Raw genomic sequence first — 136,473 nt, 5'->3', positions numbered from 1 at the left:
GAAGCACGCGGAGCAGTTGCGAAGGCAGCTTGGCCCCGAGCGGTGGCGCCAGTGCAGAGCTCCTGCTCTGTGCGCGGAAGGTGGTGGGTTCGTGGCCACGCAAGCGTCCTAGCGCGGCGGGCTGCCCGTGCCCGCGGCGCATTCACCTCTTGCCAGAGCAGCCGGCTGGGCGAGTGCCCAGCCCCGGCGTGTGGGGCCCACGGGTTCCACCGCTCAGCCACATGTTTTTTAAACTGTTGGGCCCGAGGAACTGCAGAGGTCCTGGACTTGCCTGTCTTTTAATTTTTTCACTGGGGTGCCCCGGCCGTGCTCATCCCAACATGGAGCACGAAGCAATCCAGGATGGAGGCAAAGGGAAGCCAGGCTCCCGGTAACAAAGCCGGTGAAGGGTCTGGTGAGGAGCTGCTGAGGAACCTGGGGTTGTTTAGTCTGGAGAAAAGGAGGCTGAGGGGAGACCTTCTGGCTTTCCAGAGCTGCTTGAAAGGAGATTTCTCCCAAGTAACAAGGAATAGGACAAGAATAAACAACCTCAGGTTGTGCCAGAAGACATTTAGGTTGGGCAATAGGAACGTTTTCATCCCCCCAAAGTGTTGTCAAGCCCTGAACAGGCTGCTCAGGAGAGTGGTGGAGCCACTGTCCCTGGAAGGATTTACAAGACTTGTAGATGAGGTGCTGAGGGACATGGTTTAGTGGTGACTTGGCAGTGCTGGCTTTACAGTTGGACTTGATGAGCTTAAAGTTCTCTTCCAACTCAAATGGTTCTGTGATTCCATACATGAGCAGTGGGGCATTAGGAGCTCCTGCTGCTGCTGTTGCATGCTCTCCTGCCTGCTTTGAAAACGAATGCGGCAGCCCAAGCAGCACACAGCCACTTAAGGTACTCCCCTGGTGACCCAGGGTGGCCTGGAGCAAGGCCTCGTGGCATGGTGGGAGTAGGTGGATGTGAGCTAACGAGTCCTGTAATGAGGTCTGATCTGAACCCCAAATCTCAGACCCACTGAGGAGTGGCAGCACGCCTAACATCCCTGCCTGCCGTCCCCCACCTGTACAAACACCACTCTCGCTGTCTCCTGGTGATGCCAGGATTGAGCTCTGTTTGCAAAGCCCTTTGAAGAAGGCTGTTCTGACTATGGTTGTGTTTATTAAAATGCAGCTCTCCCTGCGGGACTGCAGAGTAGAAACAAAGCTGCTCAACTGCAAGTTTTTCTGGCTGGCGCCGTGCTCCGAGCTGAAGCCCCGCAGTGGGGCTGGGGTCAGCAGCCTGCAGCGAGCCCAGCCCTCCTGGGCTGCTGGTGCGTGGGACTGGCCTTCTAGCAAGGACTCCTGAGCTGCCCTCTGCTGCAGTCTGCTCTGCGATGGAGCTGCAAAACAAAGCAGAACGTTGCTGGTAATGAAAAGCAAAATGTTTTGCCTTTTCACTGCGTGACAAAACTCCTCCTTCATTATGTAAGTGTCACTTCTCACGCATCTGTGCTGTGGCCTGTTGATATTTCCTCTTGATCAGCCCCATGTATCCCTATGGATTGCTGTAGTGAGTGCTGAGCTATTGCTGTGCCAGGTGGGAAAACCTCAGCAGGTGGATATCCAGCAAAGGAGACACTCTGGACCTGCAAATAGTCCACCCCGCAGCTGTGTTGCTGGTTGTGCCTGTGGCGGCAGCTCTTGGGGTGAAAACCAGGGCAGGTGGAGTTTCCAGTGCTGGTTTGACTGAGGATAACTTGGCTGACTTCTCTCTTAGCTTTTGGTGCATCTGCATGGTCACAAGCAGCACCGAATTATTACTATTAAAGTTCTCATTTCCCATTGCATTATGAATACTCAGGATTTGTGTCCAGTCTTCTAACAGTCTCATAAGGAAAACAGGAGTCCTGTTGGGGTTTTTAAAATGCATGAATAGTTTTCCTGCTGCAAATGCAGTTTAAAAACCAGCAGTGCTTCTTCAGAGCTTGGTCTGACTTGGTAAAATAATCTTTGCAAGCCAGTTTGGCTTCTTTGAGTTTAAAAGGAAGGAAAACCAATGAACTAAAATCTGCTCTTTTAAAGAACTGAAACAGTAATTGTTGAAAAGAAATAAATTAACTTTTTGGCTAGAAACCCAAACTTCTTAACTCAGAGGGACTGTTTATCTTGGTTTGTATTTCCACCACTGGCCAAAGCAGCACAGTGGGCAGTGCCAGCCTCTCCAGAGTGTGAGTCTGGACACTGAGCACTGTCACAGCTCCATGTGACACCAGAAGTGGAGATGTCCTGCCCCAGTTTACCTAGCAGGGCTGTTCTCACCGGCCTCAATGGCTGTGTTGACCTTCACACACACCCCCCCAAACCCTCTTGCCTGCCTCCCCAGGGGGCACAGTGGGGATGTGAAGGGTGACAGCTTCTGTGGCACCCAACCACTGGAGGTCTCTCTGCCACCATCACTAGCACTGGGAAAACCTCTCCAGATGGGAAAAAAAATGTTCTCTCAACAGCAAATGTTGATAACCAAGTGCTGGGTGGACATGGTCACTCTGGGTCTTTATGCTGCTTGAATCTTCCAGCTGTTAAGAATGAAATGTTGTCTCAGGGGACCAGTTCCTAGCCTGGCCTGCCAGGAACTTTAATTTCCAGGAGCTTCCTGTCACCTGCTTCATCTTGCTCCATACCTGGGTGTCACCCAAAATGCCATGAACACAGCAGTGTGTGAATGAGCTGTGCAAAGAGGACAATAAAGGAAAAAGGGAAAGACAAATGAATGGAAATAGAGATGTCTCCTCAGCAGATTGTTCTGAGGATTAGGATTTCCAGGGGAATTTGTGGTTACTTATGGAGCTGCCTTTTGGATTTCCTTTCGTGTGACCATTACCAGTGATTTCTCGTGTGGGAGTGGGGAGCCAGCCTGTCCTTGATTGGCAGTAATAACAGCAAGATCTGGTTTGGCTGCTGATGCCAGCAATGCAGAAGTGAAATAAGGGGATTGTTCTAGAGATAGATGTGAGCTGCAGACCTGTAGCAGGAGCACTGAGAGAAAATAAGCAGGAATGAAAGAAAAAACACACATGTATGGCAAGAAAGAGGGATGAAAATGCAGTTACATAACCTGGCTACACTGCTGCCATGACTTTTGGACAGGGGCTGTGCCATGCCAGAGGTTGCTCTGTGTGTTTGTGTGTGTAAAAACCTTTCATACAAGCCATAAGGGTAGCTTTGTGGAGTGAATTTATTTTCAGCCTAGGTCTTGATGTCCGCAGGAGATTGATACTTTCCAGTTTTGCAAGATGCAAAACACTGATAACCTTTTGCAGCCCTCCTCTCCCATCAATGCTGATAGGAAACCAAGTCAGCGCAATAAAAGCTCATTTATAGCTAAGAGTTCATTGTGTGAGGGTCACTACAGATAAAGAAAGCCTCGCCCAAGCACAAGCTGTGTCCCACAGTAGTCCCTCTGGGCACCGTGCAGCACCTCTTTCTTATGTGCTAAGCTGAATTTACTCTGTAAATAATGGTGAGGAACGGCCCAGGAGTGGAGCGAGATGATCCCAGTGATGGTCATGGAGCACAGGGAAAGCACAGTGAGGGCAGCTGCTGCAGCTGGCACTGGAAACGAGGGTGGCAGAGGAACAGATTACAAAGAAACAAAGTAATTAAAAGTTAATTCCCAGCTAGAGTCCTGGAAGGCTAAATGAACCAGCATGTAGCCCCCACGCAATGCTCTCTGCTGGGAGGTGCTGAAGGCTGAGAGGGGCCGGGTGGGACTATGAAGGGGCCATCCAGGCAGGGTGTTCCCCTCAGCCTCTGCACTGTCAGAGGTCTGCATCTTCACAACAGAAAGAACAGCCTGGGGCATGGATAGCTTGGTATCCTGTTGATGCTTTTTTTAAGCTTACAAGGTTGATTTTGAGAGACAAAGCTTTGCAGAGCTCCAGCACGTGGCACACACTCACACACATGCTTCCAGGCTCTGGCTGATGGGTACACTGGGCAAGCTGAGCCTGTTTTAAGCTGTTGTGTTGTTTTGATGGCCTGAATTTTGCTTTCAGGCCTTTTTCCATCTCTCCACCCACCCTGTCCATCATGCACACAGCTTGTGCTGCTGTAGCTCACCATGGTGGCTACAGGAATGTCCTGCTCTTTTTTACCTCTGGTAATTTTGTATTCATGTTGCTGAGCAGTTAAAGAAAGCCAAGCTATGAACCCCCATAGGTTGCCCTGAGCCAGCTCTGTGCTTTCTCTGGGGCCTCAAGAGAAGGTGCCTTTGCCACCAGGGCTGGGCAGCCCAGGTGCCAGGTGGATAATGGATCCTCACTTTGCCAGCAGCCCCTGGCAGTGCCCAACAGAAGCTTTTGTGATGGTGACACCATCACCCTTCAGCCATCACTTGGGATGGGAGTGGGGAGTAAATGATTTGTTACTGTTTGTGCAACATTAGACATACCCCCTTAAGGGAAAGGAAGGGAGCAGTGGATCCAGACTTGGAGCAGAGTCCGTTCAGAGAGGGTACAGTCCTGTCTCTGCATCACCACTCTCTTCCTCTCTAATTTCTTGTTGCCTCTGTGCCAGTGATTCATGGTTTTTGTAGGCTGGAGAGTGCTTTCCAGTAGGGTCTGGTTTTTCATCCAATGCATTGGACTTCAGCTGCTTTGATGCTCTAGGAGTGACCTGCCTGGAGGCAGTAGTTCTCCAGAGAGCTGCTTAACTGTGAGACAGGAAAGGTTTTTCTGCTGAGTGTGAGTTTTGTACAGCTTTCATATATATGGGGGGCAGCTCAGCCAGGTTTTGAGTATGTTTTAAAGCGCTCAAAGGGTGTTAATTTGCTTTCCCTTTTTTCTCCTCACTACTCAGCTTCATTTAGGCTCCAGTTGTGAGAATCCAGGTGATGCAAAAAGCAGAGGGGAAACCCAACTCCCTCGACTCTTGTTCATCTTAAGAGTGCCCCAGCTCAGTCTCCTGTGATGTGTGCCTCTCTCTCAGGCTTCCTGCAGACAGAGACCAGTCACCTCTGCAGCATTTGCTGAGATGTACCTGGCTCCAGGGGAGGGCATCCTGTCCTGCCCCAAATACTCTCCCATCTTCTTTCCTTTAAGCCTGGTGCAGGACAGAGCTGGCAGGGAAATCCGCCCTCAAAGTAAGAACTGGGCAGCTTTTGTGTTTTCTTTGACTCACGATTGAAGCATCCTTAACTGCCTGGGTCTGGCCTGATTATCTTAAGGGCAGCCAGGGTATGGTCATATGCTACTTGCTTACTGGGGCTCACACTTGTGTGAGCCAAGACTTTGCCTCCTGCCTTTCTGGTATTTCCCATGGCTCTCCCCTGCTCCGCACCACTGGCCTTTTGTTTGGTTGTGTCCACTTCTTTTTCATGGAAAAAAAAGGGGAAATATTTCTCAGGGCATTGCAAACAGCTTGTCAAACCCCTGAGTCACTGCTTGAATTCAATTGTCAAAAGCAACCCCAGTTCCCTGCTTTTCTCCTGCTTTTGAGTGTTTAGTGATGTGGGTTTGTGTCCATGGAGAGGAAATGTTGGAGAATGAAGCCAGATATAGCGCTGGAATGAGAGGGTTCCTACCAATCCCTTCTACTGTTTCTTTGTATTTACCTGAAAGGAGGTTGCAGTGAGGTGGGTGCTGGTATCTTCTGCCCTGTGACAAGTGAGAGGGTGAGAAGAAATGACCTCCATTTGCACCAGGGGATGTTTAGGTTGGATATTAGAAGAAAACTCTTTCCTGAAAGAATTCTCAGAGTCTGGAACAGGCTGCCCAGGGAGGTGTCTGAATCCCTATCCCTGGAGGTGTTCCAAAGAGGCAGAGGTGTGGTGCTGAGGGACTTGTTTTGGCACCAGCTTTGACAGAATTAGAGAATGGTTGGACTTCAAACACTTCTATGATTCCATGGATTGAGGCTGTTATCAGCCTTACCAGAAGCTCTTTGACAGCCTGCGATGCGCCCGTGGTCAAACCAAACAAGCTCTGCTAATGCCAGAGTTTTTGGACCAGTTTGGAACATCCCCACCGTGGAAACCCTCCAGCTGCCAGCGCTGCGGGGACAGGGTGAGATGGGGGAACACGGACATCGTGTCTGGGACCGGTATGGGGGTCAGGGCGGGTATAGCGGGATGGCAGGGCGGTATAACGGATGCAAGGGCGGGCGGGGCGGTCTGGCGGGGCCCCTCCCGGCGGGCGGAGCGTGGCGGGCGGAGCGTGGAGGGCTCGCTCGGGTCCCGCGGGATAAAGAGGGGGTCGGCGGCAGGCGGTGCGGCGGCGGCGGGTGCGGGATGGCGGCGCTGGGCGCGCTGGTGAAGAAGGCGTGGAGCGTCCGGCGCTACGTGGTGCTGCTGGCCGCGCCGCTGGCACTGGTGCCCATCCTGCTCAGCCTGCCCCCCAAGGTACCCGCGCCCGGGCACCGGCGGGGCGGGGTAGGGGGACACCACTGGAGGCGTGGATGGAGAGCAGCGGCCGTGGAGCGGGACAGGTGCACCTGCTGGGGCTGCCACCCAGGGGACGCCCGCTGGGGGGGCATGGAGCAAGGGACACCGAGCAGGGGTGCGCTGGTCAGGGAAAGGGATGGAGAGGCTGAAAGCAGCGACACAGATGGGGGGGGTCCCAACTGGGGTACACTAACTGGGGGGCACCAGCTCGGGCCGTGGACCGGGAGCACAAATGGAGACACTGCCTCGGGGCATGAAGCAAGCGTTACGGTTTGCGAAGGCAAACAGTTTGGCACGGCCCTAGGACGTGAACCCAGGACAGCGCCCTGGTGCTTGTCCCACCTTGCTGCTCGCCTCATGCCTCAGCCCCAGCAGTATCTGGCCCTCGCAAGAGTCCTCTTGCTACCAGCCGGGGTTTCCCCATGGAGGGAGAGGACCACCGAAGCCTGCAGCCTGCCACAGCTCCTCACCCTTCGGCAGCTAGCTGGGAGTGTGAATGGGGGGAGCCTCCTGGGGTTAGCTTAACTTTTTAGGGTCAAGAAGGGATGGACAGCATGAGCTGTATTTGTGTTGCTTGTATAGGGGCATATCAGGAACCTGTGGTTCAGAATCAGCTTGAACCAAGTGGCACTGACAAGTACTTCTTGCTGATACCAAGCTGCCTTACTGTAGATTTTATCAGTACCCAAAGGCAAACTGAGGAGACTGAGGCAAAGCAGAATTACGGACAGCATCATCCAGGGAGGTATTCGTAGAGCTGGACAGGAAGGCAAGTGCCAGTGGCTCTGGGGCTGCCCAGTGTGGCTGTCCCATCCCCTGTGCTGTGGGCAGTGTGTGCAGAGGGAGAGAGAGACATTGCTGAGCCAGAGGTGGCCATGCAGTGGGGTTTGTGCTGCAGGGCTGGGAAATATCCTGGGAAATGCAGGGGAGCTACAAGTGCCATCCACACTGCTGTGGACAATTCCCGGGGGGACCTCTGGTGCTGTCCACAAAGGCTTTGTAAGGAAGGCATTTGTGGTGTTCTGCAGCTGTTGCACAGCTGGTCCCTTGGTAAGGTCTGGGCTTTGGTATCAGAGTTAACTTCACATTATCAACCTGTGGCAACATTTTGGAGTCTGCAGGCTTTTTGCAGCTGTCCCTGGTGAGTGGCTCTCATGCACCAGGAGGTCAGAGCCTCTGGTGGAGATCACAGGGCAGTGAAATCACTGGGGAATTTTGTGCCATTGACTTCAGTATGGGCAGGATTTCACTCTTTGATTCTGATTCAGATCCATTTGAGCATGACTTTGCTTACATCAGAGAAGAGGTGAGATTGGTAGTTGGTTATGATAGAATGATTCAGGTGTGTGAGGACACAAAGGTGGCATTCACTTCTGCACGTGAAATGCTTGGCAGGTGAAACCATTGTGTTCAAGATAGCAAAGAAGTCTCCCAATTTACCAAATAAAAATAAAGTGACCACTGCTGTATTTAATGATACATTGTGTTGAAAGAGAAAATTGCTTTCTCCCTTTCTCTCTGTTTTTCTATATTGGGTGAGTTCTATTAGGCACATACTGCCTCAAGGAGCAGAAAGCACATTGCACAGCAGGTACTTAATGCCTCTGCAGATCCCTAAGAAGGCAATTTGTACATTCCCTCACTGAATGAGTGACTTTGATTCTATTTCATATCATCTTGTTTGGCTTGGGCACTTGTAAAGCTGTGAGATATGGTTGGAGGGGTGAGGAGATGCTCCGTGTGCCCAGCCCAAGCTTGTGTCTGAACCACACAGTGGTTGGATGTAAGAGCGAAGCACAGATGTATCTGGCACTGTGCTGCAGGGAGGCTCTTGGTCTGGGTGCTCTGTGGTATTACACAGGCTGTGTGAAGATTTGTGTGTTCAGGAAAGGGATTTCTCCCCAGGTACAGAAGGAAAAAACCTCTCTGCTGGTAGCCTGCTCAGGTGTGACCCATGGAGCATCTTGTGCATCATCCAGTCTGGTCAACACTGCCTTAGGAAAGAAAAACTGGTGATGGCAAAGTGGGAGTGTTTGCAGCTGGGAGGGTCAAGCAGTGGGGCAGCTATGGGCAGGGAAGGAGAGGCCCTGAAAGATCTGGCTGATCCTTGATGATCTGTTCTTCATGTCCCATGGGTGCTAGATGCATCCCAGTCGGTAGCAGTGATCCTGGCCAGTACCAGCACTGGTGGCTGTCAGTATAGAAGCTTGGAATGTTTCAGGAGAGCACAGCTGCAGCTTCGCCAAGTACTCCCTGAGTTTGGTGCAGTGGTGAACCTGTAGCTGTGAGCTACCATCCCACATTGTATGTTCATGTATGTTCATGTTCAGGGGTCAATAGTTCAGCTACAGTTTCAACACAAAATTATCTCACTTGTTCAGCAAGAAAGGAAACTTGCTGTTGCATCAACAGGGGATTAAGTTCTGACGTCTGGAGCCTGCTTGAACTGCCCTCTCCATCCTGAGCCACAGGGGGCTGGAAAGGAAGGGAGCAGGTTATGCAGTTAAGGGAGCTGTAAAGACACCAAGGTGGGGACAGATGGGAGCTCAGTGGATGGGGGATCTGGGGAGCAGAGTTTGGAAGTTGTCTTGGCATGTGATGGGAAGTGTGTGCCCTCAGCTGCACTCCTGCTGTCAAATCCTGACACAGGACTTGAGTCCAGCCTCAGGCTCTTCTGGGCAGCCAGGTTGCAAGAGCTGCTGCAGGTGTTCAGTAAGCTCCATCTCAGTAGGAATTCAGCTGACTGGGCTGCTGCTGGTGTTACTGGGAGACTGTCCCAGGCACAGCACCCATGGAAAGCAGTCTGGGGCAGGAGGAGCTTCTGAACGTGCTGCAGTCATCGCAGCAACTTTGATACTACTACACACTTGCACATCTGGAGCATGGGAGAGTTGGATGGGCTGGAGAACCTCATGTTCCTGCTCCCATGGTTTGTGTGCTGCCTTGCAGAGTGTTGTGGAAATTGGCAGAAGATGAGAAGCAGTGAGGTTCAGCCCATACTAGTCTCAGGATGAAGTTTCCCTTCTGATCAGATGTCTTACAGGCACCTTCTGCAGTGCTTTCCTGCCATGGGGAGTTCTAAAGTCTGTTCCCACGTCATGTCACCATTTACCTCCTCCTCAGCAGTCCCAAGGGACTGGAGTGATAAAAAGCCACCTGAGCTTTGGTTTCAAGGGCAGCATTTCACTTGAACCTGGAGGCAAAGAAATCACAACCTGAAGCAGGTCTAACAGAGCACCACAGATAGGATATGGCTTCTTGGCTTAGTGCGTGCTTCTGAGTGACACCCCATGGTCTGGGTGCAGAGGGTTTGCCAGTGAAACCTGCACCCAGATGACATCTCCCTAGAGACAAGATCCTTTGAGAAAAGTCATCCATCAGGTCTGGCTCTGCTTACTGCTGATGAACTCCAGCTTCCATATCTGCAAGCTGCTATCAAAGCTCTCATCAGCTGTCACCCTGCAGTGGGTGTTCTCCAGATCTCCCTGAGAGTCCCTTTGCAGAGGGACAGTGTCAGGGCTGGTGCTGACATGAGGTTGGTAGCCCTCATTTTTCTTTGATGGCCTCTGCAGGTTGCATTCATGGAGGGTGAGACTTGCATCAGGGTTTTTTTCCCCCTGCAACCTCCTTTCCCTTCAACAGAGAAGTGACATTTCTGCCTGTGAAGGGTTTTGCTGAGACCTCAGGCTGTGCTCCCCAGACTGTGGCTGGAACAGTGTCGTGTGTCTCTCACACAGGACAGCAGAAAGGAATGTTCTGTGTGGAGACACTTCCCAGGGACCACTTCTCCGTGCAGGGGTCCCTGTGTCACCTCCCACTCTGCTTGCTGCTGAAATGGCTGAAACTTTGTCCCGTGAGTGGAAGTGGCTGTGACCCCCCCTGCTCGGAGGGCTGTGAATGATTGCAAAGAGCTCGGGCAGGGCAGGAGGGGCTGGAGGAACTGTTCTGCTGGAAGGGGCATGGGGGGCACTTTTAATGAGCTGTGCAAAGAGCTTGTTCCAACAGCTTCTAATGAACTCAATGTCTACAGCCTCTTGGCTTGGTAACAGCTGAGACAGCCAAATGTACTAAAAGGAGCTCTGAGCAGGCAAAGAGGGCCTAGTGGCTTCAGAAAACAGACCTGACTTCCTTGGTGGCCAGAGAGCAATTTAAAATTAACTTGGACATAATGAGTCCTCCTGATTAGAACAAGGAGACTTAAAAAACTTTCAGAAGAAAAAATGGTATTGCTTGCACTTAAAAGCAGAGAACGTGAATGAAGGCTCTGGGGCGGGGGGGAAGGGGGTGATGCCAGTGGTGGCCCAGGAGGTGGAGGGGAGCTGGATGCTGGGCTGGAGGACACAGTAGGAGCAGGGGCAGGCAAAGAAATAGTAGTGAGGAGAGGAGGCTGGCAGGGGACATAAGTGACTGTGGCCTGATTATACATTTCATGTACAAAGTCCATCTCTGTTGTCTGTCCTTGGTGACTTAGAAAGGCCAGTTTCACAGAGCTGGGAGCAATGATCAGTTGAGATGAGAAGAAGAACTGCAGTGAGGAAAGAGGGATGGTTACTGCAAGTGGAGTGACTAACTACATTTTGCTGCGTCTGGAGAGGGCAAGCCTGCTGAAGAGCAAGCTGGCAGAGACAGGAAGCAGTACTTGGGGGGAAAAGGGAAGCTGAGAAAAAGTAATATTAATTGGAAGCTAAGAACCACAGAAAACATGAAAAGGGATGTGGAAGAGCTGAGGAAGAAATGGCCATTGCTATTACTTGCCAGATGGACAGTGCAGAAGAGTCACAGTCAGTGGAGCAGTTTTGTCCTGTACTCAGGGAAGTGCTCATAGTGCAGTCCTGTGTCGTAAGAGGTTGTCTGATAACAAAATGTTTTTATTGTGACAGTAGCTAAAGGGGAAATTAAAATACTGCCACTGAACCCTAGCTATGCAGCTTCAGGCAGCTTCCATACAGGAATTTCACAAGAGCTGCCAGGAGAGTTTTGTGACCCAATAAACTCTGTGCATTCCTACAAGTGCCAGGACAGACGCAGGTCTCCAGCACCGCTGGCTGCAGGTCAGGCTGATCTGGAGTCCCTCTTGGGAAGCAGATTCCGGAAAAGGGCTGGAAATAGCTCTGTGCAGTTAGTTGAGTACGGCCACCAGACTGGCTACCCACAGGGTTGATGTGGTACTGGTGAGCATGGACTCGTGAAAGCTGAGGAAGAGCAGTGAGGAGCTACCAGGCTGCTGTTTGCTGAGGTTGTGGGTTTCACCTGAGCATCCTTCCAGGCTGGATTTCTACTGCTCGGCAATAGCTTTGGAGAAGTTTCAGAGTGCAGAAAGGGCTGGAAACAGGCCACACAATGAAAGGCTGGAGGAGCTCAACCTGTTTCTTTCAAAGAATAAAAAGGCACAGAGTAACTTGATTGCTGCTTTGAGGGCTCATCCATCAGGAGCAGAGTTTGAGTAAGGGTGGCCCAGGCTAAGGCAGAATGGAGGAGTGTATAAGAAGATGAAGCAGAGGGTTGAAGCTGGCAGATTCAGGTTATCACAACATAACTTCAAGTGACCTTAATTAATCACAGGAGCAGCTCATTAAACCCATGGGCTCACCACCACTGGAAGTGTTTCTAATCAAATGTGGTGGCTTTGTCTTAAACCCAAACCTCAGTGCTGGAAGGGAGGCTCAAAAGGGGAGCCCTGTTGCTTTCACACAGAGGGTCACATCCTCACGCTGTGCTCTTTTAACTTCCCAGTCTGGGAATGTCTGAAGGTGTAGGATCTGTTTCTGCCTCCAGGAGAAGGTGTGAGCCTCAAAGCCTCTGAGGCTGGGCAGGTTTTCTCTGAAATGCAAATTGAAGTTTTGTCATTGGTTTCCTACCTGAGCTTGGTCCATTTGGCCTCTTTCACTGCCCTTCAGCTGTCCAGTTTGTAAAACAGAGAGCATTGTTCTGGTTTTCTGCCAGCTACAAAGCACAAGCAGTTTCAATAAGACTCTTTAATAGTTTGTATCTTTTTTTAGAGTAATTCCAGAGCAAAATATCTTCCCTGCAGCTCTTCCAGCTTGTGCCCTTGTGTTACCAGCCCCTTTCTAGCTGCTCTACAAATACCCAGTGGGAGCAAAACAGCTCCGCTGGCAGGAGGGCTGGCAGAGAGGGCTTGGTTTCTGTCCAGATTACATAATGTTTGCTGGAGCTGGGTTAGGAGCAATCAGATTCACATCTCCAGTGGAGTGCTGAGCAGGCAGGGTGAGTGAGGTGGCCAGCAGCGCTCTCACAGCTGCAACAGGAGAGCAGCTTGTGAGCAAGAGGCTAAAAGCCACCAGGCCTTATTTTTTTGTACCACGTAGCTCTGAGCATTTCAGAGAGGATCTTTCTTTGTGATAGCAGTGGGACCAAAGGGCCAAAATATCTCTTGCTATTGAGATCAAGATCGTGGAGGAGCCCTGTCACCCCTGTGCTCCTAGTTTGCCTGGTCATAGGTTGGAAGGCCAATGGGGGAGCCTGCAAAGACAGTGAGACAAACCAAAGCTTGGCGGTTCCTTTAGCTAGGGCATCTTCAGGTGCTGGGTCTGTCTGCTGGGAAGGCTGTGGGCACTGGGCCAGGTGGCAGTGGGCTGCCCAGGGGTTGCCTGAGGCTGGTGGAGAGCAAGGTGCACCTGAAGCTCCAGGGTGGTGGTAAGGGCTGGTGGCTCACACGTGCCCATGTCTGGGTGCTATCCCTGGGCGAGCCAGTTTGCCTTACCTGACCCACATTCTCTGCCAGCGCCTCCTTTCCCTAGGGTACCTCATCTGCCCTGTCAGGAGACCTCCTGCTCTCTCCAACTCTACTGCACATGGCAGGCTACCTCGTGGCTTGGCTGCTTCTGCAGTAGCTGAGCAAGTCCCCCAGTGTGGAAAATTCCTGGTGCAGCAAAGGCAAGATCTATGTCTGGAGGGGCAGAGGTCATTCCCAAGGCTCTTGAGCAACAGGAAGGAGGTGCTGCAGTCCAGAGCCACCAAGCACTTCCCTGGAAATCATTAAATGGTTATAAAATTAACCCAATCACAAGACCCATTTTAAAGTTCGTGAGTGCTACCATTTTCCCCTCCCTGAACTTTGGTGGGCTTCTTTTGAAAATAATAAACCCCAAGCTGCAGGGAGGGGAGAGAAGTAGAAGATGTTGCAGCAGAGGGGTCGAAGGATAAAGATCATTGGGGGTGATGGTGCTGCACACAACTGTGGACACAGCCCAGACCATCCCTGGGCAGCTGCGGCCCATACAGACCATTCTTCTGCCATCTGTCAGCATTCCTGTTTAGCATGCTCCCCAAACCCATGGGGCACAGGCAGCAGCCAGTAGTTAATGCTCGCAGGAGATCTTGAAACCCAAACCTGCTCAATCTCATGCAGAGTTTGGTTCAATTTTGTGAGTGGTTTGAGTGTGTTTTTATTCTAGGGAGTGCTTGTTCTGAATCTTAGTTATTCTGAAGAGGTCTTGCTCCTGTTTTGTCCAGGGATGGCCCCATCTTAAGTGAAGGACTTGTGTAATGTAGGTGCAGTTTGTCTTGGGGTGGGATAGCTGAATAACAGTACAACAGTGTCCATACAGACTTTAAACTCTCAGGAGAACTTCCATCTGGCAGCTCTTTCTGCCCTGTTTCATTGGCTTTTGAGCTTGCACTGGAGGTTAGTTATCAGATTCCTGCTGTGTTTCATTGCAGTGTTTTGCAGAACATTTCCCATGTTCCAGACAACAAATATCCCTTCCTTGTCATGAGGACACAAGAGGACACAGTCTCAAGCTGTGCCAGGGGAAGTTTAGGCTCAGGGTGAGGAGAAAGTTCTTCACAGAGAGAGTTGTTAGCTGTTGGAATGTGCTGCCCATGGAGGTGGTAGAGTCACCGTCCCTGGAGGTGTTCAAGAGGGGATTGGACGTGGCACTTGGTGCCATGGTTTAGTAGTCATGAGGTCTGTGGTGACAGGTTGGACTTGATGATCTTTGAGGTCTCTTTCAACCTTGTTGATTCTACGAATCTGTGATTCTATGAGGTTTTCTTAATCATACTTCATCCATTTCGTGGAGGCAGTCAAAGCCTTCACTGATCTGCTGTTGTATCAAGGCACTGTTAAATATTTCCAGTTGCTCAGCCCCTGTGAGAGGCAAAGTGTCTTTATTTTGAAGCTGACTTTGGTGCAACTTTCCTTTGAGAAAACTGAAGAAGATTTTGCCAGTGGGAGGGGAGGAATAAAAAAAAGGTTATTTATACAGCCTTTAGAGATCAAATGGAACTGAGCTTAATGGGAGCAAAGCTATTTCCTTGGTGCATAAAGGGCCAGAGCAAGGAGAAGTTATCAGTTGCCACAGGAATGAAATCAGTAATCTAGTGTGAAAACTTTTAAAAACAGGACTCTTTATTTGTACAGAATTCAGCTCTTCCACATTTGTTGCTCTGGTCCCACTGGTTTAGAGGAAGTGAAGCCGTGGGGAGCTCATGGGAGCTGCCAGGTGCCAGGACTGAGCTGGGAACATGAAGGGTTCACTTCACACTACTGCATGTTTTCACTGGGATCTAAAATTAGGACTGGAAATGGTCTTTAAATCCAGCTCTTGGGAACTTCATGTGAAGTCTTGGCTCTGCCACGATGGAACATGTTAAGAAGTCAGAGCAGAGGACTCTGAGCTGTGCAGCGCTCACAGAGCTGTTCAGTGCACTGAAGCACTGGAGCTGTGCTAATGGAGCTGCTGGTGAAGTGCAAAGCCTGAGTGCTACACACAAATCAGAAACTCTTATCACTCTTGTCACTTGCCAAACCCTCACTAGGGATGTTCTGAGGCATGTATCTGTGCTGGTTTCAAATCCTCAGGCTGAGTGTTTGGGCTGATTTGCTCTTTGGCTCTCTCAATAGCTGTAGTTATGTTTTGTCATCAGTTTGTGGCTGTGTTGTGGGGCTCGTGTTTGCTCTGGGAGCCTGAGGATGACCACGTTTGAGCTAAGGTCTGGAGTGAAGTTTCTCAGGTGGCCAGGTAGTTGTGGCCTTGCTGTACTTGCTCTGGTGCTGGAGCACTGCAGCTGTGCAGCTCCACAGCTCCCAGCCCACTCTGCTCCAGCCTGCCCAGGCCAGGGAGCAAAGCTGTCATGTCCCTCACAAAAGCCCCTGTGAGCCCAGCCTGGGTGCTGGAGAGGAAGGTCCCAGAAAAGGGACAGAGGTGCCTTTGATTAACAATTCAACCTGTTCAACAAGCTGGAAAAGAGTGGTAAAATAAATAACTCTACGGCTCCAAGTGACTCTGGGCTGTTATTTATAGCTCTGTGGGCACTCTGCCCTGCAGTCACTGACAATGTCCCCGTTCAGCCCCTCCGTGACTGACCCCAGCTCCACTCTGGGCTCCCCTCTGCCCCCCTGGGGCTCTCCCCTCCTGGCCTGGAGCCATTCTCCTAACTTCTTTCTGTCCCTCATTATTTCGTCCGTGGCTGTCATGACAAATGGTTTTGGTCTAGTTTGTGCCTCCTGGGCAGATGAATGAATTCCTGGTGTGGGGGCACTGGTTTTCTGCCAGCCTTGGCCAAAACTGGGGCAAAGCTGGGCATGGGCAAGCTCCCTGCCCTCAGGAAGCGACGTGACACCAGGGCACTTGATTTACTGATTTCCGCCGGGACGGGTGGGTTGCCATGGAATGGTTTCTCACAGAGCTCTTGGGAAACTCTGATCCAAGAGAAGAAACCTTCCTGTGTGCCTCCTGTTGTGGGACCACAGTACAGCCTGCTGAGGATGAGCACCCCAGCACTTGCTTTCTTTGTGCCCCAGGGCACTGCCACCCTGCAGCTCATAGGAAGCCCAGGCAGTTGAGGAGGATTTGGGGTTTGCTGTGGTTTCAGTGGCTCAGTGTAAGCCCTGAAACCCCTGCACAGTGCAGGAGGGAAGATTCGATGGAGGTGACCTGACAGAAATACTGGATCCTTGAAGGAGCAGTTGGTACCTTTTGCTTGACTCAGTGTCTCCAGGTGAAAAGATGTCTCTGGGATGCCCCATCCCTTACTTTCCCTCTCTCCTTCTCTTGCAGGAAGGAAGATGTCTCTACGTGATCCTGCTGATGGCCCTGTACTGGTGCACGGAGGCACTGCCCTTGGCTGTGACAGCCCTGCTGCCCATCGTCCTCTTTCCCTTCCTGGGGATCCTCCCCTCTAACAAAGTTTGCCCACAATATTTTTTAGACACCAATTTCCTCTTCCTCAGTGGTTTAATCATGGCCTCGGCCATCGAGGAGTGGAATTTACACCGCAGGATCGCCCTCCGGGTCCTCATGCTGGTGGGAGTCCAGCCAGCCAGGTGACTATGGGGACAGGGCCACCTCCGTGGGGAGCTCAGGAAGCAGCTCTCCTGTGCTGGGCTCTGATGTGAGTGTCCCCCAAGGCAGAGCACTGACCACATCTCCCTTTTCCTTCCTTACTGAGTTTATTCAGCTCTCTGCCTTTGCCTTTGCTCAGAGGGCAGCAGAAGCATTTGGTTCAGCCCCATAATTGTGCTCCATACAGCCATGGGGTAGTGCCAGAAGCCCTCATGGGGTAGTGCCAGAAGCCCTTTTTTGCTGTTAGCTCTGCTGTCCCTGCACACAAACTCTCCATCCCCTAGCTGTGATGTGTCCCAGACCTTGCCAAACTGCAGAAATTCAGCTTTTCCTTTTTTCCTCTCTTCCAGACTGATTTTAGGGATGATGTTGACCACGTCTTTCCTGTCCATGTGGCTAAGTAACACAGCCTCCACTGCTATGATGCTTCCAATTGCCAATGCCATTTTAAAAAGCCTCTTTGGGGAGAAAGACACCTCTAAGGATATGAACAGGGAAAATGAAGAAAACCAAGGTAACTGAGGCAGGGCTGTAGCATAAGGCAGCTGAGCTGTGTCCTGCTGCCACCAAATGTGCCCCATTTTATTGACTTCCCTGGCACAAGTGCCAGGTTTCTTAGCTGATCTCAGTGCTGGTCCCATTTCAGTACCCACTTTATCACTGTGGTGGGAGAGTACTGGCACAAAACTCCCTTTGCCTTGTCCCTGCCCCACACCATGCAGGAAGAAATGCTTAGGAGTTGCTTGGAAAAAGCAAGAGGTGGTGGTGTTGAGCCAACCTGCTCCGTAAAGCTGCTGGTGGCACAAGTGACAGTCCAGCCCTGTGGGCATGGCAGTGATGGGAGCCACAGGGATGCCTTGCAGCGGGCACAGCCAGAGCCAGGAGGGCTGTGGGTAGGAACAGCTGGGCAGAGGGTGCTGGGTAATGGTGCCCTGATGCTGGGACAGGCAAGGAGGCACTGGCCAGGCAGTGGAAGCAGGGCAAGGGTGAGGGCAGCAGCCTCCCCATGGTGGCACACAGGGCTGCCCTGTGCTGAGGGACAGGGGGGCTGCTTCTCATGTTTTCCTGTTTGTTCTCCTGCGACACTGGAGCCTGAGCTGGAAGAGAAGGGGAAGGCTTGGCAGGTTAAACACCAATTTATAAAGTGCTTTGTGATTTCCCAGCTTGAAGCTACTGCTTGGTGTTGTTCCTAAGCAGGCTGTGGACAGGCTGGGTCAGGGGTGTGCAGTTAGATAAGGTCCTCCTCCAGCCCTCTCTTCACAAGTCATTGATCAGGAGTTTGGGCATCTGGCAGACAGTGATGAGAAACAGCAAAGCAGAGATGATGTGGTGAAGTCCCTCTGCAGCTATTACTGCTGGAGCACTAGTTGTGGCTTCTCTTTCTTGCACTAATTAGTGCAATTCTGCCTCTGTGACTGAAAAGCAAAGGCTTCTTCCTAAGGCAGAGAAAAGAATCCTCAGAAGAAGACTCAAGCATGTGCAAACTCTAATAAAGATATAATTAATCATGCATCATCAATGTCTAGCAATCATGGGATATTTGCACTCCAGGTTGCTTTTATCACAGTTGCCTTATGAGTTTTTGACCATTCATATCCATTAAAATCAACCCTACTGACCTTGCTGGAATTTCTTCTTCTGTAGAAGCATTGTGTTTTGTCAGTCTGCTTTTAACCTTCACTCCATCCTCTGAAATGGTCTGACTGTGCAGTTGTGACTGTAAATAGAGCAGGGATTTGGAACACAAACTCAAGAGCCTTGTTGTCCTAGACACTGGCTAGCACAAAATTAGCATCCTTGGCTCACAGTGCTGACAGTGGTGAGAGAAGCCAGAGAAGGCAAAGGGAGAGGTGTGCAAGGGGAAGAATGAATAAAGTGATGCTTTCCACATCTCCTGTGATGATGAATTCTTCTTTTGAGGTAGAAGCTTGTGGAAGTGACAAATACAAGTGAAAGGGGAGTCAGCATCAGGTTTTCTTGACTCATCCTTTTCTGTAATCTTGCTGGATGGATGAGCAAAGCTGAGTTCCCTGAAGGAAGCCCTAACTCTGAAGGCAGTCAAAAAGATCTGATGTTACACCTAGGAGTGGAGACTTGAAGGTGAGCTTTCCAGGGGGTTCCTCTCTGCTGGGGATCATCTGGAGCCAGGGCTGGGGCTGTTGCAGTTCTTCAGAAGAAGGTGCACTCATGTCAGGGTTTACTTCAGTTTTCATACCCTGTTGAAGGCAGATTCACAGGCAAAGGGCTGTGTGTGTGGCAGCAAGTTTTAGAGAGGCACATGATGAGGTCAGTGTGCAGATCTGCTTGGCTGTGTGTTAATAACACTGTAGAAAAGAAAGAAATGAGAAAAATCTGTCCAAGGCTGTGAAGCATCCACAGGAATTTGGTTTTCTGAAGATTTCATTAGCCTGAGCAGCTTCAGTATTTCCAGGTAGAAATCAGAAGGAAATCTTTCCATCCTTCTTTGCCTGCCTAGAGAATATCTTCTGCCAGTTCAAGGTGACTGCAATCAGTGCCTGAGGTGCTTTGTTGGGCTGCAGACCTGGCAATGATTCTATGGGCAAGTGGGAAGTGTGCATTTCTGGACACCTGCCTGGTTTGGCTGCCTGACCCCCAGCCCATGCTGGCAGGGTATGGCCCCAGCACTGCTGCCTGCACCTCTCAGTGGGTGGAAAATGCCTTCTCAGGCCTCTTCAGCTTTTTAGAAAGAAGAAAGATGTCCTTAAAGCCAAATTCTGCCTCTAAGGCAAATGGCCCCTGAATCCTTTTCTTTGTGCTCCATGGGAGGTGTGCACAGCCAGGTCCTACCCCAGTGGTCTTTGGACTCTCCTGACTTAAGGATCTGCAGCAATTTTTAACTCCTTTTTACAAGTTCCATAGGCAAAGTTTGCTCTGCAGCAGCTCTGACTTTCCTGTGCTTGGCTGCCTTTTGCAAACCTTCCTTGAGAGGTGACTCACAGAAAGTCCTGGTGAGATGGGATGTAGCCTTGGGCTTAGCAGAGAAACAGATAATGGGAAAAACCTTAAGAGGTAGCATGGAAAAGTCTTTGCAGAATCAGCACTGGGCAGAGGTAAGAGGACTTGGGCTAAATGTGTTGGAGGATCAAGAGCTGACCCTGGGTTGATGTTTGTCTTTCTAATTACACCCCTCCATGGGTACTGTTGGGATGAGAGCTCAGCCTGTGTGTCCAAGCCAATTAACTCCAATTCGGTAAATTAGCAATGTGTAAAACATGACACTGCAGAATGCCCTGCTTCACTGGGCTGGAATGAGCTCTGTGTCTTCAGGGCATGGGAGCAAGTCCAGAGACTTTGACCCCTGGCCCCTCTCCATGAACTGCTTTTGGTCCCCAGTGCAGATAGGGGTAGAAAGTGATCGTGGTTCAAAGGGAGGAGGAGCGCAAGGACAACTGGGGTCTGCTGCAGTGGCAGTGAGAGCAAATGAGCTCTGCATGCAGTGGTCTGCAGAGCTTGGGGAGGTACAGGGACACAGGCCTCGGGACCCAGAAACATCCAAAGAGCCAAAGGAAAGGCAGCAGAACCAGGAAGGGGCACCCGGGCTGAAGGTGGATAAAACTCAGAGGTGCTCCAGTGCTGAGGAGGAGGGTGGAAAAATGGAGTTTCATAGCACACCTCTGCTGCCAAGCCCAGGAGGTCAAGCCAGCCCTGCAAATGGCACATTTGTGTGAGCTCTGGTAAAAAAGAGGTGACTGCACTGGGTTCTGAATTCTCGTGTGTGTGTGTGTGTGTGTGGTACAGTGGTGTGCGCCACCCAGCTCGCTGCCAAGGGGAACATTGGTCACCCTGGTCAAAATGCAGCCTTTCACCATTCCAGGTGTTCCTGAGCCCTGCTTGTGCTCCCTGTGCTTGGTGATAAGAAGGACAGTGAGGCAAAGCCTGTGTGGGATGTGCAGGAGTCTCTCTGGGAACTAGGCATGGGAGCCTGGGGTGGCCCTAGACTGGGGCTCATCCTGCAGAGCTTGTCATTCCTGGAGGGATGGTGGTCTTGGGAATGGTCTTTGCTGTCAGGGTGGGTGTTAGAAGACCTGGTATGAAGCCCAGTCCTCAAATGTGTGTCTCACTCTTGTCTTTAGAGAAGGAGTGGCAGTTTTGTGGTGACTTTGCTCTAGGTATTTGCAGGAGGTAAAATTCTTATCCCTTGGGAATGGTGCTCCTGAGCAGGGAGTGCTCCTACTGTAACTTGGGCAATGTGCCTCACAGATACGTCAGGCCCAACAGTTTTTGGTTTTAAGAATGAGTGATGGTTAACCCTCCCACAAAAAACCTCACCCCAAACCCAGGACTAGATAAGGCACCCCCTGCAACTGCTGCTCATGTCAGGAGATCCCAGAGCCCATCAGTGACAGAAGCAGTAAAGGGACCAAGTGCCTCTGGGTGCTGCAGCGGGACAGGAGGGGTGGCAGGAGGAGACAGACTCCTTCATCCCCCCCCCCACTCCAGGTGCTCCTGACCCCATCCCCATGGTGTGAGCTCACCCTGGGTGTGCACAGCCCCTCCTCTGCAAATGGCAGCCGTTTCCTCCCTCCCTCTGTTTGGTTCAAGGAGAATTTTCTAGATGCTTTGAACTGTTTTAAAGTCCTCATCTTTCTTTTTCAGCATCTTTACAGCAGAATAAACTTTACACTGTACCAACTGAGATGCAGTTTCTGGCAAGTACTGAGGAGTAAGTTAACTATAAAGTTTGTATTAGAGAGCTGAGAGAGAGAGAATTACCCCTGAGCTAGACCAGGCTGTAGGAATGTGAACTTCAATCACTGTAAAGTTTTGATTATACCAAACATCCCAATCATTAGCAGCCTGATGGCAGAAACCCTCCTCTGTGTGTTCAGCATCCCTTGACATGCCCAAATCAATGCAGAGATTTTCCAGCCACTCTGAACTCGTAGCCAGAAGTGTCTCCTGCTGGGGGAACTGTGCCTTGGTTTTCTCAGGAGCACCAAACACGTGAAGCCAGTGCTGTAAACCCCCTCCCAGGATTTACACACTGGTGATGCTCCTGCCCTGATAACAACCATGGGAAGCAAGATTACTTCCAGGAACAGTTTTCTTTCCTCTCAGTGCTATCAAATTTTAGTTTTCCTCTTTTTTTTTTTGGTTCCTTTTAGCAGTCCTGTGGACTTTATGCTAATTGTTAGGAGTTGCTGAGGGGCTGGGCAGGGCAGGTGCACCCTCAGCTCCTGGGCAGGGCAGGTGCGCCCTCAGCTCCTACAGATGGGCGCTGGAGGTCTTCTGCCCTCTGTGAGGCTGCCATCCCACTGGCAGTTCGCTGGGCAGACCCCTCTGCAGCACTGAGCTGCTCAGGTGTCCCTGAGGACAGTGCTAGCTCGGATGTCTTAAAAGAGGGGAGTTTTCCTTCTGTCAAGGCTCTGAATGGCTGCGCTGTGTTTAAACCAGGCTTTCACCGGATTCTCTTTTGGGCTGTTTTAAAGCAAAGACCTCTCAGAGGAGAAGGAGATGACCAGTGATGCTCTCTCAGACTTGAAGAAGGAGGAGGAATACAAAACAAACATATGGAAAGGGTTCCTCATCTCCATCCCCTACGCCGCCAGCATCGGAGGGACAGCAACGCTGACCGGCACTGCACCAAACCTCATCCTGCTGGGGCAGCTGAAGAGGTATGGGAGCCCATCCTGGAGAGCCTTGTAAATCCTGGGAAACACAGATGTGTTCCCCATCCCTCTGGGAAATCCCCTTCTGTGATGAGGACTGGTTTGGAAAATCCATTCCCTTCTGGAATGGGACACCTTGTGAGCAGGTGATAGCAGAGGGCTGTAACCGGCAGGTTTCCAGTGCACCCAGTTGGGCTGCCAGCCAGACTGGTGGATGTGTGCCTCACCTTACTGATGCTCTTGATCCCACTGGATTTGATGGGACTTGACTCCACACTCCCAATGAACCTGGTAACTGTTTCAATGAAACAGGCCAGGTAGTGTTTTGTGAGGAAGGACAAGAAGGCCCCCATTATTCGTGGCCTGTTAGTTATGAAAGGCTGTGTGCATGGGAACAGGGCTAAGTGCCATCCCAAGTGCCCAGAGGTATTTCTGTGCTGGCCTCTACCAGCAGCATGTTCAGGCTGTCCTCAGCACCTGCAGCACCCCTGTGAGGTTCCTGTTCTGACCCTCCAGCAGCTGCAGCAGGGTTTTGCCCAGGCTGTTCAGGAGCATCACTGCAGGAGAGCAGCAGCCAGCTGGGGGAAGATTTTGAGACCTTCCCATGGAGGCTGGGCTGGGTGAGCTGTGGGTGGCAGAGCTGCCTGGTGGGTTGTCCCAGAACCCCCAAATCTCCTAGTGCCCAGATCCCTGCTGCTGCACACAGGGCAGTAGTTCTCAAAGGCAGGGCTGGCAACTGTGGGCTGTTTTGCTGCTGATTTCAGGTGTCTGTTTACCCTTCCATTGAAGGGCTCTTTTCCCTACTTGCATTAACCTGATTTTTCCCATTTCCTTAGTTATTTTCCAGAATGTGATGTGGTGAACTTTGGTTCTTGGTTTATGTTTGCATTTCCTTTAATGCTGATTTTTCTTCTCATGGGATGGCTGTGGATCTCCATCCTGTATGGAGGAATTAACCTCAGGTACGTTCACATTCACTCTGCATGTAGCTAGTGTGGCTGTAGCAGCGTTGTGAAACACATCCTGATCCCAGCTCTCACGCTGCATCTGCTGATACCACCCAGGATCATCTCCTGGGCAGGGGGAGGGCTTCATAACTCGGTTTAAGGTGCTCAGGCTATAGCAAGTCATCTAATTTTAGGAAGCTGATGCACAGCAGGAACGTTGCAAAGATGTCTGATGGTTTGCATGCCCTTTCTCTACCTGAGGCACACACAAGTGCAGAGCTGTCAGCAGTGGTCACTCACTTAAACCCCTTTGTTAAAGGTTGTTTTGCAGCCTGACCTGGGCCTGTGAAGGTCAGTGACAAGTTCTCATCAAAGCAGGATGAGACTTTGAGGACCAGTAGGAAATCTTGGATACCCTGGAAACAGTACCCCCCAAAAAATCTCCTAGAACATACAAGAGCCAGAATTTGTTCCTGGGGCAGAAACTTGGGTTTGGAAGGGATTACTTCACAGCAGGGCTTGGTTTTGCAACGCTGTGTTAATCTGTAACTGACAATAACATGTTTTTCCAGTTAATCCTTGCTGGATGCATGCAGCCCTTAATGCAAACTACCTAAAATGGTTGCAGCATTGCTGTGCTGGCTCACTTGGAGCCCTTTTCCCCCTCTGCACTCTCATTTGTGCTAGTAACAAACTCACAGCCCTGCATCCTCCAGGGACCATGCAGAATATTTAGCATTTAGACAAGTCTTTAATTGTTATTTTGAGTCCAAAATGTAAATAGAAGGGGATGGGGGGGGGAAAGGCAACAGGTGTCCAAATATTTACATTGTCTCAGAGACAGGAAAAACCCAATGGGAAAGTTTCAATCCAGAAAATGCCAGATGCTGGCCCTTAAATTGCTTGGTGGAGCTTCACAGGAGGCTGTGCCAGCTCGCAGCAGCTCTGCATCGTGTGCCTGGGGCTCATATGGTGAGGAGCCTGAATTCCACATCCCACAGTGAGGGTTGAGGCATGGCCCCTGTGTCCTGCTGGCACGGCCCTGGGCCGTCAGTAGCTGGCCAGAGCCCCTGGTGCAGTGCAGAGCTGCTGCTGTGCTGGGAGAACGTGCTGCTTTCTGTTTAGCTTGGCTGCTCTCTGGCAGCACGGAGCCTGGCTTCACTGGGAGAGCTGGGCCAGCAGAGATACCAGAACTCTCCTGGGGCGACATCCTGAAGCTGCAGAGGGACAGCCCAGTGTCTGCAGGAGCTTGCTGCGCTGCTTTGACCGGAACGGCTCAGGGCCAGTGGCTGGGATCTGCAGCACGGGACAGGCAGAGGGGCATCAGTCCAACAGCAGGCTGGCTTTGCTTGAATCCGAAAGACATTGAAGGGCTTAGGTATGGGCTGACGGAGCTGAAGAGCTGTTAATAAGACCCCCTCAAAACCAAGATGTTGAAGGGCCAGGTGCAGCTGTTTGAGGCTTAGGAACTTGTGAATGATCAACCATTCACCTGTGCAGAAGGTCCAGCCTGGGAACCCCTTTGAAGCAGTGCATGGGCTAAGGAAGTGCAGGCACCTTGGAGACAAGTGGATGCACCTGATGCAGAAGGTTGTGTTTGTAGGTTTAACCAAGGTCACAGGCAGGGTTGGGAACCATGTGCAGCACCATGGGATACGTGATGGGAGATGAAGTGCAAGATATGAATACATCATTTGTATGCACACACCACAAAGGATCAAACAGTTTATAGCCAGCCTGGCTCAGCTAAGAGGCTTAGCCAGGAGCACATTAACATTCCCAGCCAGTTAGAAATTCCTCACATTTTTGCTGATCCTTAGCATCATCCTGGGATCACCCAGGAAATTGCAAGTGACTTGAGAAATGAGGAGGCAGATTAATTTTCCATGCCACCCTCTTCCTAGTTGTTCTGCCCAAGTAGGTATCTGCAGGAGATGAGGAAGTCCTACAGAGCCAGAACTTTGTTTTGGCAATCACAGCTTATGCTGGAGAAAGGAGTTCAGAGTACAAATGAGAGAAAACTTCTGAACCTCTGCAGGGTCTCCTCTGTATGAATGCAGGCAGAAAGGATCCATAAAATAGAGCCCTGTAGCCTTTATCTACAGCAGAGACCTTCATCATCAGTCTTCACGATCTGAAGACAATGCAAACTGAGCTGCCAGAGATGTGCAGCTCTTTGCCAGCTTGCAGAGCAGGCACTGGAGGAGTCCACTGAGCCATGCAGAAGCTGCAGAGGAAGATGGAGCCATTTCCTAAGTGTCACTGATGTTAGAGGCATGTAAACATGACACTGTGCTTCTTGGCAGGGGCTGGAGAACAAAAAAGTCAAATATAAGAGTGGATGCAGAAGCCCGGGCCAGAGAAGTGATAAAGGAGGACTATCAGAAACTGGGTCCAACAAAGTAAGTCATGAAGGTGGGCCTGAGATTGAAATCAGCTGGGCTGGAAATGTCTTAAGAGTGCAGAACTGGGGGCAATGCTGCTTTTAAGTGGAAAATCAAGTAGATGTTTCCACTCAGAGCATTTGTAACCTGCTGCAGTTTGCTTTTCACACCTTCCAGCTTTTCCACCTTCAGTAACAGGAATAATTGCAGAGAGCAGCTTGCACCCAAATCTTCCCAAGAGCAAAGTTCATGTTAGAGTGAATTTGTGCTGGGCTGGTTGATTACTGCTTGTAGCTTTTCTACTCCAATCCTGTGTGTTATGTGCTAACCACCGCAGGCTGAACTCTGAGGGGCTGTGCATTCCTGCTCTGCAAAGCAGGAAGCATTTCCTGAGAAGGCTGATGAATCATTGGACAGATCTGAATCATATGGGCTGTGGATGTACTTTAAGAGAACACAAGAGCTGCTCAAAGAAAATCCATGGAAAGAAGCTAGTTCCATGTCATGGGCTAGGTTGGACTTGATGATCTCAAAGGTCTTTTCCAACCTGGTTGAATCCATGATTCTGTGACTGCATGATTTTTTCTGAGTAGCTTCTTCAGCTGCATTAGGCAGGTGAAGAAAGAACAAGAGACTTCTAGCTTCTTCTTTTAAGTTTCTGAGAGGCCTTCTCTTTCGGAAAAAGCTTTTGGTGCAGGTTACAGGGATGGAGACTCATGTTTGGGAGACTCAGCAGAAATAGGTTTTAGACTTAGGAGGAAGGTCAAAAATGGAGAAGTAGGAAAAGCTGAGGGTCTCCACAGTGCCTTGAGTCCTGTGTCCAGTTCTGAGCCCCTCAATTTAAGAAAGATGTTGAGTTGCTTGAACATGTCCAGAGAAGGGCAACAAGGCTGGGGAGGGGTCTGGAGCACAGCCCTGTGAGGAGAGGCTGAGGGAGCTGGGGTTATTTAGCTTGGAGAAGGGGAGATTCAGGGGAGACCTTATTGCTGTCTACAACTACCTGAAGGGAGGTTGTAGCCAGGTGGGGTTAGGATAGGATAGAATAGAATAGAATAGAATAGAATAGAATAGAATAGAATAGAATAGAATAGAATAGAATAGAATAGAATAGGATTGAATTGAATTGAATTGAGTTGAATTGAATTGAATTGAGTTGAATTGAGTTGAATTGAGTTGAATTGAGTTGAATTGAATTGAATAAACCAGGTTGGAAAAGACCTTTGAGGTCATCAAGTCCAACCTATCACCCAACACCATCTAATCAAATAAACCGTGGCACCAAGTGCCTCATCCAGTCTCTTCCTAAACATCTCCAGGTATGGTGACTCCACCACCTCCCTGGGCAGCACATTCCAATGGCTAACAACTCTCTCTGGGAAGAACTTTCTCCTCACCTCCAGCCTAAACTTCCCCTGGCACAGCTTGAGACTGTGTCCTCTTGTTCTGGTGCTGTTTGCCTGGGAGAAGAGACCAACCCCCACCTGGCTACAACCTCCCTTCAGGTAGTTGTAGATAGCAACAAGGTCTCCTCTGAGCCTCCTCTTCTTCAGGCTAAGCAACCCCAGCTCCCTCAGCCTCTCCTCACAGGGCTTATGCTAAAGAAGCAACCAGCACCAGAACAAGAGGACTCGGTCTCAAGGTGTGCCAGTGGAGGTTAGGCTCAAGGTGAGGAGAAAGTTCTTCACTGAAGGAGAGATTGGCCATTGGAATGGGCTGCCTGGGGAGGTGATGGAGTCCCCATCCCTGAAGTATCACAGTATCACCAAGGTTGGAAGAGACCTCAAAGATCATCAAGTCCAACCTATCACCCCAGACCTGGATGAGGCACTTGGTGCCATGGTTTAGTTGATTAGGTGATGATGGGTGATAGGTTGGACTCGATGATCTCAAAGGTCTTTTCACACCTGGTGAATTCAGTGCCTCTGTGATTCCAAGAATCAAACCCTAGGGGTGCCCAACCAGTCACCAAGATTCTGGGCAGCCAGGGCTGGTGAAGTTTTTTTGAATCCATAGGTCTTAACCTTTCAGTAGTCTGTTTGTTCAGCTGTAAAACAGCAGTTGCATAGCGAGGGCAACGCTGTGAAGAGCCAGCGACGTTTGTGTGATGCTCTCCGTGCTGTAATTACTGCTGGTGTGTGGGACATGGAGTGGTTCTTCAAAGACAATTGCCTGTGCCTGGGCTGCAAATGAAAGAAATTGGTTTATTTGTTCCATCCAGTACATTATGGAGCAGCCTGCAAAATGTCTCTGAAAGAATCAAAGTCCCACTTTGAGGTCTAGGAGTAAGAAAGTCCATTAAGCTGTGCTTTACCAATTTGATTAGCAGCCCTATAACTTAAAATCACTGCAAGTGGCCCCTTCCCAGGGCTTAAAATGCCCTCCCTTAGGCTCTGGGAGATTTAAAGCAGTGTTTTGAGGCACTGTCTTGGTTAACTCTTGACTCCAGCCTGATATTTAGTGACAGACAATGCTGGTTAACCTGCTGCTTGTCCTGCGTCTCCAGAGGATGCTGTTTAGGTTTTGACCTTGAAGTTTGTTCCTGCTGGTTTAGAAACTATTTGAATCTCAGCCATCTTTTTATGCTGCTTGAACTGGAGTGAAGCAATCCCTAGCTGGCAGTGCCTCAGAGACATCCCAGAGGGCAGTGGTAAGAGGAATGACCATGAGAAGCTGCTTGGCCGTTCCTCTCTGTCGTGGCCAGAAGTTGAACCTTGCCTGTGCCTGTTGTGACATCCGGGCACTGGTGATGCCCACTAATGTCTTCCAGGATGAGATAACTGTTGGCAAATGGCAATATTGGCAAATAGATTTACAATCCACTCCAGTGCTTCACCGTGGTCAGTTTTGGAAAGCCAGCCTGACTTCTCCCCAAGCTGTTGCAGCCTGAGCTCAATGCTTGTCCTGGCCTCATCCACCCCTTTAGCTCTTTAACTGCATTTCTTTTCGTTTCAGGTTTGCAGAACAAGCAATTTTCTTCTTCTTCTGTGTGTTTGCCATCATGCTTTTCTCCAGGGATCCCAAATTCATTCCAGGTTGGGCCAGCTTGTTTGCACCAGGGTAAGAGTTTCTTTTCATTCCACTGTCACACTTTCAGTAGCGTTTCCAAGCCATTTGGGGTTCCTGGGTTTGTGATTGGGTTGCTTAACACAGTGACTCAGGTTTCCTGGAATAAATTAAACCCAGCTTCAAGCAGCAGAGTCAGCTTTATTGTTTCTGTGTCCTGGAGGAGGCAGATGAAGCCCAGTGGGAAGTTGGCATGTGTCTGTCTGGGGACATCCCTAGGGTTTCCGTGTTGGGAGTGCTGTGTGTAGGAACATTTACAGTGAAATAAGGAATTCATTATGCAGTCTCACTGAAGGCTGAAGGGAGATGGCAGGACCTGACCCCAAGGGCTCTCCTCTCTGTTTGACAAGGTGTGTGCCACCCATACCTTGGGAAGACAAATGGAAGCTCTGAGGGTGTTGTCGGTTCTTAACAGAAGAGATCTTCAAGCTGTTTGTTGTGTTTTAGAAATAAAGCCCTAGCTTAATAAATGTTTCCTTAATACAACAGAGTAGTTATGGACATTTCCCTCTTCAGTTCATAGCTTCCTACAATCAAACACATGCCTGAGCTCTGGCTGGAGCCTGTCTTCCACATTTCAGTCTCAGCATTGCAAAGAGCTCATGTGAAGAAGATGAGCTCTGCCGCTCTAAGGAAACTTGTCCTCATAGAATCACCAAGGTTGGAAGAGACCTCAAAGGTCATCAAGTCCAACCTGTCACCCAAGACCTTATGACTACTAAACCATGGCACCAAGTGCCACATCCAGTTCCCTCTTGAACACCTCCAGGGATGGTGACTCCACCACCTCCCTGGTCAGCACATTCCAATGGCTAACAATTGTCTCTGGGAAGAACTTTCTCCTCACCTCGAGCCTAAACCTCCCCTGGCACAGCTTGAGAGTGTGTCCTCTTGTTCTGGTGCTGCTTGCCTGGGAGAAGAGACCAACCCCCACCTGGCTACAACCTTCCTTCAGGGAGTTGGAGAGAGCAAGAAGGTCTCCCCTGAGCCTCCTCTTCTCCAGGCTAAACAATCTCAGCTCCCTCAGCCTCTCCTCACAGGGCTGTGCTCAAAGCTTCTTCCCAGCCTCGTTGCCCTTCTCTGGACACGTTCAAGAGTCTCAATGTCCTTCTTAAACTGAGGGGCCCAGAACTGGACACAGTACTCAAGGTGACTTCCCTGCTCCTGCCCCTCCTGGACTGCCCACAGCTCCTCAATCAGAGCAGCCAGTGGGGATTACATCTTGGTCTTTACATTTGTAGAGCAGCATTTTTTTTTGGGGGGGAGGGGTGTTCAGAGCCCACTGCAGAAAGCTTGAGAGGGAATTAAAAAGAAAATACCTGTGAACAATGAGGGGCTTTCAACCAGATGGAAGCTTGTAATCTCCTTTGGTAAATCCCTGTTCTCATAAACATTGCATTTCTGCAGGCCTGTGCCTCTTACAAGTGTTTCTGCTGCTTCTGGACAGGTTTATCTCGGATGCAGTTACAGGAATCACCATTGTCATTATACTCTTCTTCTTCCCTTCACAAAAACCTTCCTTCAGGTGGTGGTTTGACCTGAAAGGTGAGTAGGAGACAACTCCAGGCAGGGAATCTGCCTGTGAGCTAGTAGGGCAGACATGGAGCAAGAGCCAAGACTTTTCCTCTTGGACCTGCACCAGCCCACAGCAGTAGGCTGGCTGCAGTAGTGTTGCTTGGAGGTGCAATTTGATCATGCAAGAGGCTTTGTTCTGAAGTGCAAGGAGAGATTCAGCAGTCACTGCCCTGCTGCTAGTTGCAGGAATGACTGTCAGGGGTGTCAGGGATGATGCCATGGTGCACTGAAGAGAACTGAAATTGCCTTTGATTTACCATAGCAGAGCTGACTGTGAAACAGAGGTTTGGTTACTAAGTTCCAAACAGCTTCTGTCCATTGGGAGGGAGCACAAAGCTCCAGCAGGGTGGAGCTGGATGAGTTGTCCATATGCAGAAGCAAGGCTCTTTCTCAGTTCCTAGAACTCTGTTCCCAAACTCTCCAGCAGGTTTTGAATCTTTCGAGGTCTTGGGTTTGTCCTCCAATCCCATGAGATACACATTTTAATCCACAAACCACTTGGAATAAGAGATGGTCTTCATGTGGAGATGCAGCTGATGAAGGCCCTCCATGGATGCTACAGCACTGCCTGGGGTCCATGGGAACAAAATACTGAGTGGTGTGCATTTGTTGTGGTGTTCCTGCACAGGGAGGTGTCTCCTCAGACCTCCTCTGGATAAAACACTTGTGCCCTTGCTCAGAAGAGCTTTGCTGTCCCATTAGTGCACCCTTCCCTGTGGCATCCTGTCTTAAGGGATGGCCTTTAGGGGAGATGAGCTCCTTGATAGAAAATTTGCCTGTGGTTAGAATGGAATGGGATGGAATGGGATGGGATGGGATGGGATGGGATGGGATGGGATGGGATGGGATGGGATGGAATGGAATGGAATGGAATAGAATAGAATAGAATAGAATAGAATAGAATAGACCAGACCAGGTTGGAAGAGACCTTCAAGATCATCGAGTCCAACCTACCACCCAACACTATCTAATCAACTAAACCATGGCACCAAGCACCCCATCAAGTCTCCTGCTAAACACCTCCAGGGATGGTGACTCCACCACCTCCCTGGGCAGCACATTCCAATGGGCAATCACTCTCTATGAAGAATTTCTTCCTAAACTCCAGCCTGAACCTCCCCTGGCACAGCTTGGGACTGTGTCCTCTTGTTCTGGTGCTGGTTGCCTGGGAGAAAAGACCAGCCCCCACCTGTCTACAACCTCCCTTCAGGTAGTTGTAGAGAGCAATTTGAGTGGCAAGTGGAAAAATAATAACATCTGCATCATCTAAATGGCAGAAAATGTCCTGCCACAGCCTGCCCTTCCCTGAGGACACTCTTTATGGCTGCTACAGAGGGAAAATGAAACTGATAAGAGAAGAGAAGGCTTATTGTGGCCTTCCAGTAGCTGAAAGGGGCTACAAGATAGCTGAGGAGGGACTTTTTAGGGTGTCAGGGAGTGATAGGACTGGGGGGGATGGAGCAAATCTAGAAGTTTGTAGATTCAGATTGGATATTAGGAAGAAGTTCTTCACCATCCCATCCCATCCCATCCCATTCTATTCCATTCCATTCCATTCCATTCCATTCCATTCACACCTTCCCCAGGTCTGCCAAGGCACTGTTGTGTGACTGTGGGTAAGTCCCTGGTCCCTCTCTGCCTCAGTTTCCCATGGGGATGACAGCTGTGTTGGCTAATGATAAGACTAGAGGGAATGGGAAAAAAATAGGAAATGGGTAGATTCAGCTTGGATGTCAGGAAGAAGTTGTTCCCCATGAGGGTGGTGAGAGACTGGCACAGGTTGCCCAGGGAGGTGGTAGAAGCCTCATCCCTGGAGGCTTTTAAAGCCAGGCTGGATGAGGCTCTGAGCAACCTGATCCAGTGTGAGGTGTCCCAGCTCATGGCAGGGGTGTTAGAGCTGGATGATCCCTGAGGTCCCTTCCAGCCCTGACAATTCTGTGATTCTATGACATTAGATCTTCCCTCAGGAGAGCCTCAAGGAAAACTAAGTGCTACAATTTTTCAAAATTTTCCCTTTTATTTTAAAGCTCTGATCTTAAGTTCACTGTCTGCCTTAGGAGACTCCATCTGTGTATTTTGACCAGCAGCAGCTCATGGGTAGTGAGCTTCAGCACTGCTGTCAGCCTCATGACACCGTTCTGTCAGCTGATGCCTGATGTGCTCCTCTGGGGGGGTCTGACTTGGGGCTTTTCTCTTCACCTAGCACCCAACACTGAGATGCAGCCCTTGCTGACCTGGAGGAAGGCCCAAGAGACAGTGCCCTGGAACATCATCCTGCTGCTAGGAGGGGGCTTCGCCATGGCAAAGGGCTGTGAGGTGAGGCCTGACGCAGCTGCCACGTTGCAGCCATCCTGCCCAGCAGAGTTGGGATTTGCCAGAGGGTCACCTGGGATTCTCATATGGCTCTGGGAAGTTTGCATCTGTGGGGTCACAGCACTTGCAGGACAAGTCTCTCAACTCCAAGTGACAGAAATGCACAGCAGCTGTCAAAGGAGATGAGGAGATCTTGCAGCTCCTTCCGATCTGCTTGCTGTTAAGTACCCTGAGGACTCCACACTTAGGTGCTTGTGTAGGTCAATGAAGGTTGTACCCAACTTGCAGCTCTGGGAGAGGATCAGTTCACTGCAAGGATGCAGGATCTCCATTCTCCAGCTGATTTGCTCTCCCTTTCTGCAGGAGTCTGGTTTGTCTGTCTGGATAGGAGGCCGCCTGCATCCCTTGGAGGGTGTACCACCGCCCGTGGCTGTCATCCTCATCACCATTGTCATTGCCTTATTCACAGAGTTTGCCAGCAACACAGCCACTATCATCATCTTTTTGCCTGTCTTGGCAGAGCTGGTAAGGTGGTCCCTTGTTAAGCCCAGCTGCAACTCTGCTCCCCTCTTCTCCCTGCCCCTTGGGTGAGCAAGTTTGTGCCGTGCCTGTGCCATCCCTGGGCTTCTGACACTTTGAAACCCTTGGGAGCAGCACAGCAAGAGCCTGTGGGATAATGTGGACACTGAAGGGTGATAATCCTTCAGCTGCTGGTGAGAAGTGTGATTGTTTCTCACGGGGTGTGGGGTACAGCTCTGCACTGTGCACTCTCTGTTGGCAGTTATTGATCTCTCTGCCTGGCACCGTTTCTGTTCCCTTCTGTTTTTCAAGGCCATTCGTCTGAGGGTAAACCCTCTCTATTTAATGATACCAGGAACCATAGGCTGCTCCTATGCATTCATGCTGCCAGTCTCAACACCCCCCAACTCCATTGCATTTTCTTCTGGACACCTGATGGTGAAGGACATGGTAAGATCTTTAGGTGCAGAACCTATAAGACTGAAAGCAACCAACCTGAGTGGAGTGTTCAAAAGAGGAACCTCCCAGATTGGTACCAGTTCAGTGGTCAGTGAAGTGAAAAGACAGAAGTCTGACACTGCTCTCAGCAGTGTTTGAAGGCACAGGGATATGGAATGAGCCTTTACAAAGGCTGGCCCTGTGAAAATTGGAGTCACCATTGCTCCAACTGGTGACAAAGATGGTCTTGAATGCCCTCAGCATCTCCCAAACCCTACTTCTGGTCCTGCTATTGTCAGCAGCCTAGCTTTCATAGGTTTCTGGATGCAGGAAACATTCCCCAGAGTGGTGAAATAAAGCTCATGAGTAAAATTAGGCTCAGTCCCAGTTCCTGCTCACATTCCTGAGGCTAAGCAGATGTTAATGCTTTTGATGGATCAAAGCTTGGTAAGCATCTGCAGAATGGCCTTTGTGGCTTAAGAAAGCCCACTGAAGATGTTGCTAATATTAATAGCAATTAAGCCTTCCCTCTTTGTGATGTTTATATTCAAATGGCTTTGTGCTCCACAGGCTGTAGCTGTCCAGTCTAAACTCAACAGCTGTCTTTGTATTTCTCTTGTAGGCAAGAACTGGGTTGCTCATGAATCTTATGGGAGTTCTGCTTCTTAGCTTGGCTATGAACACGTGGGCCAAGACCATCTTCCAGCTGGGAACCTTCCCTGCATGGGCCAACATCCATGCAGAAAATGCCACCTCAGTCTTGCCAGCTGTAGAAAATGTCACTTTAAGTGCACTAAATAAAATATGAACAAAGCCACCCCTGGGGAAGGACTCACTCACTTAGGACTTGGGCACTGGAATCGTCAGAGTGTGCACAGGAGAGCCCCATGGCTGCCCACACTGTGTGGGACCCTCTGGTTTCATTTGACTTTCAGAAATCCTGGTCAGTGTCACAACATCCATTTGTTATTGTCTCTGAGGAGCTTTCCCCACCTTCCACAGGCACCAGTCAGACTCCCCCAGCGTCCATCTGTCGGAGGTGGTGGTTGTTAACTGGACAACCCTGTAAATGTTGAGCATCTTTGGGTAGATGCTTCTCCCCCCCCATATGAAAGCTGGCAAGCTTTGCTGCTCTAGCTTCTGACACCCTACCTCATGCTGGAGAGTAGCCCTGGGGACAGGCTGGAGGTAACTGGATTATTTAAGTGCAACCCAGTGTGAGTGAACACCTCTGAACCTTGCTAGGGGGGAAGGTGTTTGTGGCTGGGTGCTCCTAGCAGGATGTGAAGGATGGGGTCTCGTTACCATCTCAGGAGCAATTCTCTCCTGCAGGATGAAGACATTTCTTCAGGTTTGTGTGTGAGAGGGTGATTCAGGAGGTGTGTCAGTAGGACCTGGTGCACTGCTCCAAGCCTTGGAAACAGGCAGGCAGCAGATTGTTTCCCAACATGTTCAATGTTTGGAAAGCCTGGGGCAATAATTACTGCCTGGTTCTTTGCATTGAGGGCACAGGTTGGGGGGGGGGAGGGAAGGGGGGATTGGGATCAAACTGACTTCTGCTGTAACTCTGGGCATTGGTGCTGGCTCACCATTGGTGAATGTGGCCAGTCTTAGGTTTGTGAGGTTGACTCACTGACGAGTGACCCACTGAGTCACAGCTCAGTGGACAAGATGCACTGGGATATTAATGACACTTGTGAAAAATGGGCTTTGATTCTTAGCATGTTTGGAAACCAGGCCTCTTGGGTACTGTCGAGGGAAGCACTGCTAATTGGCTCTGATTGCAGCACCACTTCATCTGAGCTTTTATTTTCTGTAGGAATCTAAAATGTGTATCAGAAAGGATCAGTTGTTGACACAGGTGGCTTGAGTGGTAAAGGAGCTGATTCTTGTCACATTACTGGCGATGGGAGACTGGCTCGGGGTGGGGATTCAGTGCATCCCCCCTGCTCCTGTGCTGCTGGTAACCCCTGGGGCCAGGAGGGAGAGCTGGCAGGGTGATGCTCCCCAGCCACAGCTGCTGCTGCTGCAGGGAATTACCCTGGGGTCATGGTGTGGTAGGGAAGGACTTGGAGGGGTTGAACCGAAACTGCCAAAACCACTTGAACGTGGAACTTTGATCAGTCAAGTTCAAAAAGAATCCTTAATGTTCAACAAGCTCCCTACTGATTGTGGAAAACTTACAATAAAGCACATTTGTGAGCACCTCACATCGTCCTGTTTGCTCTGTCGACTGAGGGAGGGAGGAAGCAAGGCCAAGCCTCCCTCTCCCTGTGCTTCACCCCCTGATTTGGGCAGTAGTTCCCCAGGGGGAGCAGGAGGGCAGTGAGGTCTCCCTCCTCATCTGAGCAAAAGAGAGCCCTGCTGAGCAGTGGAGCAGTGGGAAGGCTTCTAGCCCAGCATCTCAGGGCTGCTCTGCTGAAGTGGTGCAGCCCCAGCAGCTGTTTTTGATCCCCGCTTCCCTGGGACAGCTCCTCGCCGGCTGTGTGCTGGGTCTGGGCACCGTGGTTCTGCGTGGGCACTCCTCGTGGTGCTTTCGTGAGGATGGGCTGAGAGAAGAAGGGAAAGCTGCTGCCTACGGTTCCCTGTCCCACCGGCTGTCCTGGGGACAGGCTGTACCCTGCGTGGCTGAGTGTCGGGGACAGAGCCCTGCGGTCCCACCGCCCTGCCGCGGCTGGAGCTGCGGGGGAGCAGATCGGGCACTGGAACAGAGCTGCTTCTGTCCCTGCAGTCTACAGGACACACAATGAGAGCCCTTGGATCATCTGATTGCCAGGCTCAAGGGGTAAGATCCAGCCCAGCTCTGTGGCACACATGAGTGTCACAGGTTTTCTGACAGTCTCAGCTCTGCCTGTGCATTCTGCTTGAATCCAGGAGGATGGTTTTTCTGGGGCAAGAGAGCAGAGCTGAGACCACAGAGTTCACGCAGGAGTCTCCAGAAATCACTGCCAGTGTCTGTGTGTCTGTGGCACTGTCTGGCCAGGGATCAGAAGGGATGGCACAAGTGCAGTCAGAAGTTTGTCATAGAATCACAGAATTGTCAGGGTTGGAAGGGACCTCAAGGATCGTTCAGTTCCAACACCCCTGCCATGGGAAGGGATACCTCACACTAGATCAGATTGCTCAGAGCCACATCCATTCTGGCCTTAAAAACCTCCAGGTATGGGGCTTCTATCACCTCCCTGGGCAACTTGTTCCAGTCTCTCACCACCCTCATGGGGAAAAACTTCTTGCTACCATCCAGTCTGAATCTATCAATTTCTATTTTTTTTCCCATTCCCTCTAGTCTTATCATTAGCCAACACAGCTGTCATCCCCCTGGGAAACTGAGGCAGAGAGGGACCAGGGACTTACCTACAGTCACACAACAGTGCCTTGGCAGACCTGGGGAAGGTGTGAATAGAATAGAATAGAATAGAATAGAGAATAGAGAATAAAGAATAGAGAATAGAAAATAGAATTAATCAGGTTGGAAAAGACCTTTGAGGTCATCGAGTCCAACCTATCACCCAACACCATCTGATCAACTAAACCATGGCACCAAGCACCCCATCCAGTTTCTTCCTAAACACCTCCAGTGATGGTGACTCCACCACCCCCCTGGGCAGCACATTCCCATGGCCAATCTCTCTTTCTATGAAGAACTTCTTCCTAACATCCAGCCTAAACCTGCCCTGGTGCAGCTTGAGACTGTGTCCTCTTGTTCTGGTGCTGTTTGCCTGGGAGAAGAGACCAACCCCCTCCTGGCTACAGCCTCCCTTCTGGTACTTGTGAGGAGCACCTGGCTCCCAAACCTCTGCTGTAAGTCAAAGACCTGGCTTCTGCCAGCTCTACCAGCAGCCCCTGCATTTCTCAGGGCTCCCCAGAGGACCTGCCTTAAGGGGCAGGGATGTCAGCATTACCTAACCCCACCTGCTCAATTCCAGGCATTCATTCTTTGTTTCTATCTATCCTTCCTTCCTTCCTTCCTTCCTTCCTTCCTTCCTTCCTTCCTTCCTTCCTTCCTTCCTTCCTTCCTTCCTTCCTTCCTTCCTTCCTTCCTTCCTTCCTTCCTTCCTTCCTTCCTTCCTTCCTTTCCTTCTTTCCTTCTTTCCTTCTTTCTTTCTTTTTCTCTCTTTCTCTCTTTCTCTCTTTCTCTCTTTCTCTCTTTCTTTCTCTCTTTCTCTCTTTCTCGCTTTCTTTTTCTTTCTCTCTTTCTCTCTTTCTTTCTTTCTTTCTTTCCTTTCTTTCCCAGAGAACTAAGATTTAGTACTGCTGGGGTTCAAGGGTGAAGTGCTCTGCATGAGCAGTTGCTATTCTGGTACTGCTAGTACTAAAATTTGCCAAAAGCAGCTTTTAATGGTAAGTCAACCTCATTATTCTTGAGGGGGTCCGTGATGTGAGGAGAGATATGAGACTTCCCAGGGAAGGGCATTTCAAGTGCTGTACCAACCTGCCATAAGCTCAGCTGTGTTATTTAAAGGAACTTTGCCCCACTATGAAGCGAATGTAAAAGTCCAAGGGCCGTCACAAAAGCCATTCACATTAGCAGCCTGCTTCTGAATTTCAATGAACAGGAAATGCCACTCACCATTGAAATTCAACATCCAGAATATCTCTGCTTTACTCCTTTGATGTTCCCCATCCAAAGCCAGGACCAACATCCACATGTTCTCCTGAGACACATGGAAGAAAACCACTCTGGTTTATTTACAGTAGGAAAGCATTTTGTAGTATTTTCATTCTTTTTTTTTTTTTGTCCCAGAAGCATTTGAGTCACTTTACAAACTATTCACACAGAGCTGCTCTACAAGATCCTTACAGCAGTGAGTGCTTCTGAGGCTGAGCTCAGCTGTCCTGGTCAGGAGAGAAAGGGAAAGATTCATGAAACAATGAAACCCAGCATGACAGGAGAAATTGTGTCCAGTTCTGGGCCCCTCAGTTTAGGAAAGATGTTGAGTCGCTGGAAGGTGTCCAGAGAAGGGCAACAAAGCTGGGGAGGGGTCTGGGGCACAAGGCTGGGGAAGGGTTTGGAGCACAGCCCTATGAGGACAGGCTGAGGGAGCTGGGGTTGCTTAGCCTGGAGAAGAGGAAGCTCAGGGGAAACCTTATTGCTGTCTACAGCTACCTGAAGGGTGGTTGTAGCCAGGCAACCAGCACCAGAACAAGAGGACACAGTCTCAAGCTGCACCAGGGCAGGTTTAGGCTGGAGGTTAGGAAGAAGTTCTTCATAGAAAGAGAGATTGGCCATTGGAATGTGCTGCCCAGGGAGGTGGTGGAGTCACCATCACTGGAGGTGTTCAAGAGGGGATTAAATGTGGCACTCGGAGCCATGGTTTAGTTGTCAGGAGGTATTAGGTATTAGGTAATAGGTTGGACTTGATGATCTCTGAGGTCTTTTTCAACCTGGTTGATTCTGTTTGTGATTCTGTGTGATTTTTGAGCTCAAGCTCTACACAGACTGGAGCTTGTTGAGAAAGCAAAGCCCCATGGAGCCTGGCCACAAGATGCCCTGGGACACAGGGTGGAAAAAAGCACCTCAGAGTATCCTGAGAGGATACAGCGTATGCCCCCCTCAACACCCATCCCAGCAGCACCATCCCAGTTCTCCTTCACTTCCTCAGTTTTCCTCAAACCTCTCCCATTCAGACTTCTGCAGTCTCTGGGCTGAAATGCAGGCAAGTCTCCAGGTCCGTTAGCAGAACGCGACCACAAGAGGTCACAGCTGCCTCGCAGAGATGCGGGGTCCTGCCCGAGTCCTGTCCCCAGCCTTTCTCCCTGCTCTTCATCTCTCTGTTACACACACGCCGAACTGATTTTTTGTTAGGCAAAGGAATCTCTTTCATTGTGTTCTGGGGAAGATGACTGAGGGACTGGAGCACTGCCCTATGAGGAGAGGCTGAGATCCCTGAGGCTTCTTAGCCTGGAGAAGAGGAGACTGAGATGGGATTTGATAAATATTTATAAACATCTGAGGGCTGGGGGTCAAGGGGGAGGGCACAGGCTCTGCTCACTTGCACCCTGGGATAGGATAAGGGGCAATGGAAATAAACTGCAGCACAGGAGATTTCCACCTCAGCCTGAGGAGGAACTTCTTCACTGTGAGGGTCAAGAGCACTGGAACAGGCTGCCCAGAGAGGTTGTGGAGTTTCCTGCTCTGGCCCTATCTGGATGTGTTCCTGTGTGACCTGTGCTGCATTCTAAGGTCCTGCTCTGGCAGGGGGGTTGGACTTGATGTTCTCCTGAGGTCACTTCCAACCCCTAACATCCTGTGAACCTGTGATCAGACATCAATGGTTCTGGCTAACAACTCTCTCTGGGAAGAACTTTCTCCTCACCTTGAGCCTTAACCTCCCCTGGCACAGCTTGAGACTGTGTCCTCTTGTTCTGGTGCTGGTTGTCTGGGAGAAGAGACCAACCCCCTCCTGGCTATAACCTCCCTTCAGGTAGTTGTAGAGAGCAAGAAGGTCTCCCCTGAGCCTCCTCTTCTCCAGGCTAAGCAACCCCAGCTCCCTCAGCCTCTCCTCACAGGGCTGTGCTCCAGACCCCTCCCCAGCTTTGTTGCCCTTCTCTGGACACCTTCCAGCCTCTCAACATCTTTCCTAACCTGAGGGGCCCAGAACTGGACACAGGACTCCAGGTGTGGCCTGAGGAGTGCTGAGTACAGGGGCAGGACCTGAGTACAGGTGTTGTAGCCTTGAGGGCTGCTCTGTTGCTTATTTCTAACATATTTTTTTCCTGGTGGTGGCCCAGAAATCTGCCTGCTTAGCCTGGATGGAGTCCCAGGGACTACTGAAATCAGCTCAGAAATACGGTGAGGAAGAAGTTTCATCTGAGAACAGCAACTAAGGGGAGCCTGATGATCTCTGGGCCTTTTGGGGTGGTTCTTTACAGTCTGCAAATTGAATTCAAGACCTAATTCGTGGCCTGTGCAAGCTAAGGGTGCTCCAAACAAATGGTACTTGCCTTTCAGCCCCCCCTGGCTGGTGCCTCTGCCTGGCTGGAGCCAGCCAGAGCTTCGTGTTCGGTATCTGTGCTCCAGGAAACCAGGGGGAGACCTTTGTTCTACCAGCCACATGGGGAAGAGAAACTCCAGCAATGAAGCAGAGCTGTTGAGAGGCACATCGAGGGCAGCAAGTGCCTTGTGTGGTGGCTGAAGAAGCAGAGAGAGGTTTGCTCTGTTCCCTTGTGCTCATGGTTGCTTGTCCTGGCGTGACTGCTGCTGCTGGGTGCTCTGGCTGTGTCCCCTGGGGAAGGTGCTGCTCTCCCACTGCTCTCTGCTCCGTCCCTGGGGGTGGCCAGGGCAGGGCTGACCTCCAGCCCTTTGCCCTCTCCTACCCAAGGGAGCATGAGAACATCCCAGGGGCCTGACTATTCCCACCCAGCAGGAGGGCTGGGCACAGGCCAGCAGGTCCCAGTGAGAAGTGAGCTCAGTGGTGGCTGGGGGAGCTGTGTCGTTTTGCCCACGAGCTGTGGCTTAGTGTGAGAGTGTCTGGCAAAGGGGCCAGTGTGGTGGGAGCTGGGGGAGGCTGCCACAGCCCACCAGCTCCATGCAAGGTGTAGGGGGGTGTGGGGGGTGTGGAATCTTCCTCTTTGGAGACATGACTGAGGAGCAAACAGCAAGGGCTGGCCCTTGTCTCCCAGTGAGTGGGTGGCTAGAGCTCTATTGTCTGCACGTCCCAGGGGTCAGGCAAGCCTGTCCCATGGAGGACCACACAGTATCACAGTATCACAGTATAACCAAGGTTGGAAGAGACCCCAAGGATCATCAAATCCAGCCTGTCCCAACAGCCCTCACTACTAGACCATGGCACCAAGTGCCACGTCCAATCTCCCCTTGAACACCTCCAGGGACGGTGACTCCACCACCTCCCTGGGCAGCACATTCCAGTGGCGAACGACTCGCTCAGTGAAGAACTTTTTCCTCACCTCGAGTCTAAACCTCCCCTGGCACAGCTTGAGACTGTGTCCCCTTGTTCTGGTGCTGGTTGCCTGGGAGAAGAGACCAACCCCTTCCTGTCTACAACCACCTTTCAGGTAGTTGCAGAGGGCAATGAGATCACCCCTGATCCTTCTCTTCTCCTGGTGTGTATGTCTGGGAGCTCGCCAGGACTCGTGGAACCCTGCCTGTGGCAGGGCTTTCTTTGCAGTGGATTTGCTGGCTAGAGGGAGCTGGGAAAGTTTCAGGTTTGAAGCTTTGCCTTCCTCTGCTGGAGCTGTGGGATGAGCCTTCAAGCAGTGTGTGCACCAGCTCTCTGTTTCAGCACATGGTTTGCTGGATCCTGCCATGCCCTTTGGGCCACGATTGGAGGCTGAAAGAAGCAAAGCTCCCCTTCTCTCTGAGACAGATCCCAACCTTGCTGCTGGCTGGTGGGCAGTGGGAGAAGTCAGCTGATTTCCCCAAGAGGGGTGGTGACATCCCAGGTTCCATGTGACGCTTGTTCCATCTCTGTCGGTCCATATGTCATTGACTCATTGTTTTCAGCTGCACGTCATCTTCTCTGCCACAACAGTGAGCCCAGAGGGAGTGTAAAGCCCAGGCAGTGCTGTGCATCCTGGCTCTGACCATTGCCTAAGCTTCACAGACCACTGTGCCTGCTCACTTCAGGTATTGCCAGATCTGAATTGCCTTAAAACATCTTTTTATTCATTGAGTCCTGGCTCTCTGGTGCCAGCTGCCTTGGTTTCCTATCCTGCATCCAGGATCCTCTCTCAGCAATGAGGCACTGGAGCATGAAGAGTTTTCAAGCAAGACTGGGCCTTACAAGACTCTCTGCTGCTCGGTATGTAGTGTCTGCTCTAATCTCTCTCCTTCCTCTGTCTTCATAGCTGTTAAATGGACTTTTCCCCCCCCACTGGAAAAAAATCTCATTTTCTAGTCAAAAATCTCCCTCAAAGCATATCTGAGGATGCAGCTGAGTGAGGGAAGATGGGGGTTGCCTGGCTGGGTTTAATCTTGGGGACAGGCTCAGTATCTCCACCACCAGGTTTTCTGGTCTCTGGAGAGTCACTCCAGACGTGAGGCCTGAGAAGTGATATTCCTTACCAAACTTCTGTTTTCATTGGACATTTAAATAGCTTGATGGGACATTTCATCCCGTGGTGAAGCTGCAGGGTGGAACTGTTTTCTCTGGTCAGTTCTGTACTTCTCACCCTTAATCCTGCAGACATTTTTTTGGTCTCCTCTTAAGAGGCAGAGAGAGCAGAAACTGCTCCATTGAACACCTTGTATTTGCAGGGCTGCTGTAGAGATTTCCACAGCAGCCAGGAACCTCCTCTTTCTCCCTCAAGCATTCTCTAAATCACCACCAAACTCTCCTGTAGCCACTGCCATGGAGCTGACCCCTCTGAATGACTTTAGGAGGTTGTTCATAGAATAATGCTTTGCTTTCCTGTGCTGGTGTTAGGGAAGGAGCAGCCACATTGTCCTTGCTGTTTGATCTTTCAAGATAAACCTTGAACTGCCCTGCCCTGCTTGCTTCCAGGGAAGATCTCAGTCCCAGTGACTCAGTCCAGCAGAGACTCAGCACTGGTTAGGCCACACCTTGAGTCCTGTGTCCAGTTCAGGGCCCCTCAATTTAAGAAGGACATTGAGACTCTTGAACATGTCCAGAGAAGGGCAGTGAGGCTGGGGAGGGGTCTAGGGCACAGCCCTGTGAGGAGAGGCTGAGGGAGCTGGGGTTGCTTAGCCTGGAGAAGAGGAGGCTCAGAGGAGACCTTCTCGCTCTCTCCAACTACCTGAAGGGAGGTTGTAGCCAGGTGGGGGTTGGTCTCTTCTCCCAGACAACCAGCACCAGAACAAGAGGACACAGTCTCAAGCTGTGCCAGGGGAAGTTTAGGCTGGCGGTGAGGAGAATGTTCTTCCCAGGGAGAGTTGTTAGCCATTGGAATGTGCTGCCCAGGGAGGTGGTGGAGTCACCATACCTGGAGATGTTCAAGAGGGGCTTGGATGTGGCTCTTGGTGCCATGGTTTAGTTAGTCATGTGGTTTTGGGTGGCAGGTTGGACTTGATGATCTTTGAGGTCTTTTCCAACCTTATTGATTCTATGATTCTAAGTAAAGAGTGAGACCAGAGGCACTCAGAGAAGGACGCTAAAGGACCCATGAGAGAAGGACGCTAAAGGACCCACGAGTGGTCTTCTGGAGAAAGCCTTCTAGTGAGTGCATTTCTGAACTTCCTCTGCTGACATCCTGTTCTTTTTACAGGATGAGAGCCCACATCTACTGTGAAGACTTTCTGTTCCCAAAAGTGTGCAGGACTGTGGCAGACCTATGGCTCATTTACTCCAAGCCTGTCCCAGCAAACAGCAGAGAGCTGTGGACCTTGTTTCTGCAGTGCTCTTGCATCACAGCAGTGATTGGAGGCCTCTTTTACAACTGGATGTTTGCTTCCCTGGAGTATTCCTGGCACATCTCCATGGCAGTGGCCATCTCCTTCAGCCTGCTCCTTTTCCTGACCCTTTTCCTGGTGCATCCTGCCCGCTGTGTCTTCACTATGATCATGGCTACCCTAGGCACCAGACAAGGCCGGAAGCTTCTGTTGTCGACGTGCATCGCGATCGCAGCAGTGAACATCACCCCCAACATCATCAGCAACATCAAGAGCATCCTGCAGGTTATTCAGTGCATCTGCAAGAATTCCTCTGAGAGTCTTTTGAACTCCACTGCTCTGCTAGAGGGAGCATACAGGGAGTTTGGGAATGCAATCCAAGAAACTGTTAACGCCATTCGCTTTTACAAGCCTATGGATGGGCGATTCCGACTCTCACTGCTGAAGAACAGCTCCTTCATTCACCAACAAATGCACCTTGCTGGTGAGGAGATCAGGAGGGACTTCCTGGCTGCCGAGGTACTGGTCAAAGTCTCTGTAAAAGTAGGCAACAGGCTGGTTGCTGCCTTCTCCATCCTCTACCTCTGCTTGGAGTCCAGCTGGTATTTGAAAAATTACCTCACTGACCTCCGCTTTGACAACTTTTACATCACCAAGAGGCTGGAGCAGCTGGCTGTGGACAGCAGAGCAGCTCACCTGCTGCTGCTGGGCTCATCCAGAAAGCTCATTCGACCCACAGGCTTGAAGCTGTCCCGGGAAGAGCTGGTGTCATGCCTGGCGCGGGCCATGCTCCTCAGCGTGGCCCTGCTGCTGCTGCTGCTGGTCGTGGCCATGGAGCACTTGGCCTACAGCGTGGCACACACGGTGGTGGCAAAGGCAGCCCAGTTCTCCATGGTGCCCGTGGCCCTCAACATCAAATACAGTGTAAGTGCTGGGGCTCACAAGAGGTGGTGGTGGGGACCTTACACAACCCTTATTGGCCCTCCCCAGCAGCCAGCTGAGCAAGCAGAATCACAGAATCACCAAGGTTGGAAGAGACCTCAAAGATCATCAAGTCCAACCTCTCACCCAAGACCACATGACTAAACCATGGCACCAAGTGCCACATCCAATCCCCTCTTGAACACCTCCAGGGATGGTGACTCCACCACCTCCCTGGGCTGCACATTCCAATGCCTAACAACTCTCTCTGGGAAGAACTTTCTCCTCAGCTGCAGCCTAAACTTCCCCTGGTGCAGCTTGAGACTGTGTCCTCTTGTTCTGGTGCTGGTTGCTTGAGAGAAGAGACCAACTCCCTCCTGGCTACAACCTCCCTTCAGGTAGTTGTAGACAGAAATAAGGTCTCCCCTGAGCCTCCTCTTCTCCAGGCTAAACAATCCCAGCTCCCTCAGCCTCTCCTTGTAGGGCTTGTACTCAAGGCCTCTCCCCAGCCTTGTTGCTCTTCTCTGGACACGTTCAAGTGTCTCAATGTCCTTCTTAAACTGAGTGGCCCAGAACTGGACACAGGACTCAAGGTGTGGCCTAACCAGTGCAGAGTACAGAGCCTTTCTACCTTCTAACAGATCAACATCTGCTCCCTACTTGGTGTCATCTGCAAATTTGCTGATGATTGACTCAATCCCCTCATCCAGATCATCAATGAAGAAGCGACAGGCTTGGAGGGGAGGAGGTAGAAGCACAACCTCAGCTGCTCCTTCCAGTGCATCAAAGAGCACCACGCACACATGACAGCCCCCTGGGAGCGAGGAGGGGAGCAAAGACACTGCTGGCACAGGGCAGACAGATGGCCTCGTATCTCCAGGTCACTGCCCTGAGCAGGGAGGGGGAAGAGGCTCCCCTCCACAGTGTGGGTGCAAGCACAGAAGGAAGGGGGGAGCAGAGGAGCAGGTCTCAGCTGTGAGGTCATCTCCTCATCTTATTGCACTTGCTGTTCCTTGAGGAGAAAGCCCTTTGCAGGCACCCTGAGCAAGCCTCTGCACAAACTCTCCCAGTTTGTGTCTATTTTTAATATCCTTTGTCTGGACTGGGTCTGGTTTAGTGCTGTAGCTTTCCTCTCCTGCCTCACAGCCTGCCTCCTTCCCCAGCCCTGGGGTTCCTTAGCACAGAGTCCTGCTGCTGCTGCTGAATTCTCAGTAAAACTGGGGCTTAGAAAAACCTTCTGCAGCTGAACCCTGCAGCCACTAAAGCTGCTCTCTGGGCAGTGGCTTCCCCTGTAACTCTCACACAGTGAGGACCTGTTGTGATCTCTGTAGCTGCAGATGACAGAGCTGGGTCTCACCATGCCAAGTACTCAGCTAGGTCATGTTCTACACGTCAGTACTCAGTACTAGGTCATGTTCTACACCTTGCAGGTGTGATGCTGAGGGAAACTCTTAGTGGTGACCTGACAGTGCTGGGTTAGTGGTTGGACTTGATCTCAAAGGTCTCTTCTATGGTTCTGTGCTCTGATTCTAGCACAGCCTGAAGTGTCTGAGTACTTCAGTGCCCTTCTCTTTGTGCAGCCCAACAAGCTGCAGTGGTGATTGCACACCCCCAGGCTGATGGTTTCCATTAAGCAGTTGATTTGGGTTTGTTCAGACTCCACTTAACTGCTAACTTTCTTTATTTCAGGCGAAAATGAAGATCTTGATGTTGATTCCTGGGAAAGATCTAGCACTTAAGGACTTTGAAAGAAGCTACCCCTACTACCTGACCTTCAGCTCTGCCCAGTGCATGGTCAGCCCTCCAACGCCCCCCAACCGCTCTGTGCTGCTCGTGGTCGGGCTGCTCTTCTGCATCCTCTACACCACCGTGTTCCTGCAAGCCTACGCCCGCCGCCTGTGCAGGGCGATCGCGGGAGCCTTCTTCCAGAGCAGGGAGGAGGAGAGAGCCCTTCACCTCTGCAGGGTCCTCTGCCAGAAGCACAAGGAGGAGCATGGCATGAGAAGCTAAGGGTGCTTTTGGAGCTACAGGCCATGCCTGGGACAGAATCACAGAAATATTCAGGTTGGAAAAGACCTTTAGGATCCCCAAGTCCAGCTGCTAACCCTACTCTGCAAGGCTTACTCCTAAACCATAGCCCCAAGCACCACATCCAAACCACCTTTAAACACATCCAAGGGTTGGTGACTCAGCTGCCTCCCTGGGCAGCACATTCCAATCCCTGACCATTCTTGCTATGAAAAAATGTTTCCTAATGTCCAGTCTAAACCTTCCCAGTCACAGTTTGAGGCCATTTCCTCACGTTCCATCACTGATTACCTGTGAGAAGAGACCAGCAGCAGCCTCTCCACAACCTCCTTTCAGGCAGCTGTAGAAAGCAATGTGGTTTCCTCTGAGCCTTCTCTTTTTCAAATTAAACAGCCCCAGCTCCTTCAGTTGCTCTTCATCAGATTTATTCTCCAGGCCCTTCACAGCTTCCTTGCCCTCCTCTGCCCTGGCTCCAGCACCTCCACATCTCTCCTGTACTGAGGTGCCCAAAACTGAACACAGTACTCAAGGTGTGGCCTCCCCAGAGCTGAGTCCCAGGGGACAATCCCCTGCCTGCTCCTGCTGGACACAGCATTTCTAATCCCAGCCAGGAGGCCTTTGGCTTTCTTGGCCACCTGTGCACACTGCTGGCTCCTATTCAGCTGCTTGTCCATGAGCACCCCCAGGTCCCTTTCTGCCAGACAGCTTTCTAATCACACTTCCCCAGGCCTGTAGCATTGCTTGGGCTTGCTGTGAGCCAAGTGCAGGACCTGGCAGGACCTGTGGCAGTGGCTGGACACTTCTGCAAAGGGCCACATGTTCCATTTTACAGAGCTGGAGAAGGGTCTGGGGAAAAATATTTGTCAGGAAAAAAGAAGAAGAGGAGAAAAAATGTCAGACTTTGTGTGACTGTGAGAAAAATGGGTGACATTTACTTCCTCCTTCATTTTTTTTCCCTTTTTTCCCCCCCATTTATTTCAGTCTGGAATCAGCTGTTCCAGGACTGATGAGAGAGCTCATATGACTTGGAGCATATCTCCAGCATTAGACCAAGTTACCTAGGAAATCTGTGGGAGCTGGGGTGGGGGAAGAGCTCATTTACCTTCCTTTCTTTCTCAATACATCCCTTCAGGCAGCAAGAAAGGAAACTCATTGGACTTGATGAATTTTCAGAGCATTTTTCTTCAGGTTTCATGCAGAGAAACCTGGAGAGATACTTTATCCACCTCAGAAAGTGTCACTTCAGCCCACTGAAAAACATTCATGGCCAATATGACCATGAGATGCACATCCTGAGCAGGGGTGGTGATGGAAATCAGCACAGGAGGACTTTGGGGAATCACTTCACAATGGCTCTTCAAAATAAAACATAAATAACTTAGCTGAACTTAGCTTCAGAAGAGGGTGAGGCCAGACAATAAAGCTAGTTGGGGTGTCTGTCTCTTTTCCCAAGTAACAAGTTTTAGGATGAGAGGAAAGGGCCTCAGGTTGTGCCAGGGGAGGCTTAGGACATTAGAAAAAAAATTAATTACTGGAAGGGTTTTGCCAAGCCCTGGAACAGGCTGCCCAGGGCAGCAGTGGAGTCACCACCCTTGGAGGGATCTAAATGCCTGTAGCTTCTGCCCAGGGCAGCAGTGGAGTCACCACCCTTGGAGGGATCTAAATGCCTGTAGCTTCTGCCCAGGGCTGCAATGGAGTCACCATCCTTGGAGGGATTTAAATGCCTGTAGCTTCTGCCCAGGGCAGCAGTGGAGTCACCATCCTTGGAGGGATTTAAATGCCTGTAGCTTCTGCCCAGGGCTGCAATGGAGTCACCATCCTTGGAGGGACCTAAATGCCTGTAGCTTCTGCCCAGGGCTGCAATGGAGTCACCATCCTTGGAGGGATTTAAATGCCTGTAGCTTCTGCCCAGGGCAGCAGTGGAGTCACCACCCTTGGAGGGATCTAAATGCCTGTAGCTTCTGCCCAGGGCTGCAATGGAGTCACCATCCTTGGAGGGATTTAAATGCCTGTAGCTTCTGCCCAGGGCAGCAGTGGAGTCACCATCCTTGGAGGGATTTAAATGCCTGTAGCTTCTGCCCAGGGCTGCAATGGAGTCACCATCCTTGGAGGGACCTAAATGCCTGTAGCTTCTGCCCAGGGCTGCAATGGAGTCACCATCCTTGGAGGGATTTAAATGCCTGTAGCTTCTGCCCAGGGCAGCAGTGGAGTCACCATCCTTGGAGGAATCTAAATGCCTGTAGATGCTGTGGTGAGAGACACGACTTAGTGGTGTCTTGGCAGTGATAGGTTTATGGCTGGACTCAATCATATCAACCTAAATGATTCTGTGATTCTAGTTCAGGCTAACATCCTGGAAAGTTTCCAAAGTGGCAGACAGAAACTTGAGATCTGAACTGGTGTTCTACAGGGAACAGGGAAGTAGCAGGAGCTGGAGGGCTGGACTTGGCTGTACCCAGGGCTGGTCTGATGTGTTGGGTCATTTCAATCCCAGCAGCTATGGTATTATATCCAAGATGCAAAAATCCATCACTGGTCTACCATCTGAAACCTTCCTTCTGGAGAGAGAAGCCTATTGGACACCTCTGTAATGGCAAGGCCCCAAGGAGCAGGAGCTAACCCAGTGCTAAATTAAAAACAAAGCAACTTGGCAGCTTCATTTCTTCAAAGCATCACTGTTATTTTTCTGCCTTCTCCCATTAGAGTCTTCATTAAGGTAATTATTAGGCATAATGCACCTCAATGAGATTAAATTACAGAAGTGAAGTGGCAGCTGCAGCCAGATGCACTGAATTCTCTCAGCTTCTGAGGTGCTTGAGACTCAGTAGGTCTGGATTATTCTTTTGTTAAGCACCCAGCTAACAAAACCCTGCAATCATCCCCACAGGTCTCTCAATTCCCTGCTGCTCTGATGATTAATCCAAGCACCTTTTCTCCAGCAACCAGGGAGCTTTGTCCTGAGGCTGCTGTAGAAAACACCCTGTGGTCTTCTGTTTGGAATGGGATGGGATGGAATGGAATGGAATGGAATGGAATGGAATGGAATGGAATGGAATGGAATGGAATGGAATGGAATTAACCAGGTTGGGAAAGACCTTTGAGATCACCAAGTCCAACCTTTCACCCAACACCATCTAATCACCATGGCACCAAGCACCCCATCCAGTCCCTTTCTAAACACCTCCAGTGATGGAGACTCCACCACCTCCCTGGGCTGCACATTCCAACAGCCAACAACTCTCTCCTCACCTTGAGCCTAAACCTCCCCTGGCACAGCTTGAGACTGTGTCCTCTTGTTCTGGTGCTGCTTGCCTGGGAGAAGAGACCAACCCCCACATGGCTACAACCTCCCTGCAGGGAGCTGCAGAGAGCAAGAAGGTCTCCCCTGAGCCTCCTCTTCTCCAGGCTAAGCAACCCCAGCTCCCTCAGCCTCTCCTCACAGGGCTGTGCTCCAGACCTCTCCTCAGCTTTGTTGCCCTTCTCTGGACACATTCAAGTATCTCAATGTCCTTCTTAAACTGAAGGGCCCAGAACTGGACACAGGACTCAAGGTGTGGCCTAACCAGTGCTGAGTACAGGGGCACAATGTCTTCCCTGCTCCTGCTGGCCACACTATTCTTGATGCAGGCCAGGATGCTGTTGGCCTTCTTGGCCACCTGGGCACACTGCTGGCTCATGTTCAGCTGCTGTCAATCAGCACCCACAGGTCCCTTTCTGTTTGGCAGCTCTCCAGCCACTCTGACCCCAGTCAGGAGCAGGCAGCACTGCTGCCTCTTGTTCTTCTGAGCAAATCCTCTTACAGACCAACATTTATTATTAATGTTGTTTTCAGAGGAGGAAGCAAGCTATTTCAAAATGAGTCCCAGATATGAGAAGCTGCAAAGGGAAGGGGAAAGGTCTGCAATTCAGAGGGAGAGTTTCCCTAGTCCTGGCTCTTTCAAATGCAGATTGCATCAGGGTTCCTCTCTGAACTCAGTGCCTCACATTTTGCAACAGAAAATTCCCTTCAGCCTATAAGAAAGGAGAGGAACCGAGGAAGAAGTGATGCTGGCTAACCCAGGCTACTAAGATCTGGGATGCTGATACACAAATCCATCTCCCAGGCATGTTTCTCTGCTCCCTGATTCCCAGGACTTTGTGGACATCACTGACTTCTGAAGGTGAGGGGCAATTTGACCAGCAGCTCACTTTTCAGGCTCTCAGGGAAACCACAAGTCCTGTGAGCAGCCAGCAGCTCCAGTGGCTCACAGGGGAAATGAGATGTGGCAACATCTTGAGTCCATGCTGAGGAAATCAAGTTACTGAGAAGCTTGCTTCCACCACTTCACAGGCCTGCCCAAGGACCAGAGCAGAAGTAGTTTGAGCAGCTGAGGAAATATCACCAGAAGAGATGTTTCCAACATGCAAACATAAGGTAGGGAAAAGTGCCACATTCCCACACACTCCTGACTTCCACGCTGTTCCTGTCCAACCTCCTGTAGTTCCTCATCCTACCTGGAAATAGCTGGGGAGGAGCTTTCATATCTGAGAAGGGGGAGAAGCCAATCCTGTGGATTTATTTCCCATGAGATTTGAAAAGCCACACAGATCTGAGCAGTCAGGGGCCCCAGGGCTTGGACAGAAGAGGCTGAGAAACGGAGATGGTGGCTTTCAAAGGCTGAAAGCTTCCTCTTGCAATTAGCTGGAAATGTGCCTCAGCTGCTCAGACAACAAAGTGGGAACCCTGCAAATTACAGGAAGGAGGAGTTCACAGGCAGGGGCTGATCTGAGTCACCTTTTCTTTTTTACCAGGGGAGAGAAAAAATTGCTCCATGTGCCCAAAGCTTTGTGCTTTGTGCCGCCATGGCATTAGCAATGCCAGATTCACAGCCTCAGTCAGGTGAGTGTGTGAGGTCTGAAGTCATCTCCCCATTGCCTGTGGGACAATTTAGAATCAGAACCATTTTGGTTAGAAAAGACCTTGAAGATCAGCTGGATGACCTTTAAAGGTCCCTCCCAACCCAATGCATTCTGTGAACACCGAGTCCAACCATTATCTGACTCTACACTGACTGACAGCAGCTCCCTGCTTCAGAAATGCAGGCTTTTACACCACAGCTGGGTGTTGGAGGGAAGCAGAACCAACACTTTCCCATCTCCCTGCACTTGTGTCCCAGCTGCAGGTCTGTGAGGAGCTTTGCCATGGAGCTCAACCACTGCAGATACCCAGGAGGAGCTATTCCAGGTACCTGCCACAGGCAAGAGGCTCAGAAAGGCTGGCTGTGGCCAAGCTCCTCATTTGCAGCATCTGTTTTAATCTGTTTTCTGATTACTCTGCAGAGTGAGTGGCTTTTTCCTTGAGGACTGGGGCTCTGAACACAGCAGGGAAGCAGGGGAGGGCAGAAGGGATGGGGTTTTTTTTCTCCCCCTAGTTTGTGACTGTGGCCTCACATCACTTTCTTTAAAAGCTCAGTAGCTGGAGGAATATCACCAAGATCTTCTGTGCCCCAAAGGAGCTTCCAGAAGAGTTTAGCACAGATTTCACAAAAGATCTTTAGAAGAGATTAAGTAAACCAGAGGGAAAACTCCCCAAAAGCTAGGAGACAGCTCTGTGCCAGCCAGCCAGGGAAGAGAGGAGCCTGAGACACCCTGTAGAGCTGCCTGTGCTCCCTGAGCCTGGGGACGACAAAAGCCACCCCTGGCCTCATCACTTCCTGAACTCGGTGCTACAGTAGGTGTCCAGAGCTCCTTAAGCCTGGCACCACCAGGCAGGTTATCCCATCCACCCCGTTGCTGCCACAGGAGCTGCTTCCTGCCCCATTCCTGCATCTGAGAACCTAAAGACACTTCTGTCATATTCAAGCCTGAATTGGGTTTTCAGCCACAAAATCCATATCCTTGCCTTCCTTGTAATCTTTTCCCATTCCCTCAGCCTTCTTGTGATCCACAAGGTTTTCCAGAGGGACCAAATGCTGTTCCCATTCCTATGAAGCCCAGGTGTGTGAAGCTGGTCACTGTGGGGGTCTCCAGGAGCTTCATCCCTCCAGGGAACCTTTCTTCTCAGAAGAGAAATGAGAAAAGCACCAGCTAGTTGATTTTGAGGTGCATGTAGCACACACCCAGGTCGATTTTTCATCTTTTTAATTCCTTGACAGCTGCCTTTTTGCTTGGGTTTAATAACCTCTGAGGAGATTAACCCCTAAAGCCCCAAAGTGATTTTGCTTCTGGGCTGTGACTGTGGAACAGGTGAAGGCAATTTTGACAGAACAACTCCCTCCTGCGTTTTCCCCAGGGATCAATAACTGCTGCTTTTAACAGACTGACTCATGCCTCACCTCCGACAGCATTTGCCAGCCCTCAGGCTGCTTTGCAGAGCCCTGGAGCACCTTATTGCCCTCTCCTTGCAGGGGTGCAGAGGTGGGAAGCACTTCCCCACAACCCCTCACATTCAGAATTTTGCTGCTCCCCAGAGCCCCAGATCCTGTGGCCCAGCCCCTCAAAACCACTTGTGGCTTCTGTGATTCAGCTTCTTCCTGTCCCCCAGCTCCATGTGGATGCAGCCTCTGTGCCTCAGCTCTAACAGCAGAAGTTTTATGGGTTTAATATTTGTAGGTTATGAAGCAGCAGGGAATGGAGAGGTGTTTATCACAGATTTGGGTAAAAGGATCACCTCTCAGCTCTGCTTATTAAACATGTGAAGCCTCAGAGGTCTTTTCTGTCTACAGGATTGAATGAGCTGCCCAGAGAGGTTGAATGAGAGAGATGAGCCGCATGAGGAGTGCGGGAAGATACTGAAGCTGGTGCTGAGCTTCCCAAGCACCCAGCCTGGGTGGAGTGATGCTCACCCAGCCATGGGGCTGCACAGCCACACCTTCCCAGAAACAGCCCTGTCACAGCCAGTGCCCAGGGACACAGCCACCCCTATTTGGGGACCACCAGGAAAATAAAGACCTCTCCTTCCTGACATTTCAAGGCAGTGGGTGATGGAAGATATTAGCAGAGACTGGCAGCTTGAGGTGATGCCAGCAGAGAAGGAAAAGCAGAAACGTCTTAAAAGAACCTGTCACAGAGTGTTATATAAAAGAATCAATGCCTGTTGGCTATTGAAATATTTGGGTTTAAGTCTAGCTGAAAGAAAATACATAGGTGTGGATTTGGTTGGCCTCATCTTAAACACAAACCTCAGTCACGTCCTGTGCTACTGGAAGGGTCTAGCATGGAAAGGTCAATCAGTCTCCACAGCAAGCCTGGCCTGTTTGATATGCAGGAGATGTCACCCAGGTGTGGGCATAGACAGTTGCCTCTTCCCAGCCTTGTGATGGACAGAGAGATTAGCTCGGGGACTTGGGCAGGCAGAGCTGCTTCAGCTGGGTGTTTAACGCTGCCATTATCACTGTGCTAATAACTGCTGAATTGTCAGCGCCACAAAGCAGATCAGCAAGGGAAATAATTATCTGCAACGATCCAACACAATGGTCCAGGTCTGAACCAAAACAACAACTTTCTGCAGTCGTGTGGGAGTTTGCTTAATTTTTGTTTCCTCGCTTTTGGGAGGGGTTTGAGCAAGCAGGTGAACCCCAAGCTGCCCCTCAGGATGGTTACGCAGTGTCTGTGCCCTCTCTCCTCCCACACACGGTGCCACCGCACCAGCAGCTTGCCCGTTCCTGCTTTGCAGTTAGGGATGTGCCAGGAACGAGGTCCTTGCCTGTGTTGGATTTGGTGCTGTGCTGCTGGGCACAGCTCAGGGCTTGCAGCATTGTTAACAGGCAGGCATCAGATTCGGGGCTGTGCAGGGCTGCGTGGCCACGCGAAGCTACTGAACGCCACATCTGGTGCCTCCACACATCAAGTAAAGAGGAGAAGAGGGGAAACATTATCTTGTGGTTCAAGCAGAGGGCTCAGTTGGAAGCTGGCTCCCATTTTCAGCTCTGCTCCTGCTCAGATGAGAGATCTCAAGGGTCTGAAAGGTCTCGAATCTCAGTGAAAGCAAAGAGAGCTCAGGATGTTGGCTGTCCCACAAGTGTGCACCCCCTCGGGTGGCTTTGCTGTGGATGAAAGGCACCCACAGTACCGAGTCCAGGAGTGGATCCACTCATTGCTAGGGTGCTCCCATCCCCTATGCCTCTCCGTCCTCTCTGCACTCTCTGCCACCTCCATCCCCTGCCTGGGCTCCTTCCTCCTCTTCCTCGGCTCAGCGGAGTGCTAGGACCCCGCGGGCAAAGGCAGGGGATACGACCGGGAGGAGAATTGGGGGTGGGGGCTAGAGTAGCTCTGGGGGGTCCTGGGGAGTTCCTGGTAGTTCTCGGGGGTCTCGGTGGCTGGGAGAGGTCCTGGAGGGTCTCGCGGGCTGGGAATCCTAGAAGGTTCCGAGTGATTCCCTAGGCTGTGAGGTCCTGGATGCCCCGGGGGCTCCGGGGACTGGGGTGGTCCTATCGCAGGGAGGTTCGCAGAGAGGTGGGTGCAAGGAGCCGGTCAGCAGCAAGACTTGAGGTGAATCGTGAGGGGGGTGGAAATGAAAGGAAAAAAAAAGAAAGAGAGAGAGAGAGAGAAAAGCAGAGGGAGGAGCCGGGGCGGGCGGGAGGGCGGGGAGGGGGCGCGGGTGGCAGAGGGGCTCCGCGGCGCCTGGCTCTCCTGGCTCCTGGATCCCGGCGATCCCGGCTCTCCTAACTCCCCGCTGCAGGGGGCCGATGGAGAACGGCTCGGTCATCCCGGGAGCCGCACTGGGCGACAGCATCAACCAGACCCTGGGCAGGATGCCTCGGCAGCCCCTGGAGTTGCAGGTGGTCACCATCCTGCTGGTGCTGCTGATCTGCGGGGTGGGCATCTCGGGTAACGTGATGGTGGTGCTGGTGGTGCTGCGCAGCAAACACATGGTGACCCCTACCAACTGCTACCTGGTGAGCCTGGCCGTGGCCGACCTCATCGTGCTGCTGGCGGCCGGGCTGCCCAACATCTCAGAAGTGATGGCTTCTTGGGTGTACGGCTACGCCGGCTGCCTCTGCATCACTTATTTGCAGTACCTGGGCATCAACGCCTCCGCCTGGTCCATCACCGCCTTCACGGTGGAGCGGTACATCGCCATCTGCCACGCCATCAGGGCGCAGCTGCTGTGCACCGTGTCCCGCGCCCGCCGCATCATCTCCTGCCTCTGGCTCTTCACCTCCCTCTATTGCCTCATGTGGTTCTTCCTGGTGGACACGACCCAGGTCACCTTCTCGGATGGGGCGCAGGTCAGCTGCGGCTACCGCGTCTCCAGAAGCCTTTACATGCCCATTTACTTCCTGGACTTTGCTGTCTTCTATGTCATCCCGTTGGGGCTGGCAACTGTCCTCTATGGCCTCATAGCCCGCATCCTCTTCATGAGCCCCCTGCCCGCCACCCCTCAGCACTCCTGCCTGGGCTCCACGCACCAGGGTGGATCCCTCAAGCTCTCCTGCCGGGGCAACAAGGGGGCCCTGAGCTCCCGCAAGCAGGTAGGGGCTGGGGCTCACTGGGCTGCAGGAAGCACTGGCAGGGGCTCAGTGCTTCGAGGGGCATCCTGGCAGGGGATGGGATGCCTTTGCTTTCCTTTGTGGAGGGAGTGGAGAGGGTTCTTTTGCTGCACAGAAGCCTTCCTAAGCCCGGCTGGGATCTGGGAGCACAAATGGGGTCCCCCTGGTTTGACTAAGCTCAGTGGAGCAGGTCAGGGCTCCAGCATCTCTTAGGAGAGGCAGGAGCACAGTGCTATTTGGGGATAATTAATTATTGGTTGCTTCCCTGTAGAGGAGAGCCATGGGTCACCTTATGCCAGTGGGACTCCCTTCCCAGGCAGGGTCCTGCACAGGTGACCCCAGATTTCAAGGAGTAAAGAGAGGAGAGGACTGGTGTGACCTCTGCCCTCGGGATCCAGCCCTGGCTGCAGCCTCAGGTCCCTGCCGCTGGGGAAGGCACCTCAGCGTCACCTCAGCATGGTGGATTTGCTCCTTGGTGACTCCCCTGTCATTTAGCTGCCACCTTCTTCCACCACCTGCCCTCACTCCTCCTCTTTCTCTGCCCACATGGACAATTAGTGTTTCTTGCTCCATCTCCTTGCACAGGTCAGCATCTGGCCATGGGACAGTCTTGCCTGCTTGCTGGCTGGCTGCAGGAGTTTGCAGATGCAGAGACATGGGGATCCTAAAAGAGCAGGCTGAATGTAGGAGTCTGGCTTAAGTCTATGAAATCAGCAGCTCCAGTGTGAGTCTGAGTGAGCAGGACATGATTTCCAGAGAACCTGAAATAGGCTTCAGCCTGTCTTGAAGCCCTCATTTCTCCAGCTCAGGATCTCATTGCCTGAGTTGCAGAGCAACCTCTGTTCCCCAGGGGTGATGATTCAGTCACAGAGAGGAGGCAAACAGCCCTGATAACAGCTTTATGAACTTCTGAGTTTTTCCCCCTCCAAACTTTTCTCCCTTTTGCTCCAGCACAGGAAGGTTTCAAGCAAACCCTGACCTGCAGAAGTATTTTGCTGCTCTCACAGGATCACTAGCTGCCTTGGGCAGTGAGGTTGATCCACGGACCTCTCCTTCCAGAGGAGCTGCTGCAGGGTTTGTGCCACTCCCCCTGTAGTGCTGTGCCACGGGCTGGCCATGCTGCACACAGTGTGCCCCAGCATCAATAGGAGAAGTGGCTGGTGGGGCTGGTTGACAGGCACTTCAGCTCCTGAAAACATCTTGTGCTCTCTTCTTTTGTTGTTGCACTGGGAGTTTTCTTGAGGTCATCATTACCTCCTGAAATATCTTAGCATGCAAAGCCTTCCCCTGGCTGGCCTGACACTGCTGCAGAGCCAGCAGCACTGAGAATAAGGATGGCACTGAGTTTTTTTAACTGTAAAGCAGTTTCCAAGGGCTTCAAGCTATGGTTTGTTGAATGCTTCCTTCTAATCTCACACCAGCAGCTCTCCAAAGCAACCTGTGCTGGGGAGCTTCTGGATGCTCTGTGCAGAAATAAGTCACCTGTGCACCAAAGCCAAGAGAAACCATGCAGCTGTTTCGCAAGGTTTGGGCAGTGGGAACAGGAGAGCTCGGAGCATAAAGAATCCAGGTCCTGTCAGAGCATCCCCCTGAGCACTGCCTGAAATCCAGCCAGAGGTTTTTGCTGGTGGTGCAATGAACTGAGGAGCAGAAGCTGCAGTCAGTGATGATTTTGCATCTAGTTATGAGGGGAAATCTAACAACCCAGGGAGGAAGGAAGAGGTCTCCAAAAATCCCCAAGGAATCAGCACTGGATTTTGCCTGGATTTTTCTCTCCCTGAGCAGGGACAACCAGAGCCACAGGAATGATGTTTTTGGGGAGATGCTGCAGAGTGCAGCATCCCAGAGGTGTGGTGGGGGCAGAGCAGAGGGGAAGCATGTGCTGAGTGCTGGAGAATGGGCAAATCACTAAGAAAGGGATTTTAATGGGAGACAGAAGGTAGCTGAATGCACTTGTACCAGCAGAAGTGGCAGATGGGGATGCTAGGTAGCAGGAGGGGCTTAAAATCAAGCACAGAGCCAGACCATGGCACAGATCATTCCTGTGGCCAGTGGGGTGATGGAGGCAGGGGCAGGGTGAAGGGGCAGGGTAAAGTCCACAGGGACTTCGGCCCCCATAACACCCCCAGCAGCAAGCCCATGGGACACCTCACCACCTCGGTTTTAGCAAAGGTGGGAGAGAGGCAGAGAAGGGACCTGAGTGGTGATCTCCAGGTGGGGTTCACCTCCCAGGGAATCAATAGCAAAAGGGTCCCAATGTAATGAGCCCTAAAAGGGAGCATCATGGATACCAGTGTTACCTTCCATCCTGTGGTACCTTCACCAGAAGGTTTACTCCTTGATTTTCTGATAGCCATGGCATTACTGCCCTCAGAAACCAAGGGAACTTGTGGGATGAAGAAACACAGATGGATCTCAGCTTGGACCACCAGACACAGCTTTGCAATAGCTGATGCTGGCTGAGGAGCATCATAAGCAGGTTTCCTTGCTCATTAATCGCCAGTGACCAGGGTGGAAGTCTGACAGTTAATGCCATCGACCTCTTATGTTCTCCTGGGAAGTGCTGACAGCCCTGGAACATGGCACTTGGAATTTCCACAGGGACCCTTGGTAAAGGGTCTTGCCCTGAGCATTAGAAGTGAGGACACAGCTGGTATTCATAGCAGATGCCAATGGTCTCCAATCTGACAGGGTGATGAGGAGGCTGTGAAAATGATGCACATGCTACCCCTGGGGAAAACTGAAGTGAAGGTGCAGCTTCTTTAAATGCAATTGCCATGCAGACTAGGCCACTAAAGGCACCATTGGAAAGCATGTGCAGGTTTGGTCCAAAATGGCAACAGTGCTGCCTGACAGGCTTCAGACATTCAGCAAGAGCTTCACAGAACCCTGCAGGCAGCAGGCTGCCTCCCGGTGATGCAGCGAAGCAAGACACCAACCCTACAAGCACCTCTGAGTTTGTTTGGGTCCAGCATCTGTTGGGTTCCCATCACAGACCACTGGTGTGAGGACAGCTCTGCCAGGAGAGCAGAGTGGGAAGGAAGGGTAGGTGCTGGGTACATGTAGCTCAGGTGGTCTCTCTGACCCCCTGGCTGCTCCAGAGTCCCCTGGCAGATGTCCAAAAGCGGCTACCCTCGAGGTGCCCATTTTCTTCCCCTCACACTGTGACCTGAAGGCTTGTGGGGAGTGTGTGTGTGTGTGTGTGTGTGTGTGTGTGTGTGTGTGTGTGTAATTTGCTGTGGCAACACAGAGCTTCGAAATGAAATCCTTGCCGTGTGCTCCTGCACCCCCCGGCGCCCCGCTGCTGCTTGTCAGGGCACACAGATGCTGCTCTGCCCTCGCCGGTGCCCCCGAGATCCGCCAGGCACAAGGCCAGGCACAAGTTGTGCTGCGCTGAGCACCCACAGCAGCGAAGCCCTGCAGGTACAGGGACCCCCGCCTCCAAGCTTGGACTTCGCGGCCGAGGGCCACTAGAGGGAGCGACATTCCCGAAAAAGGGATGCAGCAGCTCGGTGAGGAGGTGCCTGGACGGGGAGGGCTGACACCGGGTGGAAAGGAGCGTCTGTGGCCTCACGGACAGCGGCAAAGGCTGGACAGAGCCTTAGGAGAGAGGATGGGTTGGAAGCGCCTAGGGATGCAAGCTGCCAACCACGTCGTAGGGAGCGAGAAGGACGCTCGGTGTGGGTTTGCACTGGGAGCTGCATTGGGCTTGGTCTGGTGCACGATGAGCCACACTTGAGCTTTGACACAGGGACCTAGGATGTGGTCAGGGGTCTGTGCTGCAGATATCCCTGGCCACGCAGCACCAGCACTGGCTTATGGGCTCAGAAATGTGTTTTCAGCTAAGTACCAACTGTCCTCCTGAAACATTCCCTGCTGGCTGCAAACCCTTGCCCTGCTCCTCTCCACAGCTCCCTCACAGCTGTTGTCACACCCTGTGACAGGGCTGGGGGAAAAACACTTGTCGGAAAAATTGCTGTCCCTGAGCTGCTGCTTCCCTGAGAGATGCTTGGAGGCTGTGGCAAAGCTCTGCCTTTTCTGGGGGCAGCTGTTTCGTGGGGACCATAATGCAGGATTTCACTGGTTAGGGATAAATGTCCCAAGCTGTTCTCAGTGCTGATTGGTTTATTTTCCCCATGAGTACCACAGGTAAGTTCAGAGGATCTCAGAAGCACTATAGTCTCTCCCCTTAGCAAGGTAGAGTGAGGAAAGGCATGGAGACAGGCTTCAGTCATGCATGCAGACAGTGCTGGAGAGTTCTATCCCCACAGTGAAGATAGGAGGGTGAGTCTAGGATAGACTGTTAGCTTTCAGCCAGAGGAAACAGCCTGTGCTGACACAGCTTTGCCAAAGTCGAGCCCAGGAGAGGATGATTCACAAGGATCATAGAATCATAGAATCAACAAGGTTGGGAAAGACCTCAAAGATCATCAAGTCCAACCTGTCACCCAACACCTCATGACTACTAGACCATGGCACCAAGTGCCACATCCTATTCCCTCTTGAACACCTCCAGGAATGGTGACTCCACCACCTCCCTGGGCAGCACATTCTGACGGCTAACAACTCTCTCTGGGAAGAACTTTCTCCTCACCTCCAGCCTAAACTTCCCCTGGCACAGCTTGAGACTGTGTCCTCTTGCTCTGGTGCTGGGGATGGTTGGCTAAAGGGCAAATGTCCACCTTGCAGGGGCTGCCCATCCCAGCCAGTGGTCTGGATGCAGTACCCTCAGGGAGTACTGAAGGCATCTGGTGAGGCAGATGTAGTAAATCCTCATAGTGCTGCTCCCAGCCAGCTTCCCCTCCCAGCACACAGACAGCTCTTTGCCAGGGCTCTTTGGGTGACAGCTCTGTGTGGTCTGCTGCGGTCTGGAGGGAGGTGCTGGAAGCTTGCTTGGGTGGGAGCTGGGAGAGCACTCACTGGCACTGCCAGCATTTCCATAACAACCAGCTGAAAAACACAGGCTGAGAGGCAGATGAATCACTGGTTCTTTCCCAGATTACATTTCTTTGGGGCTCAGAAAGGACCACAAGGGATTTGCACTTCAGCTGTGTCAGGATAGACTCCTGCTAGTGCTGTCTACTCGGGGGCAGAGTTCAGAGCACTGCTCACAACCATTGTGCTTCCTGAGCAGTAACACTAAGGCAGAGAGTTGCAACAGTCGAAAAGCCTAAGATGTTTCAGTCCTGGGAGGCAGCCCATGAGCAGTATTCATCTATTAGCTTTAAAGGAGACATTTCAGCCATACAGAAAGCCACTGTTGAGAAGGGACACCTGCCATGAGCAGAGCTGGGGGTGTAACTGCTCGGGGATTTATTGTCCCCAGCCCTGTGGGGTTAACTTTGCATCTCAGGGACAGAAACCAGCACTGGGTGAGGAATGAGTGAGGAGCTGCAGAGGTGTGGGGTTTCACTTTCCAGGATGTCTTTTGCACCACTCCTGCTGCCTAGGACTGATGAAGTTGATGGAAAGACTCCCACCAACCTTAACCCCAAGACAGCTCTTTAACATGGACCCTTCCAGGCAGGACAGAGGTGTTTTTGGTCTCTGCATGGGATGGAAAGGCACAGAGCCTGCCCTCATCTCCCAGGAGGAGCAAATTGCTTAATAGAGAGGAATGAAATTGGACTGAAACAGCACTAACAATCACTTAGCTGAGGAGTTGGTTGCATTTTGCTGCAGGGTTAAGCTATTAGCACAGTTTTCTTTAGATCAAGCTCATCCAGGTTCTCAGGAAATACAGCTCAGAAGCATCAAGAACATGGCAAAAGCAATTCCCTTTGCAGACTGGAGAAGCAGGTCTGTGGAAGGCAGCAGGCTGGCTGAATGCTCCAATGCTGCCGTGTCTGTTTGCAGTAGAGATGCTCAGAACAGTGGAGGATACAGCCCAGTGGGTCCCATCCATGTGCATTGCTCATGTGCCATATGGTATTGAAACAAAATCTGCTCATTCCTGAGCTGACTGATATCTGGGAGCTCTCTGTTCCCAGGCCTTAGAGTGGCACTGTTTGGTCACTGCTGTCAGGATGCTCCTTCCCTTGGCAAGTGGTGGCCGAGCCTGGACTGAACTGCCAGCCTCGGTGGAGCCTACAACTGTGCTGAGATTTTGATCATGGTCAGCTGTGTGCCAAGCAGCTGCTGTCCACTCCCAGCCTGTCTGTTCAGGAGCATTTCTATGAACCAGATTATCACCCTAGCAGCTGTAGGCTAGATAGGGTGGACAGTCACTAGTGGTGTCCCCCAGGGATTAGTTCTGGGCCCCATCCTCTTTAATATCTTCATTGATGATCTGTATGAGGGGATTGAGTCAGTCATCAGCAAGTTTGCAGATGACAACAAGTTGGGAGCAGATGTTGATCTGTTAGAGGGCAGAAGGGCTCTGCAGAGGGACCTCGACCGACGGAACAGATGGGCAGAGTCCAACAGGTTGGCATTCAACAAATCCAAGTGCCAGGTGCTGCACTTTGGCCACAAGAACCCCAGGCAGAGCTACAGGCTGGGGTCAGAGTGGCTGAGAGCTGCCAAACAGAGAGGGACCTGGGGGTGCTGATTGACGGCCAGCAGAACATGAGCCAGCAGTGTGCCCAGGTGGCCAAGAAGGCCAATGGCATCCTGGCCTGCATCAAGAATAGTGTGGCCAGCAGGAGCAGGGAAGACATTGTGCCCCTGTACTCAGCACTGGTTAGGCCACACCTTGAGTCCTGTGGCCAGTTCTGGGCTCCTCAATTTAAGAAGGACATTGAGACACTTGAAGGTGTCCAGAGAAGGGCAACAAAGCTGGGGAGGGGTCTGGAGCACAGCCCTGTGAGGAGAGGCTGAGGTTGCTTAGCCTGGAGAAGAGGAGGCTCAGGGGAGACCTTATTGCTCTCTACAACTCCCTGAAAGGTGGTTGTAGCCAGGAGGGGCTTGGTCTCTTCTCCCAGGAAACCGGCACCAGAACAAGAGGACACAGTCTCAAGCTGTGCCAGGGGAAGTTCAGGCTGGAGGTGAGGAGAAAGTTTTTCACTGAGAGAGTTGTTGGCCATTGGAATGTGCTGCCCAGGGAGGTAGGGGAGTCATGATCCCAGGAGGTGTTCAAGAGGGGATTGGACGTGGCACTTGGTGCCATGGTTTAGTCATGAGGTCTTGGGTGACAGGCTGGACTTGATCTTTGAGGTCTCTTCCAACCTTGATGATTCTGTGATTCTGTGAAAACCAAAAGCTTGGGAAATGGCTCTTGCTCTTCAGCATCCAGCCAGCCCTCGGCATTGAAAAGCTCTGAAGCTACCTTTTACTGACACAACTTGTACAACCTCTCATACCTTTCCCAAAAGGCAACAAACTGCAGCAGCAAACATGCTGCAGTCTTAGCAGCAGCCCCAGCACTCACTGCATCACTGAAAACTTATTCTGGGAAGTGTCCTCCCATTGCCACTGAACCACACACAGCAAAGCATTTCTGTTTTGGCCTCAGCTTGATACCAGTCCCTTTCTTGCAGGGAAAATTTTGTTGCCACTCCCTACCACCTCCAATTTCTACTCACAGGATTAGAGGAAGGCATAGCTGCTTGTGATGAAGTAAAAAAAGCACTCCAGGAAAAGCTGAGAGACTGTGAACGTGATCCAAGGGCTGACTTTCATGCTGAGAACTGGAACCATTGCACAACTCCCTTTCTGACGTTCTGAAATGCCACTGCCTTGATGTGTGTGTGTGTGTGTGGCATCAGCGGTTACTCATACTTTCCTCCTTGGGGACGTGTATTCTCTAGGTATTTGCTGGAGGATGATTGTCACCTACCAGAAATAGCTGTTGAAATTGTTAGGATCACTGGAGCTTTGGGACAAAATCCCATTTTCTTGAACAAGCTGGAGTTGAGCTGAGGGCAATCACTGCTCACTTCGGGATTGTTGACGTCTTCCCGCTCCCCAGGTGCTGAGGCACTGCCTGCACCGCTCCCCTTCTGTGCTGCAAATGAAAATAACCCACACCAATCGGCCAAGGAACTCCCATCCCAGCACAGGAAGGAATCAGCACAAGTGTAAGACCCCAGACACCCTCCTCTGCACCCAGTGCTGCTCTGTACCAGGTGCCTGTCCCTGCAAACAGCACAGCTCACACAGGAAACCGGGAGACGCTAGGCAGGGAGCGGAGGTGTATCCCGTGGCACCCCCAAACTTAGCTCCTCACTTTTGCACAGGTTCTTTTCTCCGCTGTTTTAGTGCTATGTGCAATTTGCAAGCTAGCTTACTGTTTGCAGACATCTCCATGATTGTCCCAGCAAACTTCCAAGCTGGTGAATGCTTGTCCTAAGAAGTTTTAAAGGCTCTTCAGCGGTGGATGCAGAGTTGTGAATTAGGGGATTTATTTAAGTAAAATCACTTCATGAACAAAACAGCCTCAGAGAGGAATGGTCTCATGGTCTGGGGGCATATTTAGAATCATAGAATTGTTAGGGCTGGGAGGGACCTCAAGGATCATCCAGTTCCAACCCCCCTGCCATGGGCAGGGACACCTCACACTAGATCAGGTTGCTCAGAGCCACATCCAGCCTGGCCTTTAAATGCTCAAAGAGAGATATAAGCAGTGCACAGACTGCACCATGTCTGCAGGCAGGGAAGCTCACTGGAGATCTAGCATCCTCTCTTTCTCTTTTTGCATGTCCCCTCTGGAAAGGTGACCAAGATGCTGGCAGTCGTGGTGGTCCTCTTCGCCCTTCTGTGGATGCCTTATCGCACACTGGTGGTGGTGAACTCCTTCATGGACCCTCCCTACCTGAACATCTGGTTCCTCCTCTTCTGCCGCTTGTGCATCTACCTGAACAGTGCCATCAACCCCATCATCTACAACCTCATGTCACAGAAGTTCAGGGCTGCCTTCAGGAAGCTCTGCAAGTGTGACAAGCAGAGCGCTGAGAAGGCGGCGCCGTACGCTGCCCCGGTGTACTACAGCGGGGTCAAGGACACTTCTCACGACAGCACTGAGCACACTGCCACCGAGCAAGAAGATCTGAACAGTCTTCCTGCACCTCTCAAGAGGAGCAAGCCTGCCAGATAAGTCCTGGGACCCTGGAGCAACGCAGGCAGTGGGAGCTGCGAGGCTGCATGCGCTGCCTTGGGAAAGTGCCAACAGAAATTGCTTTGGCATTGCAGCAAGCTTCATTTAAAAACCTCTCCAGGGCATTTGACAAAACATTCTGAGAGGCAAATTAATTTGCTGTTCCTTAAGGCTCATTTATTCTTGTTTAGTGAAGCATTAGGCACAGGTCAATGTTTAGCATCCTTAGAGAATCTGTAGTTAACTGCAGCAGTGCAGCGCCGTGCTGTGTTACGTGCCAGTGCAGCTGTGTGCTGGGTCAGGCCAGAGCACTGAAAGGAAATCCAGGAAGGGCATTCAGGGAAAAAGAAAATCTCTGTCTGCTGGGCCAGTTGTCTTGCAGGGTGAGAGTCACCTACCCACAGTTACATGCCTGCACCAAAACCATCCCAGGTGAGCCTCTTCAGTCTTTTTCAGGAGGACAGGAAGGCACTCCCAGGAGCAGCTCTGCTCATCCCAGTGGAGTGGTTTGGGGTTTGGCTTTGTTGTTGTTGGGTTTCCCTCCTAGAACAGACTTTCCCTGGCAGCTCAGAACGAGCCATTGATCAAAGCATCTTGCAACAAACCAGAGCAGTAGGATCAGGGTGCTTCAAAGAAACACACAGGTGAGGTGGAGGATGAGGAAGGGGAGCCCTGAGGTGGCTGCTGGTCTCCTGGAAGTGACAAAATCCAAGGCTGAGATTTGGATGTCTCAGTTCTTGCCTTTGGATGCATCAGCTCTTACATGAACATAACAGAAACAACTTTATTGCACACCCCAGAGCTCAGCTGGGCTCTTGTGCTAATGAGTTCTTCCAACATGTCAGCTACCTTCTTCCCCTTCAGCTGCTCCATGCCCTGTCTAGCCAGGACAGGAACTAATTTTCTTTATCTCCACAGACAGCTGTGCTTGCAGCTCCCTGGGGCACAGTGTCCTGACCACCTTTGGGTGCACACATGCCACAGTCAGCCCTGAGAGCCAGAGAAATGAAGCAAGCAGCATCCCATCTTCTCCTCCTTCCTTCCCTTCCCACTCTCCAGCCACCCAATCCATACAGCCATGAGAGACTGGGGCTGGCAAGGAATGAAAAGGAGCAAGTTAACCTTTCTTCAGCAGTGCAGTAAATTGGCAACACCCTGTGAGCATGGTGGGGCTGGAAAGGAAGAGCTGAGACTGAGACTCTACATCCCTGTGCTGTTTGCTTTGGCACAGGAACTGGATGATGGCAGCGAAGCAGAGCCCAGCTGCCAAGGTGATAGAATAGAATAGAATAGAATAGAATAGAATAGAATAGAATAGAATAGACCAGACCAGGTTGGAGGAGACCTTCGAGATCATCACGTCCAAATGGAGGATGGTGCTTCCCCAGGGCCTCTAGCACAGGCAGCATCTCCTCAGGACAGGCTCTCCTGTGGCCCCAGACCTTCACCATATGATTGTGGGCGCAGGGAGCAGTGAGCAAGCCAGTTTTGCCCTGAGGCCACAGGGGAAAAAGATTTCCTAACCATAAACCCACCTGTGTCCTGAGCTAAGCCATTTGTCAGGTGTGGGATGTGCAGTCTGACAGATACCCTTGGTTTCTGAACCTAAGTACCAGCTCAATGCTGAAGCATCTCCAATGGATCTTTTGCACCTCCTCATCACATTTACAGTCTTCACTGCTCCCCTTTATGCTTTGTTATTGTGGACAGAGACATCCTAAAAGCACTGTTCTCTTAATTAACGTTCAGCCCCAGGCCAAGAGCTAATTGATAGCTTTGAATTTTGTGCTCAACATACTTGGGATTCAATTAAACCCCAGCTCTCTCCTCTCCTTCCTGCCCTTATCTGCCAAGTGCTGCAGGACCCTTTCCTATTTCTTGAGAAGTAATTGGCAGATAAATTCCCCCAGCACCACGAGATCTCCAGCAAATGCAGCAGGCCATTAAGCTCTGCAGATGAGAAATGAGCTCCTGCTCCCTCTCTCCACACTTATGCTAACATTTGTGGGGAGGAGGAGTTGGGAGAGTTGTAGGTGGAAGTGGAAGGTCAGCACTCAGCTTGCTAAGGAGATGCTAGCTGGGAGGACAGGCAGTGGTGTGCTGCTGGGGAATGAATCACCAGCAGAAAGGAATGAGAAGCAATCACTGTAACTTCCTCTGAACATCCTGGGTCTGGCTCAAAACTGTAACTCCTCAGAAGAAGTCAACCCCCCCCCAGCTTCAAGCAGCCTGGATGGTTTTGCAACACCTCACCCTGCTTCTATAGCCTGAGGCTGCACTTCACCCTCAGCAGTTATTTGCTCTCAACAGCACTGCGTAGGCTGCAGGTTTATAAATGTGCCACTGAAGAGAGGATCTGCTGCTCCTAAATCATTCACCACACTGAAGCTGCTCCTCAATTTGATCTACCCTGGCTGTCTCTTAATTAAAGCCCTTCCAGTGCTCACTGACCTGGTAAAATGTCATCTGCTTTCTTTGGGGGGACTTGGCAGTGCTGCAGAGTCCCAGGGAGGGGGGATGAATTTGTGAGCAGAGCAGAGGGGCACAGAGGGGGCAGAAGCTTGGGGAAGGGCTGGCAGGAGAGGGATGAGTGAGATTTATGGGCTGGGAGAACCAGCCACAGATTGGCTGAAGCTCACAGCATGTAGCAGAGACACCCAGTGTGGGAGACGGCATGCTCAGCACGTTTACCTGAATCTGGCTGTTCCCAGTGTATTGGTGGTAGAGGTCACAAAGCAATCACCTCCATGTGGTGCATGGATGGGTGCCCAGCAAGGGTTATGTACTCCTGCAAAACACAGGAGTTTAAATAACTTACCAAAAACCTTCAGTTTAACCCCCAGCCAAGCTGTTTTCTTACCTTGTCTCCAGATTTGGGAGGTGTAAAGATACTTTGAGGGAGGAAATTGGGCACCCATGCCAGCCTGTGCCAGAGGAGAGCGTGGCCAAGCTGATGGCTCTCTGGGAAAGCCTCTCCTCTGGCCAGCACCCTGGGAACCAGCCTGCCCCAGGGCCACAGGAAGGAGTAACCCACAAAACACCAGCAAGTGCTTAAAAAAGGGACATGAGGACCACCAAAGCAGCAAACACCACCCTGCAACCAGAGCCATGGTTGATGGCAGAGGCATTAAGGACAATCTGTGGTTCATAACTGCTGAATTGTCCTTAGTAACTACCCTGTGAGCTGTGCTCTGAGTGTGCTGTTTCTAGAGAGACAGAGGATGCTACAAGTGCACTGGCTGCTGCTCACCCCTCCTCGGAAATGGAACTAGAGAGGAAGCCTTTCAAAGCTTTCTCCTCTTGAGGAGAAGGTCCTGGGACGGTCCTGGTGGCTGTCCCCTGATGCATTAACACCCCCACGGCCTTGCTTCGGCTTTCTCCAGGAAAGGTTCCCCAGCAAAGGCAGTGGTGTGGCACCAGCCCCACTCTTGGCTCCTGAGCCACAAAGGAGCACTGCAACTCCTCTGCCACCTTTGCCCCAGCTCTGGCCCTTCCTCTTATGGAAAGGTGAGGGCCAAGAGAGGGGCTTGCTCCCGAGAGCCCCGATGCCCTGCAAGGGCAGTGGAGGGCAGTGTGGCTGTCCCTGTGCCTGGCCAGATCACTCACAAAGGACATGGGGGCTCAGGTTGCACCTTCCCTCGCACTGTGGAGGCCAAGGCTGCTGCCCTTCGGTCACAGGATCAGGCCAGTGCCCTGATCCTGGTTCTCAGGTGTCAGTCACCTCCTTGCCCACACCCAGGGACACGCAGCCAGCAGCAGGGTGAGGGACATTACCCCTGGGACCAGCACAGTGACCCCTGTCCTGGGGAAGGGGCAGGCTTTTAGTTTCACCTTTATTAATATTTTTGAAAGCAATGTGTTGCTGCTTCAGCAGCAGACCCACCCCCCCTCCCCACTGCCTCTGCCACACAGGGGCCAAAGATCTGCTCCATTCATCAGCCTGAGATTTATGAGGTTCCAAGGGCTCTGGTTACCCCGTGGCCCCAGTCTCCTCCCAGTGACTGCATGAATGAGATGCTGCTGGTTCCTCCCATACCAGAAGCAAAACAAGCTAAGAGGGGAGTAAAGCCATCATTTCACCAAACCCAGCTCCTCCAGGCTCTGCCAGAGCATGAAGCCTTCTGCCACGAGACCTTTTGTGTCTTGCAGGAACCAGAGGAGCCCCTGCTGGCCATGCAGACTGAGCCTGCATCCCACCAGGCACCACGCACAGCCTGGCTTTGCTCATGTGTGACACTCCAGAAATAGAAGAGGGATGGAAGGTTGTGGCTAGTCTGGATTCCTCAGGCCCCTGGGCTGCCGCTGGCCTTTGCTCTCCCATCCTCCCCATAAATCACTCTTCCCCCAACTCCCATATTCCTGTCCCCGTGCCTGGTTTGCCTCTCACTTTGGCCATTTCAGGGGGCTGAGTGAGAAGGCAGGCTATGGGTAGAGGAGAACCACTGTTCCCCAAGCCCAGGGGCACTGTGGCACTGGGGAGCAGGCAGTGACGCACGGCCTGGAAGAACTTGGCAGCTGTCCTGGGGTCAGTAGGCAGCCAAAGGTCCCATCTGCGTTGCCTGGGCAGGCTTTGGGCCAGCAAGCTGCATTTCCTCCTGGCCCCATGCAACCTCTGGAAGAGGGCAGCATGAAGGCAGCTCACAAGGCTGGTTCACAAAGCTGGAGATGCCCTCAAACAGCTGCCACTAAACTTTTGTAAGGCAGTAAGTGAAAACAGCTCTCTGCAAAGAACCCCACGCCAACACAAGGCTGCAAGAGTTTGACACAGACACTGGGGCAAAGCCACAAGCCACCCAGATGCCACCTGGGAAATTCTGCAGCCCGTGCTGACAAACTCTCTCTTTAAGACTGCAGTGAGTGTGTCAGCCTGGCAAGAAACCTGCTGGATACAGTGAGCAAATAACTGTTTATTATTGCACATAATCCAGCAGAACAACCGACAGAAAACTCTGGACAGCAGTACACAGATCGGAGTAAACAGCTTGCAAAGTCTGTGAGGAAGGTGAAGAGTGAAAGGTATCTGCATCTTTGTAAGACCTGAAAAGTACAACACAACCTCCTAGGCACTTTCTGAAAGCATGCAGTTTGAGGTAAATCTGTTCTTTATTCATCTGTTTGTTTGTTTGCTGGCTTGCATCTAAGAAAATGAAACCCCTCCGGGGCTAAGTGTCTGTGTGTGTGAATACATCCCCAGCTCAGCACGCCGTGGATGTGTTTCTGCCTCGCAATAAAAGCCTATCTACTTTTCTCAGAAGGCTGCTAAGAGGAAAGCACATCACTGAGTGCACATCACATGCATAAAAAAAAAACAAAACAACAAAGAGGTGGGGGGAAAGAGTGGGGGGGGGAAATTACCTTAGCACTGTTCAAAAAGCTCATTTTTGTGCTTAGCGATAAATAAAAGCCCCTCAGGTCTCTCAATGGAAATCGGTCTTGGTGGTTAACGACAGCAGTTGGCTTCTGGAAACTGCAGAGCTGGCAAGGCAGCGCCAGCAAACAGGTAAAACATCAAAGGCAGCAGAGCCTGGGGGATGCAAAACATTTATACTTAAGGGGGAAAAAAAAAAAGGGAAAAGAAAAAAAAGGGAAAAGGGGGAAAAAAAAGGAAAAGAAGCAAATTGCTGCTAAACTCTGGGAGTGTAGATGACGCTGCAACAGCTTTCTCAGGACTGGTTACAGCCACATGGCTCTTAGGAAGGGATCACATTCACTTCTCCCACAGTTAACACCACGGATTCGCTACTGTGGCGACGTTCCTGAGCTCAGTAAGGTTAAAAAATAAACTTGGTTCACAAAGAAAAGTATTGAATGATTCTCACTCTCTCATGCCATGATTAGAGCAGATAAATTAGGCAGGTTCTGCCCTGTGTCTCCAGTCAGTGTAAACCCCTGCCTGTCTGCCACCCCACCTCTGAAATCCTTTCAGATTGACCTTTGGAGCAGACTGGGCAGCTGGTTTTATCCCGAGCCATCATCTTCCCATTCTTCCCAGTCCCTCGGTTTTCCTGCCCAGTCTTGTGCTGTGGGATTTCAGGATACACAGAGGTGCACAACCAACTGTAAAGAACATTTCTGATTATCTTAAAGAGGATAGAAAATGCACACCGCTCGGAGAAGGAAGAAACAAGCCCGAAGCACTCAGCCTCACACCAAACCCTAACTTATCTGTGCTGACTTTCTAAGCTTATGCTGCTGAGGACCAGAGCAGATCATGGTGGAAACATCTCCTTCCAAAGGTCTCTCTGCTGCAGCTTTGGGAAGAATCGGTGCAAACCCACCAGTCCTCTAAGCCTGGCACACAAGAACCACAGCCAGGATTGCCCACTGTGCTGTGCCACTGCTGCAGGTCCGGCTGCTCCGTGCTTCTGAGCCCAGCACCCAACCACAGCAGAGCCCCTTGGGTCTCAGCTCCGCTTTGCCTCTCGGGAATAATGCAACCTCTGCCATGGCATCCACCCTGCATCCTCCAGCTGGGAAGTCTGCTCAGAGATCCCAGGAACCCCCTACAGCCCACGCCAAGGGCAGGAAGCTGCGGGCGTCCAGAGGGATTTGCAGTCCGTGCCTCCGTCCCACTGTCACTCACAACCCTGGCAGAGACAGGGCTACAGGCACGAATTCAGCTCCCTCCTTTCCTCTCCTGACACAGTGGAAGTCTCCCACTGCAGGACTCTTCTGAGCAGAGCACTGCTGGGGGCAGGAGAGCGCTCAGATGGTGCCTGGCCCCAAGACGGGCACCACCCCCACCCGCAGCACCCCCACACGCACAAACAGCCTCGGATCAGCCAGGCCCTGGCACCCCCACCCACTGCCCCCATCTGTGGCACTTTGGCAGGCATGGGCAGGACTCTGGTTACCCTTCAGCGAGCCCAACTACAACTTGCTCCTCCTTTCAGTCCTCCTTACGTGGAAAACAACTCCAGGAGACAGGGAAAGACAAGACTTTGCTCATCCCTCTGGATGACTTCCATGCACGGTGGGCGACGTCGTCCACCCCTAGTCGTGGCATGGCTCTCACAAGTCAGTTTGATTGCTGTGTATTGCTCCATGTCCATGCCATGGATGACACTCTTTGGGAAGTCTCTGGCACTTAGTCAACCAAGGGACTTACAAAAACACATCAGTGTGCACACATGAGACCTTCTCACGTTTTCCTACAGCTACAGAAGAATCCCTCATCCCTGGCACGACAGGACAGTTGATGGCTTCGGTGAGAACAATTTAAGGCAACTGCTATTTTACAGAAAGAAGAGAAGGAGGCTGAAGTGCAGAAACCCTGGCTTCTTCTGGGGAGATCACAGAGGCCAGCCACAGCCTGGGAGCAGGGAGACTGCACTCATCTTCGGGCACTTTCGTTTAAAGTTGATGTTTGCAGTGCAACCTCGGGATCTCAAGTCCTCCTCTTAGGTGCTTCCAGGTGGCTGAGATTTAATCCCCACCAAGGTCTGTGGTCTCCATCAGCAGCAATGCCTGTCCCAGACACAAAGGAACAGGAGTCAAGGAGGAGCAAAACAAATCACCAATACTTGATTCTGGCTGTGCAAGCTGAGTGGGGACTATGGACACAGCAGAAAGCAGTGCCCAAGGGAGTTCTTTTATGCCCCAGGAAGGCAGCCTGACACCTTCATGGGATCTTAGGAAGTGCCTCTCACATCATGCTCACATGAGGCCCAAGAGTCAGGTTCAGCCTTGACAGGGTTTGGGGTGGTTTTTGCAGTATTTGAGCCCAAGGCAACAGAAATCTTGTGCTAACCCATGACACATTCCTGTGTGCAGGAACCTGACTAGCACAAGAAATCTCACAAAGCTTTATTGCCACCAAATCCAAATGCAAACCCTCATCCCAGTCCCAGTGGAAGTCACATGCAAGCTCCAGCTTAACCTTAGTCAGGCATCTCAGCTGCTATTTACCTTTGGTAACACAACTACATAACAACAGTGGCAGAATCAGCACCAGGGCCAGTTTCAGAGGTTCACATTTTCTTTGTGTTTTTGCCCCTCGCTGTGCTGAGTGCCACAAAATATTGCACTGCACGAGGAGCCTGGCAGCAGTGGCCAGGGAAGACCAAACTGGAGATGGTCCTTGCAGCTCACTTGAAGAAAACAAAGCTAAAATTTACCATCACACATCCTTGCACCGGAAATCTACATGAAATTATGCCCACCCAACTTGGAAGGCAAATCCATACCATGGGAATTGTGATGGGTTAACACACAGCCTGAAAACAAGGAGGGGAGGGCTTGCGAGTGCTTCGCCCTCCCTGCAGGGCGTTTTCCCCCTGGGAAACTGAGTCTGTTCCACTCCCCCCTCCCTGCACAGCTAGGGTATAAAAGGGAGGACATAGCAGCCATCATTAGCTCTCTTTTTGGCTCCTGCCTTCCTGGACAAGAGCTACTGCAGCTGCCTTCCTGCTTCTCTGCCACGTGGTTGGGCCTGATCCTTCTCCCTGCTGCCTCTGCACCCCTTCAGAAAGACTGGTTCTGTATTCTTGGTTTTTTTCCCTCCCATCCATCCTTGTTCCTTGCCCTTGTGAGCCTTACCTGTTATTGTCATATATATGTGTTGTTTAAAGAAAACTCTTTACCTCTCTACTTCCAAGCCGACTCCAAATTATTTCTTAGTGGATTTGCTCCTTCCCTTTCTTTTTCCTCTCTGTTGGGAGGGAGGAGAGGGGAGCGGGGGAGGGATTCTCAGCCTTGCCCCCATCTGAGCTCTTAAGTCCCAGTTAAGGCTCAAACAAATCTAAAATTTACCATCACACAGCCTTGCACTGGAAGTCTACTGAAGTTATGTCCATCCAGCTTGGAAGGCAAATCTATACCGTGGGAATGCATCTGCTTGACAAAGCTCAGCCTTTTAACTCTGAGGAAGTGATTTTAGGGAAAGACTTCAGACCTCTCCACTGAAAACTACTCCACAAACCTCTCTTAGAACAGATAAAGGCTTACTGAGAATCTCAACACTCAGTGGAAGGCAACTGCATCTATGGAGGTAATGCCCATGCATTTTCCTCATCAGTGAATGATTTGTGGTGGCAGTAAAGCCAGTCAACCCCAAAACACCCACAGGGAGGTACCCCCTGCTTGCCTTACCTTGTCTGAGGGGCACATCATGTCAGAAAATGGACAAACAGGATGGCCAGACCAATGTTCAGTAGGATGACCATGCAGATCACAATTGTGTTAGGTCCCTGGAGGAAAAACCCAAACCACAGCATTACACACCACAGCTCAAGGCAGGGAGAGAGGCACAAATTAATTCTGCTGTTCACAACCACCAGAACCATCCCCTCCCAACTCAAGACACTTAACCAGTCATAGACTAGTTGAATATCAATCAATCAATCAATCCATACTTCTATTTCTTCCCCACAACCTCATTCTAAGGAGGCTAAATCAGGTTTCTTCTGAGGCTAAGGCAGATTAAAGGAGACCCCCAACTGCAGGCACACAAACTGCCAAGTCCACACCAAGCTGCTCCTCCCAACTCCTTTGTCCCCCACCTCACCCACGTTTCTAAGTTGCCATTTTTCACCTCACAATGTGCCCCTAGGGGGGGAGGGGGGGGGAATGGAAAATAAGTAAAAGAAACAGGTAAAAAAGAAACCCCACTCGGTTTTCCCCGTTCTACATTTCCCCCTCCAACTTCCCAGATCCATGTTGGCAGCCAAAGCGATGGGGAAGGGAGAGAAGAGTGTAAAAAATTAATCAGAAAATGCCCTTTTCCTCAAGTTTTGAAAGAGGGATGCGTCTGAAAGTGTGTTTGTAGTGCAGAGAGGAAAATCATCGCGGGGGTTATGAACGGGGGTGGGAACAGCACCGGGCTGGGAAGGCAGGAGGAAGGAAACCAAAACCCTCCTCCAGCCGGGATCCCTAAAAGAGACACGGGGTTTTCTGCACCCCCGAAGCCGTGGGCTCTGCATCTCTTTGGGAAATTCCACACCTCCTGGGGAAAAAGAAACCCACGAAAAGCCAATGATGCCTCCCAGGGGTGCCTCCCGGGCTGCCCCATGTCACCTCTTCGCCGTCCTCCGCCTCCCGCGCTGCCACCGCCGGGGCCGGGCTCCGCTTGGCCCCCGTCTTGTGCTCCGTGCGCCCCAGCGCCCTGGCTTCAGTCTTCTTGTCGGCAATGGGCTCGGCCCGGCTAGCGGCCCTGCGCTCGGGGCTGGGGCGCTGCTTCAGCTCCTTTGGCCGGGGCGGCTCCGCCTTGGCCTCTGCTCTGGCCGTCGGTTTCTCCTCCCGCTCCTGCGGTGGGGTGGAGGTGTCCCCGCGGCGCTCCGGGGAGGGCGGCTCGGGCTCGGGGAGCGGCTCCTCCTCATAGTCCTCGACGGGGGAGACGGAGGAGGTGCGAACGGCGTAGCTGTGGTAGCCCTTGACGACATCCACGTCGGGCTCCTGCGCCATGCGCTGCAGCGGGCCGATCTCCATCTGCTCGGCGGGGCGAGCCCAGCCCCTCGAAGCCGGCCGGCTCTCGCTCTCGGGGGGTGCGGGGCTGCCGCCGCCCGCCCTGCCGCCTGCCTCTGCCCAGCTGCCCGGACGGAGGGCACCGTCCTGGCGAGGGGCCGCCTTGGCTCGCTTGGCCTCGGGCGGGGTGGCGGCGGGGCTGGGGGGCGGGCTGGCGCGGCGCCCGGTCTCGTCCTGCTCGTGGAGTTGGGGGCTCTCGGGGGGCGTGGGGGACGGCGGGGCGCCCGCGGGCCGCGGAGCCTCCTCCTCCATGTTGACGGCGTGCTCCTGGTTCTCGATGATCTCCTGCAGCAGCTTGCGCTTCTGGTACTCGGGGCCTGGGGAGACAGAAGCTGGGGTGAGGAGATGCCCCGGCACTGCAGGGACGTCGGTCCCGCTCCAGCGCCGTGCCACCAGCGTGCCGCTGGCTTTGGGGACAGCTGCGGGAGGGCCAAGGCTGGAGGCAAGGAGAAGAGGTCCTCCCAGTCCAGAGCCTGCTTCCACGGGGGATGCCCTCCAGAAGTAGCCAGAGGTTCTGAGCCCTGCCCCATGCTGTCCAGCTGGGAAGAGCTGGGGGAGCAGGCAGGGAGCTACACGTGACGGTAAAGAAACGCTGAAAGTCTGCAGCCCAACTTTTTGTGGTCACACAGATGAGGTATTCTGGGACTGAAGTGGGTCCAGCCCTCATCCAGGTGTTTTTTTGTTGTTGTTACTTGTTTTTTTAATGTCTGAGAAACCCTTCAATGTTGCTTCTTTGGTGACTGATAGTGTGACAACTTCACAAGTGGTGACAGGGGATGCCCAGCCTCCTTGGGAAAGGCAGCATCTGCAAATGATCTGCCTGTCATGCCTCAGGATGGGAAAACCATGCTTCTTATGTATGGAGGGGGGGTGGTAGCTTCACAGCCCTCCTGCCTGCACTGAGCCCCACAGCATCAGCAAAAGTACCTGGCACCATCACACCAGCTGTCTCTTGCCTTCACTCTGGCCTCATGTCCCATGCTGACTGGTAAGTGCTGTCATCTATTACCAGTGTTGCCCTTCAATTATTCACCTATCATTACATCTTTACTTCTTCTGAACCCTAGGCCATGCTTGCAAAGCAAATTGCAGCCCAACTAGGGTCTGGAGAAATCAGCCAGAGCCTGACACCAAAGCTATCCATCAGGCTGGGCAGCTGGCTGAGCAAAATCTAGCACTGAACAACTGGGAATATCTTTTGGGATAACAACCCTGCACAGTGCTCTGCATTCTGGGACCTGCACTGGGACAGGGGTCCCTGCCTGTCATCACAATGCTCAGAGCAAGTGAGAGCAAGAGGAGCATGCACCTTATGGGCAGCATGAGGTCACCAGGCAGAGTTTTTTAACAGCAAAGCACCTTCTTTTCAAAGGGGCTTTGGCCTCATTCTGCTGAATCCAAGCGATGCTGAGGCAGTGCAGGCTTACAGGGCTTGCTCTGTGCTCCCGAATGGAGCCTGTAGCCATGCTGTCCCCAGCTGCCTTGTGGTTCCTCCCCTCATCTCCTCTGCCCTCAGGACTTGAGCCTGGTTGGGAAATTGGGTTTGCTGCTCTTTCCCCCTAATGAATCAGCAGAGTGATTTGCACACTGCTACCTCCTGCCCACGCAGGCAATGCCTGCTCAGAAGGGGCAGTGGGGAGAAAGCAGGCACTGCTTTTAGTTGCTCTGCCCTGCCTGCACTCTCCTGTCAATCAGCAGGAAACCCATTCAGGGCCATTTATTTCTGTCTGCAAGTGGATTATTTGGAAGCCATTTCAACAGTTGTTCAGACTCCTTAAAATAGGCTGCCTGCAACTCCAGGCTCCTTGCTCTCTCCTGCTGCTTTCTTCTGAATAATTCACACCAAAAAACCTCCAACTGCCTGCAGGGCACTGCACAGCTCCCATGCTCCAGCCTCACCTCCCCACCTTCACCTCCCAGCATGACACTTCAGCAAGGGCTTTGGCTTACACCCTGCTCCTCTAGGCTGTTAGGGTTGACATAATAAACGAAGCCCAAGGCTCAGTACTTATCAGAGATACGAGGCTTTCTGAGACTGCCCTGTGCCAGACATTGCAGGGACTGTGCCAGGACAGCAGGGGGAAAGAAAGAACCCTACCAGGCTGTCCTGGCTATGTGACCAGCAGCTCCAAGTCCTAATAAAATCCAAGGATGAACTTTAGTCTCTTTGGTGCTGGACAGTGAGTAATTCAGGAAGAGACATTTTCCCTGGTTGTGCACTTAGGGAATTTAGAGGAATCATAGAAGAAAAATGCATCAGCAGCTCAGAAGGCCACTGAGAGAGGCCAGGACCAAGAGAAGCCCTGCATAAAAGCAGTGAGAAGCTTCAGCTCCCAAGGAGCCAGGAGCAGAGGCCAGGCTGCTTCAGGCATTTTGCAGAGACCATTTCATTTGTTTCCTTCAATTGCCATGGGTGGAAAAAAAATAATCTAGCTGGATGTCAAAAATCTCCCATCAGGAATTGCAGTTTCTTTTGCCTCTGTGCTATAAATACCCCAGTGTGCAAAGGGTGAGTGTGGAGCTGTGAGTGGCAGCTGGGGGCTTATGTCAGGATCAAGCGACATTTAGCTATTGTTAAGTGAAGTGCCACACGCTGGCTCATGCCCATGCCCAGGCTCTGTGCTGCTTCCCCCACTCAAAGCCAGCTCCCAGGCCTACCTAGGCAGTGGGGAGGAAGGGGCAGTCCTCTAGCACCATGTCCCCAGCTGGTAGGTGCAGGGCAAGATGGATGAGTACCGGGAATTAGGACAATAAGGTTGGAAAAGACCTCGAAGATCATCAAGTCCAACCTGTCACCACAGACCTCGTGACTACTAGACCACGGCACCAAGTGCCACATCCAGTCTCCTCTTGAACACCTCCAGGGACAGGGACTCCACCACCTCCCTGGGCAGCACATCCCAATGGCGAACAACTCTCTCTGTGAAGAACTTTCTCCTTACCTCGAGACTAAACTGGCACAGGCAGCAGGTTTTGCTGAGCAGGAGTCAGCCTTTGGCTTCTACCCCCAGTTGTGCCACTGTGAAGGTCCCTTCTGATCCTGCCTCAGCAGGGCACTTGTTCCAGGCGACAAAGCCAGATAATAGGAAAGACAGCATAACAATGCAGGCATTTGGCTCCTTGTTTTTTGCTCTGTTATCTCCTATCCTCTCTGGAAAGGGAAGTTTTCCAGCAAGAGCACATCTGTAGCTAACACAGTCTAGGGAAAGGTAATGACATCCACAATGCTGCCTCTACTATTACACTTCCTATTTATTAATCCCTCAGTGCTCAGTGTCACAGAAGGAAGCTCCCAAGTGTTTCCCAGCCAAATAATCAGCGGTGATGCTAACAAACAGGGAATCAGGAGGCAGGATTTTGCGTTAGTGACTTTCCTATGGGCTATTACAGCCCCTAATTAGCTGAGTCTGATGGTCCCCCTGAGCAGTGTGGGGCCCCACAGGACGCAGGCTTGTGAGGCAACGTGGAAAGCCGTTCCAAGAAAAAGCCGTGAGGGATTTATCTACAGGAGTGCTGCAAACAGACCTGAGCTCACTGCCTGCTCTGCCTGGTCTGGGGAGGGCTTCACCATGTGGAGAACATGAGGGGAAATTGAGGGACTGTGGGTTGTTCCTCCAGGCTTCAGTAACAAGTTCCAGCACATAAAAGAATGGTGTTAGGAGAACTGCAAATCACCCAGGGCAGGGGCTGGCTGAACTTGCATGAAAGAGGATTAAGGAGAGCAACTTGTAGAGTTACAAAGCTGGTGAAGCATTCAACCAACAGATTGCAGAATCATAGAATTGTCAGGGATGGAAGGGACCTCAAGGATCATCTCGTTCCAACCCCCCTGCCATGAGCAGGGACACCTCACATTAGATCAGGTTGCTCAGAGCCACATCCAGCCTGGCCTTTAAACCCTCCAGGGATGAGGCTTCTACCACCTCCCTGGGCAATCTCTGCCAGTGTCTCACCACCCTCATGGGGAAGAGTTTCTTCCTAACATCCACCCTGAATCTACCCATTTCTATTTTTGTTCCATCCCCCCCAGCCCTATGACTCCCTGACACCCTAAAAAGACCCTCCCCAGCTTTCTTGCAGCCCCCTTTAGATACTGGAAGGCCAAAACAAGGTCTCCTGGGAGCCTTCTCTTCTCCAGACTGAATAGCCCTGAGATTTCCCAAGGAAACTGCAAAACCCCTCTTAGCAGATCCCTCTGGTCTTACCTGGCTGGTAGAAGTCTGGGGAGAGCTCCCTGGCCATCATTCTGGCTATGCCTGATTCATTGTTGGCTGCTTGAGCTGCCTGCTCAGACCCTTCAGCTTTGGCTTTGGCATGAGCTGTCCTGCAGAGAGAAGAGGGGACACCAGGGAGTAGTGAGAGCCAAAACTGTCCCAGCTTGAGCAGTGGATCTTGTCCAGCAACAAAATTAAGTCAGCACACCTGGCACAACAGCACTCAGCACTGGCCCACTTGACCCAGAACCCTCATATTTGAGGGGAAAAGACCATATTTTCTACAAGCTGCTTAAGGCTAAGGTGTGAAGGTTGGAGGTTGCCATGGGAAGGAGCAGCCAGGTGCATCTGCAGGCAGGAGCACATTCAGGTGTTGCAGCAAGGCAGTGGGCACTGCCAAATGGACTGGCTGCCACCCTGTGAAGCACTGAAAACAGGGCTCAGAGGAAAGCCTTAAGCATCACCACAGGCACCTGGAGCACAGGGACAATAACAGGATGGGTGAACACCACTGTGCTGTCAGCAGCCCTGAGCTGCTGCACCTAGCCAGAGGCAGTGTGCCCCTCCCCATCACACCGGACAAGTTTTACCCCAAATGTCTCTCCAGAAGCAAAGCACAGACATTGCCCAAGGGGCTCCTTCACACATCACAGCCTGGGGAGCTGCTCTCAGCAATGCTAGGAACGGCAGAGCCATTGCTTTGTTCTCAGCTCGGCTTCCTGAGTCCTCTCCTCTGCCTCCCAGCAGATCTCCTTGCTCCACAGGGCTACCAGAGTGATTCCTCTGCCCGGCTGTCGTATTCCTTGCATGCCTCACATTCGGGGCCCTGTGATCTTCGTGCTAAAAGCAGGGCTGGCTTTACAGCCCAGCTGCTGGCAGTCTGGGAAGGAGCTGACTTCAAACAGCAAAGTGGAACCTTGAAAATAAGGAGGGTGAAGCACCGTGGTTCAGCTGCTTTGCTCCACCCGGGGCTTGCAGAGAGCTGCTTTCCCTTTGCTCCCACTGGCACATTTGCTGAGGCTCCCCACATCTCCCTTGCTGCCCATGATGAAGCACCCACTGCTGCACATGCAAACCCACATACTTGTGTGTGGAGAGTGAGATAAGCAGGCAGCAGCCCTCAAATACCACTCTGAATTACAACCTTTCATGTGGTCTGAGGGGGCCTGACGAGCCCTTTTCAGGCTCAGGTTGGTATGTGGTCATGTTTTAGCTCAAAATAAGGAAAAAAAAATGTAGCTCTCATCCCTGCACTGAAAATATTGCAGAGGAATTTTTGGATTTGAGATCCAGATGATTCTTTCCCATGAAATTGAGAGGCATTCCACATGCAAGACAAGCCTTCCTCTGAATGCAGTGAAAAATGTCTTCAGAAGTGCTGCTCTGAGACCCTTGGAAGGTGGAAGATAAATATGTGCAGATACATCCACAGACACCCACCCCATTTGGAGTAGCTGTGGGGAAAGAACTAAAGGTAGGGCATTAATCCCAACTGATAGAGGCAACAGTGTGACTTGATGGGGAGACAAAAACACTGCTCAGTGCCCTGTGATAGAGAGCAGGGTGCGGAGCTGCTGTGGCTCAGCCTGGCCCTCCCTGGGATGACATGGAGCCATGATTCACCTCCTTGCTGACACTCACTCCTTATCTCCCCACTTTCTCTGCAGGCTGAGCTGCTTGGGATTGCTGTCATTCCTGGTCTTTTCATCCCAAACTATTACAGCTCCTGAAAAACCCAGAGACAAGGCAGGATGAGACAGAAAGCAGCAATTTTAAGCCTCTGCTCGCAAGCAGGAGGTCTGAGGAAGCTCTGAACAGAGAAAGCACCTCCTTTTTTGGTAGCATGTAATCAGGGTGATTAATTCCACTAAAACCTGGCAGGGGCCAAGGGGGATGTTTCTGTGCTCTCCATGCCTGGGGGATCAGAGCAGGCTGGATGTGCTGAGCATGGGGCACACAGCCTGCCTGGCCTCAGCCCCAGAAAGAAGCTTGTGAAGTGAGGATCCAGCTCTTCACCCTGGCAGGATGTGCTCCCACTCCTGGCTTCGTCCTCCTGCTCTTGGAGGACCACAGGGTGACAAAATCCTCCCTTTATGCTGCTCACTGAGCCAGGCAGAGTCTATCCCAGCCAATTCCCATCCAACCAGCCAGCTGGCTCCAGCTGAGGCAGCAATGGGCAGCTCCAAACCGGTGGTGGATGGTTCTTAAAGGTGACTTCCAAAAGAGTAGTCTGGAAGTGGACTGGATGCAGGGTCTGCTCCCTCCCCTAGTAAGGACAGAGCCAGACTCAGGCCAGCATGTTACCAAATGGGTGCAGATGGCTCCTGCATGCTCTACACTCCCCCAGCATCTGGGCCCAAGGCAAGGGAACATCCTTGGGGTGTTGGAAGTGACAAGGCAGCTCCCAATGTGCTCCTCTCTGCTGGAGATATCCTTTTATCCAGAGAAGCTGCTGGATGCTATCTGGCTGCTGCACAGGGCTTGAGTACTGCAGTTCCTGCAGGTAAAGAGATGGTGAGGCCAGGAAACCCCCAACCTCAGTTGCAGAGGCTGTGGTGAGGGTCTGAGCCATCACTGTGGGATGCCATGGCCCCAAGGGAAGCAGGGCTCCACAATGATCCCTCCTGGGCACAGAGGGGCATGAGGCCAGGGAGGCCATGGGGTAGCTCCTGAGCTCCATGTGTGGAGCTGTTACAGTGAGCTGAGCAGCTGCCCTGGGGATGTGAGCTGCAGGCCAGCAGTCTCCTTGCTCAGCAGGGACACACCTGACCTGTTTGATCTAGGGATGGGGTGAGGGAGGGTGAGAGGGGTGTCTAAGATCAACACAGATGCAGCTTCACATCTGGCAGCTCCAGCACACTACATGTTGGCCCTGATGCCCCAACCTGAGGCTGTGGCACAAGGCAGAGCACTGCTCTCCCCAGCCAGCAGCCTGGCCCTGGCAGGGATGCTGGTGCCCTGTGCTGGGTTCCTCCATTGCTGAGATCATTTATTACAGCAGCAGCCAGCTGATGAACACATGGCTTAAGACACAGCATGGTGTTTTAGGGGCATGTCTCCTGGCTGTGCCACACAGCCCCAGAGCACCAAGGGAAGGCACTGCTGCTCCCAGCCTCCAGAAATCCACGCTGAGGGTTTAGCAACACTGTGATAAACCATGGAACTTGCCTAGAGTTTTTCTGAACGTGTTTATCCACAGGGCTGCAGAAAGCAGCCGGTGCAAAAACCAGCAGAGGAGAAAATCTGGAGCTGGAGGAGGTCAGGGTGAAGTTGGAACAGAGGCCCATGGATCTTATAGTACTCAGCAGCAGAATTCAAAAGCCCTTTTTCAAGGCAGTGCTGGAAAATGAGCCATGAAGATTAATCACGTCCAGCCAGGGGCAATAAACAAAGAGGGGCCTTCACAAACCAGCATCAGTGCCCTCTGTGCCCAGTGACACAGCACTGCCCTGGGTGAGTGCTTCCCAGTTTCACCCTGAGCCATCTCCCCAGGCAGCACTGGTAAAAATAGCTGGGGTGAATTCTTTGCAAGCAGGAGCAGCAGCCCTGCTGCCGGCGAGGGGAGGTATGCAGGCAATGCCTGCAGCCCCCAGCCCAGCCTCGCTGCCTGCCAGCAGCACCAGCTGGGTCACAGCTTCACACCCCAGCTGGACAGGTGGGGGAGGCAGGGTTAAATGTTTTAGTTGCTGCTCTGGCACAGCTCTAATGCTTTAGTTGCTTCTGTACGAGTGCAGGACAGAGCAGCACCGCTCCTTGCCCTTCCTGACCACCTCTCAGGATCACTGCCCCAGTCTGAAGCGCCCTGGGGACACGGGAGCTGCAGCTGAGCACCCTGCTAACAGGTGAGCCCCAGAGGCCAGCCAGCACACCCGGATCTTTGCTCAGTTTCTGCAGCTCTGCACATCCACGTTGGATTAGACTGTAAATGAGATTGGAATTAGCAGGGAATGCTGCAAATACCAGACGGGGCTGGGGCGCCTGCAGGTGCAGCCATGACCTTGTGGCTAGAAATAGGGGAAGAGCTCAGCTCTCCTCCCGAGCTGCTGCACATTTGCTTATTAAGGGAAAGGCAGACCTGCCCAGCACTGGCCCTCCTTCTCTGAGCTCTCCTTGCTCCCACTGATTGTGCAAACCCTGAACAAGGACCAACTGTACACCTTTTCCTTGCTATGCTTGAAAGCATGACCTGCTAAAATGCCATTAACCAAAAGCAGTTCAGCAGCCAGCTCTAAAAAGGGAGATTTCTGCTAAACTCCCATCTCCCAGAAACTGGCTTTTCCAACCCCAGGCAAATCCCTGCTCCAGCATCCAGCAGGAATCATTTTGTCCCTCTGGAGAGCCTTAAGATAACTGTTTGTCTTGGCAAGAGCATTTACAGCACTCAGAGGGGCAGAGGGAAAACTGCAGCAGTGTTTTTGCTGATGGCAACAGGGTCCCTTTGTTCACATTGCACAAGGACACACAGACCTGTGCTGGGGGCTGCACAAGGTCACTTTTAAAGCCCCTTCCAGCCTGAACCATTCTGTGATTCCATGACCTGACCATGATAGACAGTTTATGGCATCTCTCTATTCCACACTTGCATCACCTCTGCAGCATCCCTTTCTGCCTGGCCTGTCAAAATCCATCTCCTTTGTGCCTCTCCCCCTGCCTCCACGTGCATGCAGACACCAGCAGAGCTCTGGTGCCCTCATTTGCCAGTAACCAGCCCATGGGACTGAATATCCCCTTTCAGCCCATCCCTTGTGCCACTTTCCATGTCCACAGACAAACCTATCTGTGTCCTGCCCTGAGAGCCAGCTGTACTTTTGACCTTCCTTTTGCTCCATCACTCATGTGCACCTTCTCACTCAGTTAAGACCCTGACATCCCTGGGGTGCCTCAGTCTTTGCTGGTTTATGCTGTGGACTCTGCAGATGCAAGGTGTGATCTAAATTGTGACTTAAGCATAAACCCATCACAAACCAGCTCCTAAAGCAAACATGTCCCTACCAGTGTCCCAGAAGAGAAGCCATCCTGCCCTTGCAGAACAGCTCTGTTCTCCAGCCTCCCTTCCAACCAGCTCTTGAGATGCCCCAGGCTTTTCACTTCTTGGCACCAGCACTCACTGGAAGTGGTAGCACTCTGTACATGCTGAGACCACTTAGATCAGACCTTTCCTCCTTCCTTCTACAGAAAGGACAAGAACAGGCCCTTGGGCCAGGAGAAAAGCATCCTTTCCTGTGCAGTGCTTTGGGAGCAGAGGCCTGGCCAAGCTCCCTGCCAGCCTCAGCTTTTGTGGTTACTTGGGGAATGTTTAAAAGAGTGAAATGTCAACCTCAGCTCGAAATAGCCCTGAGCCACTTGCAGCTTTCACCGAGGGACACTTCCCCTCAGAGCACTCCAAGTGACAGCAATCTCAGACCAGGCAGATCTGCAGCTGTCTCCAGTAATATGACAACCTGTACACCCCAGCCAGTGGGAGATTTGCTCAATTAATCTTTGCCACCCTGACTGCCCCGTGGGCCCAGCGGGACCGGCTGGGCAGTTAACCATCAGGGCTCAGTCCTGCCAGCCTGCACAGGAGCCCACGGGCTGCAACGAGCTGATGGGGCTCTCATAGACCACAGCTGCTCTCTGTTTCCTCCCCAGCCCTTGGATGCCAGCCAGCAGCTGCCTGGGTCAGCTCTAATTGGAGCAGTGCAAGTCAGAGCCTGCCAGCTCCAAGGGCTGCTGGCCACCAGTAAGGCTGGGGCCACTGTCCTGGTCCCATCTGGGCAGGGCAGGCAGCTTCTCACCCTGCCAGAGCTCATCCTGCCAGCACAGCCAGGCTGGGAGTGGCTTGTGAGAGCATCCACAGAGACATCTTTGGAGGGATAAAGGGGGGATTTGCAGCTGACAATAGGACAACTGCCTCCTCTTCTCCCTGGCTTTTGGGTCCACTCTCCTCCATGCTGCCCTGAGAACAGCCCCAGCACAGCCCTGGGATCATGCACAAACACTACTGATTTATCCAGCTTCCACCACATCGTTTCCAAAGGGGCTCAGCTAGTGTTCTGGAGACTCTAGTTTAATTAGCTACCTGAGCAAGATCAAAGCAGCTGGGTTATCCCACTGAGAAGTGGATCAAGATTTCTTCACCCCACACCCACAGCCAGGCTCATCCAGCCCTTGGTCCTCTGCGTGCTCCTGCCTGTACCTGCACTGAGCAGGGACAGCTCCCTGCCCTGGCCAGGGGAATGAATTCCCACTTCCAAGAAAACATCAGGGCTGCAGTAGGCATTTCTTCTGAGGGAGCCCACCCTAAGCCAGGAGCTCCTGCCCAGCCCCAAGCCCTACCAGGTGGGGGGGCATCCACAATCCCAGCTTGTTTTACTCACTGGCCAGCCCCACCAGTGCCACACTGGGGCAGGAAGGGGCTGTTTGCTCTGCAAGGTTGTTGAGGGCTTTGAACCACAAGTTTTAGCCACTTCTAACTCCAGCTTTTTCACGTTTCAGCAATCCCAAAGAGTGAGGAACTGCACTGTGTGGTCTATCTTTTTTTTTTCCTTCTTTTTTTTTTTCCCCCAGGCCAAAAAGAAAAGCAGGAATTTTGTTATCTTTTGTTGGTGTTGGTTTTAATCTCTATTGTCTTTTTTTTTTTTTTACTTGAAAGCAGGCAGATTTCTTCAAATATTGCATTTGGCCAGAAGCCAAATCATTCATCAAAATTTACAGCAGCAGCCTTTTTCTCCCAGCTCTCTCAGTCTCTTGGGCTGATGCTCACTGATCCGACGCCCAGGAGAAACAAGAGAGGAGCAGAGAGCCGTGGGGACTGCCAGGCTGCTGCCCAGGCTGCAGTGCCCACATCCTCTGCACCTGCACTCAAGGCTACCAAGGACATCCAGGTGGATGGGACACCAGAGGTCCCTCCCAGCGCGCCCTGAAGGCTCAGGAGGCCTCGCAGGAGCAAAATGACAAAACCCTGGACTCAGAAAGCCAAAGGCAGCACCAGGATAAGCTGAAAAGCCCACATCTCCTCCAGGAGGAGGGAGGGATTGCCATATCTCAGGCTTTCTATTTGAACTGGCCATTTCACTCCAATTTTCTCTCTTTTCCAAGATAAGCCTGTCCCACATTCCACTGCCGTGACGACAGCCCTGCAGCACAGCCGCCTGAGTCCGATGGCTTCACAGCCTGGCTCCCTGCTGCCTGAGTTCAGGCATGTGGGTAGGAGTCAAAACCTTCTGCTCCACACAGCAGCAGATCGACTGAAGCAGGAGCTCCACCTTCCACAGCTGGTTTTGCAAGATTAAAGCCACAATTTGGTTCTCCCTTTCTGTGTTTGCAAGCTCTTGAGGGAAGGCTTCCCACAGGCTCAGAATGAACAGCTCATCGATTCCACTTCCCCTGGGCCAGCTACCTGAGTCCTACCCATCCCTGCAACTGACGTCCTGCCATCAGACTGCTCCTCTGGAGCAGATCCCTGCAAGACACAGCTTCACTTGCTTTGACCCCCAAGACCTGGGGAGCTCTGGAGAAGGCAGTGTGCTGCCCAGCAGAGGCTCTCTCCTCGGAGCTACAGAAAGTGCACAGAAAGGGCAGGCTCTCTCTTACCCTAATAGGGCATGAAAGTGCCTCATGAAATTCATGCAAGGCGAGTGGAAAACAGATAAAGCCATGCCCTCCTCTCTGGAGCCACAACACATCAGCCCAACAGGCTTGGTGGGCCAAAAATGTGTCAGGGCTGGAGCTGCAGCCAGCCTGGGCTGGGGATGAGGCCATTCTGGGACAGCACTGAAAGAAAGGGGTGAAGATGTTACCACATCACCCATTCCATTGAGCCAAATCCCTCCAGGCCACAGAGCCCCACGTGTGGGGGGGACACATCATGGGGGTGCCACAGCTGTGGCAGGTGCTGGTCCTGGTGCTGGACCCTAATGCTGGGGATCACTGCCCTCATGGCTGCATGTGACCAGGAATGGAGAGGGTCTCGCCTGAATCCTGCAGCCTGCTCCCCACAGTGGGCAGTACAGCAAGGGTGAGCTAGAAGCATGGGTGACCCCAAGGGCCTTTTTGGGGTGAGGCAAAGACCAGGCAGCAGTTCAAAGCAGGCAATTTTTCTACAGAGCTGGATACTGGTGCTCTGAGGCAGCAAAGCCACCACAAAACCACAGCCCAAGCAAGCCCAAAACAGTCCTGCTCACTTCTGACCACAAGACCACAAAGACCAAGCCCTGGCTTTGGGACAGGACCTGGGTGTCCCTCATCACCAAGTGACACAAATGCCCTGAGCTCCCAATCCAGGGCATGGAGAGGCTCAGGTGGAAGTGTTCCTCCTAACCAAACCACGGGTGGTGACATCATGTCGTGGCACAAGGCATCTGGCAGCTCAGAGAGAAACCCAAGCTGCACTCATGCTGGCCGTGGTGGCACAGGCCAGGCAGGCTTCCCCTTGCTGTCCCTAGGGAGGGTTGTTCCAGACAGTGACCTCGGTGTTTGCTGATAGCTGTGTAGAGGAGGCAGTGCCTGCTCAGGAGCTGCCAGGGAAAGGTCTGCACCCCTGGGCAGAGCGAGCACTGCTGGCACCAAGCACTGAGAGGGAAGCAGCAGAGCCCCAGCCCTGGGCTCCCACTGGTGCAGAAACAGATGCCAGCGCCTGGCTTTCTATCAGCCAGCAGGGAGAGCAGCAAGATTATCCTCTTGATAAACACACGCAGCGCCCTGAGAAGCGGCTGCTGGCAGAGCAGGACCAAGCAGTGTCCCCTTGCTGCTGTGTCCTGGCACCCAGCTATGCAGCAGCTGCCTGGCTGCCCTCATTTCTCTGCCCAGGTGCCTGCTGGCTCTCCCTCAGCCCTGTGGAAGCACTGAGATGCTCTTTGCCACTGTGGGGGCAGCAGGGCAACCAGAACACCCAGATGTCAAGGACCTGCCCTTGGCTCCTGCCACTCGACCACCTTCAGCAGTGGCTGCACCTTGCTCAGTGTAAGCCTCCCCCTGCACCCCACAGGGAGTCTGGCAGGATTTTAATGAAGCCAGGGTAGGCCTGTCCCCACCTTCACCTGCACCCACCTATCTTTAAACATCCCCAAGATGTCAGGCAGCAGCATCTTCAGTGTCTGATTGCACAGCTGCAGAAATGCAGCTCCCAACTTCTGTGTCTCTTCCTGGCAAATCCTGCTTGGAGGTGAACTGCAGCCAGTATCCCACCCGGGGCCAGGACAAGCTCTGCCCATCTCCTGGCTGCTGCTGCTGCTTCCTCCTTAAACCCCCCATTCATCTCAGGGGGATATGCAGTCCTGGAGCAGAGAGGTCACCAAGCTGGGACAGCAGAGGACCATCAGCTGCTCTCCCAGGCAAGAAGCCCACCTGGCAGGGCCTCTCTTGAATCACCACTGCTGCCTGCTCTCATGGGATGACCATGAGCATCCTGCCATCTGACCTCAGACCTAAAGGTCTGGGAACACACTAGACTCCTGATGGGTCTGACAACCATGCCTCTGGCTAAAAGCCTGAGGAGAGCAGCAGACAAAGGATATGTAACATAAACCCCTGCAGCTCCTTCAGAGCAGCTCCGAGTCTGACTCAACAGACCTGAAAATCCCAGGTCCAAACTCTCTGGCCTCAGGGAAGCTGAGCTTCACCACCAGCCTCAGGACAGCCAAGGCCACCACGGCCACCAGCCCAGCTCTGAACACAGACCACGCCTCACCACAAAGGTGCATCGGGAGGACATCGCTTTGCTTGCCCACCTCCCCCACCAGCCCCATAAGTCCCGAGAGCCCCGGGGGCGAGGGGCTGGCTGAGGCAGAGCCCTGCCAAGGCAAGCACCTCGCCGGTGGGCGGGCGGCCGAGCTGCAGCGGCGTGGGCTGTCCTGGGGCCCGTGTCTCAGCTGTCGCGCTCGGGTAGCGCTGATAACGCCCTGCTCTGCCTGCCCTTATTTAGCCAGGAGGCTCTGCTGACTCCAGCGCTTCTAGGACGTCATTTGCAGCACACAGGAGCTGCCCGCGGCCGCCGGGGCCACGCCGCCTGCGCGCAGTGAATGGCAGCAGCGCTGCCGGGAATGCGGCCGGGAAGGGCAGGCTCGGGAAGCGATACAGGAGCTGTCAAACTCTCTCGCTGCTGAAAGGCAGAGCTAAGATGTGCCCCAAAGCCACGGGTACGGACAGAAAAACAACCTGAGCTTCAAAGCAGCTCCTCCAGGGGCGGTGGCCGCGTGTTGCTGCCAGGAATTCCTCACCAGTGCGAGCTCACTGCAGCGCTGCGGTGATTTAACACAGCCCAGGCTCGTTGTGATGAGATTGAACTCTGCTCTCACAGGAATTAGTGCCCAGCATTTCAGAATGCACTTGAGCAATTCCCGCAGGGACCTGTCCAAGCAGTAGTGCTGTGGGAACCTCTACAGATAGTACACTAAACCCCCAGACAAATCCAGCAGCGTTCATTTTCAGCTGTACTCTCCAGGCATAGCCCTCTCAGCTGCACATGGGCTTGAGGGCCAGCTTCAGACAAATGGAAGAGGCACAACGGCTACTTTGCCTCTGTTACTTTGCCTTCCTCTCGATGCTGTGACATCTGGCAGATAATCCTGAGGTGCTGTGCACCCGTCAAACAATCTCAGAGCCCGGCCAGACCTGTTCCTTGCAGGACACACATCCAAGTCACTGGGAAGCACAACCATGTGCAGAGGCAGTGGGAGGGAGGTGGGATCTGCAGGATTTGCACTCACTTTGTCCCCCAAAAGCACCAGAGAGAAGGAAATCCCCTGGATGAACTGCCCAGCTGCTGAGCGTGCAGCTTTCAACAAATCAGAGGCTCCCCTGCAGCCAGCCCTGCCCTTCCTCTTGGTTTTTGGTCTCTCCTGAAGAGATAAAAGCTGACCACTTCCATGCTCTTCTCCCTGCTTACAGTGAGACCACTCTCCCCATGTAACAGCAGCACCCCAACTGCTGGTGCTCCAGAGCACCCTGTTCAACACCAACCACACCCAGGACACTCCCAGGGCAGCTGTTACACACCTCAGGATGGCTTTTCACTGGCTTGGTGGTGGCTGTCCCCTCCTGGCAGGGGCTGGTGGGGGACAGGCCTGCCAGATATCCTCTATCAGCTTGTCTACTGAAACCCTGGGGAGATGATGTTCTGGCTGTGACCCCAGGACCTCACTGCCTTTCCCACCCACCCCAAGAGAGCAGAGGAGCAGAGGATGGAAGGGCAGGAGGGACATGGCAGGTGGCTTCACCTGGCACTGCAGGAGCAGCCATGTTTCAGCTCCAACAGGAATCACTTGGGATCACAGCAAGGAAAGTCCCAGGACAGCAGCAGTGCAGGGCACAGCCAATGGATGCCATGAGGTGCCTGTTAACCCCCAGGTCCATCTGTGGTTGGTTATCCCAGGGCTGGAGTAAAGCCATCAGAAAAATCAGAGTCCTTTAGGTTGGAAAAAGACCTTTAAGACCATCAAGTCCAGCTGTTAACCCAGCACTGCCAAGTCCACCACTAAACCACATCCTTCAGTGCCACATCTACATATTTTTCAGTGCCTCCAGGGATGGAGACTCCACCACTTCTCTGGGCAGCCTGTTCCAGGGCTTGACACCCCACTGGCTGCCACACCTCAGGATAACTTCTCCCTAGTGCCAGCAGTCTTAGGGAGGATTCATCAGACCTTAACTCCAGTACCACCATCCTAGTAGGTGATGCCTAGTGCTGCTGATAGACAAGCTCCAGGTTTCTGCCTGACATCTGAGCAGCTCCAAGGGCCATTGCCTGAGGTGAGGGGCAGCTGGCTGAGCTATCTGGGCTGTTCAGGACAGTGTGACCCTATGCTAAATGATTTTCACTGAAATAATGAAAAAAGAATGAAAAAAAAAAAAAGAGAAATTGCTGTTCCCTCATCTGGCAGTGAGGCAGAGCTAGCTGTGTGCCCAGCTTCTTGCACTACAGGGAAAGCAGCTGGATTACTGACCCAGCAGGGTTTGGAGGGGAGCTGAGGAGCCCAGGGCTGTGCTAATCAGGCAGGACAGGCAACACCACTCAGTCAGGACAGGCAGCAGGGCAGATGATAGCTGGCACTGCCCTTGGCACTGGCTGGAACACCCAAACCAAGCAGGCAGAGAGGACAGGAGCTGCAAAGCAGTCTGGTGCCTCAGATACTCACAGAGCAGAGCATGGGTTGAGGAAGGTTTGCTGACCATGGCTGACCACTCTCCCTGACCATCACTGACCACAGGGCAGATGACAGGCAGGGTGCCCATCAGTGCTGCCAGCAGCCTCCTGCCTGTGCACCCCCTGAGCTTGGGCATGTGCCTGGGATTCCTGCAGTGCAACCAGCCAAGGCAGCTCACAGTGCATGGGCTTGTTTTCCTCAGGATTTCTATCCCTGAAGAGCCTTTTATGGTGTAAAAGAGTGAAGTCTGCTCTTCTCCTGACATCTTCCCCCAGGAGAGCAAAAGGCTCCGTGTTCTGATCATTCAGCTCTGTGCAGGGCTTCCCTGAGTGCCAGAAGCAAAAGAAACTCAAACACCCATAGCGTCTGCACAGGTTGGTGGAGGTAGCTGGCTGCTGAGTGCTGATGGTCAGTTCCCAGCAATAGCCTCACACACAGATGTGCCACATCTTCCCCTGGCAAAGCATTCCTGTAGCCTCCAAGTCATTCCTTTCCTAAGGCACACACTGCCAGCCCAGGGGAAAGGGAATGCTCCATCCAGAAAACCCTGCTTGCAGTGACAAGCAGCCCAGACCTTTCAGAAACCACATTCACTGATTTTCACAATCTGTCTGCAATTGCTCTGTTCTGGGAGTGAAAACTGAGGCAAAGTTCAAGGCCAGTCAGTGGCAGAGCTGAGATTTAGCCTAAGAGCCTCCTCAAGGCAAAATCATCTGGACCTGGAGTTCTCAAGCCCAGTGCTGAGCTAAAAGGAAGAGTAAGGAGCACCAGTCAGGCTCTCAAAGGGCAGCAGGTAGAGAGAACAGCTCTGCCCAGAGGGACACACACCAGGAGTAAAGGCTGATGGAAACTCTGAGTTACAGTTTACAGGACAGAGGAGCCCGAATTCTCCTCTCGCAGCGGGGCCAGCTCAGCTGCGGGGAGGGGACCGGGGGCATCGCAGTGCCAGGGCCAGCAGCGTTCTCCTGCCCTGCCCCAGCCTCCGCCCAACGGCAGGGTCTGCGAGGGGCGGGCTCCCTGCAGGAAACCTCCTTTAACGCCTTATTTCCTCCGGCTCCAAGGTTTCCTTAATAGGAAATTATTCCCTGGCCGCACTGGGGGGAGGGGGATGCAGTCCCCTGTCAGGGCAGCAGGCGCATTCCAGCCCTGATGGAAAACACTGCAGAGCCGCTTTTGATCCGAAGTGTAAATAGTGTATAATAAAAAGAGGTTTGTGTAAACCAACCCTGCTCTCGGGAAGCAGCCTTTGCCGCTCCAGCCCCCTTGTTTACGGGCGCGTAGCACCGCGGCCGCACGCAGCTCCCGGGCACGGCGGAGCTGGTGTCAGGCTGAGCTTGTCCTGCCAGGAGGCTCCGACGGGCCCCGCGCCACCCCAGGCTGTTATTTTTATCCTAGCTGGCCCCGCGCAACATTTCGGTTGCAGTCGTGCCAGTTTCTCTCTGCTGGTCTCTGAGGCGACTGCCTCCTGCTAAGAGCACACCCACCAGGCTGCCTGCGAAGCTCTGGAGCAGAAGTGGTCACCAGGAGAGCAAAGCTGCGGTTTCTCCGTGGAGAGAACTTCTGTTACTTGCCACCCCTGCCACCACTTTTCACCTCTGCTCGGCAATGAAGCGACTGATAATTACACAGCAACCAAACGGAGCAAGGCAGCAGCCCCAGTCGCCGCCCAGCAAAGCCTGCGCAGGGCGGGGGTTTGGTAGACAGCTGAGTTGCAGGCTCGAGGTCTGTCACAACCACCTTTGTCTAAGGAAAAGGAGAGCCTGATGATCTCTGGCCTCTGCCAGGCTGCCTCTGAGACTGGCAGGAATGCTGTGGGTCTAGGAGTGTGCTGCCAGCACAACCCAGACACAGGCAAGGACGCAAGCAAAAGGTGGTTTTCTCTTGCTCTTCCTGGGCAGACCCTGGAGCTGCACTTTTATCTCTTCCCTCCTCTGTTCCATGCGGGGTGATGGAGCAATTAGCACTTCCCCACTAATTTCTAACTAATTCTGAGTGGTGCCCACCTGTCTGGTCCTAATGTACTGGGTGGTGTAGGGGCAACGTGGTGCCCAGCAGTGCCTGTGTGTCCACTGGCACGAGGGACAGCAGTGCAGCGAGAGACTTCCATGTGCTCAGGGTAGCCTCTCACACCCCTGTGGCACACATCCCCAGGCACACTGCCACTTCCTCACTGATGGCTGCCATGGCCCTCTTCCCACCCCTGGGGTCTGGTAAGGACAAACTGGGGGGACAAAAGGGGACACACCCAGATGAGTTCTCCCTGCTTCTCCCCTGCCTGGCATTGTACAGCATTGTGGGCTGTGGCTCTGTGCCACGGGATCAGGCTCAGCCACCCACCCTTGTCTCCACTGTCCACTTCCCTTGTGGCAGAGACACTCACACAAAACCTGGCTGAGGGCAGCTGGGTCCTGGGGGGCAGATGAGGCTTCTCACAGCATCTCCCTCCTTGGTTTGATGTCTGCCATAGGAACTGCCTCCCAGCCTGTAGCATTCCAGCACAGCAGTGTTTGTCTCAGAGTCCATTACTCTGGGCTTGCTAAAATTGAGTGACAACCCTGATGCCTCCCATAAGCTCCTCACAGAGCCACAGTGGGGGCTGTGGGGCCACTGTGCTGTGCTGCAGACCTGGTTCATCTGGGCCACGTCTTGGTGGCTGCTCAGGAGCCTGCTGGATTTATCACCATTAGACCCTGCTGGTCCTCATCTTCGCTGTCAATGACTCCCAGTGGTTCCAGCAGCCTGGCATGGCACCAGGGCGCTCCAGCTCATACTCTCCATTCTACTGAACGGCTGGGGCTGGTGCCAGTTCCTCCTGGCTCCTCCTGGACCAGTGCTGCAGGGGGACAGGAGAGTGGGCAACAAGGAGAACAGGTCCTGAACACTGCCAAGCTACCATGGAAGCTCTTGGCCCTGCTCTGCCCTTACTTAGTACAAAGAATTTAACAGAAACCGAGGGGGGACGTGTGCGACCCCCGCAGCAGTGCACAGCGGGAGGCACACAGCAGAGTTCCAGAGAGACACATGGCTTGGGCACCACCGCCCACCAGCGGAGCCCTAAGCTCCTACCTGGAAGCCGCAATCTCTGATTTCTGCCGAGCGATGGCCGCAGCCCTTTGAGCCCCCTCCACGCTCCTGTCCACCTTCTGCCGGATCTTGGCGCTCTTGAGCGGTATCACACGCTTCTTCATGCCCTTCACCAGCACGTTGTGCCGGTACTTGCCCTCCTCCTTCTTGCCGTCGGGCAGGGTGGTGCAGCCGTAGCCGTGCCGCAGGTTGTCCAGCCACTCGCCCTCGTACTTGAGCCCGCTGGAGCGCTCGCTGACGCCGAAGCCGGCGCGCTTGTCGTTCTTCCACTCGCCCATGTAGGTCTCCGTGGTGGTGGCGTCGATGTCCGACTCGAACGGGGGGTACTCCTCGCCTTCGGCACCCTCGCCCAGGCTGACAGTGGAGGTGGCATCGCTGGCGGCCGAGCTGATGCCGCTCTCGCTCTTGAGGAAGCTGACGCGACTCTTCTGGCTGGCCAGGGACGACTTGGACTCCGACTTCTTCAGCTTGCCCAGCAGGGAGCCCCTGCGGAAAAGCCCCCCGCCCTTCTTGGGCTTGCCGGCCTCCGCCTCCGCGTAGAGGCTGAGGGCGAAGCCGCCGCGGGTGATGGTGGGCGAGAGGGGCAGGTTGTCGGGGTTGGCGGCGGGGGAGTCCTGCGGCAGGGTGCCGTTGCTGTGCTCGCTGCGCAGGGAGGACAGCGACGTGCGGAGCGGGGAGCGCACCACCGAGGCCATGCCGTAGGGCACACTCTGCCGCACGCCGTAGCCGTGCCGCATGCCGTTGGTGAACTGCCCCTGGTAGGTGCCTGCGGGAGAGAAGAGGCACAGGGTGAGGAGGAGGCTCGCTCCTGGCTGAGTCGCAAAGGCAGGCGGGCTTAGGGCAGCGCTACCCATCTGCCCTCGGGGAGAGGAGCACCGTGCCACCAGTGCTTGCTCAGGAGCAAAAGCAGTGGTGCCCAGGGAGCAGAGGATGTGCACCTTGGAGCTGCTGCTGGCAGGTGGCAACTCACAGAATCACAGCATCGACCAGGTTGGAAAAGGCCTGAGAGATCATCAAGTCCAACCTATTACCTAACACCTCCTGACAACTAAACCATGGCTTCAAGTGCCACATCCAAGCCTTTTTTGAACACCTCCAGGGATGGGGACTCCACCACCTCCCTGGGCAGCACATCCCAATGGCCAATCTCTCTTTCTGGGAAGAACTTTCTCCTCACCTCCAGCCTAAACTTCCCCTGGCACAGCTTGAGACTGTGTCCCCTTGTTCTGGTGCTGGTTGCCTGGGAGAAGAGACCAACCCCCACCTGGCTACAACCTCCCTTCAGGTAGTTTGAGAGAGCAATGAGGTCTCCCCTGAGCCTCCTCTTCTCCAGGCTAAACAACCCCAGCTCCCTCAGCCTCTCCTCACAGGGCTGTGCTCCAGACCTCTCACCAGCCTTGTTGCCCTTCTCTGGACACATTTAAGTGTGGGAAGGAGCTGGGGTGCCAGGGAACTCTGCTGCAAACCCAAGGCCACTCAATGGACAAGTTCTGCATTAGCATCCAGAGCAGGAGGTAGCCCCACAGGGCTGGGGTTTGGGCTGTGCCAAGGGTGGTAGCAGCCCCAATGGACACACAAACCATGGTGGCCACTCCTTGGCTCAGTGACAATCCTCTTCAGCCCATTCTGCAGTTTGTCACTCACAGGCTGCCAGGACCAGCTCTCAACCCCTGAGTTGGGCTCCTGGCCATAGCACAGATTGCTCTGTTACCTCTGCCCACATCTGCTTGGCCCTGCCACACAGCTTCTCTGTGGTCCCAAGACCAAGGCTTGTGCCACACTGCACAAAGCAACAGATGGCTGGAAAAAGGAGAGGAACAGAGCAGCTCTGTGTGGGGCTCCTTCAGCCCTGCCCCAACAAAACTTTGTTCTACCATGCTCCTCCAGACCCACCTGAAGAGGGACCATGGTATCATGTGGTGGGGAGCACAGAAGGGATCATGTCCACCATGGCCAAGGCTGCACCTTGGCAACAAGACCCTGCTAAGAGCCAGCAGCACCTTGGCAGTAACACCTGGAGGGACTGAGCAAAGCATGCTGCTCCTCACCAGGCCATGCCAGGTCTGCACACTTGCAGGCCTCAGAAGAGCAAACTGGAGACCACTGCTCTGATTTTTCTCATCAGATGTCGAGACTTAAATTAGCAGCATCAAAACCCTCTGGAAAGAAGAGCCCAAGGAAGGGCAGGAGAGCTGCTGGGGCAGCACCCACATACCAGAAGAGCAGGCTGTAAGGGCCAGCACAGCCCTGCTGAGCCCTGTGAGATGGGACAGCATGGATTGAGTCTCAGTCTGTAGGTGCTGTTGCCTCAGAAACCAGCAAACCACCCTAAACAAAAGCAGCATTCAGCTCTGCTTCTCTCATCACAAGACTTGGAACAAGACATCTCACCCCAGACTGGCACCCTGTGGGGCAGAGGCTACTGGCAGGCTCCATTCTGGGGCGTGGGCAGAGGGTGCTGGGGGAGCAGGAACGCCCTCAGAAAGGCTACCCCATTCCTTCAGCCTCTCACGTGCTGCTTTGTGCAAGCTAAGGACCAGCTGTGCCAGGGACATTTTCACAGGCATCTGTCCTAAATATGGTTTTCATTAAGCTGTTATCTACCAGGAGGCACCAAATTTTTGGAGAGCAAGCAAGCCAGGGAGGCTCAGCAGGGCTGGGCTGAAGCAGGAGGGGGTGACCTATCTTCAAGGAATTCATCTTCCCCTCAGACACCATTATCGGGGCTGACCCTGCTCCTCAGGGAGAAAATCCAGTTCCTTCTTTGGCTATTGTGGGAGTGCATATTTTACACTCTCCCAGGCCACTTCTGCAGCATAATCTCTCCTCCCAAGCTTCAGGTTTCGTTGAAATCCTCTTTGGACCCGCCTGTGGGGTGTTAGCTTACAGCGCTGGGGGCCAGGAAAGACAAGAAGTGCCCAAGCAGGCAGCAGCTGCTGCCCTGGGGTGAGCCACCCCCAACCAGCCCCTGCCCACCCCATGGCACCCAGGATTTCGGGCTCCCTGCAACAGTTGGCCTCCTCTACTTGAAAAATGTAGGAGCTGAGGTAGTGCAGAGCATCTGTGGGCCATGGGCAGTCAGCCATGAGGAGCAGTCTGCCAGAGCCAGGGACCATTGCCCAGTTTCTTGGCAGAGCTTGAAGCTCTGTTAAAAACAATCAGATGAGCAGCACAGGTTAGGGGGCTGGGCATGAGCTGGGAGAACAGGATCATTGCTAGAGATGTCCAGGCATCTGCTTGTGCTCCTCACTGTGCTCCAAAATCCTGGGGTTGAGTCGTCCCAGCACAACATGAAGTTCTGGAGAAGTCAGTGGTGAAGTCAGTGCTCCATCCCCACTTGCCCAGTCAGTGAGCAGGGCTGACACATGATCAGGGTGACACTGGAGACCTCCTCCTAGGATGGACAACCTTGCACATAGCAGGCTGCAGCTGATAGAGCTGCCAAATTAACCCCCTGGGAGAGGAACTCTGGAAAATCTCACAGGTTCAGGGGGCTCAGCGTGGTCCTCAGGGGTCAGGTCAGAGAAGCTTCTGCCCTCCAGCAAGTCCTTCCAGCAGTTCCAGAGCTGCCTGGAGGGGAAAAGCCATATGGCACACCTGCTTTTCAAGAAGGAGAGTCTGAGGTGCCTCTCCCCAGGGGCACACATGCCTGCCTTCAATATAAGGTTTGGCACTGGCTCTTCAAGCTGCTCTCAGCTGCCTGATTTCAGTCTGCTGCACAAGCAAAGTTGTCCCTTCGGTATGTGGTGTGACCAAACGTGCCCACCCTGCCTGGCACTGACACACCGTGCTGCCTGCAGCTGCCCAACCAGCATGGGGCCAAGCAGGCACTGCCATGTCCCTGTCATGCTGTGATCCAGTGCCTGGCTGAGGCTTCGTGCCAGGGCAGAGCCATAAACCATCCCTGGAGCAGAGCCAGAGGCTGCTGAGTGTGGCTGGAGGCGCCAGGGCCGTGCGTCAGGGCACGCAGGGGCTGAGTGGAGCCAAGCCTCGGCTCACCAGCACGTCCCAGTGCAGCCAGCTCAAGAGAATGGGGCTGAGCAAAGCCCTCCTGCACCACAGGCTGTCACTCATCAGGGCTGCACATCCCTGAGCCACTGCTAGCCTCTGAGTATCAAAGCAGCTTGGGCAAGGGGGGCCAGGCGGGACATAGAATCATAGAATCAATAGGGTTGGAAGAGACCTCAAAGATCATCAAGTCCAACCTGTCACCCAACACCTCCTGACAGCTAAACATGAAGCTGCCAACCAGCTGTGCCCACCCACCTCTCAGGTTCTGTGAAAGAAAAAAATTAAAAGGCTGAAAAAGCAGTGGGTGTGAAAAAGCAACAACCTCTATTCAGGATGAAAATGGGGCAGAGTCCCTCTTCCCTGCCCAGTTCACCAGGACAGTGCCACTGAACCCCACTGATGATTACTAGGGGGAGAGGACCCCAATAATCCTTTAGTGCCTGTGCTTTCTCTTGCCATGGTGACAAAAAGCACTGGCACCTCCGTGCCCCTCAGGTGTGCACTTCACCACCTCTGCCTGGCCCCAGCCAAAGCAGGGCAGGGGGTGGCCCTACCTGAGTAACTTCTCAGAATGGGAAGGATGAAACTGGGGGACTGATGAAAGTGGTATCCCTGGAGCCTTCACCTGCAGGCACACCACAGCATGGCAGCACCCTCATTTTGCCCTGGCAGCAGGGCAGGACAGTGCCTGGCTGCATCAACAGCAAAAGCTTCAGCTCCTGGGGCACACCCAGCCCAGCAGCAAGAGCCTGCAGCCAGCAGTGCCACACTTCCCCTTCCCAGCCTCAAAGCCCCAGTGCAACTAGCAATTAACAAAAATAACACAGCCAGCTAGGTGAATAAGGCCAAGAACTCGTGTCACTGCCCTGCCACCCTCTGCTGCTACCCACACCCTGCAGTGCCAGGTGTGTTGGAAGAACTCAGTGTAAAAGGCTGGGGACATTCAATCAATGATCAGCACCACACAGGAGACAGGCCAGGGGAAGCCTCGTGCTTCTCTTTGCTGCCAGCAGCACTCTCTGATGGCTTCTCCTGGAAAGGAAAGGAAGGGGGGAAAAAACCCCAGAGAGGGGTAAAAACGAAATGAAACTGTGCAGCATTAATTCGTGGGTCAAATGCAGCCATGCAGGAGCTGTACCACAAAGGCAGCAGACACAGGCCAGCACCATCTCTGCTCAGCCAGAGCCCAGCCCTGCTTCCCCAGCTGCAGACACAGAATCACCAAGGTTGGAAGAGACCCCAAAGATCATCAAGTCCAACCTGTAACCACAGACCTTATGACTAAACCATAGCTCCAAGTGCCACATCCAATCCCCTCTTGAACACCTCCAGGGATGGGGACTCCACCACCTTCCTGGGCAATGCATTCCAGAGGCTAACAACTCTCTCTGGGAAGAACTTTCTCCTCACCTCCAGCCTAAACTTCCCCTGGCACAGCTTGAAACTGTGTCCTCTTGTTCTGGTGCTGGGTGCCTGGGAGAAGAGGCCAACCCCCACCTGGCTACCACCTCCTTTCAGGTAGTTGTAGAGAGCCATAAGGTCTCCCCTGAGCCTCCTCTTCTCCAGGCTAAACAATCCCAGCTCCCATGGATGCTTCTCCTTCTGCCTCAACCCAGGTCCCTTCCCACCACCTTTCCCTGCCCCAAGCACTGGAGGGCTGGGACTTGTCCACATCACCCTATTCATCTCTCCTGGTTTCCTTTTCCCTTTCTTGTGGGCTGGTGGTCACTGAGTGGTCCCATTGTTTCCACAGGCAGTTCATTGGCACCACCATTTTCTCTTAGTGCCCCAGGGACCAAACTGCAGCATCAAAAATAAGTTGGTTTCAGGCTGCTCAGCTGCAGGTGAGTTTCCCATTCCCTTCCTCCTCCCAGAAAGGAGCTGTTTGTACAGCAAAGCCCAGCTTTGGGCTCAGACCCCTTGAATCAGCACCAGCAGCAAGATTTTTTTCCTGCAGTTGACCTTGACTGGGTCAAGCACTTGGACTCAAAAGCACCCAAAAGATGAAGCCTTTCTTAGGGCAAAGGCAGAACCTACAGGTTGGAAGCCAAATAACCAGGTGCTTACTCATAGCTTGGGCTGCAAAGTGAGGAGCTCCTTCATGCTGTGCCTTTCACAGCTCCAGACACTCTCCACTTTAGCTGGGCATCCTGTGCCTGGGGAGGGCTCCAGGCTCTTCACTAGTAACAGCAGCAGCCAAACAGGTACATCCAGCTTGGATTCCCAAGGAAAGAAATCAGTGTTGCTGCCTCTGCCCAGCCACACCAGGAGCTCTGAGCCCCTTGGATGACTTCAATCAGAGTTAGAGGAGAGCTCTTTAGGCCACCAGTCTCCCATAGCTGCAACAAAAATGAGCTCTTGGTGGTCAAGACCAAAAGTGAATGACCCACAGGGTACCTGAGCTAACCCACACCAGGAGGCTGCTTCTTCTTGGACACCAACAATCTGTAGGGGATTTCAAAACCCTTCACTCCACATTTGAGCTTTGTTTAGTCACCAACCTCAGCCAGACAAGATAAAATACACTTGTGGGGCTGTGAATTGTAAAACTGCTTTAAAATCTGAAGTTTGGATGTGTGCATTTATAAACAAAAATAAAATAAGCTCACTTTAAAGCCTGTTTTAAAACCTTTGAATCAGCTGCACCTCCCTGAAATCCACAGGCAACCAGACCATGACCTAAAGCTTCTAATGACCTGGCAAGGGCTGCATGTTCCCAGAGCCCTCTTCCTGGTGTGGCTGGCTTCCAGGGGGCTTGGGAACCATGTCCCCTACCCAAGGGACAGCTGATTTCCAAAGCCTTTCCAGATGTTTATCTTGGCAACCTCAGTTAGCAGCCTGGTGACATCTGGATCTTGCAGATGGTTACTGGGTACAGGTAAGCAGACAAAGTAGAAGCAGTTCCTGCAAGTGAATAAGATCATTCCACACCTGATGCTGGTTGGTGGTCCTCACCTTGGCTTCAGATGCAGCTTCCTGTACCATCAGAGATCCACTCACTTGGCATGAGCAGCTTGGGGCAGCCAGGACATGATAGCTTAAGGCAAGGAGCAGCTGCTGGACACTGGGGCACAGCCTTCATGAGCCAGGTCTAGTTGCACCCAGCTGGGCTCAAGCTCAGCAGTGCCCAGGATGGCTTTGGCAGGGCACATCTTCATGGATCAGGGCTAAGCTGCCAGCCTCAGGTGGCAGCAGGGATCATGTAGATGGCACGTTCTTGGGTGCAGGACAGCAGCCCAGGGGGTGCATGCTGACTGAAGCAGTGTCTTACATATCCTTGGGGGGAAAAAACCTAGACTCATCTTTCCTTCTCTTCTATTGCAAGCTCCCATGTCCAGATCTAATCAAATTCAAACTCCTGTGTCAAGTTTTGCCTCTTGAGATTCTCTGCAACATTAACTTGAAATCCAGTTGCCCTGCACTTCAGGAAGCAGTAAGAAAGGGCCTGTGCAAACTCAGAGGAGAGCTTGGCACCTGCAGAATGATGGCCCCAAGGGCAGCCACTGCTGACAGTTACCAGATGACTGCTCACCTCCTCACACAGAACCTGCTCATCCTGCAGCCCTACAGAGGCGCTGCAGTGCCAGCCTGAGCTCGCTGCCACGCTGCAACCTGCACAGCTCAGTGCCCAGCTGCTGCATGGCCACGGAGCAGAGGGGACAGACAATGTAAGGAGCTGCAGGGACACATCAGGCCATGTCTGTACCTACAACCCCCAAGGGCACAAAGAAAATCAGTTACAGTCCTGTATCTCCAAGCTTAAAGGCATCCAGGTCCCCAGCACAGCCCTGACAGCCAGTCTTGAACCAGTCCATTTTTCTAATGTCTCCAGAACAGGGCTCTTCATTCTGAAGATTTGTGCCATTATTGTTATTTTTCTTTACAAACTAACTCCATTGCCTGCCCTAGGTAAATGTAGCTGCAATTCTGGTCCACCTTCTGAAGAGTATTTATTTCAAATCACCCTCTCTCTTTAGCTCTCCTAAATACAGCAGCCTGGAACACCACAGTACTGGAGAGCTACAGGATTACTTGGACAGAGATTCTTGCAATGCTTCTAACCCCAAAATTGCCACTAATGCAAGAATACAACCAGCCCTGCATTCATAGAGCACAAGGAGTATCTGACTGCGTGGTGCAGTTGTGGCTGAGAGCTTCCAAGTAACCAAAGGGATTTATTCCAGGGACAGGCACGTGTGCCTGCGTGTTCTAAACAGCTTAGATGAACTCCAGCAAAAGGGTTCAGCAAAGCAGATGGCCAGGCAGCCTGTCAGGGGCATGCCAGAGGTGTTTGAGCATGCTGTGGTGCTCTGGGTGCCTTATACCCAACCTGAGAACATCCCCAGCTAGCTGCCTGAGGAGCCGGCGAACACCTTGCTGCAGTCACTGCTGAGGAGCCTCTGGTTTGGTGATGAGCTGAATAACCAGTCCCTGGAGAAGCAGGAGTCACAGACTACACAAACCGAATTGGCTGGTGTTAACTATTGATAGGGACACTTGAGAGCAGCTCCCGAGGGAGGGGTGGTGGGGGCAGTGCTCCTGCTGCTCTCCCCATGCACACACTGCGCCTGATGGTGAAAATAAAGGCACACACACACACACGTTTGTGCCCCAAGCTGTGCTTCTCATTGCAGACCACTGTGCCTGCCTGGCCCTCATTGGTGGGGACAGGATCAAGCCAGCCCTTCAGCAGGGACAGCAGATGATCTGCCACCATGAGCTGGGCAGCAGGCTGTTCCCCCGCTCCCATCCCTCGCAGCCCCCTCACCTCCATCGGCGTAGGTCTCCGTGCCGTAGCCATCCTGCAGGCCGTTGTTCCAGGTGCCTTCGTACTTGGCTCCGCTGCTCATGCTCTGCCTGGCGCCGTAGCGCCCCTTGAAGCCATGGGTCCACTCTCCTCTGTAAACCCACCGTCCTTTGGTCTCGATTCCGAGGCCGTGCCTCTTGCCTTGGGACCAGTAGCCCTCGTAGGTGTTGCCGCTGGGCCAGGTGTAGATGCCCACCACTTCGAAACCATAGTTCCAGGAGCCCGAGTACTCACCCTGGCCCTTGGGGCCAGTGCAGATGCCGTGCCCGTGGGCTTTGCCCCCTTCCCAGCCCCCACAATAGGCACCTCCATCATCGAAATCAAACCTGCCTCCGCTCATGGTACCCCCGGTGCCCCCTCAGCCGGGCAGCTCTCCCAGGACAGCGCTCCGGAGTGCGGCTGCCGCATCCCCGAAGGAGCCGGGCCGGGCGCCGGGGGTGGCCGAGGGGCCGGGGAACGGGAGGAAGGAGGAATTAGAGGGAGGGGAGAAGGGCGGGCCAGGGCCGAACCCCCCCTGGGAGGGGCAGCAGAGCCTCGCCGCTACCTGCCCCGGGCTGGGGCCGAGCCCCGCGGGGAGCGGGAAGCGAGCAAGGGGATCTGGAACCGGCTGCGCTCCCCTGCCCGGACCGTCCCGTCCCGCCGCACCGCACTGCTCTCCTCCCCCGCCGGGAGAAAGGTCAGCGCTGCCCTAACAAGGCCATCGGATCCCAGGAGCTGCTCCCAAAAATAACCCCCCGGAGCCCGGCCTCCGCCTCGGGCCCTTTTATGAAGGAGGGAAGAGACACATCCCCCCCGCCCCGGGCAGGGATCCAGGCGGACAAGAGGCTGGGAAAGTAAATGCCTGCTTAAAATAGAGCCTGGGAAGGGGTGCGTCGCTCCCTGCCTGCCTCCCTCCCAGCCGCCCGGGCGCACCGGCAGCGGCTCCGCAGAGGAGGGAGCGGGGGGAAGCCGAGCCCAGCTCCACCGGCCCCACGAGGGATGCTCCGAGCTGGGAGCACCCTGCGGACCAGATGGGTGACACCAGTGTGGGCAGTTAGGACACGGGGTAAAAGCACAGCCCTACAGTGGACACCTCACTGTCTGCCAGTTCTGAAGCAGATCTCCAGCACCGCTTCAGGACAGCGAGACACCAGCAGTCATACCCTCCCTCTCTGAACAACAGACTCAAAACCTCTCTGGTTAACTGCTGGCAGCAGAGTTTAGTCTCACTAGATCTGGAAACGAAAGGGGTGACTCAGCCCATGGGACAGGTTAAAAGCAGTGACAGCCCAGCTTGCTCTGTAACATCCCCCATCATCAAACACGGGTGGTAGAGGACAAGGAACAAAACACCAAGCCACAGGCTCATCCAAGCCCTCCTTTATTCCAGCCACACCTGTTCCATCTCCTGAAGACACTGTCACAGCAAGACCATGAAGAGATGACCTTCCTCTCACTGACCACAAGCTGCTGAGAAGCTGCAGGAGCTGTGGGGTGAGGCCATGCTGTCAGCAGCCTGAGCTCCCTGGACCCAGCCCAAGCTCTGGGGCAAAGCTGTCACAGGCAACAGCGAGTTTCAGACTCATGTAACAGTTTACAGCTTGGACAACCTCCCCCTTGTGTTTCTAGGATGAAGAGGCATAGAAAAACCACACACCTGCCAGACAGGGAAGCATGGATATGCAGCATACAAACTGCAAGCAGAAGCCCACAGGCACCAGGGAGAGGGAGCAACCACTGCTGAAAAGCCTTTTGTAATTACTGAGCCAGAGGCAGGAGCAGGCACTTTGGTGAGGGGCTCCAGCATGGCTCAGAATTGCTGCTTTGCAGAATCAGGCAGCTTCTTTATTTTACATTAAAAAATTCAGCTTGGCCCCTTCCATTTGGTTTGCTTTTTAAAGCTGAAGTTTTAGCCTATTCAGGCAAGCTTTCAAGGTTCATGCTGTATGACTAAGGCCTGGCCATTCACATTTTCTCAAAGCAAGACCAGAGGTATTTGGGTTGTGGCTTCTGGGTAGACCAAAACATCTTAAAACACCTTGTAGTGACAGAAGGGAAAGTGTGAAGGCAGCAGTTGCAGCTACCCATGGTCTTTTATTTCACAACCTTCCAGCACTCACCAGCCCCAAGATGCTGTAATTGCCCTGAGGATGCCAAGTGCAGGAGCACACAATGATTCACCCAGCAGCTTTTCCATCCACATCACAGCTGCAGGCTGGCAGTGCCCTGCTCACAGGTTAGTGACTTGTGCAGATGGTGGCATCTGAAGAGATTTTGTTGACCACTAACATCACCACGCAATGGAGCTTCAGACAGCCCTGGCAATGCACACCAGCACCACCCAGGGCTGCCCTGACTCACTCTGGCAGAGGTCACAGCTCCAGGCCGGCCAAGCAGGCAGAGGAGCCTGCTGCAGGCAGCCAGCCCTCAGCCGGCCTGGGGCTGACCTCTAGCGGCCCAGCACTGCTCTCCCCTCCCAGTCTGCACCAATTCACATCTTTTACATTACCTCCTGGATCAGCAGTGTTCAGCACTTGACGCTGCAGTCCCTACACCACAGCTTTGTGGTGGCCAGTGCAGGGACTGGTGCAAAGCAGCGTGGTCCCGAAGGGCATTCCCAGCCCCACGACGCTGCTGTGGCTGCTGCCTGCATGCACTGGAGCAATAAGAAGTAGTAAGAGCATTCTGCACTTTGCAGCCCAGTCTCCAAACAATTACCTGGAGTTCAGAATGCAGAAATACAGCTTTTCAAGAGCAGGGACATGAAGAGAGATGTGGCACCTACGTACACCCTGCAAGGGGGAAGATGACACTTCAGGGCTGGCAACCAGGTGAATTTGCACAGCCACTTAGTTCACAGACACAAGGTACTGGCACAGAAGTGACCAAAACCCCTCCAGGAGCAACACTAAAGGATTTCACAAGGAAATGTTTGTCTTCATTTCTCCTCCAGACCTTACAGGACAGAAAAGTTCAAGCACTGCAAATGAGGACAAACTTAACCACCAGTTTCTCCCTCACCAGATCAGACTCTTCAATGGGATGTTCCTTTGCTCCACACAAAGCTGGAACAGGCAGGTTGTGCTGATGCACACAAAGCATGGCCAGCTGGGTGTTGCTGATTTCAGGAAGACTCTGGAGCTGGGCAAGGCATCTAAAGTGACAATGGTTTGGTAAAGAGACTGCAGGGAAGCAGCAAGACAGTGCTCAAGATTTCCCTGCTGTGCAGCTGATCCCTGCCCCCTCCAGTCTACAGCTCTTAACACTTGAAGGATTATACTTCATAGAATGGTTTGGGTTGGAAAGGACTTCCAAAGGTCATACTTGCCACAGCTGAATGAAGCTAAAAAAAACCTCAAAACTCCCAAAGTGCATGAATTAAGATCACTGAAGTAAGCAAATGCTTTAGAGCTTCATAAACCCCACACTGAACAGAGCCACTCACCTCATGTTTCCTTTGGTTAACTGGAGAAACCATTCCCCTGGCAAAGGTAGGGCATTTCTCCTGCTGTAAACAAGTCTCTTAAGGCCTGTTGGACACTCAGCAAGTTCCACTTGCTTTACATTTTCCACTACCCACCACCAGAGAGATCAGAGTAACTTCCTGAAACAGCCTTGTTCTGACCATCCAAGCTTTATCTCACCAGGCAGCTTGCAGGCAAATGTTATGTTAGCCTAAGAGCATCTGATCCCACTGGCATCATCAATGGCAGGGCAGGAGGAGGCCTGCTCAGCTGATCAGACAGAAAAGCCTCCTCAGGCACAAGGAAATAACAATGCCTGGAGCCAAAGGAAAGACAACTCTGTCTCCTCAATTGGCCTAGCTGGTAACAGCAGCAAGAAGAGGGCAGGAGATGGTCATGCCTTCATGAAATAAAACCAGAGCCACAGGTGTCCAAAAGCACACTGCCTGAGCTCACACCACAAAACCCAGGGGGAAAAAAGCAAATCAGGTGAAAAAGAAATGCAGAAAACCTAGAAAGAGAAGAGAGAGTTCAGAGAAAAAGTTCCAGTTTGAAGGTGAAATTAAAACCACAGTACTGGGTTCATCCCAGAGGACTTTGGGATTTAAAGACTTGGAAGCTTAACCAGGGGAGTCTCTTGAAATTATAGAAAGCAGAGATGATGCCAAGGTCCTGGACAGGAATGAAATATGGGTATGTTTTGAGAAGAAATGCAGTCCAGAATGAAGGAGAGCTTTACAATGACATTATTGATGACTGCAGCTAAGAGTTTCACTGAAAATCACTATCTGTGGTGAAGCTCCTAACTGTGACAGCTGAATTACAAGCTAATTGGTTACAGCCTTCCAAAGCTACCATTAACCTTTTTGGGGTGTTAACAACATGAGATCAAAGAACCTAAATGATGCCAGAGTTCATCTGCAGACTTTTCCCAGCCCACAAACTGAACTGAAGCAGGGAGGACTGTGAAAACCAGGCAGAATTTCCCAATGTGAGGTCACTTAGGTAGAGGCAGGCTCACTCTGAACACATTCACTTTTTTACTTCATTATCTATTCCAAGCTCAAACTATAAAGCTCCAGCAAAATCGTTTGTCCAGCTTAAATAATGAACATCAGCTGCAATGGAAAGAAGTGAGTAGACAGTGGGCTGCACCTCCCATGAGTGTGGCAGAGGGCAGACTGAAGCCTCCTGGCATCAGTGCTGTCAGGTGTACATCATTTCTGCCATGTGGGACATTTTCTTGGGGATGTACAAGTAGTATTCCATGTACCCAGAAAGATCTTCAATAGTCACATCATCCACAAAGGCCCTGGCTTGCTCAGAGCAAGAGCGTGGGGAACTTGAGGGAGTTCTGGCTGGCACAGGCTGGGAGTGGTCCTCAGGCAGTGTTCTCCTCTCAGGGGGCAGTGGCAGGGGTGGCAGGGGCAGGGTGCTCTGCAGGCCTGAGAACTCATACACCTCCATCTCCTGCCACCGCCTCCAGCGGCAGGCCTCGTCTGCACACATGCACGGCTCATCCCTGCTCAGCCTGGACATGGACTGGAAGTCAGAAAGCTCTGCAGGCTGCAGGTTTGCTTTGGACACCAGAGAAAGGGCAGCTGGAGACACCTCGTGGCTGGCCTCTGATGCAGACTGTGTGACAGAAGCTCCCAAAGCCTCGACATCAGCTGCCTTCTGGCGGGCATCAGGAGCGACACCGCATTGTGCAGGAGCTTCCTCTGGCACTGGCATCCCAAGGCCACTGCTGTCCTCCTGGGCACCAAGGTGGCTCTTGTGCACCAGCTGGCTGCAGGTGGGATGTGACTTTGTGCTGCAATGGATAAACTTGGGAGGATGGAGGACTGGAGACTTGGAACGCCTGCGACGCTGAGTCCTCACAACCCCTTTTGAAGGCTTCTTCACAGACCTGCCATGGAGAGACACAAAAAGGGAGTGAAGAGTCCCCACAGGACACGCTGCTGGGTGGCAAATAACAGCTGAGCAGAAAACAGGGGAGTATTTACAACAGTCCTTTCATGAAGGGAACTTGGAGCTCTTGCTTTGGGGTGTAGTTACCAGAAACCTTGTCTATTAACAACCCCCCCACACCTTTCAATGCTGTATCACCTGAAGCAGTCTGATAATCCCAAGCTTCTCTTACCCATGCCAGGTTTCCTTAGAAGTACACAAGTTCTTAGGCTTGCTTTCATCTGCCACTGCTCTAACTTGTGCTATGGGACTTGTCCCTTCACCCACAGAGAGAGAAGCAGGAGATCTGTGAAAGACAGAATGAAGAGTTACCAGCCTAGACTGTTACGAGTATCAATGAGAAATCCTTGCGAATCCTCTTCCCCAGAAAAGATTGCTCCAGATCCTTTACAATATGCCTTAAAAGAGCTTCCCACAAAGCCAGCCCCATCAGAGGGCTGATGTTTACACATTCCTATCTCCAAAGTTTGCATAAGAGACTCTTCCAGCAGACACAATGCCATTCAGCAGCCAGACTCCAATCCCAACTCCACGTGGCCCTGACCAAGCTCGCACAACGCCGAAACTTCAGCTTCCCGGGAGAGGGGAGGGGAAAAACATCATCACTAGAGAAAGAAGGCTCTTTTTTTTTTTTTTCCAGAGACAAATAAGTCATTCTTTCCTAAAAATAAATGTTCTCTGGACAGAAATAGACTTTGTTTAGCTGAAGAACACTTAAGCCTCTGTCTAGGACAACGTAAGCGAAAACTCTTCCTACTACTGCAAGTTTCATCACTGGAGCAACGGAGGCATCAGATCCTCAAGGTAGGGACCTCATCTGATGTTCTGATTTTCCTGGTGCTACAGATTCATCCCAAACTGCCCTTTTCCAGGAGCAGAGTTTTTCCCAAGCTGGGACTTCAGCTATTACTTGGGAATTCTCAAGGATATCGCTTTGCAAACCCTGCGTTCAATTAAGTTGGTAAGCAGGGTTCCACAGACTGACCTAAGGAAAGGGTTAATTGCTGGTTAACAGAGCCCAAGCTGTTAGTCAGACACCTGCTGGTTTCCATGTAAAGGACAAGGAGCACAGAACACAGAACTGGAGGCCAGTGGTAAAATCCCCAGAGCAATGAGGTTTGCCTGACTCGGGGGTGGGACTGGAGAGCCTGAAGCAAGGAGAGGCCTGTGTGGGGCTTCATTTCTAACGAGTTCAATTACACAAGGCAAGGTCACTTCAGCAGCCTGTCTACTCACCAGGAAAGGCCTGTCCAGAAGCCTGTCTACCCACCAACCAATGGCAATTCCAGTTAGCACCTCAACACTGACACACTGCCTTACTCACACTTCCATTCCAGCTGTGACTGCATCAGGGACACCTCCCTGAAGCACAGTGCTGGGTCACAGTGCATGTTTGCTAGCAGCAAGCACAGGACAAACCTCTCTTGGTTTTCAATTCAGCTGACCATGATCACCACCAAGAAGACAGCACTTGCTGCTTGTGCTCTGCAGGGCAAGAGCCACGAGTTGGATCTCCCACAGAGCAACATGAAAAGCATTCTTCCCCAGTTATAAACAGGGAATTTGTGACAGCAGTGCAAGGAGTGTGTCTGGGAATCATGCACCAAGTCCAGCACTCTCCTTGACTGCCATGGAAAGAATGTTTCTGTCCTGGGAAAAGACAGGAGTTCACTCTCCTGACAGTCTCAGAGCCATACCAACGTGCTAGTGCCATAGTAGAGACCTGGTGCTAGGGACAGAACCTCTGGCAGCCAGATTCATCCCAAGCATGTGGAATTATAGGAGATTTAGATTGGAAAATACCCTTAAAATCCTTGAGTCCAACAACAACAGTGAGTACAGACATTACAAAGCCTTGGGAAGCAGTCTGCAGCTGGTGAGCTGATTCCAGTATGTTTCACCAGAATGAAGGCTCCCAGTGTGTAACCTTCTGCAGCAACCTCATGCCTTCCAGTTTAACAGCAGGGCTGTTCTCTTCCAGGCCATCTGCAACACCCTCACTCTGTACCTCCCTCCAGTGGCACTCACCCAGTGGTGTCAACCCTCAGCTTTTTGAAAGCTGTCTGCAGGCTTTCCTCTTCTCCATCCTTTGCTTCAGTTTTCATTATTGGGATGGCCAGCAGGTGACAGTTACCACGCACTGCTACAAGCAGAGACAAAGAGAGACACAAATGCAAGGGCCTTGTTAAAAACATCAGTTGCCCAGCAGCACCATAATACAGGAAAATAAACCCAAAATAGCACAGTGAGCACACACAGCTGAGGTCACTCCAGCAGAACATTTCTGAGAGTTGATTCAGAACAAGCTTTATGATACCCAAAGAAGGGAACAAACAGGCTGCTGTGCAGCTACACAGGTGAACCAGCAACTGGGAGTAAAGCTTGGTGTCAACAGCACCTTGCAGGCCAGACAGACTGTTCTGTTTGTCTGGCAGTGCCAAGCAGGCTTTGCTTTCCTCACACATCATTTAGCTCTCATGGGCTCTGGCTGCCTGGTTGGGAATATTTTGTTAGTCTCTCACACAGTGTGGAACAGCCTGCTTTGGTCACCAGACATTGCCTTTGTCACAGGTTGTTTCCAACCTTTTTCCTCCCCCTTAGCACGTAAGCCAGACACAGACAAGAAAGTTATGAGCCTAGGTGCGAGCAGCCATGCTGTCCACAATTTGAGGAGGGGGTCTGCAGGCCCCCAGACCAATGGTGCAGGCACAGATATAAATATACTCTCATGAGTGGTGCCCCCATGGATATGCAATAGGTAGGAGGAATCCTTCTGTGAGGCAGGAGTGACTCTGTAAAAGCTCCTGCAGGAATAGCTGTAAAAACTTCACTTTGTGGCCCCCTGGGACTCTGGGAATGCTCCCCCTAAGCTGCCTTTATTCAGCACTAAATAAATGGAAATGCTGCTCCCTACCAAAGGAGCTTTTCAACTCCAGCATCATTGGCACTGCTTTGACAGCTCAGCACCGAAAAGGCTTTGGTGAAGACAGAGGGAGATGAACCTGTGCACCTCAGTTACACAGGTGGACATGGAGGGGTATTTTCAGCACCCTCACAGCCTGATTCCAGCTGGAGAAGGGAGGCTCCAGCTGCCTGCTCTGATTTCATCAGGTGTCCTGTACTGCAGACAACCATTAGGACACACCCAGGGGATAATGTACCATAACAAGTTCATGGCTCCTGGTGTCCTGTGAGTCAGGCAGCAAGTAAACATGGGAGGAGGAAGCTAACCCAGAGATGGACAAGATGATGCTCACCACAGCAAGTTACCATTTCACATACTCTTAGGTAGCGAGATGTGGGCCTTACTTCAGTAAGGTTTTTCCTTGGCCCAAAAAAGTTTCTTTAAAATCCATTTAAAACCTAAATGTAAGAGAAATTCAGCCTACAAGCTTTTTGGTTTGGTTTGGTTTGGTTTTAAGGCCCACCCCTTTGTGTTACATAACTTTAGCAAGAGGACAGCAAAAGGTTTTTAAACACACAGGACATCACTCCACACACACTCCCAGGTTCAGCCCCAGGATGGCCTCATGTTGTCCTTCATCCCTGACACAGCAACCCCTCAAACTGATACAGGATTTACTCAGATCAAACCCACTCCGTGGTGGCCAAGTATAAGCTGTAACATTCCAGACACGGCAGCCAAAGAGCAAAAATACCAACAGACGAATGATTTACCGGGGAAAATCCACCGCAGGGTAAAGCTGTGTCAAAGCCCACACTGAAACACGTCCTTCATCTCCTAGGGAAACACATCCCCACCCTTCCCCGTTTTGGCTTCAGCTGTTGCCCAGCGACATAGGACTACGACCCTGGCTCGGTGCACTGCAAGCCCACAGCTAACGACGCCGCACCAGGACCAGCGCAGCCGTTCGGTTTTAACGAGATAAAGCGATGAGAAGCCCCAGGACGTTCCCGGAGCAGGGGCACTGAGCACCCTGGGGGCAGCTCACTAACACCGGGACAAGCGGCAGAGGCCGTTCCCCAGCCGCCGACCGAGGGCTGCCGCTTGATCCGCCCGCTCCACAAGCTCTGACACCTCCCGTTCTCGCCCGCTCTCGGCTCCGGGGAGCCCCCGGGCCCCGCGGCACCTGCTTTCTGCCCCAGAGGGCTGCGGCAGGACCCAGGGGACACCCCGGCCCTGCAGCCCCCCGCGAGCCATACGGCCGGCCCTCAGTCCCGACCCTCGGCGGAAGCCCAGGCAGCGGAGGGGATGACTCAGCACAACCCCCACGCATCCCCCGGAGCCTTTTAGCCCAGCGAGGAGACCGACAACGGCTCCGGGGCACCGCCACGCCGACATGAAGCCCCGCCGGCGCCAGCCCCCGCGGCGGAGCGGCGGGACCGGCGCAGGGGAAGGAGCCCCGCACGCCCGCACTCACCGCCTCGCCTGAGGGCCCGGCTCGGGCCAGACCCCGCCGCCTCCCGCCGGGCCGCGCCGCCCGGGCGAGGCCGCGCCCCCTCCGCCGGAAGTAACGGCGGCCGGGCGGGGGCGCGGGCTGCCGCGCGGGCCGGGCGGGCATGCGCGTGCCCGCGGGGCCGTGACCTCACTTCCTGTTGTGCTCCGCGCCCACCCCGCGGAGCCAGGCCGGGAGGCGGCGGTGAGTGACGGCTGGGGGGTTCCGGGCACCCCCACCCCATCGCGAGAGTCGCGCGGCGCCCGGGCGGGCGGCCCCGCGGAGCCGGGAAGGGCAGAGGGTGCCGAGCGCGGCGGGGCGGGGACGGGATGGGAGGCCGGGCGGGGCGGACGGGCCTCCGCCGCCGTGGGGAGAGTCCCCGGGGAGCTGGCGGGAGCCCTGGCGGGGTGTGGAACGGCGGCCCTGGGACATCAGGGCGACAGAGCCCCCCGGGGCTCGCGGGGGCGCGGCGGCATCGGGGCCGTAACGGCCGTTCCGTTCCCCTCGCTGGTGTCCGTTCGGTGGTTACTAGGAGATGCCTGTTGCGGCAGTGTCAGTGCCCGGCTGTCCCCGGCTCTCCCGGCGGTGTTAGCGCTCACAACCGAGACTGAAGTTTTATCAGCTGACAGAGCGTTCCGTGTGATTTGTGGTACCAGTGACCAGAACAGCAAAAAGCAAATCACTTTGGTACTTTTGGCACAGGCGGTGCCGCTTCTGAAGAGCACAGAGCTCGGAGCTCACTGTGAGAAGCACTGAGCGAGGCTGCTCAGGAGGCAGTGGGGTTGCCTGCAGAAGGATGAGCACCTGTTACAGGTCTGATCTCAGTTCTGTGTGTTCAGACATCAGCATCACATCCTAATTTCTGTATTTCAACTTTCTCTGTGTGGCATTGCTAGTTGCACACTGAGAGCCCCTCAATGGACTTGGAAGCCAAGGATGAAGAGGAAGAGAGCCTGCAAACAGCTTTCAAAAAGCTGAGAGTGGATGCAGCAGGGTAAGTGAGCAACAAAAAGGGCTCTGCAGCCTGCTGGTGCCTTACACATATTTGTGTCTGGGTTTTGCTATTTTGCTATTCTCTAAACAAAGGTCACTTTGGTGATAGGTTCCTTACTCTAAGAGGAGGCAACTGCTTGGCTTCTGTGACCTGCAGCCATTAGAACTACCTAGTGGCCAAAGCAGCGCTTTATTACTGACTGATTTTGACACAGTATCCATCTGTAGTGAGACAATGTGTGAAGTGATTCACCCAAAGAGGCAAGCCCCCTCCTAGCTGCAGTGGTGGGCAGTCACCTGTGCGTTACAGAACTTGTTTGTCCATGCACCAGCCACATTATCACCCTCCGCTGTAGTGCACAAAGGTTTGCTTGGGCGCCTGCAGGACAGCACTGTCACTTTGCAGTGTGACAGAGTCCAGGGATGCTCTGGAGAGCCCAGCCTCACTGAAAATCATGAGGCTAACTATCAGCACTGATTTGTTCTGCTTTGGAGGATTCTGTAGAGTCCAATGTCTGCAGAAGTCCTTTCCTAAAAGTTCACTCTGTAGCACATGGAGCGTACTGACAGTATGTGCTGCAAGCATCTTCCTCCAAACCAGGGGTTAAGAAAACCATGCAGTCTAACAGATTCACATGCTGAGACAGTTGTGTTTGTTGTCTGAACCTCCAGGGTCAGAGTTTTTTCTTCATTCCATGTTTATCTGGGAAATTTAATGAGAAATAAGTCAGTGATCTACCCCTGAATTGTGCCCTATCCACTGCTGCACCGACTCTTCCTCAGCCTGCTGCTCTGGGTTGGTGGTTTGGATGAGCAGGAGTCTATCTTTAACAGCTATTGTCTGACAAGAACAGTTGGAACCTGAGTTGGCATTCCTTTCCTGTGTCATTTTGGTATGAATAAGGCATGACATCAGCCTCTGGGCATTTTGGCCTCCTTTCAGTTCATCTCCCCTATCTTTAGGCACTTGGCCGGGGTCAGGATGGTGAGAGCAGTTAGATGAATCTCTGTACTGTCCTGTTTCTAACCACTGGCTGTAGAGGGAGTGGAGGCTGCACACTTGGGTGGCTCAGCTAAGGCTGGCTGAAGCAGCAGGTCCAGGCACTGCTGTGATGTGGCATTTCCCTTCTCACTCAGGTGCACTGCAGCTCTGCCCGTGGGCGACGGCGCGGTGCTCAGAACCCCGACGAGAGCAGCCGCGGATGGGGGCAAACAGCAGCCTGCCTGCTGCAAGGAAGCCTGGCATGGGTAAAACACCGTTCTCTGCTCTGGGCATGTGGTTCTGCTTTCAGACATTTAGCTCTTGCATCCAGCTCCCAGTGAAAGCTGTGAATCAGTTCATTCATCATCACCTTTCCTCTCCTTTCTCTTCTGAAGCTGTTCTGCCACAGTTTGATTGGATGGTTTTTAAAGGGCTTTGATCAAAGGCTTTAAAAACAACCATGCCTTTTCCCTTTGAGAGGGTGCCTGAAATGTTCTTTTCACTGCTTTCCTCACAAGTCCTTTTCTGTAAGTCTTTGCAGCCCCCCTCCCACCTCTTTCTCAGGTTGTTTTATTTCTGTGTTGAAGTACTTGGACACTCAGTGGGACTGCCAGAAGTTCCAACCAGTACCCAGGTTCTGCACTACAGTCCAGTTTTGGGATGACAAAAATGTCATGTGCTTAACACAGGAGATTTTGGGGAAGGTACTTTTAAAATGGGGCTGCTTGTTTGTGTCTTTCCTCTGGGGGAGCCCCAGACTCTTCAGACTCCCCCACTGCGCAGTAATAAGACAAGGAACAGTGGATACAAACTTGAACATAGAAGGTTTCACCTCAACATGAGGAGAAACTTCTTTACAGTGAGGGTGACAGAGCACTGGAACAGGCTGCCCAGAGAGGTTGTGGAGTCTCCTTCTCTGGAGACTTTCCAAACCCTCCTGGATGCATTCCTGTGCAGACTACCCTGGGTGATGCTGCTTTTGGCAGGGGGATTGGACTTAATCTGTGGAGGTCCCTTCCAACCTCTAACGTTCTATAATGGCTGAGGGAGCTGGGGTTGCTTAGCCTGGAGAAGAGGAGGCTCAGGGGAGACCTTCTTGCTCTCTACAACTGCCTGAAGGGAGGTGGTAGCCAGGTGGGGGTTGGTCTCTTCTCCCAGGCAATCAGCACCAGAACAAGAGGACACAGTCTCAAGCTGTGCCAGGGGAGGTTTAGGCTGGATGTTAGGAAGAAGTTCTTCCCAGAAAGAGAGATTGGCCATTGGAATGTGCTGCCCAGGGAGGTGGTGGAGTCACCATCACTGGAGGTATTTAGGAAGAGACTTGATGGGGTGCTTGGTGCCATGGTTTAGTTGGATGATAGGTTGGACAAATTGATCTCAAAGGTCTCTTCCAACCTGGTCTATTCTATTCTATTTCTAGTCTAGTCTGTGTTGCTGTCAGAGATTGCAAGTGACCAGCCACCTGACTTTTCTAAGCAGAAATAAAATAACCTCCTAAAAAGTTTTCAGCCACATTTTAGAGCTTACTGAGCTGTGGGTTCTGGAGTCACCTCCCTGCTCTGCTGTTGTAACCCCGCAGGTCTGTGAGGAAGCCTTCCCGAGGATCAGCAAGAGTCCCACGGCGCAGACGCTCCAAGTCTCCCGTCCTGCATCCTCCCAAGTTCACCTATTGCAGTCTGAAAGCCAGCAGCCAGCTGAAACACAAAGCCCAGGCAGACGTGTCCAAGGGCAGTGGCAGCTCAGACAGTTTGGTGACAGCAGAGCACGGGACCAAGGACGGGCGCGGATCTCGCTCGGAGGCCGCTGATGACAGAACAGAACCTGTGGAAGCTTTCACCGCCAAAGAGCCTTTGGAGAAGTCAAGAGGGAATTGCCCTGCTCTCAGCTCATCCTTTGAGAGCAGCTTGCATTCTAGCCAAACCTCTGATTTCCAGTCCTTGTCCATGCTCAGCAACAGCAAGCAGTGCCCTTGCAGGGACCAGAAGTGCCAGTGCAGGCAGTGGAGAGCCATGCAGGTTTACTCCTTCTCCGGCCTGCGCAGCGTCCTGTCAGAGTGCGAGAAGGCTGTCCTGGGAGTCCAGGCACTTCAGAACAGATCCCCCTGTGGGACAGCCTCATCAGGTTCACCTAGGTCTTGTTCTGAGCAAGCCAGGGCCTTTGTGGATGATGTGACTATTGAAGATCTTTCAGGCTACATGGAATACTACTTGTACATCCCCAAGAAGATGTCTCACATGGCAGAGATGATGTACACCTGACTGAGAGCAAGCGAGGGTCCTGCAGTTGGTGGAAGGGTTGGATTAAATGCCTTTTCAGTGCCATGTTTTCACTGTTGTGTGTTCCATCAGATGTTTCTTTGCCTCATACAGTTTAGTTTTCTAATAAAATGAAAAGTGGAATCTAGTTTCCAAGCTTAGTTCTAAACAGAATGCACTAAAGCCTCTGAACACCTTAACAAAAGCACTGTAGATCCAACGAGCTCCCTTTGGCTCTGGGTTTGTGTTGTGGAGCCTCAAGCTCAGCTTGCTGTTTTCACTATGTTTGGGTTGTGGGGAGGAAGCACTGTTTAGGTTTTGCTCTGAGATTTTGCAGTGTTGGGAAGGTTTGTTCCTAACGTGTCCCAGTGCTTAGAGAAAGACTTCAGAGCTAGGCCTCTATTCCTGCTCTGGAGAGAGGGAGAGAAGAGCAAGGGGCTTCCATTACTGTGGAGAGGGTGGATCTCCTTTGCCTGAGCACTGTCTGGCTCCTTTCTAGGTTGATCAAATTGTAAGTGCTTCCTCCTCACAGATTTGTTGTGAGGCCCAGACTGTGCTTGGACCCTTTCATAATTTAACCAGCTCACTCTTAAGCAGTTCTATTTTTCTGCAGATAAGTGAAGCTCTTAGAAGCAAGAAGTATATTTTGTTACTTGTGCTTTCCAGGAGGGAGGGAGGCAGGCAGGCTGGCAGGATTTTTGAGCCATGCTGTCTCAGGAGTGGAGGTGGTGGAGCCATCCATGTGGATTGTTTCTGAGTTTGGTACACAAAGCAGTGTGGGAATGGGGGAAATGAGGAGTGTTTGTCACACAGGCTTTGTGCTGTAGAGCTTTTCCTTTCCTTCTGGTTGGAAATACTGAAATAAAAGAAGCTGTTGCTGAGACTTGCATTAATAAATGTTTGTCAAACCCCAGCAAATTGAAGACTGAATAGTTTGACTTTCACTCATCTCCTCTCACAGCCTTTTCAGAAGCCCCCCCCGCCAACTCTGCTGTCAGTGTCAGCTGTACCCAGATGTGAACAGCTGTGGATGAGGGAAACACTGCAGTTTTTGCTTGCTGAGCATTCAGTGGTCAGCAAGCCAAGGAGTCACAAGCCATGGGATAAAAATAGATCACAGCAGATGTGGGCAGTTGGCCTTGGTGCCGTGCTAGAGCAGACTCGCATGTTCTGGGTGATGATTGCTGCCTGCAGATTTCCTTCTGGTCAGCCCTACAGTTCACACCATGGACCCAGGAAGTTCAGATTTAAGAAATCCAAATGAGGTAACACAAGAATAGAGCCACAGCTGTGCCTTTACTCACCAGTGTGCTGCTGTCACTCAGATGCTCAGCTGTTCAGTACTAGCTCCTGCTCCCAGACAGTTTAACTGAGCCCTTTGCTCACCCCTTCAGCTCCCTCCTTCAGCACTGCCCTGCACACCCACATGGTTTTGCTTTGCTTCACTCCCCCTTCTTCCTCCTCACAGTCAGTCTGGTCTAACATGTATTTTGCTTTCAAACTTAACATATTTAGTACCAGTTAGCTTTGCTGCTGCTGTTCCAGAAGCTATTTCTGCCTCAGCAGTGTCTGCTCGTGTTTCTGTGCAGAGTTTTGTGCCTTCTAACAACATTTGAAGATCCTGTTGCTAGACTCAGTGTTTCTCCCCTGGAGACTCCTTGATGATTGTGCTGCTCTGCACTCAGTCCAAGCACACAGAGCTGGGACACAGACCTGTAACCTGCACAAACTCATCTCAAACCCATTTTGGCTGTCCCCCCCTCCCCAGCTGGAGCCCTACAAAGGGCTGAAGTGAGGATCCTTTCCCCAGAAACATCATGTGGCAGCCTGGCTCCAGGCCACCTCAGTGCAGCTTCTGCCGTGGAGCAGAGTCCTGCTTCTTTTAATTTAAGAGAGCTCAGACTCCTGGAAGTGTCTTAGACCTTCAAGCTGGTGTAACATAAGTCTAGCAGAGAGCAGCAATGCTGGGAGGGGACAAGGCCACTTTCAGCTGTGGAGCAGGACAGTGTGCAGCAGAGCATGGGGAAATTGTGGACCTTAGACTAGTCCAGGATACACCCTGAAGGTCAGGACTGAGAAGCAAATGCAGACTGACAAGGTGGGATGGGAGGGAAAACTCTAAGCAGGTTTTCTGGGCACATCTCTGTAGCATCCTGGGCAGGACAGAAGTAACTGGTAGCAAGAGGGGAAGGGAAGGGGTAAAAAAGAGACTTGGGGGGGAAAAAAGGTATTCTGTGCAAATTCCTGTCTGTGCTGGTGTTTAGAACATCTCATGCTGGGTGCAGCAGAGGGAGGGCAGGGATCTTGGGTTCCTGACAGGGATCTTGGGTTCCTGCTCTGGCAGGAGGTGTGGGACTGGATGATCTTTCAAGGTCCTTTCTGGCCCCTAACATTCTGTGATTCTGACAGATACCTTGGGTTCCTGACAGGTGTCTTGGGTTCCTGACTGTGACTACCAGGCTAGTAGCCAACATACTGACAGCTTGCTGCTGACACTTGAATTGCTCAAACCACCTCACCTCAGTAAAGTGACAAGCTCTAGGAGAGGCTCCAATGCCCAGCTTACTGTTTCCTTCAAGGCTTCCCCTTTCACTCCTCTGCCGACCTAGTGGCTCCTGCTTGCTGCCTGTCTGCAGCGTGACCAGCAAACGGCAGCTCCTCTGGAACTCCTGCGCAGCAAGAGCGATCCCTGGGCATCAGCACTTGGCCTCAGAGGTGGCCCTGGGCCAGCAGTGCTGAGCACAGCCTTGCCAGCCTTCCTGCTCCCAGCCTCCTGATGTGCCTGACCCAATAAGCCTGGGGGATTCTCTTCTGCCTACGGTTGCTCTAGGATATGCCCCAACTCTGTCTACAGAGGAATGTCTAAAACACCCAGAGAAAGCACAGGTGGGTTTGTAGTGCTTCCAGGATTTCCCTCAGAGCAGATCCCACCTCTCTATTTCCCTTCTCAACAGATTCAGGATGTTTGGGGTTTTTTCATGGTGGCTTCCCCCCAGCACTTCACAAGTTAGTTGCCTGTCTAGTTTCAGGACTAGTTCAACCAAAGTGGGGCACAGCAGGGCACCCTGGATCAGTGAAATGCTCTTTCTCACCTTACAGAAGGCAAACCAAGTCCTAGCTAAGCTTTACATTGGCAGATGCTGAATCAGGCCACTGGGGACCAAAAAAACCAACCCAAAACCAAACCAAAAATCACTGGAACTGATTCTCCAGCCTGATTTTTCCACCCTCTGCTTCCAAAGCAGGGAAGGTGCTTCTGTGCCTGCAAAGTCCTGTGACTGGCTTTGGCCACCTGCTCTCTCTCCCCTCTGAAATGTTTGCAGCAGCTCTGAGACAAGACACCCCAGACTGGGCATTTCCAAATTGCCAGCACACACAGTCCTGCCCCCATGGCACCTTCTGCCGGGGCTCTGCCAATGTCACTGGGTTCAGCCACACAGCATCCGACGCGGGGGCGGTAGCCCAGCATCGACCCTTTCGCAGGTAGGGAGGCTGGGGCCAAGAGCTGGGGGTGATCTCAAGGTCACACAATGTCAGTGCACCTCTAAAGGAGGCTGGCGCCCATCCTGTCCCTCAAGGCTTCTTCACTTCAGCAAGCCAAACCCAGTCTCAAACCAATAAGCACCTCCAGAGGCACCACGCACCTGCAGGACCCGGAGGGAGGAAGCCGGTTGTCATTTTTGCTCCCAGAGACGCAGCGTTAATTCGCTACCGAACGTGCCACTAGATGGGGCTTTCCGGGCAGGTGTCCACGGGAGAGGACAAGCATCTGCTTGGTCAGGCTGCTCCTTCCCTTTGCTAGAACCAAAGGTGTCCCCTGCCACTGAAAGAACCATAGAACAGCCAAGGTTGGAAGAGACCTTGGAGCTCATCCAGCCCAACCACTCACCCAGAGCTCACAACCGCACCACCGTTGCTAACTCACTGCCACTAAACCCTCAGCACCACACAGCTTTTAAACACCTTCAGGGATGGTGATTCCACCACTTCCCCCGGCAGCCTGTGCTCATGTTCATTAGTGCTCATTACAGCCAAGGTCCTGCCCCAGCCCAAGTGCTGGCACACGGTGATTAAAAGACGATTCCCTGCTCTGAAGGACCTTTATTGTCACTGTCAGCACCACGATTGTGAACTCAAACATTAACTTAGTAATGTTTACAAAAGAAGCCCCAAAAGATGCTTCTTGGGCAGTGAGTGATCTCAGGATGCTGCAGAACAGGGTGCAGGAGGGTGCTGCACAGCTCTGTTTTCTCTGAGTTTGCAGCAACAGAGGCCACTTTGCCAGCTTTGCATCCCCAAAAGAGAGGCCAGGCAAGAGCCCTTCCATGTGCATGTCCCCTCTGCCATTCACCCTCCTGTGCATCCTCTGGAGCAGGATATCACAACACCAAAGGATTCATTTCCACTTCCCAGTTCCCAGAAATCTGCTCCACACAGCCAAGCATCAGTCTGGCCCTGCTCCCTCCCAGTGCTCCTTACTGAAGCATGCCTCAGTTTCCCCAGTTGAACCAGGTCTCCCAGAACCTCCCATTTCCACCCTTACCAGCTCCAGCGCTGGTGGAGATGGGAGCAACACACAGAGGAGCTGCATTTCACTCAGAGCCCTCTTGGAGTCCCAGGACGTGAGCTGGCTCCCTGCACCTGCAGAGTCCTTGCCTGCATTCTCTCTAGAAACTGCTCCTAGTGCCCCCATAACCAAGCTGGTTTTACTCTACCTTGGCACTGGCAGCTAGTCCCATGTGTGGGACATTATCTCCAGGCTACCAGCTGGTGCTGGAGCACGATGAAGCCAAGTGTCATAAACCACAGCCCCAGATGTTGAGGTTGTTGTGCCCAGAGAGGTGTCAGCTGCCCAGATGTGTTTGCAAACCTTTGGGTGAGGCTTGTAGTGCCTGGAGAGCAGGAGCTCCTTCTGGAGCTCCATGAGTGGTGGAAACCCAACAAGTTTGCTGTTGTGGCACCCCCTGATAATTCTGGCAATGACCCCCCAGCTGTGCCTGCTTTGGTGCAGGAGAGATTGTCCTGCTTGGCCCGGGGCTCTGGGACACACTGAGAGCTCCTGAGCTCTACCCCAGTACAGGCTGCACACCACCTCTTAGGAAGTAATTATTTAATCTGTGCTCTCCAAAAATCCCTGAACCCCCTTAGAGGACCATTGCTGCTTCTTTCCGTGAAGGCTGTAAGGCAGGCAGGACGTTTTCAAGCCAGTATCCACCAGTGTAGCTTTTATGACACAGTCTAACCCCAAACCCCTTAATCTCTGCTGCAAAACGTACCCGGGGAGCCGCAAGGGCCGGAGCCGCCGCCCCGGATTGCCGGGCACCGGGAGCCGCCGCCGCCTCCTCCTCGCCCATTGAAGCGATGCCCGCACGTCTCCGTGGCAGCCCCGCCACGCGTGGGGACGGGCTGGGATTTCACCCGCACGACGGCCAGCACCATCCTCTCCCGTGACCCCCGCTGCCCACCCCAGGCGGGCTGCCGGAGCTGCCCCGGGAGTGATGCTGGCAGGAGCCATGTGATGCTGGGCTAGCGCTGCTCTCCCGTCCCTCTCCCGCTCGCTCGCAGGCTGTCATGGCGACTCCCAACAACGTTACTCCCACCAACTGCAGCTGGTGGCCCATCTCGGCGCTGGAGAGCGACGCGGGGAAATCCACGGAAGGGGAGGAAAACCAGGACCCGACAGACCCCGCTCTCAAATCCCAGGACAGACTGGTTTTGTACCACTGGACCCAGTCCTTCAGCTCACAAAAGGTAAAACAATAAGGGCTTGGCAGGGTTCCGGGGAAGGATCACCTCCGGAGCTCAGAGCATCACCCTGCCTGGGGAGCATGGATACAGTCACGGGCAGAGCAAGGAGCTTGTCCCCCGGGCTGGGGAGGGCAGCAGCCTGTGGCCGGCAGCTCTTTTGTCCCTGCGGTTCTGCGTTTTCACAGCATCTGCCTGGGGAAGGGACGGAGATGGGGGGGCTCAGCCAGAACCTTGCTTTTGCTTTAGGATCGTGGCTTGCACCGAGAACAGCCCTGGCTTTGTGCTCGCTCTCAGCCCAGCCCTGCGGCCAGGAGCACAGACAAAGGCTGAGCCAGGCCCCAGGACCACCCTGCTGCTGGAAGAGGGGGAGGCAGCCCCCGAGTCAGGCTCCTTCCAGCCACGATTTACCCCTGACATTGCAGCAGCAGCGCCCAGGAAATCCTATTCCCGCTGTGTGCCCCCCCCCCCCCCCGCCCCGATATCCCTTTTTCCAGGCAATAGTAGTAAATGCTCATTTTGCAGCGCAGCAGCTATGGAGCAACCTTCTCCTGGCGCCAACCCCCCCGTCATTCCCACACCATTGTTGTTATGTGGGGAATGGGATATCCAGAGGGCTGGGGGGAGCACAGAGATCCCCCAGCGCAAAGGGCCCCTAGAGCCCCGCAGCCTGGCAAGGAGGCCGGGGGAGGCCGGCGGCAGAGGTGCCCGTCCCTGCTTGCAGGCACAAAGAAGGGAGGATGCCCGATGCAGCAGGGTGGCTGCACATGGTCGGCTCCACCGGCAGCGGCTCGTCCGCACCGGCGAGGGGAGCTCCCGCCCGGCTCCCCCGCACGGGCTGGGCTTGCTCTGGTTTCCGTCTTGCTCGTTTGGCTAGCAGCAGGGAAGGCACTTTGCGGGGGGCGGGGGAGATGGGTCGCTACAACTGCCTTCAGCTCTGTGGGGCTGGAAACTCGGGGAACAGGGCAGGGCACACCTAGAGCCACAGCTCTGCTCTCACAGCTTCAAGCTTTGGTTTTGAGGTCACTTGCAAGGAAAGTGTTTGCTGGAGGGCAGCTGAGCGCAAACTGCTGTGATGAACATCGCAGGGCAGGGGGCATCAGGGGCTGCACAGGGTGGCCTGCAGAGCAGTTTTGTTCAGATCCAGCTGTGGGTGAAGCTTTTCCTGCTCTGCTCTGGGAGCTGCTTGGAACCACCCTCCATGGGCACTAGGATCCTGAGACCCCTGACAAGGATCTGCCTTGCCTGTGAAGGAGCTGAAGGGACTGGATGAGGTATCCAAGGGTGTTCTGTCACCTCCAGCTGGGACCACAGCTTGGGGTGGTTTCAGGGGCTCCTCTGAGGACAATGTTTGGGGACAGATGCCCTGGGTGGTCCTACTCGGGACTTAGCCCTCAGTTTGGAGGAGAAGGCCAAGCACAAGCTGCAGCTGAGGTACCCAGGCTCTTCCTTTTGGCTTTAAAAGAAAAAAAAATTGATTTGCTAACCCTGTAAATAATTAATGACTAATTCCCCAGGAACTCTGAAGTACAGCTAGAAATGCTTATATTTGTTAAGCTGTATTTTTAGCTGCTGCTGGAGGAAAAGGAGTGCTTTTCCCTCCCTCAGGGGTTCTGTGAGGTGTGGCTGTTTCACATCCTCTGAGAGTTGGGGGTGGGGGTTTGGCCTATTTGACACACTTAGTTCCTAACAGCCAGGTTTCTATAACCCCAAAGCCTACAATGCCCTCCCCAAATGCACACTCAACATCATCCCAAGCACAGAGCAAAGCAGCAGCAAACCTGAGGGCTGGCCAGAGGTGATGGGAATGATGCCCCACATCCAGGCCTCCTTCTCCTTCCTCTTCTTCTCTTCCTCATGTGTCTGCTGGGCTGTTCTGCAACTCACAGCCGAATCACTGATTCCTCCCAGCTGGGGAACTGCCTCCTTTCCCTACCTGCTGCCAAGGGATGAGCTCAGAGCCCGCTAGCAGTCCAGGCCCCTTCACCTGTCACACAGGCCATGGTGGTCCATGAGCCTGTGAAGTTAGGATGAGCTTGGGTCTCCTCTGTTTGCTGTGAGGATTTCCCTTGGCTGCCTTGATTTTGCAGTTACCCCATGCCAAGAGCCACTTGGCTTCTTGCAGGACAAGCGTGTCTTGTGGCACACCACTGAGCTTAAGAGACTGGGATGGGCCATGGAGGTGTGATGGGGTGGTGGTGGTGCTCTCAGGGTGCTTTGAGGGCCAGTTTGGTGTGCAGGGCTGAGCCCTTTGTCCCTGGTCTCCCTCGGCCCAGGTGCGGTTGGTGATCGCGGAGAAGGGGCTGCCCTGCGAGGAGCGGGATGTCAGCCTGCCCCTGATGGAGCACAAGGAGCCCTGGTTCATGCGGCTCAACCTGGGGGAGGAGGTGCCTGTCATCATCCACAAGGACAACATCATCAGTGATTACAACCAGATCATTGACTACATGGAGAAGAACTTCACGGGAGGTAAGGAGGGTGGGGGTGGGCTACACCTCAGGGCAGACTCGGGTTTAGGCCAGGCGCTGTTTGCCAATTCACCTTTTGAAGTTTCAGCTTTCCTCCAGGAGGGCAGCAAGCTACCTCTCCTCTCCAGAGTACTGTGTTTTTCCCTGAAAATGAAAGATATCCAGTAGAAATCCCCAAAAGTCCCTTGGAAGTGCCAGTGGAGGGCCTGGGAGAGGGCGTAGCTGGGTGCCTTTTGTTTCCACCTTGGGGGCCACGCTCCTGCACTGGATCCTTTCCCCCTGCTCCCATGGTGTGTGGTGGCATCTCACTGGAGCCACCACCGGGACACAGTGCAAGGGAATGCTTGTGGGTTAGGCCACCTTTGGCCTTGGATAATGGCATAAAATCCACCCTGAGTGGCCCTGCTGAGAGAGGGTGTGTTTGAGCCAGGTGATGCTGCCCCTCTCTCCTTCCTCCATGGGCCCTGTGCAGCCAGCTGTGTGCAGGGGACTCTGCTGCCCCTGGTGCCACTGTGCCCTGCAGAAAACTGCCTTTTGAAAGTCAAACCAAGCCATCGGTGCTGGGCACCATGGGAGGATGATGTGACACAAACCCAGAGGAAGGGACAGCTGGAAGACAGAAGCTTATATTCCCCCTGGAGCAGGATGGCAGCCAGCAGAGCCCGGAGCAGCAGGATGCTGAGGTGGCACTCGAAGGTGGCTCTTTGCATGTCCGCTGCAGCAAGCAGCCTCCCCCTCGGCATCTCACGTCCCTTTGCCCCCATTTCCCCAAGCCTGGGGGCTGTCAGGCTGGGACGCTCCACCGAGGAGGCTTCAAAGCTGAGCAGGGAGCTTGGTCTGTGCCATCACGATGTTCGCCCCAGCATCCATCCTCCTTGCAACAGAGACATCAAAAACATCTCAAAATAGCTCCCGAAGCAAGGGCGTTTTGCCAGCTCAGCTGCTGTCCTCTCCCGGCCCCGCCGCGCCGCCGATGCTCGGCAGAGGCTCGCTGCTATCTCGCCGGCGGGGCAGCGAGGATGGGATCGACCGGGATCGGCCAGCACCGGCAGAGGCTCTCTGGGAACGGGGAATGGAACGGCAGCGGCTTTGCCGCCGAGGGGCTGCAGGAAGCACGGCTCCGTGGTGCCCGCCCCGCGCAGCAGCCTCGGCCGGTCTCAGTGAGGGGCAGGTGGGCTGAGCATATGTGACAACAGGCTGGCCCCAGCGGGAGGGCAACACGCTGCTGCCCCTGCACCGGGAAACGCCTGCCCCGAAGATTTTCCAGCCAGGTGCAGTTTCTCACCTTTACACTGAGGAGAGGGGAAGCTCCAGGGCAGAGGACCCTGGTGCTCTGCTCCGAGCTCTTTCCCAGCATCCCCGACAAAAGCATCACCAGGGGGCTGAAGGGTTGGTGTGAGGGGGAATCATCCACCTTGCAGGAACACACAGGGCTTGGAAATGCCTTTGCAGGAAGGTGTTTCACTGAGTTTTGTTTTCCCCTGGGCTAGAGCATGACCTTGTTCAGCTGTTTACACACCCCCTGAGTGTCAGCTCCCAGTGCAGGGTGGTGCTTTGAGTGAGGGTTTTCTTTCCCCCAAAAGCAGTAAACAGTGCCAATAAATCACCTTTGAGGATGGCTCTCACCAGGGCACTTTCCAGCAGAGTCAGGAAACCACTGATGAGTTGGCTGGTGGCAATGTATCTCAGAGCCTGGGTGAGGGACTTCTCCAAGAGCACCCCCAGCCCCATTCTTCAGAGCCCCCCCATCCCATCTTTCACAGCCCACCACTTGTGGACTACACACAACAGCAGCCCATACGTGCAGGTCTGCTGTGGTGTGCAAAGGCAGGGCCAGCACCGCTCCACTGGAAAACCTCCCTGGGACATGCTGAAGGATGTGGGCTGGTGGCCAGTTTGCTGCTATTTCATTGTGATCACTGGGTCCTGCTGCCAGATGTGGCGGTCACTCTGGATGTGCTGGGACCCAGCCTCAGCCCCAGCCTGTCTGGTGCTGGCTGGCAGCCCTGTGGAAGCAGCACGCAGGCTGTAGGTCAGTTACTGCTATTTCACTCAGCTGGTTGCTTTTCTCGGGTGGAAAATCCCCACTTGGAGAGCTGGCACCCAGGCAGAACGCAGCCTGTGGGCAGGGAGGAGCTGCCAAGGCCTGCCCTCACTCTGGGAACAGAAATGCTGATGCCCATCGGTTAGAAGGAGCTTATGGAGCCCACCAGCAGAGCCAGCCCTGACCTGGAGCTGTTGGGAGGTTTGCAGTACAGGGGCTGCCAGAATTTCCCTGGCTCCTGTCCAGGAGCAGTGCTGCCTGGCCCGGGGCAGGGCCAGCTGTGTGTCTGATCTGTGCTGGGCAGGCATCAGGCTGTGCCCACAGCCTTGCTACTGCCACCAGCAGTGGGGCCAGGCAGAGCTGTCATTTCAGACCCTCAGTTAAGGAGCTGTGTTGGTCACAACTGCCAAAGTGCCTGAAGCCAGGGTGCGTGGTGAGCCCTGTGCTGTGTGCTGACCACGGGCACACAGGCAGCCGGTGCCCCAAGTCCTTTACTCACTGCCTGTTAACTGCTGCCTGAAAATGCCATAAACATTTATGAGCCCATGAAAAAATGGACCCGGTATTCCTGGGGGAGGCAAGAAGAACATTTCGCTGCTCGTGGTGTCATCTGCTGTGTATTCTGAGCTGGGAGTGTGATGAAAAGGGCAGGACACAAACTGCCATCCACGAACGATGAATAAACCCCAGCAAGGCGAGGGAGGTGCCAAGCTGGGCGGGGCAAGGGACACTCATGCAGCTGAGGAGCCCGGGGAACGTGGGGGGGAAGATGTGCTGGGCTCCTTCTTTGGTTATCTGCTCCCTGATAACTCGTCTTGAAAGGGATTTTCAAGGGAGCCCAAGAAGAGCAGGTGCCTTGCTTGGTGTAACAGGAGTCTCAGGGGAGACCTCAGTGCTCTTTACAACTACCTGAAGGGTGGTTGTAGCCGGGAAGGGGTTGGCCTCTTCTCTCTGGCAGCCAGCACCAGAACAAGAGGACACAGTCTCGAGCTGTGCCAGGAGAAGTTTGGGCTCAAGGTGAAGAGAAAGTTCTTCGCAGAGAGAGTCGCTGGCCATTGGGATGTGCTGCCCAGGGAGGTGGTGGAGTCCCCATCCCTGGAGGTGTTCAAGAGGGGATTGGATGTGACACTTGGAGCCACGGTTTAGTCATGAGGTCTGTGGTGACAGGTTGGACTTGATGATCTTTGAGGTCTCTTCCAACCTTGGTGATTCTGTGATTTCCAGTAGGAGTGTAACCCAGGAGATGCCAAACTCACATCCCTGTCTCAGCTCTTTTCTGTAGCCTGACAAGGTTTTGTTCCCCTTCTAAGAGATGTGGAACCAGCACACAAGTTCAGGAGCTGCAGAGGTGGAGGGCTTTGCTGCCCTGAGCTCCTGGGGATGTGGGAGCTGTGGGCCTGAGGATGTGTCCCTGTAGTCCTGGGTGTTTGCCTGTCTGTAGGGACAGGCTGGGCACACTCCTGGCCAGGATGGGGACCAGGGATGGGGCAGAGCCAGCCATGGGGACAGTTTCAAGCCCATGCTCAGAAGTATCTCAATCCAGGACCGCACGCTGGGGGCCCATGGGGGCTAAGGAGCCCCTGAGGAGCACCGTGCTGACAGCTTTTGCTTTGGCCTGGCAGAGAACGTGCCCCAGCTGATCCCTGAGCCGGGCAGCCTGCTGCACTCGCGGGTGCTGCAGTACCGGGAGCTGCTGGACTCGCTGCCCATGGACGCCTACACCCACGGCTGCATCCTGCACCCCGAGCTCACCACCGACTCCATGATCCCCAAGTACGCCACCGCCGAGATCCGCAGTAAGTCTCCTCTCCGGCAGGGCTGCCAGGGCTGCTGCCGGGGGCGGCTCCCACAGCTCTTCCTTTAGGCTCCCTTTGGCTGCAGGGACCAGCTAACCGCCCTGCTCTTGATCACCTCCCTTTCCACCGAAGCAAGCAGGGACCGAGCTGGGAAACAGCAAAGCACAGCTGATTCGGGAGCTGCAGGAAGCCCCTTGCAGAGGCTCCCCAGCCCTAAGAGCATCTGGGTTCCCACGGGCCATGCATGCTTCTCACCCAGCTCTTTCTGAAGCACCTGGGTTTGGTCCTTCCTCTGCACATCCCTTCTCCCTCTGGGAGCTCTCAAGGCAGGGAGGGAGAGCACAGCTAGACTGGGTAGCAGATTGTGGATGAATCGGCATAAGGCTGTGCCTGACCTTCAAGCACTCATAAAACATTGATGATGCTTATTATAACTCAAGGGCTGCTGCTGGAGAGTCCCTCACCACAAAAGTGACCTCGTTAGGAGGGCACCAGAGTGTGCCCCATGCCCAGGCTGTGGTCCCAAGCAATACCCACAGCAAACTCCATTCCCCACTGCAGCTGCCTGAGTCATAGATGGTCCCTCTGAGATGGGCAGACTCAGCCACAAAGAGAAAGAGGCTGCATGCTGGCACCCTGCACAGGCAGCTGTCCCCATGTCACCAAGCATCACCTCCACCCCCAGACCTTGGGTAGATGTAGGGTGCAGAGCTCATCCTGACCTCAAAGGGTCCTGCTGTGATGGCTTCAGACCCTGCCTGCCTCACATCACCTCCCCAGCACTCTGCTGAGGTCCTTAAAAATATCTTCCCCCCGGGGGCATTTTTCCCAAGCCATTGCTGTGGACAGGCCTGTGGGGTGCCCCAGTGCCAGTATTGTCCTTCCTCCCCAGTACATCCCCTATGCCCAGCAGTTGGTTGGGCTGCCCTGCTACAGTGGGTGCCAAGCCAAATCCATGCAGTTTTGTCCCAGTGAGAGGGTAAACTGAGGGCCAGGCTCTCCCAAGGGGAACAAAAGCAGGGTGACATCCAGGCTCCTATCCAAGCTGCAGCTCCAGGAGAGCTGGCTGGCAGCCTCAGCAAGCAGGAGCTTCCAGGCTTGTGATGGAAACAAGGGGGGTTCATCATCTTGTGGCAGTGGACAGCCTGCTGCTGGCTGCCACCCTGGCCAGCCCTGGCACCTCCTGCACCTGCTCATCAGCAGAGCCAAGGCCTTGCTGGAGGGAACAAGGAGGGAGAGGCAGATGGTCCCTGGCAGGAAGAGATTTGCCCAGCTTTGGGCAATTTATGTTGTCCCTGAGGTGTTACTCTGCCTCTCATAGTCTGCTCTTCCATTTATTCTGCTCCTTTCCTCTGTTAGCTCCCTTGCACCAAGCCTTGGCTTCCTCCCCATGCCCTAGGAGGGAGGAGTGTGAGCATCTTCCCCATGCTTTTGATGGGCTCCACACTACTGAATTGCACCCCTGGACCCTGAGCTGGGTCAGGACAGCTTCATCTGGGAGGGAGCAGCCCCCCAGGCCATTGCTCTGCACACACATCTACATGTGGACAGCTGGCTCAGACATCCCAAAGGATCAGCCTGCTGGGGATGGAGCTGCAGGAACCAGGTTATGGGGAAAGCTGAGGGATGTTCTCAAAACTGGATCTTCTGGCAGCTCTAATGTGAGCTCAGCAGAGGGAACAAAGAGCTGAACCCCTCTGAAACCACAGAGCTGGGACTCAGCCCAGCTAGGGAAGGGAATATGCTGTGTCCTGCAGCCAGTGCTGTGAGCCATGGATGGGAGGCTGAAGCTACCTGGCCCTAGGAAGGTGCATAATACCTTGGCCAACCCTGCCTATGGCATCAGCATGTGGCCCATTTGAGCTCTCTGGGGTGTTCTTCTTGGTACTTCAACACTCTGCCTGTAGGAGGAGGTGCTTTGCTGCTGGATGCAGTTATTCTGACCTCTTCCAAACTCAGCTCCCCCAGCCCCTCTCTCTGTCTCCTCCCAGGACATTTAGCTAATGCCAGCACAGATCTCATGAAGCTGGACCATGAAGAGGAGCCACAGCTATCAGAGCCCTACCTCTCCAAGCAGAAAAAGCTCATGGTAAGTGGGTCAAAGCCACACACATCTCTGGTGCTTGTGGGACACAACCCATAGACCTGCCATGGGCACCTGGTGCCTTGTGCACATGTCTGTGTGTCTGTCTGTCTATCCATCCATCCATGCACCCACCCACCTGTCTTTTCCTCCCTCCCTCCCTTCTAATCCCATCCTCCACTCAGGCCAAGATCCTGGAGCATGACAACGTGAGCTACTTGAAGAAGATCCTTGGTGAGCTGGGGATGGTGCTAGACCAGATCGAGGCTGAGCTGGAGAAGAGGAAACTGGAGTACCAAGGTAGGTGCTGGGCTGCATTCATGGGATGTTTTCCCACACGAGCCCGAGGTGCTACACCAGGAACAGCCAACAGCTTTGCACCTGATGAACACCCCCTATGGGGTAACTGCCAGTGGAGCCAGGCTGCTGCTGGGCTCTCCTCGTTTTGGGTGCACTCACCAACCTCCAGCAAACCACCCCTGCTCCAGGGAGCCCCCATGCCCACTGCCACAGGGGACAGCAGGGCCCCTGCCCTCATGGCTGCTCTGAGGGAACTCTGCAGCCATTGTAGGGTGGGTGGCAGGTCCCCTCCACCCCAGCTGCTAGGGACTGATGCTCTGGCTGGGGTGGAGCAGGCTGGCCCCAAGCTCTTGCACCACAAGGAGCACAGACACAAGCACAGGGCTGGGGACGTGTCCTGCAGCCATCCTCCCCCAGCCACGGTGCTGAGGCACATCTCAAGGGAGCACAGACAGGGAAACCTGGCGGGAATCTGAGGGACCCTGGAGGGGTGGCAGCTTCCACAGGGCCTGCGTCAAATGCCAGCGGGTGGGAGAGACCCACAGCAGCCACCCCCAACATCAAACACAGGCTGCTGGGTGCCTGCTGGTGCCCTGGCAGGCAGGGCTGCGTGGGCACAGCTGGGCACGGCTTGTCCCGCCGCCACCCCGGGCTGATGTCGTCATCCTCCTGTCCCCGCTGCTGGCAGGGCTCACGACCCCCTCCCCAGGACAGCTGCAGTGCCAGGCCCTGAGCGGAGCCCAGACACAGCTAACCAGGGGACAGCCCCCAGGCTGCCCCTGCCCTCAGCGCTGGCCTCAGCAGCTGGGAGCTGTGCGTCATGCCTGGGGCCACACCGAAGGGCCCTCGGAGGTGCCACGGTCGGGCCCTGCATGGCACCGGGCTGGGCATTTGCCAGGAGCCCCCAAGCATTCCGAGTGCCACCTTGTGCTGCCCTCATTAACTGATCCGGGGCAGCTCAGCAGAGTTCAGCCTAATGAGGTGCCTCCAGAGGACATCCCGGGTGCCTGGGGCAGAGGGGAGGTTGCTGCTGCCTTTGGTCCTCACACGCTGCTCCTCCCTCCACTCCAGGCATCCAGACCCTCCCCACCGTGCCCAGAGCCAGGGCAGGATCTCAGCAGTGGGCACAAGCACCAGCCCCTTGGCACCGGCCCAGGAGCCGCAGTGCAGCAGCTCTCCTCCCACGCAGCCCTGGCTGCGGGCCCGACAGGCAGCGCTGCAGGCAGGGCAGGGTGGGCAGCGGCAGGGTGGGAGGTGCTGCAGGAGCACAGGGTGACACCCCCTGCCGCAGGCACAGCTGGGACAAGCTGGTCTGAGCCAGGGCTTCCGTGGGTGTGAAGTGGATGAGCTGTCTTTGCCCACACCTCTGCTCCATTTGGTGTTGGGAAGGGGTACAGGGGACTGGCACAACCCATAGCTGTGTCCAGCCCTCAGTAGTGGGCACAAGCCCAGAGGCAGGAGGGGTAGGGCTGGACCATGACTCTCCCGAAGTCCCCATCCTGACACATGCTTTCACCTGCAGCAGTGGCTGGCAGCTGGGCAGCCACCTCAGCCCTGCTTCCCTTACCTCTGAGACGCAGCATCCTCAGGGGCCCAGCAGCACCCAGGAGGTTCTGGCTGCAACACCCCAACAATTCATTAGTCACTGCAAACATTTATTGACTAATTAGGTCCAGACAGTCTGTGCACTTGGGCTGTGCCTCCAGCAGGATTAGGCAAGAGGCCAAGAGCTGCTAATTATCAGTAATTCCCATGGCCTGGCCCAGCAGCACCAGTGCCTGCCCAGGGCTGCAAAGGTTCTACTTTCACCTTACCTGATACAACAGCCACAGGAGAGTGGAAGAGCCCTAAAGTTAAGGATTTGCTGCAAACCCAAGGACTGAGGCTGAATGGGGCCAAGTTTTGCCCCTCTCCTGTTCCTCCATACCTGCATCTCCCTTTATCTGCCTTAGCTCCAGCCCAGCTTTTCAGCACTAAAAGGAGGAGTTTAAAACTGCCCTGGCCTGAGCCTGCTTCTCTCAGCCTAATACCAGCTTGCTTAATTCCTGGACATCTGTCTGCTGAGGTTATTTCCAGGTTCACCCATTATCAGGGGCCATCAAGCACATCACTATCTTTCCCCATGCCCTGCATTTGAACCAAGCTCTGCCTGCCCTGCACACCTAGCTCTTGGCACCAATGTGCTGCCAGTTTTGGTGTCCTGGAGCAAGGTCCCCATTGCAGGAGAGGGGACAGAAGCAGCACCTCTCCAATAGCACACAAGGAGAGCAGCCAGGCTGGGCCAGCAAATGGTTTTGATTCCTAAGGACTTCTCACATCCCTAAAATAGGACAAGTTTAACATGACACCCCTGGAATGGCTCCCAGCACCACCAAGGACAAATGCTGCTGCTGTCCCTGAGCACCAATACAGCAGAAGGGGTCACTGTACTAGATCTTCAAGAGCAGCTAAGAGCCCTTTGCCAGGGATCTCCTGGGTACAGGAGGATGCCATCTGCTACTTCTCCTGACTTGGGAGAGAGGCAGCAGAGCCATTTTGCAGACAGCAGTTCGTGTCTTGATGTGAGCTATAAAGGCTCATCTCCTGTTCCCAGCCTGGTGGCCTCCTATCTCCTCCATCACGGAGCCTGGTAGACAGGGTCTGACCTCTTGGGATGCCAGAGAGCTGAGAACCCATGCAAATGCTCCTGCCTTCAGGGATCTTTTGAGCAAGCCTTTAGGTGCCCACCCAAGGGGGTTCTTCTTACCCTGCCTGCTCTGTCACTTCTCTCTGCAGGGCAGAAGTGTGAGCTGTGGCTCTGTGGCTGCGTCTTTACCTTGGCCGACATCCTGCTGGGAGCCACCCTGCACCGCCTCAAGTTTCTGGGACTCTCTAAGAAATACTGGGAGGATGGCAGCAGACCCAACCTGCAGTCCTTCTTTGACAGGATACAGAAACGCTTCGCCTTCAGGAAAGTTCTGGGGGACATCCACACCACGCTGCTCTCCGCCGTGGTGCCCAACGCCTTCCGGCTGGTCAAGCGGAAACCTCCCTCCTTCCTCGGAGCCTCCTTCCTGATGGGATCTCTGGGGGGAATGGGATATTTTGCTTATTGGTACTTAAAGAAAAAATACATCTAGTGCTGGCTGCTGGGTGTTCAGTTTGGTGTCTGTGTGCCGTGTGAAGTCATGACGAAGCCCTCAGTAGCCGACTCCGAAGCAAGGTAGCGCCGCCGCGTTGTGCAGTGTAACATTCCATAGGCTAGAAGTAGAAACCTGTCCCGCCAGGAAACCACCACAGCAACACCACCACCACCACCACCGCCTCTAAATGCCAGCTCCAGTAAGACCCTCAGGGCTCCACAGCTCGGCCGTGCCCACCGGGGAGCGACGCTGCCTGCGGCACCGGCTGGCTCCAGCAGGAGATGGGGACCCTGGGAAGGCTCCCAACGGGACTGGGATGCTGGGCCCTGTCCCTTCGTCTTTCCCAGCTGTTCACTGGCCACGATTTCACACGTGCAGGTGGTGAGGACTCTCTTCCAGAGGGTGTTGTGTTATGCTTGGAGGCTCTCCTGGGGCAGGGTGCAGTAGCTGGTCACGGTCAGGGTGGGTTTGCATTCCTCAAGTCTCCATTTTCCAGTTCTTTTCAGGGAAGGGAATGTTTTTTCCTGGAGCAGCTCTCAGAATGTATCCCCTGGTCTTAGTAGGCTTTTGGGGGGGGGTGGTGGTTTTTTTTTTAAAGAGGATTTAATGTCTGTCTTTAACTGCCACACTTTTTTTTTTTTTCTTGAGAGAAATCTTTCTGACTCCCATCCTGTGTTTTGGCACACGAAGGAGATTATTGGTTTAAGCCTTTTGGCTCTGCCTCTTGAGTTTTCCTTCATGGATTTGCAAAGCATCTCTCACCGACTTGGACTCTGCAAAGTCTGACCACTCTCAGATCTCCTCAGCACTTTTCCTGAAGGCTCTTTGCTTTCC

General features: G+C 53.1%; 8 protein-coding genes across 9 annotated transcripts; 6 read left to right on the top strand and 2 right to left on the bottom strand.

The window, feature by feature from the left end:
* The first annotated feature begins 6,216 nt into the window (after positions 1 to 6,216).
* SLC13A3 (solute carrier family 13 member 3) lies at positions 6,217 to 35,092 on the top strand. Its single transcript, XM_054173361.1, has 13 exons — positions 6,217 to 6,358; positions 16,423 to 16,688; positions 17,058 to 17,221; positions 21,325 to 21,391; positions 22,158 to 22,343; positions 23,174 to 23,299; positions 25,591 to 25,686; positions 28,621 to 28,725; positions 30,179 to 30,276; positions 32,510 to 32,622; positions 32,983 to 33,144; positions 33,451 to 33,588; positions 34,199 to 35,092. Exons 1-13 carry the CDS (start codon positions 6,248 to 6,250, stop codon positions 34,382 to 34,384), a joined length of 1,818 nt encoding a protein of 605 aa, XP_054029336.1. The 5' UTR covers positions 6,217 to 6,247; the 3' UTR covers positions 34,385 to 35,092.
* A 7,196-nt stretch (positions 35,093 to 42,288) lies between these two features.
* OCSTAMP (osteoclast stimulatory transmembrane protein) lies at positions 42,289 to 46,816 on the top strand. The gene is made up of 3 exons (XM_009908649.2): positions 42,289 to 42,338; positions 43,762 to 44,809; positions 46,496 to 46,816. Exons 1-3 carry the CDS (start codon positions 42,289 to 42,291, stop codon positions 46,814 to 46,816), a joined length of 1,419 nt encoding a protein of 472 aa, XP_009906951.2.
* Positions 46,817 to 55,500: 8,684 nt separating this feature from the next.
* On the top strand, positions 55,501 to 65,454 carry LOC104307570 (thyrotropin-releasing hormone receptor). The gene is made up of 2 exons (XM_009908648.2): positions 55,501 to 56,286; positions 64,958 to 65,454. The coding sequence occupies exons 1-2, from the start codon at positions 55,501 to 55,503 to the stop codon at positions 65,336 to 65,338; spliced, it is 1,167 nt and encodes a 388-aa protein (XP_009906950.2). The 3' UTR covers positions 65,339 to 65,454.
* A 5,459-nt stretch (positions 65,455 to 70,913) lies between these two features.
* JPH2 (junctophilin 2) lies at positions 70,914 to 104,923 on the bottom strand. Its single transcript, XM_054173660.1, has 6 exons — positions 104,002 to 104,923; positions 95,205 to 95,988; positions 80,005 to 80,123; positions 75,353 to 76,116; positions 74,429 to 74,526; positions 70,914 to 72,805 (listed from the first exon to the last, which is right to left on the bottom strand). Exons 1-5 carry the CDS (start codon positions 104,378 to 104,380, stop codon positions 74,446 to 74,448), a joined length of 2,127 nt encoding a protein of 708 aa, XP_054029635.1. The 5' UTR covers positions 104,381 to 104,923; the 3' UTR covers positions 70,914 to 72,805; positions 74,429 to 74,445.
* A 2,234-nt stretch (positions 104,924 to 107,157) lies between these two features.
* On the bottom strand, positions 107,158 to 113,925 carry LOC104307547 (oxidative stress-responsive serine-rich protein 1). 2 transcript variants are annotated; one of them, XM_054173591.1, is made up of 4 exons: positions 113,837 to 113,925; positions 111,483 to 111,594; positions 109,627 to 109,740; positions 107,158 to 109,392 (listed from the first exon to the last, which is right to left on the bottom strand). In XM_054173591.1, the coding sequence occupies exons 2-4, from the start codon at positions 111,557 to 111,559 to the stop codon at positions 108,690 to 108,692; spliced, it is 894 nt and encodes a 297-aa protein (XP_054029566.1). In that variant the 5' UTR covers positions 111,560 to 111,594; positions 113,837 to 113,925; the 3' UTR covers positions 107,158 to 108,689. The 2 variants fall into 2 exon arrangements, with proteins under 2 accessions (XP_054029566.1, XP_054029565.1); XM_054173590.1 differs by having other exon boundaries at positions 111,483 to 111,597; positions 113,837 to 113,918.
* On the top strand, positions 113,756 to 114,607 carry LOC128898565 (circumsporozoite protein-like). The gene is made up of 2 exons (XM_054173348.1): positions 113,756 to 113,824; positions 113,867 to 114,607. Exons 1-2 carry the CDS (start codon positions 113,756 to 113,758, stop codon positions 114,605 to 114,607), a joined length of 810 nt encoding a protein of 269 aa, XP_054029323.1.
* Positions 113,985 to 118,989, top strand: LOC104307545 (oxidative stress-responsive serine-rich protein 1). The gene is made up of 4 exons (XM_054173663.1): positions 113,985 to 114,055; positions 114,748 to 114,845; positions 115,982 to 116,092; positions 117,406 to 118,989. Exons 2-4 carry the CDS (start codon positions 114,769 to 114,771, stop codon positions 118,082 to 118,084), a joined length of 867 nt encoding a protein of 288 aa, XP_054029638.1. The 5' UTR covers positions 113,985 to 114,055; positions 114,748 to 114,768; the 3' UTR covers positions 118,085 to 118,989.
* Positions 118,990 to 123,401: 4,412 nt separating this feature from the next.
* Positions 123,402 to 136,211, top strand: GDAP1L1 (ganglioside induced differentiation associated protein 1 like 1). The gene is made up of 6 exons (XM_009908615.2): positions 123,402 to 123,832; positions 126,103 to 126,295; positions 129,961 to 130,134; positions 132,126 to 132,223; positions 132,403 to 132,517; positions 135,293 to 136,211. The coding sequence occupies exons 1-6, from the start codon at positions 123,653 to 123,655 to the stop codon at positions 135,634 to 135,636; spliced, it is 1,104 nt and encodes a 367-aa protein (XP_009906917.1). The 5' UTR covers positions 123,402 to 123,652; the 3' UTR covers positions 135,637 to 136,211.
* The last annotated feature ends 262 nt before the right edge of the window (positions 136,212 to 136,473 follow it).

The sequence above is a fragment of the Dryobates pubescens genome, chromosome 26 (genome assembly GCF_014839835.1).
Source record: "Dryobates pubescens isolate bDryPub1 chromosome 26, bDryPub1.pri, whole genome shotgun sequence".
Lineage (NCBI taxonomy): Eukaryota > Metazoa > Chordata > Aves > Piciformes > Picidae > Dryobates > Dryobates pubescens.
This window is presented reverse-complemented; position numbering and strand designations above follow the sequence as displayed.

What these genes read in the sequence shown, in the direction of transcription:
- SLC13A3 (XM_054173361.1), top strand. Translation starts at nt 6,248, where the DNA reads ATGGCGGCGCTGGGCGCGCTGGTGAAGAAGGCGTGGAGCGTCCGGCGC. An exon ending in GTGGGAGTCCAGCCAGCCAG is followed by an intron (nt 16,689 to 17,057) that starts GTGACTATGGGG and finishes CCTCTCTTCCAG; the next exon opens with ACTGATTTTAGGGATGATGT. An exon ending in TTTCTGGCAAGTACTGAGGA is followed by an intron (nt 21,392 to 22,157) that starts GTAAGTTAACTA and finishes GCTGTTTTAAAG; the next exon opens with CAAAGACCTCTCAGAGGAGA.
- OCSTAMP (XM_009908649.2), top strand. Translation starts at nt 42,289, where the DNA reads ATGAAGAGTTTTCAAGCAAGACTGGGCCTTACAAGACTCTCTGCTGCT. An exon ending in ACAAGACTCTCTGCTGCTCG is followed by an intron (nt 42,339 to 43,761) that starts GTATGTAGTGTC and finishes TTCTTTTTACAG; the next exon opens with GATGAGAGCCCACATCTACT. An exon ending in CCCTCAACATCAAATACAGT is followed by an intron (nt 44,810 to 46,495) that starts GTAAGTGCTGGG and finishes TCTTTATTTCAG; the next exon opens with GCGAAAATGAAGATCTTGAT.
- LOC104307570 (XM_009908648.2), top strand. Translation starts at nt 55,501, where the DNA reads ATGGAGAACGGCTCGGTCATCCCGGGAGCCGCACTGGGCGACAGCATC. An exon ending in CCCTGAGCTCCCGCAAGCAG is followed by an intron (nt 56,287 to 64,957) that starts GTAGGGGCTGGG and finishes CCCTCTGGAAAG; the next exon opens with GTGACCAAGATGCTGGCAGT.
- JPH2 (XM_054173660.1), bottom strand. Translation starts at nt 104,380, where the DNA reads ATGAGCGGAGGCAGGTTTGATTTCGATGATGGAGGTGCCTATTGTGGG. An exon ending in GGAGACCTACGCCGATGGAG is followed by an intron (nt 95,989 to 104,001) that starts GTGAGGGGGCTG and finishes TCTCTCCCGCAG; the next exon opens with GCACCTACCAGGGGCAGTTC. An exon ending in TCAGAGATTGCGGCTTCCAG is followed by an intron (nt 80,124 to 95,204) that starts GTAGGAGCTTAG and finishes TTCTCTCTGCAG; the next exon opens with GACAGCTCATGCCAAAGCCA.
- LOC104307547 (XM_054173591.1), bottom strand. Translation starts at nt 111,559, where the DNA reads ATGAAAACTGAAGCAAAGGATGGAGAAGAGGAAAGCCTGCAGACAGCT. An exon ending in CTGAGGGTTGACACCACTGG is followed by an intron (nt 109,741 to 111,482) that starts GTGAGTGCCACT and finishes TGTCTTTCACAG; the next exon opens with ATCTCCTGCTTCTCTCTCTG. An exon ending in TCTAAGGAAACCTGGCATGG is followed by an intron (nt 109,393 to 109,626) that starts GTAAGAGAAGCT and finishes TCTCCATGGCAG; the next exon opens with GTCTGTGAAGAAGCCTTCAA.
- LOC128898565 (XM_054173348.1), top strand. Translation starts at nt 113,756, where the DNA reads ATGAAGCCCCGCCGGCGCCAGCCCCCGCGGCGGAGCGGCGGGACCGGC. An exon ending in CAGGGGAAGGAGCCCCGCAC is followed by an intron (nt 113,825 to 113,866) that starts GCCCGCACTCAC and finishes GGCTCGGGCCAG; the next exon opens with ACCCCGCCGCCTCCCGCCGG.
- LOC104307545 (XM_054173663.1), top strand. Translation starts at nt 114,769, where the DNA reads ATGGACTTGGAAGCCAAGGATGAAGAGGAAGAGAGCCTGCAAACAGCT. An exon ending in CTGAGAGTGGATGCAGCAGG is followed by an intron (nt 114,846 to 115,981) that starts GTAAGTGAGCAA and finishes CTTCTCACTCAG; the next exon opens with GTGCACTGCAGCTCTGCCCG. An exon ending in TGCAAGGAAGCCTGGCATGG is followed by an intron (nt 116,093 to 117,405) that starts GTAAAACACCGT and finishes GTAACCCCGCAG; the next exon opens with GTCTGTGAGGAAGCCTTCCC.
- GDAP1L1 (XM_009908615.2), top strand. Translation starts at nt 123,653, where the DNA reads ATGGCGACTCCCAACAACGTTACTCCCACCAACTGCAGCTGGTGGCCC. An exon ending in AGTCCTTCAGCTCACAAAAG is followed by an intron (nt 123,833 to 126,102) that starts GTAAAACAATAA and finishes CCCTCGGCCCAG; the next exon opens with GTGCGGTTGGTGATCGCGGA. An exon ending in CGCCACCGCCGAGATCCGCA is followed by an intron (nt 130,135 to 132,125) that starts GTAAGTCTCCTC and finishes GTCTCCTCCCAG; the next exon opens with GACATTTAGCTAATGCCAGC.